Here is a 144,179-nt window from a genome sequence, read left to right as displayed (position 1 = left end):
ACAGAATAATCATATATGTGTCTAAGAGAGAATGTATATGTGTCTATAGAGAAATAATAGTTGTATATGTATCTATGAGAGAGAGAAACAGAATAGTTGTGTATGTGTCTATGAGAGAGAGAGAGAGAGGAACTGAAAGATAGGGTTCTGGGTGTGTTTCTGTGTAAGAAATGGGGAGAGAAAAAGATTGAAAAGAAGGGAAAAAAGGGGAGACAGACTCTACCTTCCCCTTAGGGGACCCCCTTCTCCTTGCCATGTAGTCAGCAACCCCAGCACTGAGTTGGCTGGGGTAGGGTGACCTCATTTGCCCTTTCCATCTTGTGCTTCTCCTGTGTCTGGGGCTTGTCCTCTGGATGCCTTTGTCCTTTCATCAGGAGTCACCTCGTGAGCTCCCACCCTGTGGCCCTGAGGGATGAGATCAGTTGGGAGTGTCAGAATGAATGCTCCCTGGTCCTTCTGTTGGGGACGTCACTGAGGATGGGGTCACAGCCTCCTTCCAGCCGCCGTTTGCCCTCATTTCCTGAGGGCTGTTCATCTGGCCTCCCCGAGGTTATCTCCGTAGCCCCCTGGGCCCATCAAGTGTCGAGTGATTCCACCTGGGAAGCAGAGTAGGCATCTCCGTTGAGCCCGCGCATCCCCAGAAACATGTCTCCGGATCCTGAAAGATTGAAAGAGCCGCCAGAGCCTTCGGAGGAAGGGGATGTCAGGGAGCTGGTGCAGCTGTGGCCCCCCTGGGTGACAGACACGGTTGTCTTGATGGCATTGATGTTTACCTCCTCTTAAAACTTTCCGATATTTTTCTTATAGCGAATCTGCTTGTTGCCAAACCAGTTGGAGACCTGAGAGCTGGTGATGCCACGCTTCTTGGTGAGCTCCTCCTAGGCCTCCTCACTGGGATACGGGTTCCTCAGGTGGGAATAGAAATACTCATTTAGGACCTTGGTGGCCTGTTTGCTGAAGTTCTGGCGTTTCCGTCTGGCATCCAGGAACCAAGTGTGCAGGATCATGACGGCCTTGCAGGTGCTCTGCTTGAGCTGCATCTGGATGGCGCTGAACTTACGGTGTATGATGCTCCCACCCGCCCCATCTCCTTGGGTGCCACAGGCCTCGTGCGGCTCTGCTCCCTCAGCAGGTTCATGATGTGGGTTGTGAACTTGTTACATGCCTGCTCATACTTCTCCAGCTCCGAGTGGTAGATATGGCGAATCTGGGAAAGTTTGTTGCAATAGTCCGAGTGTTTGATGGAGTTGTCAGGGACATGCCGCCCTGGAAGCTGCTGCGGCTGCAGCCACTGCTGCTGAGCCCCCCGCCCCCCCTTTCTCAGGCCCAGCCATACCTTCTGCCAGAAGCATGTTGTCCAAGTGCATAATCTGGGAGTCCACTGGCTCCTCCTCCTGGGAGCTTCGGATGCTGAGGCTGGTCTTCTTGATTTCACACAGGACGCTAAAGAGAGCTGGCTTCATTCAGTGGCAGTTTAGGCGTGTTTCTTGGCCTGGGCCTCTTCTGGGCTCTGGTCCGTGATGGTCATTATCTGCTATAGAATGTCCCCGATGTCTTGCTTCCCTCCGCCACCCCCACTGGGAGGCTCTCCAGGGCCCCCAGGCTCCCCACCCACCAGCCCTAGGGTCCCCCCAGCCCCCGCCTGGAGGGGGCAGCCCCAGAAGCTGCTTGTCCATAGTGGAAGGGGGGGCCTGAGGCCCCTTCCCTGTTCTGCCCCTTCCCCACCTGGATAATTCCCCCCAAACTCTCCGGGGCTGCTGCTCTCTCCGCCCCACCCCCCGCCCATCTCTCCGTCTCCTGGCTCCCCCGGGGGTTCACCCCAGCTCTGAAGGGAGACCTGGGGTATGGCTGGGCCCCTCAAAGGAGTCCCCTGCCCCCGGTGGCGGAGAAAATGGAGCCGGAGAGAGAGAAGAGGCCCAGGCGGGAGTGTGTGTGAGAGAGAGGGAGCAGCCCTCCTTCTCTCCTTAAAGCTTCCATTGTGGGGGGGGGGGGCATTAACCCCCAGCCCAGGGCTCAGCCCTGGCCAGGTGTTTGCTGCCCCCACTTCCCGGCCTCCCTGCCGCCGTTCTGCTCCCGTTCCCTGCCCAGGACGTCTGGCCCAGCGAGGGTGGCCAAGGCCAGCATGCCCTTGCATGCTGCTACTGCAAAGCAGGAGCGCCTCCGCCCAGAAGGCCTCAGACCATCCACCCCTCCATTCGGGGACCCGCCAATGGCCCGCACCGGGTGTCTGGGTAGGGCTCCCCACTCCGCGCCGCCTGCATCCTGCTCCTCTCAGCTTGTTCCCTTTCTGTATTTCTGTTTCTCCTCTAGGCCTGTCTGCATGCAGGCCTGCCTTCCTTTACCTCTCCTTTCTTATCCCCTCCTATTGTATCCTATCCTACCCAGGGCTTTGCAGCTTCCCGAGCAGAGGGCGGGGACATAGCCTGCTGATCCTCTGGTGATGTTATGGCGTAACATTACGGTGTAATGGATAATTAGCATATTCCTCTCTTATTATATAGGACTAGAGGCCTGGTGCACAAAAATTTGTGCACTCGGTGGGGAGGGGGGTCCCTCAGCCTGGCCTGTGCCCTCTCACAGTCTGGGACCCCTCGGGGGATGACCACCTGCTGGCTTAGGCCCGCTCCCCAAGGGATTGGGCCTAAGCTGGCAGTCAGACATCCCTCTGGCAGCCTGGGAGCCCTCGGGGGATGTCCACTTGCCAGCGGGGAGCAGGCCTAAACTGCAGTCGGACATCCTTAGCGCTGCTGAGGAGGCAGGAGAGGCTCCCACCACCACTGCTGTACTGGAAGCCATCAGCCTGGCTTGTGGCTGAGCAGAGCTCCTCCCATATGAGAGCACCCTGACCACCAGAGGGCAGCTCCTGCATTGAGCGTCTGCCCCCTGGTGGTCAGTGTGTGTCATAGTGATCAGTCATTCCCAGTCTTTCTGCTGTTAGGGTCAGTTTGCATATTACCCTTTTACTATATAGGATAGAGGCCTGGGGCATGGGTGGGGGCCGGCTGGTTTGCCCTGAAGGGTGTCCCGGATCAGGGTGGGGGTCCCGCTTGGGTGCCTGGCCAGCCTGGATGAGGGGATTATGGCTGTTTGCAGCTGGTCACACCCTTCAGGGTGGGGGTCCCCACTGGGGTGCCTGGGCAGACTGGGTGAGGGGCTGAGGGCTGTTTTCAGGCTGGCGGGCAACTGAAGCTCCCAGCCTCTTTTTTTTTCTTTTTTTTTAAATTCTGGGATTTATTTACCTTCTATAGCTGTCACTGAAGCTGAGAGCCGGCTCCAGCTCTGAGGCGTGGCTGGCTGAAAGCAGGTATCTGGGTTTGTTTAGCTTCTATAATTGCAACATTGTTGCATCTGGAGCTCAGAGCTGGGCTGCGGCAGGCTGGGAACCTTGGCTTCCCCCATCGCCGGGGCAACCAAGCCTCATGTTCGCTTCAGCTGCGTGGCTGCTGGCCGCCATCTTGGTTGGCAGTTAATTTGCATATCTCGCTGATTAGCCAATGGGAAGGGTAGCGAAGTTACGGTTAATTACCATGTTTCTCTATTATTAGATAGGATGGCCTGTGCACGACATGGCAGCTCCTGTGTTGAGTGTCTGCCCCCTGGTGGTCAGTGTGTGTCATAGCTACTGGTTGGATGGATGGATACTTAGCCTTTTATATATAGATAGTATTTCATGATGTAAATGTACTGCAGCTTTTTTGTCCATTCATCTAATGATAGGCACTTGGGCTCTTTCCAGATCTTAGCTATTGTAAATTGTGCTACTATGCACATAGGGGTGCATACATTCTTTTTGATTGGTGCTTTGGGTTTCTTAGGATATATCCTAGAAGTGGGATCACTGGGTCAAATGGCAGTACTGAATTCAATATTTTGAGGAAACTCCATACTGTTTTCCATAATGGTTGCACCAGTCTGCATTCCCACCAGCAGTGTGCTAGGGTTCCCTTTTCTCCACAGCCTCGCCAGCACTTGTTATTTGTTCATTTGTTGATGGTAGTCATTCTGACAGGTGTGAGGTAATACCTCATTTTCATTTTAATTTGCATCTCTCTGATGATCAGTGACTTTGTACATTTTTTTTCATGTCTCTTGGCCATCTGCATGTCCTTTTTGGAGAAGTGTCTATTTAGGTCCTTTGCTCATTTTTTAATTGGATTGTTTGTCTTCCTTCTGTTAAGTTGTATGAGTTCCTTATATATTTTGGATATTCACCCTTTATTGTGCTGTGCCAGCATGGCCAAGGGTGAATCTGAGAGGAGTGGTGAAGGATTGAAGAAAAGATAGACAACAGAATACAGCTGGGGCTTGGTGGATCTCCCATGTCTGGATGAGGACACAAAAGACCCAGCCTGCAAGCTGATGCTTTATTTTATAGTCTGATTAAAACAAGGGTAGATTAACATGTATACAAATGTTTTTGTTTTGGCAACACTTGCTGCACCTCCCACAGCCCATTAGCTGCTTAGGAAGGAATTAGGGAGGGCTACAAGGTCAGGCTTCATTATGCTAGGAGAGCTCTGCCTTCCAGGCTGGGACTTGTTTGTGGCCCTGCCACAGGTCAGCCCGAGGCTTGACCCTAGAGCCACTCCCTACATTTTATCAGATGTATCATTGCCAAATATGTTCTCCCATACAGTGGGCTCTCTTTTTGTTATGTTTATGGTTTCCTTTGCTGTGCATCTTTTATTTTGATGTAGTCCCATTTGTTTATATTATCCTTAGTTTTCTTTGCCTTAGGAGTTATATCTGCAAACATATTACTATGAGAGATGTCTGATATTTTGCTGCCTATGGTTTCCTCTAGGGTTTTTATGGTTTCACAACTTACATTTAATTCTTTTATCCATTTTGAGTTTATTCTTGTGTATGGTGTAAGTTGGTGGTCTAGTTTCATATTTTTGCATGTACCACTGCAATTTTTCCAACACCATTTATTGAAGAGACTGTCTTGACTCCATTGTATGCTCTTGCCTCCTTTGTCAAATATTAATTGAGCATAATGGCTCAGGTTGATTTCTGGGTTCTCTGTTCTTTTCCAGTGATCTATATGTCTGTTCTTGTGCCAGTACCAGGCTGTTTTGATTATGGTGGCATTGTAGTATAACGAACTCTGGTATTGTGATTCCTCCAGCTTTGTTTTTCTTTCTGAAAATTGCTGGGGCTTTCTGGGTCTTTTTTGGTTCCATAAAAATTTTTTGAGTATTTGTTCTAGCTCTGTGAAATATGCTGTTGGCATTTTAATAGGGATTGCATTGAATCTATAGATTGTCTTGGGTAGTATGGACATTTTAATGATGTTGATTCTACCAATCCATGAACATGGTATATTCTTCCACTTGTTTCTATCTTTTTTTCAATGTCCTGTAGTTTTTCGAGTACAGGTGTTTTGCCTCCTTGGTTAAATTTATTCCTAAGTATCTTATTTTTGTTGTTTTTGCAATGGTAAATGATATTGTTTGTTTAGTTTCTCTTTCTGAGAATTCATTATTCATCATCATTGATTTTTTGGTGTTGATTTTGTATCCTGCTATATTGCCAAATTCATTTATTAAATCTAGTAGTTTTTTGCTGGAGTCGTTAGGATTTTTTACATATAATTTATCATGTCTTCTGTGAATAATTACAGTTTTACTTCCTCCTTTCCAAATTGGCCGCCTTTTATTTCTTCTTCTTGTCTGATCGCTGTGGCTTGGACTCCAGTACGAGTTCACCACTGATTCTTGGAAGAAACTGACAAGTATCAATAATGGTACTCAGTGAAATGAGCCATTCTAGAAAGTTTAGGATGTGTAACATTAGTGGAATTAATTCATTTTCATTCATTTTTTTTCATTTTAAGTTTTTAATGAAAGTTGTATATAATATTACTTTATTCCTGCATCTTCTCAATTGTTTCTTCCTTGTATTTTCCCTTTTCCTTTCCTACTTGGCGAGATTTGGTTACATTCAAGGATCTTTTTGCGGTCTTTGTCCAGCTTTAGTCTAGTGATAACCACCTTGCTGAGGTGAATGCCCACATGAACAGTTGTCCCATTAGCTTTCCCCCGTTGCACTCATTCCATGCAGATGACGTATTTCTTCCTGTAAACCTGGACTACTTTGCCAATTTGCTGCCCTTTGTAATGTCCTCGAACAACCTGAACCTCATCATCCTTTCGGATGGGCATGGACCAGACATTGTACTTCTGTCTCAGCTCTTTGGAAAGAGGAGACTACATGATCTTCCTTCGAATGTGGGAAGGTGCATTGAAATGCCTCTTATGGTTCTTGCTCCGGTCAGAAGTCACAAAGGGGTTGAACTTCATTTTGACCGCTGGTGCTCCTATGATGGCCGCAAGAGGGAAGAGACCCACACGCTGTTTCCGATTCTGTCAATTCTTTTTCATTCTTATTAGAAATATTAATTTGTTATTTCTTTACTGATAGTTTCCTTTTTAACATGGTGTTATTATATAAAAGTATCTATGTATTTATCTAATTGTCTTTGGGCTCTAAAATGAGCTTAATTACGAAGCATAATAAAACATATGAAGATCAACAATGTTAACTGCTATATTTTACTTCAATCCCTTGGAATATTTACTAGGGTCTCTGTATCTAAGGCTAAAGTGAATTACAGAGTTTTGAATAATTGCTGTGTATGCAGCTGGGAGAAGTAACTGAAACAGGAAAGAAATCTATTACGTCACAACACCATTAAGGAAACAAATATATTATTACTAGTGTTTAAATCTATTTTCAGTATTTTTAAATTATATGTTGCATGAAAATGCTAAACTTGAAGAAGCTTATTGAGTGTCCAGTTTCTTTGAGCAGATGCCAAGGGCTAATGAATACAAGGAGTATTATTACTGTTAATAACAATAATTAATAGTAAAGTTTATCTTAAAATGTGGTGCTTTAAAAAATAATATTGAAGATGACAAAGTGTATATATTTTTCCCTCAATAAAGTTTTAGATTATAGAACTACATCATAATTATTGTTTCCTATAAAACACATTGTTTTTTAACTACAATTATTTCCTGTAGTCAAGATATTTAAAGAGAATACATATGAAAAACACACCAAAGTCTTTGGGAAGAGTTGCTATCTGAATAGTGGAAAATATATTGTTATCCTAATATCTGTACTGATAACAAAGGCAAATACCATTTGTTCATTACAGCAGTAATAGGAATGTTTGAATTTTCTAGAAGTTAATTTTATTTTTGAAGGTCTCCATGACCTCAAAATTTTAAAATACTTTTTAATGATAAATTTTGGTATGGGTTTTTGCAAATTTCTGAAGTACTGATTAGTAAAAAGAAAAAGTTTTTTCTTAGAACCTAAGTATTGTATAAAATGGCCAACATAAGTGATGCCACATGCCTAGCATGAACTCATTGAATATCTTCAGCAGCTGAGCAGGTGAGTCACTACACTTGATTTGAAGAGGCTCAGAGTTATTAGGGAGATTAGATTTAGATTTGGAAGAAAATTTTGAAATCATTTATTAACTTTCTAATTTTACAAAGAAGATAAAATGAACCCAGAGACTTTGAATTTTGTGCTGGGTCTAGCAAAATATAACCCAGGTCTCCTAACTCCAAGTGAAATGCTTTCTTCTAGATCAGCAGTCGCCAACCTTTCGGACCTCACAGACCACCAGTGGTCTGCGGACCACTGGTTGGTGACCGCTGCTCCAAAGGTTTTCTTAAACCAGCGGTCACCAATCTTTCGGACCTCATGGATCACCAGTAGTCCGCGGACCACTGGTTGGTGACAGCTATTCTAGATAAAGATTTTCCTTTAAAAAACCCCACTATCTTGCTATTAGACTTTAATAATTTGGCATTCTAAATACAGACTAGCAAAAACAAAGGCTGCTTATTAAGTTGTTAATGATGAAAGTCTTGTTTACTTCTTAGCAAGTAATCATGAAGTACATTTCCAACCTTGAACTTCCTCTTATTTCTCACCTGTCATTACTGATTAATTCTTACTGTATAATGTGCATCCAGTTTCTCTAAAATAGAAAGTGACCAGAGGATGAATCTTTTCCTTTTCATTGACAAGAAAAAAATAGTGATATAAAAATAAATGCTCTACAATATACATGAAAATATTTTCAGAACTGTTTTACTTGTGGATATCCTTTGGAAAGAAAGAGGGACAGCAGTTCCATAGCTTGTGGTCACCAACCGATAGCATAGTAACAGTGTTTTGGAGACTAGTCTACACCTCACACTTCTATACTCTATGCCAATTTACTTAGTAGTGGCATTGCTTCTCCTGACTATATTGTAAGCAGCTTCTCAAACTGACTCTTGTCCTGTCTCTAAAACCCCATCCCGGTGGACACAGTCCTGCTACAGCCCATAATAGCTACTTTCTCTAGCACTGATCTAACTCCCCTGTGACAGCAACAGCAGTGTTGGGACTTAAGGATGTCTATGATAATGGCAGTACTGACACTCAGATTATGGAAGCACCATAGACATTACTAGTATATGGACTCATATTTCTGGTGGTTTTGAAATGGTGGCATAGCAAGAAGACTAATAGCTGTGACAACACAGGGCTAGGCAGTGGTCAGCAAACTGTGCCTCACGAGCCGCAGTTTGCTGACCACTGGGCTAGGGTGATGGGAGGGAAACCAAGCTTATGTGGTACCTACTCACTGCCAGTATTGTTTCATTCTGTCATTCAATCTAGAGGTATAAGCTCCACTTTCTAGAGTAGAAGATAGTTTCTGAGAGGTCGGGTTACTTGACCAAGGTTTTCCAGCTTATATGGGCAAATCTGGGGTTTGATTATGTTCATGTTTCATTCTGGGTCAGTTGCACTCAGATTCTCACTGCTCTGCTTAGCTTCATGGCCTCCAGCTCCCATGTCAGGGGCTTCCACATTGATTGGACTAAAAGAAGGTTCTGGGAGGAACTGGGAGAGGTCGGAGAAGCTAAGGCATTTCTCTCTTTCCCTCTCTTGGTGTGGCTCTATCCTGCCATGGTTCCAGATTCCACCAAGTGACCCTGAGCTCTAATAGAACACCTTCCCCTTTTAGTTCACAGTGTTGCTACTGCTCAGATTGTTCTACTCAGCAATCCCATCACCTCTGAATACCTTTATTCCAAGTTTATTTGTTTCTGAGGTTGATATTAAAAATAAATAAACATCATCTGATTTAAGTCCAAGAACTGCCATTTATTACCTGACTTCTTTTCTCTAAAATTGAGTTAAAACTTTCTCCTAGGATTGTTTGAGGCTCAAATGGGACAATGGAGGGGAAACCTTCCTGTGTTGTAAGAAGATATGTTATCATTGTGTGTTTCTGTCACTGAAGCTGACAACCCACACAGGCCGAGGGTCCTTAACTTCAGTAAAGCCTTTCTGTCTACAAAGTCTTCTATCTGGGAAACTTCAAACATTATTGTTGCCTGTATCTTATCCACAGAGATTCTCATCTTGGTTGTACTGGGGGTGGGGTAGCCTGGGTAGGAGCCTTGTGGTTATAATGGGCAGCTGGAGAGAGAATCAAATATTGCTTTACATCAGTGGTTCTCCATGTGTGTTCCTCAGACCAGTAGCATTGGAGTCACTTGGGACCTTGTTAGTGATGCACATTCTTGGGTCCCACCCAGACCTGCTGAATCAGAGACTGTTGAGTGGGGCCCTGCCATCTGGCTTAACGAGTCTTCTAGGCGAGTGAGGTCTGCTCAGGTTGGTTGGGGTGCGGCAATGGGAGGTGAATGTGCTGTATTTCAGCCTCAGATGTTTAGCTCCCTCTGATTTTTCCCTCCTTTCACCTCAGCTCTCCTGTGTGGTCCCAGCTCTCCACTGGTGAAGGGGCCCCTTGTGCCATCCCAACCACAGTTCTGGGTACTTTCTGTTAGACTATGCATGTACTGCTTACATCACTTTCTTGGCTGCTGACTCTAGCAAGCCAAATTCAGACACTGAAGTGGAATTTATTTGTGCAACACCTATGTATTAAGCACTCACTGTATGCCAGGAACTGTGCAGGGCCCTGAGAGTGTCCCAGTAAAGTAAGAGAGAGTCTCTGCCTTCACGGTACTTACAATCCAAGAAGAGACCACTAAGCAGTTGAGCAATTAAAATCTGCCATCACAAAAGCTGTGGAAGAACTCTTGCCCTAGCAGGTTTTCCAAACGTGAGAATGGCACCATTGTTTTTCTGAGCACAGTGAGCATAAGATTCACTCATATCAGGTTTTCTTTTTCATATAATTAAGGTAAAATGAATGCACAATTTCTGACAAAGGGAAGTACCCATTTCATTAGACATGAAGTAATAAGGCTATGATGGCTTCAGGCCTTGAAAGGGTGGGTATATAAGCCCTGAGGGCATTCATGGGCCTGGGACCACACAGGAGAGTCTGCTAAGAAGAATTTGGGAGGCAAGACTCTTATCACACAGCATATGAGACTCTGAAGTGCTTGTCTAGTGGGCCAAGTATTCACTTCAGCAATAGTTAGGAAGATGGCCATCTTTTAAAATGCTATTATTTGGGACCTACTGTGTTTTGGAGAATCAAAGCATTTGAAGTGGCGGTGCTCACTCTCTCCACAAGGGGGCGTCTATATCCTTTGTTTTCATTTCTTGGTGGCAAGTTTCTATTTTCATACTGTCTCGGAATAAACAGAAGAGTGACTTAGGTTTTGCTGTTTGCACAGCCAACTTTATGTAATTTTGAAAGCTCTGTTAATTATAAGTAGTTATAATTTTTCCATTGTAACTTTGGGGTGTTAGATTAAGATGTCAGAAAAGCAAGGGCTGTGCCTCTCCTAACAGTATCCCTATGACATGTGGCCTCAGTGTTAGCGGGTTGATCTGTGAAAATGTTACCTTCACTAGTGCCTATGAATAAGACCTGTCACCCTGCTGTTTCAAAGAATGCTAATATAACAGGAAAAAAAGAGGTTGATCCATTTAAAATCATGAAACGAATGAGGTATTTTCTTTTCTTTTTTTAAAGTATATTTTATTGATTTTTTACAGAGGAAGGGAGACGGACAGAGAGTCAGAAACATCAATGAGAGAGAAACATCGATCAGCCGCCCCCTGCACACCCCCCACCGTGGATGTGCCCGCAACTAAGGTACATGCCCCTGACTGGAATCGAACCCGGGACCCCCCAGTCCACAGGCCGACGCTCTATCCACTGAGCCAAACCCGTCAGGGCAAGGTATTTTCTTTTAAAAAATATATATTAAGGTATTTATTTATTTATTTAGATTTTTAAAAATCTTTATTGTTGAGAGTGTTACAGATGTTCCCTTCTCTCTCCCCCCTCCTCCCCCCCCCCCCCCCCCACACACACATTAACCCCCTCCACCAGGTTCAGGCCTTCACCAGCTTACTGTGTTCATAGGTAAGATCTTTGGTTAATTTCTTCCTGCCCCCCTTTCCTCTCTTCCCTCTGAGATTTGTCAGTCTGTTCCATGCTTCCATGCCTCTGATTCTATTTTATTTGCCAGTTTATTTTGTTCATCAGATTTCTTGTTAGCTTATTTTGATTTTTAGATTCAATTGTTGATAGATATGTATTTGTTGCCATTTTATTGTTCATATTTTTTATCTGTTCTCCTTCTTCTTCCTCCTCTTTTTAAAAAAATGTATATTACATAATTATTAAGGCAGGGAACTATATAGAAAAACACATTTGTTCTGCTTAAGGTATACTTGGGAATAAACCATTGTACGAATTATTGTTGTCTTCCTCTTCTTAAAGAATACCTTTCAGCATTTCATGTAATACTTCCTGGTTTTGTGGTGATGAACTCCTTTAACTTTTTCTTGTTTGTGAAGCTCTTTATCTGACCTTCAATTCTAAAGGATAGTTTTGCTGGGTAGAGTAATCTTGTTTGTAGGTCCTTATTATTTAACACTTTGAGTATTTCTTGCCACTCCCTTCTGGCTTGCAAAGTTTCTGTTGACAGTTGTATGGGTGCTCCCTTGTAGGTAACTAACTGCTTTTCTCTTGCTGTTTTTAAGATTCTTTCTTTGTCTTTAACCCTTGGCATTTTAATTATGATGTATCTTGGTGTGGGCCTCTTTGGGTTACTGTTGTTTGGGACTCTTTTTGCTTCCTGGACTTGTAAGTCTATTTCTTTCACCAGGTAGGGGAAGTTTTCTGTCATCATTTTTTCACATAGGTTTTCAATATTTTGCTCTCTCTTCTTCTTCTGGCACCCTCATAATGTGAATGTTAGTATGCTTGAAGTTGTTCCAGAGGCTCCTTACACTATCTTCATATTTTTGGATTTCTTTTTTCTTTTTGTTCTTCTGATTGGATGTTTTTTCCTTCCTCCTATTCCAAATCGTTGATTTGAGTTTCAGAATCCTTTACTCTACTATTGAATCCCTGTAAATTATTCCTTATTTCAGTTAATATATGCTTAATTTCTGACTGGTCCTTTTTCAAGTCTTTGACATTCTCACTAAGATCCTTGTAAGTTTCATGAAGATCCTTGAGTAACCTTGTAACCATGGTTTTGAACTCTGTATCCAGTAGTTTGCTTGCTTCCATTTCTTTCCTTTGTGATATGTTTCTTTGTCTACTCATTTTGTCTGCTTCGCTGTGTTTGTTTCTGTGTATTAGGTAGAGCTGCTGTGTCTCCTGGAGTTGGTAGAGTGGCCTTGTGTAGTAGATGTCCTATAGGGCACAGTGGCTCAGCCTCCCCAGTTACCTGAGCTAGGCACTCTAGGTGTGCCCCTTTGTGGGCTGTGTGCACAGTTTTGTAGTTGAACCTTGATTGTTGTTGGTGTCACTGGGAGGAATTGACCTCCAGGCCAGTTGGCTATGAGGACCAGCTGGGACTACAGTGGGAGAGCAGCTGTGCAGGACACACCCTATGGAGCAGGACTTGCTTCAGTGGGGCTTTGGTGCTCACTGAGTCTGCCCCTCGAGTGTGTCACTTGTGGATGTGTAGAGTTGTAGTCTGCTATGGTCTGAAGCTGTCTACTGGGTGCACTGGCTCTAGGATCTCCAGGGAGGTGCAAAGTCAGCCGCTGCTTGGGGCCACCCAGCAGGAGGTACAGAGGGATCTGCAGACGACTCCTATTTGCTATTTGTATTGGGCTTGGATGTGCCTAGGCTCGGCCCAGCTGTGAAGCAAGGCAGGCTGGTGCTAGGGCCAGGCCTTAGACCTCTTATTGATAGGTTTGGGACACACTGACACCAGCTGCAGCTTGGTTTAGAGATTTTAGCAAAGTCTAAAGCCTGAATGACAGGGCATACATATGGAAAAGCTGCTCCAAACAGCTTAGGTGGGGCTGCTAATTGGATGGGGTGGGGTCTCAGGGAATCCCCAGGATGTAGTGAACAGTTTGAGCCAGAATGATGGCAACTTAGATATGGCTGCCAGTCAGCCCTGCAACAGGAGAGGTCCCAGCACAGGAACAATGATCCCTACAAGCACCCCTGTGTGGGAGAATGCCACCCCTGAGTTTCTGCTCCAATGCCAAACAATCCAATTCCTCCCAGTATGTGTCTGGGTCTCCCAGCATCACATGGTGCTGGGAGTCCAAGTAAGTTTGTTGGCTGGCCCTTTAAATGGAACATCTGTGTCTCCAGCAGCCTCTGTGTTCCTCAGCCACAATCCCCACTGGTTTTTACAGCCTGTAGTTATGGGGACTTTTCTTCCCAGCACTGGGGACTTTTCTAGGACCCTGCGCTGGGGGTCTGGTGTGGGGCTATGACCCCTTGCTCCTCCTGGGCGGCCTTTGCAGAAACAGACTCCCTCTCGATTAAAGAAACGGCACACGTGGGTGTCAGACCAGCTTGTTTCACACCTCTGCCCCTCCTACCAATCTCATTGTGCTTTCTTCTTTAACTCTCTAGTCGTAGGACTTCCATTCAGCCAGCTTTCAGGTGGTTCTGAATGATGGTTGTTCTGTATTTTAGTTGTAATTCTGATGTGGTGGTGGGAGGTGGCACGTACAGGCATTTACTACGCCACCTTTTTGGTTCTTCTAGGCATTTTCTTTTTATTCACACAGTTACATCCTATGGAGACATTGCCAGAAGTAACTTCAAACACTATACTTTCAGATCACATCGAGGAACGGTAAAGCAGCTGTCTGTCTCATAGGTGATGAGGACACATGTAGAAAAACACACAAACTCCTTTAAGTGGCCAAAAAGAGTGGAAAAACATTAAAAATCTGTGGCTTCTGCCCTAGCTGGTTTGGCTCAGTGGATAGAGCATCAGCCTGCAGACTGAAGGGTCCTGGGTTCGATTCCAGTCAAGGGCACATGCCCATGTTGCGGGCTACACCCCCAGAAGGGGGTGTGCAGGAGGCAGCCAATCAGTGATTCTCATCATTGATGTTTTTATCTCTCTTTCCCCTCTCTGTTCCTCTCTGAAATCAATAAAAATATATTTTTTAAAAATCTGTGCCTTCTGAACTGAATCTGAAATTGAAACATAGATAATGGACTAAGCAGATAAGACAGAGGAAACAGAAGTTAAATTTTAATGACACAAGATAGAAGTATGCAAAAAATGGGCCCTGTGGCCCAGGGGCTCTACTGTGCCTGGTGGCCTAATTCATTGCCACATGGGTGATGATGCCATTTTTAGAACAGATTTATGCAATTTCTGTTTTCCTGGGAAATATTTCTCTCTTTTCCTCTTAGTTTCTGTCCGCTCAACTTTTTACCCCTAATAATATGGCGTGGGAAAGGGGCTGTCCAGGTAAGGCTTTATGTTCTGTACAGTTTTCTGCAAAGATAGAAGATATGAAAATTTGTGAGACATGCTTTTGCTCACTTTGCTGTGAGATTTTCTTATGAGATGAAGAAGAGCCAGAAAAAACAAATCTTTCTATATCACTTTATTACATTTAGCATTTTCTCTGAAAGTTTCAAATATAGATAAAATTCCAAGCCTTTCAATGAATGTGACCTGCTGTCCTCAAGGCTGATTATGTGGACATGCCTGTCTGTGGGAAGTTTATTTCTGTGGACATAATCAATAGAGACCATGAATGAGAGAACTGGTTGTGAAGCTCCCAACGTTTCCACTGTGCTCCATGTTTTGTCATTATCTCAGGGTAATTGGAGTTGAGAGGGTGGGACCTCTAATGAGCTGCTTCTCTCCCCTAATGGATGGGGGCCTGGAAATTAGTGCAGCCCCTGCTGTTCCAATCCCTTCAGGAAGTTTGAGGCAACTGCCTAATTGTGGCCTCACTAATGGCAACAATTACAGAATAGCTTTTTTAGTAAGACCATGTGCAATGGTTGAGACTAATCTCATTGAGCGACCCTAGGCCTGTGACAACGTCCATTTAGGTACTTTACTGTTGTTGTCCAGAAGTGGTTTCGTGTCTCCTGAGAAAGCCAAAATAGACATAAGTGACGCTAACCTCTTCCCCTCCACAGAAACAAAGCTGGAGGAGCAAGCGAGGAAGGCAGGCCTTCTCTCAAAATCTGTCTTCTGCAAAGATATCTAAGGCACTTCATGTGACAAGTGCAAGGCAGTATGGGGAAAATAGAACCATGTGCCCTTCCCCACCCCTGCCTTCAGTTTACCTGTAACATTTCAGAAGGAGAAATGAAGGACAAAAGGCAGAAGTCTGCTCAGGTGATGAAAATCCATAAAGACAGCTGGACTTGCTCTAGCTGTGAGTCATGCTATTTAACATCATGAACCAGGTTACTAATCACAGGTTTTAACAACCATGAGGGTGATAGAAGTGGAGCTCCCAGGCCTGACTGTGACAACCACTATACTTTAAGGTCACATGGCTTGGCTTTATGAATCTGTGAGAATGACCAGCCTTGTCCACTTGTGGCAGCACTGACTTGACTCCAGAAGAACCTGGACTTGGGGAGATTGAGGAAGGAGATACTCAGGATCCCGTCAGTGCAGGGTCAGCTCACTCAAGGGGGGTTCTCTTAACATTTGCATCACAGGGGTCTCACCCTCACCCTTGTCCCAGGCCCAGTCCTGACAAGAACCACTTCGAATGTATTAAATGTTTGAATTTAATACATTCGAACATTTTGCATAATGTAGATCCATATACTACTTCTTCTGTGTAGAAAGACATAGGTGTTGAATGAGTTGCATAATATTTTTAAATATAAAAATTAGAAGAATAATTTGTCTACTGGGTGGATTCAAAGATGAACTGGATCTTTTTCATCATAGTTTTTCTTGAGCATATTGATGACTTACATCTGGACATTTTTGTCAGGGGAAAGAAAACCGAGAAGGTTTGAATTTGTTTTAGGTTTCTAAAAAATTTGTACATGTGTGATAGCTGCTGAGGTGTCATCTTAGAAAAGTGAGAATGAGGAAATGACAAATACATTTAGTGTCCGAAGTTTTAAAGAGCTCTCTTGTCATCCTTTGTAGGGTTAAGCGTGTGTTTCAGCCATAGCATGCAGACACAAAAATGGCTCGTAAAATATAATTTCACTGGAAAATGATCCCTTGTTCAGTCAAAATGAGAGTCAGTGCTGAATTCAACTCACAAGTGACCATTTTAACTTAAATTCTTTGTGTTTGAAAATAACTCCAGATGCAAAAAGGGAGGGGACCTTTTAACAGACTGGCCTCAGGTGTGCTGGGGTAGTCATGCCCCGTCAGGTTGGGTCCTGTATGTTTCTTGTATGCTTTGCTTGAGTCATTTCAGGGACTTGTAGCTTTAAAGAGGAGGTAGCACAAAGAAGAATAGCACATAGAACATTACTTTAAAGTGAGAGTTTTCTATCGACTGATTTTATTCTTTCATTACAGAATTTAGAGAAAGTGAGCAGTTCACAAGTTGTGGTTTCTCACTTGTTTAACATTTGCTATTATTTTAAAGATACTTTGTGTAAGAGTTAATAAAGGGCTTGTGCAGTAATGGTTGTTGGGGGGTTCTCACATTCCCCTGAGGAACTAATTTTTTGTTGTTGTTCTCCAATTAGAACAATAGTCTGTCTAAGATGGCCGTACTTTCTAAATCAGAAGTAGATTTAGGATATGAAGTCGCTTTTGTGTGTGATCTTTGGGTTAAGAAGCAAATTTCTTACTTTGAAAATTCAAACAAATGCTTACTATAGAGAAATATAAAAAAAACCAACCCAATGGACTCAGTAAATATCTAGTCCCATATTGACTCAATCTGTATTATGGGACTTGATCCATAACTAGTGGTACTGATGGGAGGTGGTGTGATCAGGTGCAGTCCTTGGTTTACAGAAAACCTCCACCTTGTGAGCAGAGTGGTGACGCCAGCTGCCATCAGGCTGTGGAAACAATGTGCCAATTACTGAGGAAAACAAACAGCCAGCCGTTTCTATCACTAATAACTGAGTGCATACATTTGGAAATTTAGGACAGCCCGGCAGGTGTGGTTCAATTATTGAGTGTCGACCTATAATCCAGGAGGTCACAGTTTGATTCCTGGTCAGGGCATATGCCCGGGTTGCGGGCTTGATCCCCAGTGTTGGATATGCAGGAGGCTGCCGATCAATGATTCTCTCTGTCATTGATGTTTCTATCATCTCTCTCTCCCTCTCTGAAATCAATAAAAACATATTAAAAAATAAATTTAGTGCATTTTTTGCTGCTAAATAAATGTAAAATAATCATTACCACATTTTCATTAGACACTGTGTATTTATGGGTGAGCTTGGTGTTCTCTTGAGTTTCTAACGGAGCCTATAGACTTATGCAGATTCCTTTGGTAGTGTTTCCTCTTTTTCTTGTATAATCTGAGGAACAGCAGCAAACCTAACTACACAAAGGGAAAGTGAAGGAGGTAAATTTTATCTTCGAGTCAGTCTACCTCCACTTTACCAAGCCAAAGAAATTCTTTAAGAAATCACTGAAGTTGAGCAGGAAATAATCACAAAGGAAAAAAACGTGTTAGCATTAACCTTTTATTTAAAAATTGGTTTCTGATCCAAGCATCAGCATTCATTGTCCTGTCATGCCAGATAGTATATCTATTCATTAGTAATGGCAAAGCCAGGGCTCGGCACAAAAACATCACCTTGTTTTTTAGAAACCAGAAGGCATCCTGTAACATCAAGGATAATGCGTATAAAATGCCTTGAGTGTGTGAGGACAATTTTGAAAAGTCATCACAAGCATTATTTTATAGCACTTGAAAACGTCTTTCCTTGAATTTAAACAGATAACTGTACAGTGTCATCACACATCCTAACAACCCACAAAATTGTGATTAGGAGAGAATTTAATTTTTTGGCATATAACCTATTTATCCAATATACTCTGACCTGGAACATAGAGAGATGAGTTAGGGACAGTCATCCAGTTTGTCGGCAAACCTCCATTGAGCACCTGAGATGGACTAACTCCCCTCCTTGGATTGTGGACACATCGGTGAATAGGACAAACAGCCTCCACTTTGCAGATCTCATACTTGGGTGGTGCTGGGAGCAGATCCTACTGAATAGAATATCCAAAAATACAGTGTCAGGTTGGAAGGCAGGGAAAATGAAAGTGAAATAAATTAGTGCCCTGGCCGGGGTGCCCACAGTGGTTAGAGCACCAGCCCTCAGACCAAAGAGTCCTAGGTCTGATTTCTGGTCAAGGGCACATACCTGGATTGCAGGTTTGATCCCCGGCCCTGAATGGGGGGGCATGTGCGGGAGGCAACCAATTGATGCGTCTCTCACATTGATGTTTCTCTCTCTTTCCCCCTACCCTTCTTCCCTACTACTCTCTCTAAAAAAATCAATGGGAAAATATCCTTGGGTGAAGATTAACAAAAAAAATTTAGTGTTATTTAGCATGGGAAGACACAGTTGAAATTAGTCTTATTGATGGCATTAAAATATATGAAGAGTTGTTTTCTTGGAGACGATAGTGAACATATCCATCTAGGAAAAGAAACCACGCCAATAGGAAATAAATCTGAATTCCAAGATGTGGAAGAATAAAATGCAACACCCGTGGAAGGAACACCAACAAGCCTTCCATGAAACTGGTCATGAACTATCTTTAAAAAATTTATTTTGTTTTATTTTAAAACTATAGTTGATGTACAATATTGTATTAGTTCCAGGTGTACATTTACATAACCTATGAAGTGATCACCCCAATAAATTCAGTACCCATATGACACCATACATAGTCATCACAATATTATTGAATATATTCCCTGTGTTGCAGACTACATCCCCATGACCATTGTGCAACCACCAGTTTGCACTTCTGAATCCCTTCACCTCTTTCACCCAACCTCCCAACCCCTCTCCCATCTGACAACCAATCTATGAGTTTGCCTCTTTTCTGCTTGTTTATCTATTTTGTTTTCTGGATTCCATATTTAAGCGAAATCATCTGGCATTTGTCTTTCTCTGTCTGACTTATTTCACCTAGCACAGTACTTTCTAGGTCTATCCATATTGTTTCAGATGACAAGATTTCATTATTTTTTATGAGTGAATCATATTCCATTGTATATATGTGCCACTTCTTTATTCATTCATCTCTTGATAGACACTTAGGTTGTTTCCATATTTTGGCTATTGTAAATAATGCTGCAATAAACATATGGATGTATATGTCTTTTTGATTTAGTGTTTTGGGTTTCTTTGGATAAATACCCAGAAGTGGAATTGCTGGGTCCTTCTTTGTCTCTTGTGATGATAGCCTTTGTTTTAAAGTCCATTTTGTCTGGTATTAGTATTGCTACCCCAGGTTTTTTGTTTTATTTGTTCCCATTTTCCTGAAATATCTTATCCATCCCTTTACTTTCAAGCCAAAGTGCATCTCATCTAAACAGCATTGCAGGAGTCTTGTTTTGTTATTCATTCAGTCACAGTATTTTTTTTTTTAGAGCATTTAATTCATTTGCATTTAAAGTAATTGTTGATAGATATGTACTTATTGCTATTCTATTATTCCTATTTTTGATTTTTCTTCTTCTTAAAGAAGACTTTTTAACATTTCCTGTAATATTGGTTTGGTGGTGATGAAATCCTTTAGTTTTTTCTTGTCCAAGAAATGCTCTATCCTTCAATTCTAAATGATAGTCTTGCTGGGTAGAGTAATCTTGGTTGTAGGTCCTTTCTTTTCATCACTTTGAATATTTTGCGCCAATCCCTTCTGGCTTATAAAATTTCTGTTGAGATATCAGCTGACAGTCTAATGGAGGCCTTGTAGGTGACTATCTGCTTTTCTTTTGTTGCTTCTAAGATTCTCTCTGTGTCTTTAGCCTTTGGCATTTTATTACTGTGTGTCTTGGTGTGGGCCTCTTTGAGTTCATCTTGCTTGGGACTCTCTGCACTTCCTGGACTTGTATGTCTATTTCCTTTACTAGGTTAGGATATTTTTCCATTATTATTTTTTAAAATGGGCTTCTAATTCCTTGCTCCCTCTCTTCTCCTTCTGGCACCCTTATGATGCAAATGTTGGTATGCTTGAAGTTGTCCCAGAGACTCCTTCAACTATCCTCATTTGAAAAAAAATTCTTTTTACTTCTTGCTGTTCTGATTGGTTGCTTTCTGCTCCCTTATATTCCAAATTGCTGATTTGATCCTCTGCTTCATTCAGTCTACTGTTGGTTCCCTGAAATTTATTCTTCATTTCAATTTGTGTATCCTTCATTTTGGGCTGATTATTTTTTATGGTTTCCATGTCCTTTTTTAAAATGCTATTGAAGTTGTCAGTAAGTTCCTTGAGCATCCTTATAATCATTGTTTTGAACTCTGTAGTTTGCTTGCCTCCATTTCATTAAGTTATTTTTCTGGAGATTTCTCCTATTCTCTCATTTTGGACCTGTTTCTTTGTCTCCTCATTTTGGCAGCTTCCTGGTGTTTGTTTCTATGTATTAGGTGAGCTGCTATGTTTCCCTAGACTTGGTGGAGTGGCCTTGTGTGGCAGGTGTCCTGAAGGGCTCAATGAAGCAGCCTCCCCAGTCACCCAAGCTGGGTGTGCTAGGTGCACCTCCTGTGTGGGCTGTGTGCACTGTCCTCTTCAACCTTGATTGCTGTTGGCATGTCACTGGGAGGGATTGACTCCCAGGCTGATAGGCTTTGAGGACTGGCTGCAGCTACAGTGAAGTAGCTGTTGTGCAGGGGCTAACCCCACAGAGCAAGTCTTGCCTCATTGGGGCTTTGGTGTGCACAGAGTTCGCCTCTTGAGTGTGTTGCTCATGGACGTGGTTGGGTTGTAATCTGACATGGTCTGAAGCTGTCCACTGCATTCACTGGTTTTGGGGCCTCCTAGGAGGTGCAAAGGTCAGCCACCAACTGTGCCTTGCCCCGGACCACCCATCATGAGCTACACAGAGTGATGTGCATATGGCTGCTACTTTTGCTGGGTGTGGAGGTGCCCAGGAAAGGTCAAGCTGTGAACTGAGGCTGGTTGCTGCTAGTGGCAGGCCTGGGGCCATTTAGCATGAGGTAGGGGTTACACAAAGGCCAGATGCTGCTTGCTTGAGAGATTTTAGGAAAGTCCAAAGCATGAGCCAAGAGAGGCCAGTTGTATGGAAAATATACTGGAAATGGCTTGGATGGGTCCTCAAGTTGGGTGGGGTAGGGACTCAGGGAATCACCAGGGCAGGGGGAACAGTGTTATCAGGTTGATAGAGACTCGGCTATAGACCTTGCCTGCTGGCTCTGTTGGGGATGGGCTCACCAAAGGAACAATGGCCTCTGCTAGCTTGTCAGGCAGAAAACTGTTCCTCCAGACAATTCAGTTTTTTCCTTTATGTCCCTGGTGCCTTTAGCACTGCTGCCCCAGTTCTGGAGCTCAGAATTAGTAAGTCTGAGCAAGTCCTAGCATGGGCCCTTCAAGAGGAATGCCTGGGACTCCAGGAGTCCTCTGTCCCACTCACCTATAGTTCCCACTGGTTTCACAGCCAGCAGTTTGGGGACTTCTCTGCCCTGGAATCCTGGGCTGGGGGATCTGATGTGGGCTGAGACCTTTTACTCCTCAGGGGTTACCTCCACAGCCAAGATATCCCTCCCAATTTTGTTCTTTTTTAAAAAAATATTTTTATTGATTTCAGAGAGGAAAGGAGAGGGAGGGAGGGAGGAAGGGAGGTGGAGGGAGGGAGGAAAGGAGGGAGGGAGGGAGGGAGGGAGGGAGGAGAGAGAGAGAGAGAGAGAGAGAGAGAGAGAGAGAGAGAGAGAGAGAGAAACATCACTGATGAGATAGAATCATTGATTGACTGCTTGCTGCATGCCACCTACTGGGGATCAAACTGGGAACCCCGGGCATGATACCTGACCAAGAATTGAATGGTCACCTCCTGGTTTATGGGTCGATGCTCAACCACAGAGCCACACTGGCTAGGCTATCCCTCCCAATTTTAAATCACCACACATGGGTGTGGAACCAGCCCATTTCTCATCTCCACCCTAAAGGTCTCAATATGGCTTCTCCTTTATATCCTTAGCTAGAGGAGTTCTGTTCAGCTAGATTTCAGATAGTTCTGCATGATGCTTGTTCTCCAATTTTGTTGTAATTTTGATGTGGTTGTTGGAGGTTCTGAGTACTGTGTTTACCTACATTGCCATCTTGACCAAAGTCTGGTCATGAACTATCTTGAAGCTTTATTTATCTTTAAAACTTGAAACAGCCATAAATATATTAACCTAAACAAATAAGGAATCATCTTAGAGAAGCCAAATAGTGAACCATACATAGGCCTGTACACTTGAAAACAAATCCCACACAGAGGGAATATGAGTGATATGACAGCCACGTATGACGCTGGTCCATCACTTCTAGACACCCCCCCAACACAAAACATGTGTATGTAATATATGTTCATGTGCTTTTTAGCATGTGTAGTCAACATATCAACTTATTTATTATTCATAGGAGAAAGGGTTGGTGTGTTACTAGAGTGATCATCTCTTGAAAGTTAGGCAGTTACTAAGAGAGAAGAGGGTGTAACTAATAAAGGTTAATAGGTCAAGATCAGGGCCTGGTGAGACAATTACACCTGCCTCTACTCTCCCTCTGCTCTTTGTTTCTATTATTAGATTGGCACTTGACATGGCATCATTACAAGTCCCTTGAGGGCAAGGACCATATCTTATGTACCATTGAATTCTAGCATCTAGTACAGAGCTGTGCACTTAGTAGGACCTCAATCTGTGTTTACTGACTTAATTTGAATATTATAAATAAGCAAGGGAAGGCTCACAGGGAGAACTGTGATGTCACAAACTATGCTGAGGAGCCATCACTCTGGGCAGGTCTGTCTCCATCTCCAGGGCTCATCTTCTTCTCCTGGCACACATCCCAATTGTTCAAGGAGGGGTACTGATACCAACATGAACTGTATCGAGTTTGAAGCATGTTCATTGTGGCATTGTCTATAATACTGACAATCCAAACATTCACCAAGAGGAGGAAATTGTTGTCTGATGATACTGTGGAAAATGAAGTAGCCCTTAAAAGAAGAATGAGGTAAGTCTGCATGTTCTGACAGAGGAGGTGGTCCATGGTAAAGCATTGATTTTCAAACAGCAAGCTGCATATCAATATGTGTAATTTGTTCCCATGTAAAGAAACAATTCTATACATGTAGGTAGGAATTTAGGAAAGGTCTGGAAGGATACAATAGTGAGTGTCTATGAGAGGATGGAGTTTTTAAAAATTTTTACTTCATACACTTCTGAGTTGTTTGAATGTCTTCCAGAAAGCTTATATTGCTTTGAAAATAACATAGGACAGGAGCCCATCTCTTGCATGAGAACTGCTCTGCTTTAGTAGCCAAAAATAAACATATAAATACACGTATTAAGTATTTATTACTTATTAACTTTTAAACTATTGATTTATTCTTGGGAGATAAAGCAGAACAGTTCTCACAGGGAGAGATACCATCCTTTACTAGTAAGAAATTCCCATTTTCTGTGACTGAAAGCAAGGAAAAGCTCACAGGCTCATTTGGTTGGCCTTTTATTTCTTTTAGTGAGGAGTATGGTGCAATGTCCCCAAAGATCCTTTCTGAACTTGTGTCCAAAGGACGCCTTTTCCCTATCATGAAAGTTCATACCTCTATGACCTACCTGTCCTCTGGGGTGGGGTCCTGGTCATGGATTGATTTATCAGGTGCTCAAAGCTTGGAGATGAGATTGTTACAGTTGGTTTGACAACCACCAACTGGATCCTCAATCTGTACCACCACCTGGGAGCTTTACTAAAATGCACTCAGTTTACTCAGAATCTTTGAGGGTTGGGCTTCCACGTGATCCCAAAGGTCACCCAAGGTTGGGAACCACTAAGAAAAACTAGACAAGGGAATGAGAACCATCAGAAAAAACCACTACAATACAAAGACTATGTGGCACTGAAGAGTCCCTCCAGGTGTGAGTTCACTGGTTGCCACCCAGAGTCACTTGGGGTATGCATTAAAAATGTGGGTGTTTTGGTCCCATCCCAGACATACTTGATCTTAGGGATGTGCATTTTAAATGAAGATCCCAACTGATTTTCAAGTAAAGTTCTGGGGCCCCTGGTGCATAGACCAGGCTGTGAAGTGTCTACATTTGGCAGCCAGTTATAGGAAGCTGTTTACTATGGAAAGGAGGGACCTTTGATACATAATTGATATATGATTGAATTATGTTTAAGAAAGGTTAATTTGAGGAGAGTGGAAGATGGCGACCGGCAGGAAGGTAGGGAGGGAGAGAGTGTGAGAGAGCGAGGGAGCGATAGAGGAGTATGTGGACGTGTGTGGTGTGTATTTGTATGAGCTAGGGACAGTTAGATTCTGCAGGTCTTCCAAGGGGCTGCCAAACTGGGCAGTCTTAGATGGCGGAGCCCCACTCCTGGGCGGCCAGTGCGGGCACAGAGACCACGCCATCTTCAGAAACAGAGCTGCTTGGGACTAGGATCCTGGCCTCAGCACCACCCAGTCTGGTCTCAGACACAAACCAGGACCCTGCAGCCACTGGGGACAGAGACCTGGGATCACAGCTACAGACCCAAAGACACCAAGAATCCAGACATCCTGGGGGCAGATTTCTGTGAGTAACAGAGCCCATCCCCCTCCCCACAGGCTCATGGGCAGTGCCATAGTAACAGATAGACCTGCCCTTCTTACGGGCACAGTGCCGCTACAGGAATTTGAGCCTGAGAGCTTGCGGACACTGGGAATCTGTTCCCCGCAAAGCAGTCGGTCAACCAAACCTGAAGCCCATGCAGGGTGGCAGTGCCACTTCAATTCTGGGCAAGCACACACTGAAGTCTGCTTTCTGCAGCACAGGAGAGAACTTCCTGCCAACACAGTGCTACTGTGCAACCCAGTCTCCCAAGCTGACCGGGACCCCGATTCTCTAGACGGGAGGCAGCACTAAGCACCAGTGAATTGACTCTGTTTCTTATCACGTGCGCCTGGGATCCCTGATTCCCAGTGCATTCACACCAAGAGCCAGTGACTCCAATTCTTGGTGCATGCGCACACAGGGACCCTGATTCTCAGCGCGAGGCTGCGCGAAGCAACAGAGACTCTGATACTGCATTCTTGGGGAACTCTGACTCCTGGCATATGCTAGGGGGCTCTGATTTTCAACACACAAGAGGGGGGTCTCTGTTTCAGCACGGTGCAGGTGGGGTCCCTGATTCTAGGTGCACACACAAGGCCACACTGAGTGCTGGTAATGCTGAGTCTGAGTGAGCCTGGTTCCCACCAACCCACGACAGCCACACATCTTAGTGTCGGAGCTCTTCAGTGACACTAGGGTGGTGCAAAGCTCCCACTGCACATGGCCTAGGCCCACGCAACTCGACGTTTGAACCTTCTGGTGATAGTCAGAATGGGGAGACGACACAATCCCCAGAGGAAAGAAAACGAGGAGTCGCCAAGAAAGGAAATTAGTGAAATTGATGCATGCAACATGACAGAAAAAGAATTCAGAGTAATGGTTGTACAATTCATTCACCGGATGGATGAGAAAATCAACAACCTATGCAAGAATCAGGAAGAAATGAAAAGTGATACAGCTACAATCAAAAACACCATGGAAGGTTTCAGCAGTAGACTAGAAGAAGCAGAGGACCAAATTAGTGAGTTAGAAGATAAGGTAGAGAAACAAGCTCAATCTGAACAGCAACTGGAGAAAAAAATTAAAAAGCAGGAGGAGAGCCTAAGGGAGCTTTGGGACAACAAGAAACGAAGTAACAAACACATAATAGGGCTGCCAGAAGGACAAGAAGAGCAGCAAGGATTAGAAAATCTATTTGAAGAAATAATGTCAGAAAACTTCCCAGATATGGGGAAGAAAAAAGTCACACAAGTACAGAGAGTCCCAAGCAAGATGAATCCCAAAAGACCCACACCAAGACACGTCATAATAACAATGGCAACTGTACACGACAAAGAGAGACTCTTAAAGGCTGCAAGAGAGAGACAGAGAGTTACCTACAAAGGATCCCCCATCAGATTATCAAATGATTTCTTAAAAGAAACAACATCAAGCTAGATGGGAATGGAAAGAGGTATACAAAGTGTTGCAAAGCAAAGGACTGAATCCAAGAATACTCTATCCAGCAAGACTATCATTCAAAATTGAAGGGGAAATCAGGAGCTTCACAGACAAAAAAAGGCTAAGGGAGTTTATCACTACCAAACCAGCAATGCAAGAAATGCTAAAGGGAATGCTGTTAAAAGAAGAAATGAGAAGGTAAGAAAGAACACAGGCACAAAAATAGAAATGACTACAAACAAGTACCTTTCATTAATAACTTTAAACGTAAACGGACTAAATGCTCCAATCAAAAGACATCGAGTGGCTGAATGGATAAAAAGACATGACCCATATGTATGCTGTCTACAAGAGACCCACCTCAGAACAAGGGACTCACACAGACTGAAAGTGAAGGGATTGAAAAATATCTTTCAGGCAAATGGAAATGAAAAAAAAAAAAAAGCTGGGGTAGCAATACTTATATCGGACAAAATAGACCTCAAAGTGAAGGCCATAACAAGAGATAAGGAAGGCCACTTCATAATACTAAAGGGAAAATACAACAAGAAGATATAACCCTGATAAACATATATGCACCCAATGCAGGAGCACGCAAATACATAAAAAAAAACTCCTGGAAGATATCAAGGGAGAGATCGACAACAATCCAATCATAGTGAGGGACTTAAACACACCACTGACATCATTGGATAAATCCTCTAGACAAAAAATCAGCAAAGAAACAGCAATCCTAAATGACTCACTAGATCAGATGGACTTAATTGACATCTTCAGAACATTTCTCCCTAAAGCCATGGAATATACATTCTTCTCAAGTGCACATGGGACATTTTCAAAAATAGACCACATATTGGGTCACAAGCAAAGTCTCCCCAAATTTAAGACGATTGAAATCATACCAAGCATCTTCTCAGACCACAATGGTGTAATACTAGAAATAAACTACAATAAAAACAATCCAAAAAACTCAAACACTTGGAAGCTGAATAGCATGCTACTAAATAATGATTGGGTTACCAATGAGATCAAAGAAGAAATTAAAAACATCCTGGAAAGTAATGACAATAAAAACACAACAATCCAAAATTTATGGGACACAATGAAAGCAGTCCTGAGAGGGAAGTTTATAGCTCTGCAGGCCGACCTCAAAAAACAAGAAAAAATGATAGTAAATCACCTAACTCTACATCTCAAAGAATTAGAAAGAGAGCAACAAGAAAAGCCCAGAGTGAGCAGAAGGAAGGAGATAATAAAGATCAGAGCAGAAATAAATGACATAGAGACCAAAAACAAAACAAAACAAAACAAAAAAACAACAATACAAAAGATCAATTAAACCAAGAGCTGGTTCTTTGAAAGGATAAACAAGATTGATGAACCTCTAGCCAGACTCACCAAGAAGCAGAGAGGACCCAATTAAATAAAATCAGAAATGAAAGAGGTGAAATAACAACAGACCGAACAGAAATTCAAAGGATTGTTAAAAAAATACTATGAACAACTCTACTCCAACAAACTAGACAACCTGGAGGAAATAGACACATTCCTAGAAAAATACAACCTTTCAAAACTCAATCAGGAAGATTCTAAAAATCTCAATAGGCCAATAACTATGGAAGAAATTGAAGCAGTCATCAAAAAGCTCCCAGCAAACAAAAGCCCGGGGCCAGACGGCTTCACAGGGGAGTTTTACCAAACATTTAAGGAAGAACTAAAACCTACCCTCCTCAGACTTTTCAAAAACTTCAAGAGGAAGGAACACTTCCTATCTCATTCTATGAAGTCAGCATCACCCTAATACCAAAACCAGGTAAAGACAACACAATGAAAGAGAATTATAGGCCAATATTCCTCATGAACATAGATGCCAAAATATTCAACAAAATTCTAGAAAATTGGATCCAGTAATACATCAGAAAGATCATACACCATGATCAAGTAGGATTTATCCTGGGGATGCAAGGGTGGTACAATATCCGCAAATCAATAAATGTGATACATCACATAAATAAATTGAGAGATAAAAATCACATAGTTATATCAATTGATGCAGAAAAAGCATTTGACAAAATCCAACACCCTTTCTTGATAAAAACTCTCAGCAAGGTAGGAATAGAAGGATCATACCTCAACATAATAAAAGCCATATATGACAAACCCACAGCCAACATCATGCTCAATGGTCAAAAACTAAAATCATTCCCCTAAGAACAGGAACAAGACAGGGATGCCCACTCTCACCACTCCTGTTCGCCATAGTACTGGAAGTACTAACCATTGCGATCAGACAAGAAGAAGAAACAAAAGGCATCCAAATTGGAAAAGAAGAAGTAAAACTGCCCTTATTTGCAGATACATGATACTGTACATATAAAACCCTAAAGACCCAATCAAAAAATTATAAGACTAATAAATGAATTTGGCAATCTAGCAGGATACAAAATTAATGGCAAGAAATCTATGGCATTTCTTTATACCAATAGTGAACTTACAGAAAGAGAAACTAAAAAAACAATCCCATTTACCACGGCACCAAAAAAATTAAGATACCTAGGAATAAACTTAACTAAGGAAGTAAAAGACCTATATGTGAAAAGCTACAGGACACTGAAAAAAGAGATAGAGGAAGACATAAACCAATGGAAGAACATACCGTGTTCATGGATTGGTAGAATCAACATCATCAAAATGTCCATACCACCCAAAGCAATCTATAGATTCAATGCAATTCCCATTAAAATACCAATGGCATATTTCAGAGATCTAGAATGAACGTTTCAAAAATTCATCTGGAATAAAAAAAAAAAAAGACCTCAAATAGCTGTAGCAATCCTGAAAAAGAACAAAGTAGGTGGGATCTCAATACCAGATATCAAGTTGTATTACAAAGCCACTGTTCTCAAAACTGCCTGGTACTGGCACAAGAATAGGCATATAGATCAATGGAATAGAATAGAGAGCCCAGAAATCGGCCCGAACCAATATACTCAATTAATATTTGACAAAGGAGACAAGAACATACAATGGAGCCAAGATAGTCTCTTCAATAAATGGTTTTGGGAAAATTGGACGGATATATGCAAGAAAATGAAATTAGACCACCAACTTACACCATACACAAAAATAAACTCAAAATGGATAAAGGACTTAAATGTACGACAGGAAACCATAAAAATTCTAGAAGAATCCAAAGGCAACAAAATCTCAGACATATGCCGAGGCAATTTCTTCACTGATACAGCTCCTAGGGCACTTGAAACTAAAGAGAAAATGAACAAATGGGACTACATCAAAATAAAAAGCTTCTGCACAGCAAAAGAAACCATCAACAAAACAACGAGAAAACCCACTGTGTGGGAAAACATATTTGCCAATGTCATATCTGATAAGGGCCTAATCTCCAAAATTTATAGGGAACTCATACAACTTAACAAAAGGAAGATAAACAATCCAATCAAAAAATGGGCAAAGGACCTAAATAGACACCTTTCAAAAGAGGACTTTCAGAAAGCCAAGAGACATATGAAAACATGCTCAAAGTCACTAATCATCCAAGAGATGCAAATCAAAACAACAATGAGGTACCATCTCACACCTGTCAGACTGGCTATCATCAACAAATCAACAAACGACAAGTGCTGGAGAGGATGTGGAAAAAAAGGAACACTTGTGCACTGCTGGTGGGAATGCAGACTGGTGCAGCCACTATGGAAGACAGTATGGAGTTTCCTTAAAAAACTACAAATGGAACTCCCATTTGACCCTATGATCCCACTTCTAGGAATATATCCCAAGAAACCAGAAACACCAATCAGAAAGGATATATGCACCCCTATGTTCATAGCAGCACAATTCACCATAGCTAAGATCTGGAAACAGCCTAAGTGCCCATCAGTAGATGAATGGATTAGAAAACTGTGGTACATCTACACGATGGAATACTGTGCTGCTATAAAAAGGAAGGAACTCTTACCATTTGCAACGTCATGGATGGAACTGGAGAGCATTATGCTAAGTGAAATAAGCCAGTCAATGAAGGAAAAATACCACATGATCTCACTCATTCATGGATAATAGAGACCATTATAAACTTTTGAACAATAATAGATACAGAGGCAGAACTGCCTCAAACAGATTATCAAACTGCAGGGGGAAGGCCGGGGAGGGTTAGGGGGCAGGAGGTAGGGGGGTAAGAGATCAACTAAAGGACTTGTATGCATGCATATAAGCATAACCAATGGACATAAGACACTGGGGGTTAGGGGAGTCTAGGGGACTGTCTAGGGCGGGGGGATAAAATGGACACATATGTAATACCCTTTGTAATATTTTAAGCAATAAAAAAAAAAATTTAAAAAAAAAGAAAAAGAAAGAAACTACAATAAAAACAATCCAAAAAACTCAAACACTAGGAAGCTGAATAGCATGCTACTAAATAATGATTGGATTACCAATGAGATCAAAGAAGAAATTAAAGACATCCTGGAAAGTAATGACAATAAAAACACAACAATCCAAAATTTATGGGACACAATGAAAGCAGTCCAGAGAGGGAAGTTTATAGCTCTGCAGGCCGACCTCAAAAAACAAGAAAAAATGATAGTAAATCACCTAACTCTACATCTCAAAGAATTAGAAAGAGAGCAACAAGAAAAGCCCAGAGTGAGCAGAAGGAAGGAGATAATAAAGATCAGAGCAGAAATAAATGACATAGAGACCAAAAACAAAACAAAACAAAACAAAAAAACAACAATACAAAAGATCAATTAAACCAAGAGCTGGTTCTTTGAAAGGATAAACAAGATTGATGAACCTCTAGCCAGACTCACCAAGAAGCAGAGAGGACCCAATTAAATAAAATCAGAAATGAAAGAGGTGAAATAACAACAGACCGAACAGAAATTCAAAGGATTGTTAAAAAAATACTATGAACAACTCTACTCCAACAAACTAGACAACCTGGAGGAAATAGACACATTCCTAGAAAAATACAACCTTCCAAAACTCAATCAGGAAGATTCTAAAAATCTCAATAGGCCAATAACTATGGAAGAAATTGAAGCAGTCATCAAAAAGCTCCCAGCAAACAAAAGCCCGGGACCAGACGGCTTCACAGGGGAGTTTTACCAAACATTTAAGGAAGAACTAAAACCTATCCTCCTCAGACTTTTCCAAAAACTTCAAGAGGAAGGAACACTTCCTATCTCATTCTATGAAGTCAGCATCACCCTAATACCAAAACCAGGTAAAGACAACACAATGAAAGAGAATTACAGGCCAATATCCCTCATGAATATAGATGCCAAAATATTCAACAAAATTCTAGAAAATTGGATCCAGTAATACATCAGAAAGATCATACACCATGATCAAGTAGGATTTATCCTGGGGATGCAAGGGTGGTACAATATCCGCAAATCAATAAATGTGATACATCACATAAATAAATTGAGAGATAAAAATCACATAGTTATATCAATTGATGCAGAAAAAGCATTTGACAAAATCCAACACCCTTTCTTGATAAAAACTCTCAGCAAGGTAGGAATAGAAGGATCATACCTCAACATAATAAAAGCCATATATGACAAACCCACAGCCAACATCATGCTCAATGGTCAAAAACTAAAATCATTCCCCTAAGAACAGGAACAGGACAGGGATGCCCACTCTCACCACTCCTGTTCGCCATAGTACTGGAAGTACTAACCATTGCGATCAGACAAGAAGAAGAAACAAAAGGCATCCAAATTGGAAAAGAAGAAGTAAAACTGCCCTTATTTGCAGATACATGATACTGTACATATAAAACCCTAAAGACCCAATCAAAAAATTATAAGACTAATAAATGAATTTGGCAATCTAGCAGGATACAAAATTAATGGCAAGAAATCTATGGCATTTCTTTATACCAATAGTGAACTTACAGAAAGAGAAACTAAAAAAACAATCCCATTTACCACGGCACCAAAAAAATTAAGATACCTAGGAATAAACTTAACTAAGGAAGTAAAAGACCTATATGCGAAAAACTACAGGACACTGAAAAAAGAGATAGAGGAAGACATAAACCAATGGAAGAACATACCGTGTTCATGGATTGGTAGAATCAACATCATCAAAATGTCCATACCACCCAAAGCAATCTATAGATTCAATGCAATTCCCATTAAAATACCAATGGCATATTTCAGAGATCTAGAATGAACGTTTCAAAAATTCATCTGGAATAATAAAAAAAAAAGACCTCAAATAGCTGTAGCAATCCTGAGAAAGAAGAACAAAGTAGGTGGGATCTCAATACCAGATATCAAGCTGTATTACAAAGCTACTGTTCTTAAAAAAGCTTGGTACTGGCACAAGAACGGACATAGAGATCAATGGAATAAAATAGAGAACCCAGAAATCGACCCAAACCACTATGCCCAATTAATATTCGACAAAGGAAGCAAGAACATACAATGGAGTCAAAACAGTCTCTTCAATAAATAGTGTTGGGAAAATTGGACAGTTACATGCAAAAAGATGAAACTAGACCACCAACTTACACCATACACAAAAATAATCTCAAAGTGGATAAAAGACTTAAACATAAGATGGGAAACCATAAAAATACTAGAGGAATCCACAGGCAGCGAAATCGCAGACATATGCTGAAGGAATTTCTTCACTGATACTGCTCCTGGGGTAATGGAAACTAAAGAGAAAATTAAAAAAATGGGACTACATCAAAATAAAAAGCTTTTGCACAGCAAAGGAAATCATCAACAAAACAACAAGAAAGCCCACTACATGGGAGAACATGTTTGCTAATGTTATCACTGATAAGGGTTTAATATCCAACATTTTCAGGGAACTCATACAACTTAACAGAAGGAAGATAAACAATCCAATTAAAAAAAAATGGGCAACGGACTTAAATAGACACTTTTCGAAAGAGGACATACAGAATGCCGAAAGACATATGAAAACATGCTCAAAGTCACTAATTATACGAGAGATGCAAATCAAAATGACAATGCGCTATCATCTCACACCAGTCAGAATGGCTATCATCAACAAATCAACAAATAACAAGTGTTGGAGAGGATGTGGAGAAAAAGGAACCCTTCTGCACTGCTGGTGGGAATGCAGACTGGTGCAGCCACTGTGGAGAACAGTATGGAGTTTCCTCTAAAAACTAAAAATGGAACTCCCATTTAACCCAGTGATCCTACTTCTAGGAACATATCCCAAGAAGCTAGAAACACCAATTAGAAAGGATATATGCACCCCTATGTTCATAGCAGCACAATTCATCATAGCTAAGATTTGGAAACAGCCTAAGTGCCCATCAGCAGATGAGTGGATTAAAAACCTGTGGTACATCTACAGAATGGAATACTGTGCTGTGGTAAAAAAGAAGGAATTCTTGCCATTTGCAACAGCATGGATGGAACTGGAGAGCATTATGCTAAGTGAAATAAGCCAGTCAGAGAAAGATAAATACCACATGATACCACTCATTTGTGGCGTATAATGAACAACATAGACTGATGAACAGGGACAGATCCAGAGACAGAGAAGCAGCTATCAGACTGTCAAACCTCAGAGGGAAATTAGGGGAGGGTGGGGGTAAGGTGGAGAGATCAACCAAAGGACTTGTATGCATTCATATAAGCCCAACCAATGGACACAGACAACAGGGGGATGACAGCATGAGTTGGGGTGGGGGTTGTGGGTTAATGGGGGGATGAGGACACATATGTAACATCTTAACCAATAAAGAAATTAAAGAAAAAAAAGGTTAATTCAACCTTTCCAATAGAGGTTATGCAACTCAGTAAATGATTTTGACAAACTAAAGAAAAAATTTCTGATTCTGTTGATTACTGTATCTATAATGCTATAGCTTTAGAGTTTGTATCTACATTGTACTTTTAATCCAAGGATCTTAGTGCATTTTATAGGCATTCTTCTCATCATGTTTTGTTTTTTAGTCCTCTACCAAGGAATGAGGATATTTTTTTCCATTGATTTTTAGAGAGTGGAAGGGATAGGGAAGAGGGAGAGAAAGAGGAGAGAAACAGCGATGTGAGAGAGACACATTAATTGGTTGCCTCCTACATATGCCCCAGTTGGGGCTGGGGATTGAACCTACAACCTAGGTTTTTGCCCTTGAGCAGAATCGAACCTGTGACCCTTTGGTGTGGGGACTCGCGCTCTAACCACTGAGCACACTGGCCGGGGCTGGTTCTTTTTTAGTTCATGAATAGCATATTCATAATTAAAAGTCACATCCTGGTAATAAGAACTAATATTTCTGTAGACTTTGTTGCAGTTCACACTAAGTGGTACAAGAAGAATATATTTGTCATTAATATCAGAGCTTTAGCCCTGACTGGTTTGGCTCAGTGGATAGAGTGTCGGCCTGCGGACTCAAGAGTCCCAGGTTCGATTCCGGTCAAGGGCATGTACCTTGGTTGTGGGCACAAAATCAAATGTTTGAGTAAAACTCTAGATCAGCATTTTCACCAGAAGGGGAGGGAAATAATATCAGTAAGTCTGAGATGGGTCCCAACAACTATATTTTTATGTCATTCCCCATGCAATCCTGAGGCATAGGCAGAAGCAAGCCTGGCTTTTCCTTTGATAGTAACAATACTCTGTGTAATTGATTTATTAAAAAATCAATAAAATATATTTTAAAAAAATATCAGAGTTTTAAACTCTAATGGAGAGGGAGTGGCATTCAAATCTTTAAGTATTATTAACAGATAGAGGTATTATATACATTTAATAACTGGATTTTGAAAGGCTGGTCCCAGACATGAAGATAAAATCAATACTTCAATTGTTTTACTTTAAAAAAATATTTTTATTTATTTATTTCAGAGAGGAAAGGAGAGGAAGAGAGAGATAGAAACATCAATGATGAGAGAGAATCATTGACCAGCTGCTTCCTGAACAGCCCCTACTAGGGATCAAGCCCGAAACCCAGGCATGTACCCCAACCTGGAATTGAACCATGACCTCCTTGTTCAAGGTCAGCGCTCAACCACTGAGCTATACCGTCGAGCTGTTTTACTTTTTTGTGATTAACTTCATAAATGGCATTATTTAGACTTTCTCTGATAATAGGCTTTATTTTTAGAGGTTGAAAACAGTAGTGAAAACACTGTTTTTGAAATTGTAGGCCTGCTTTTTATATTAAATCATAATTTGTATGTACAACTCCCTATTTTTTGCATTTTTCTCTGGGCATGTCTAAATAAATAAAATCAAATGTTTGAGTAAAACTCTAGATGAGCATTTTCACCAGAAGGGGAGGGAAATAATATCAATAAGTCTGAGATGGGTCCCAACAACTATATTTTTATGTCATTCCCCATGCAATCCTGAGGCATAGGCAGAAGCAAGCCTGGCTTTTCCTTTCATAGTAACAATACTCTGTGTAATATTGACTTTAAAACAAAATAGGAATAATGAAACATTGTTTTGCCAAAACAGGTTTGTACTTTTCCCATTTGTTTAGATGGTCAGCATCAAACCTCAGTCTGACATTTAAATGCTTACAATACTATGGATCAAGGCTCTTTGAATAATTCTAGATATATCTAAACCACTGCTTTATTTTTTTTAATCACTCTTAGAGGGCATTTGGATGAGATGACCACAATGTTTCCTTCCAGTTATATGATTCTATCTTCTGGCTCTGATGTACCTGAGTGCACTAGACAGGTTTAAATGTCTAGGCCTGGATGAATTATATCTCAAGATACTATAAGAATTCACTCATCTAATAGCAGAGCCTGTTGGATGGTATTTAAGAAACTTTTCCATGATACTAAACAATCTTCTGCTACACTAAAAATTAATGGATTATGTATATCAGTGTAGGGCTGAATTAGTCTTTTAACTGATCTGTATTAATGAACATTTAAGTTATTTCTAATTTTTCTTCCCTTTTTCTGGTGTCTTTCTTTTTCTTTAGTGGGTGTTATGGTTAATTTTTTCTTCAGTGGGTGTTATAGGTGCATGTGCTAGATATTTGATCAAACATTATTGTGGGTGTTTCTGTGAGGGTGGTTTTGGATGAGGTTAACATTTATATTACTAGACTGAGTAAAGCAGATGGCCCTCCAGGATGAGGGTGAGCCTCATCCAATCAGTTGAAGGCTTGAATAGAACAAAAGGCTGACTCTGACTCTGCCCTGAGTAGGAAAGAATTTTCTGCCTGATGATCTTCCAAATAGGACATTGGCTCTTCTTGGTTCCACAGCAGCTTCTGGGGCATCAGCTGTGCAGATTTTGACTTGCCAGCCTCCATAATGACATGGGCTAATTCTCTATAATAAGTCCATATATATATATATATATATATATATATATATATATATATATATATATATATATATATATATATATATACACACACACACACTGAGTGGCCAGATTATTATGACCACCTGACATTTGTAGGCAGATTAGCCGTACACTGCATCGTACGGGATATAGAAACCAAAGGCCTGTTCGAACACCTTTACTGTCTGCAGTTACCAAGATAAAACGTCTCCAATTTGCACAGGAACACAAGAATTGGACAGTCGAGCATTGGAAAAAAGTCATGTGGTCTGATGAATCACATTTCCAGTTGCATCATGCAGATGGCAGAGTGAGAATTTGGCGGAAACGGCATGAGAGCATGCACCCCACATGCATGAGTACAACCCTTCAAGCTGGTGGGGGCAGTGTTATGGTTTGGGGCATGTTTTCCTGGCATGATTTGGGCCCTTTAATTCGTGTGGAACAACGTCTGAATAGCACAACACACCTAAGTATTGTTGCTGATCAAGTTCATCCTATCATGTTGATGGCATATCACAATGGAGATGGCTTTTTCCGACAAGACAATGCACCATGCCACAGTGCTCGTATTGTGCAGGAGTGTTTCAAGAACATGAAGGAGACTTTACCTTGCTTGGGTGCCCCCCACAATCACCAGATCCCAATTCAATTGAGCATTTGTGGGACGAAGTTAAAAGAGCCACCAGGCAGCTTGTTCCACAACCATCAAATCTCACAGAACTAGACAGTGCTATTCATCAGGCATGGTGTCAGATTCCTCGCATCACCTTTCAACATTTCATGGAGTCAATGCCAAGAAGAATCGCCGCAGTATTGAAGGCAAAAGGTGGCCCAACAAAGTACTGATGGGGTGGTCATAATAGTCTGGCCACTCAGTGTATATATATATATATATATATCCCATGTTCAAAGGCTGTTGAATTGCATTGTTTACCCATATCTTCAGAAAAAAAATCACTTCTACTGTCGTGGTAAACAACCTGCTTCCCTATTTATAATGGTCTGGCCCTCTAGCAACTTCAGCACGAAATTATAGCTAATTTGCCTACAAACGTCAGGTGGTCATAATAATCTGGCCACTCAGTGTATACATATGCGTGTGTATGTATATATGTATATACTAGAGGCCCGATGCATGAAATTTGTGCTAGGGCCTCGGCCCCTGCTGCTGTGGGCGGCCACTTCTGTCACGGCCCCCTCCACTGCGGCTTCATCCAGAAGATTCTCCAGAAGGACGTCCAGTCTAATTAGCATATTATGCTTTTATTATTATAGATATATCAATCATCTATTATATATGACATATATAATAACCTAGAGGCCCAGTGCATGAAATTCATGCACAGGTAGAGTCCCTAGACCTGGCCGGCAATCAAGGCCAATCTGTGGGGCAACTGGCGGGGTGATCGGGGGGCCTCCGCTGGCACCCGCGTTGGCTGGCCTGGGGCCTGCGGGCTCGGGACAGCTCCTGCATTGAGCATTTACCCCCGATTTTCCACCGGTTGTTCCGCTATTCAGTCAATTTGCATATTAGGCTTTTATTATATAGGACTAGAGGCCCGGTGCACAAAAATTTGTGCACTCGGGGGGGAGAGGGGGTCCCTCAGCCCGGCCTGTGCCCTCTTGCAGTCTGGGACCCCTCGGGAGATAATGACCTGCTGGCTTAGGGCTGCTCCCGGGTGGCAGAGGGCAGGCCCAATCCCTAGGTGCAGCACCTGGTCGGGCTCAGAGCAGGGCTGATTGGGGAGTTGGGGTGCCGCCCCCTGTCATGCACAGAGCAGGGCGGATTGGGAGGTTGTGATGCCACCCTCAGTCATGCTCAGGGTAGGGCTGATTGGGGGGTTGGGGCACCGCCCCCTATCACACTCAAGGCAGGGTCGATGGGGAGGTTGTGGCACCACCCCGTCACACACAGAGCAGGGCCAATTGGGGTTGGGGCGCTGCCCCCTGTCACGCACAGAGCAGGGCCCATCAGGGGCGTTGGGGCTCCATACCCTGTCACGCACAGAGCAGGGTCAATCGGGGTTGGGGAGCTCCCCCCTGTCACTCATGGAGTAGGGCCGATAGGGGAGTTGGGGCACCGCCCCCTGTCACACACAGAGCAGGGCGGATCAGGTGGTTGGGGCGCCGCCCTCTATCACCCACAGAGCAGGGCCAATCAGGGGGTTGGGGTGCCATTCACTGTCACACTCAGGGCAGGGCCGATGGGGAGGTTATGGCTCTACCCCATCACACACAGAGCAGGGCCCGTGGGGGGGGGGGGGGTTGGGGCGCCGCCCTCTATCACCCGCGGAGCAGGGCTGATCAGGGGGTTGGGGCGCCTTCCCCTGTCACGAACAGAGCAGGGCGGATGGGGAGGTTGTGGCCCCGCCCCCTGTAACACACAGAGCTGCAGGGCGATCAGGGGGTTGGGGAGCTCCCCCCTATCAGGCACAGAGCAGGGCCGACCAAGGGGCTGGGGTGCCGCTCCCTGTCACACACAGAGCAGGGCCCGTGGGGGCGGGGGGTTGGGGTGCCACACCCTGTCACACACAGAGCAGGGCTGATCAGGGGGTTGGGGTGCCGCACCCTGTCACACACAGAGCAGGGCTGATCAGGGGGTTGGGGTGCCGCACCCTATCACACACAGAGCCGCAGGGTGATCAGGGGGTTGGGGAGCTCCCCCCTATCAGGCACAGAGCAGGGCTGATCAGAGGGTTGGGGCGCCTTCCCCTGTTACGAACAGAGCAGGGCAGATAGGGAGGTTGTGGCCCCGCCCCCTGTCACACACAGAGCCGCAGGGCGATCAGGGGGTTTGGGCGCTGCTCCCTGTCACGCTGATCCCGGTGCCAGGAGGCCTCGTGGCTCCGCTGATCCTGGTGCTGGGAGGCATATTACCCATTTACTATATAGAATAGAGGCCTGGTGCATGGGTGGGGGCCGGCTGGTTTGCCCTGAAGGGTGTCCTGGATCAGGGTGGGGGTCCCCACTGGGGTGCCTGGCCAGCCTGGGTGAGGGGATGATGGCTGTTTGCAACTGGTCACACACCCTTCAGGGTGGGGGTCCTCACTGGGGTGCCTGGCCAGCGTGGGTGAGGGGATGATGGCTGTTTGCAGCTGGTCACACACCCTTCAGGGTGGGGGTCCCCACTGGGGTGCCTGGCCAGTCTGGGTGAGGGGCTGAGGGCTGTTTTCAGGCTGGTGGGTGACTGAAGCTCCCAACTGCTCCTTTTTTTTTTTTTTTTTTTAATTCTGGGCCAGCTTTAGCTCTGACTCCAGCTCTGAGGCCTCTGCTGCTGAAAGCAGGTATCTGGTTTGTGCTCTGTAATCGAAACACTGTATCAACTCCAGCTCTGAGATTCCGGCTCGCTGAAAGCAGGTTTCTGGGGTTTTGTTTAGCTTCTATATTTGTAACTATGTTTCAAACTGCAAGCTCAGAGGCCGCCAAGGCAGGAGGGGAACGTTGGTTTCCTCCGTCACTGAAGCAAGCAAGCCTCATGTTAGTTTCAAGCTGCCTGGCTGCCGGCCGCCATCTTGGCTGGCAGTTAATTTGCATATCGCCCTGATTAGCCAATGGGAAGGGTAGCGGATGTACGCTAATTACCATGTTTCTCTTTTATTAGATAGGATTTCCATTTCTTTTTCTTTCTCTTTCTCCATACACACACACACACACACACACACACACACACACACACCCATGCACACACACATACACATAACATATTGATTCTATTGATTCTCATCTCTGGAGAACCCTGAATAATACAATGGGCATTGAAAAACACATGATTTTTAGTGTATTTTCAAACATTTTTTTAAGTAAGTACAAAGTGGTTATTGTTGCTATTATATACAAACCTAGAAATGGTCTATTCACAATGAAAAGTACACAACCTTTTCTAAATATAGGGCAAGTTATAAAACCTCTTTTTTTGGGGGTGGAGTAGAATTGTTCCAATAGATCATTTATTTCCAGTGAACCCCAGTCACCATAAACAGTCTAGTTTCTGAAGTTTATTAATTGTCTTTTACCATTGCACTAATAGTCTCCATTTTCCACAGAATAAAACTGTTGGTCATTTTCTAGTTCAATCTCTCTGCCCAGCATTTTGGGACTTTCCTAGGACAACAGAAGGTCTGACACAAGAACTTTGAGACAACGTGACAGCAATCCTTTCACCTTGAGTCATCATGTAGTCTGGCAGTTGTTTCTCTAGGATTTTCTGATTAAGATGATTAGGATATTTTATCTTCAGTGTAGTAGCTGGGATTTTGAGCAAAAATGGTTGTTGTGTTTTGAAGTCCCCATCTTCAGGTGCACCATATTTTAGGCAGAATGACTGGCATCTGGGATGGGCTGCTAGGAACTCCTCATTTGGCCTGTTTTTTCTGGATCTTGATGCCCACCTGCCTTTTTCCATTCACTTTCAAGTGCTTTTTGGTAATCCGTCTCCGCTCCAGGCCTCTCTTCTCCTTGCAAAGAATCTTGCATTTGTTCAGGGTCTTCAGCTGACTGATCTTGATGATAATGAGTTGGCAGGTGGTCTCCACTCTGCATCCCTCAGTCAGAGGGTTTCTTAGGCAGGACAAATCATGCAGACAGTGTAATTTATCTGGCTCATTGATAAATGGCCATTGCGATATTCAGTTGTCATTGACTATAAGGTATCGAACATTGAAGTTTTGCACACAATCCCAGAATCTTGGAAATGTAGAGAAGAAATCCCAATGTCCGAAAGCATTAGTTGTTCTAATCTGGGCAGATAGGCTATTGGAAGCAGCTGATTTTCACCAATTAGTTGATTAGAGGAAAGGTCTAATAACTTGACCATCTGTAGAACGATAGCCAGCCTTTCTGAAATGGAGATTGTTAGACTCCTGGAAGACCAGCCACCCAGTGGCACACCAGAACACCTATGCCCATGTTATTCTTGTTTGGCTAAGGACTAAAACCTTCAGTATAGAAATGTTCCAATTGGATTTGGTGAGCCAGGGGGAAATCTCATTTTATTTTCACTGAGATTAAGGACTTCAGGTGTCTGAGCTGATCAGCATCCCATACTGTCAGCAGGTTTTTTGACAAATCTAAATTTCTAATATTAGGACACACTTTGGCAATGCTTCCTCTGTCACCAGCACAATTTACTGCACAATTCCTAAAAAAAAAAATTTCTTGCAACTTGCTCAGCTCACTTCGACATTTTATAACAGACTCAAAAACAATAGTTTCCACAGGTTTATTTCCAGTGGTAACAAATTTGCTCTTTTCCATCTTCCTCTGGTCCATTATCTAATACATAGCAGTTCTTAATTGCAGTAAGAAAGTCTACTCCAAAGTTGGACTAATAACGCATCCTCTAGTTGGATGCCTGCATTGAAAATACACAGTCCCCTCAAGGCTTCCATCATGTTTGCCTCAAGGCTTCCATCATGTTTGCCTCTCTTGGGATTGTCCCATTCTTTTCCTAACCAGAGTCTCAGACTCACTTGCTCTGAGCTTTAATGCTGGGGCATCAGCGAAATATGGGAAGGAACTGAATTGTCTGGCTTAAGGGTGAGAGCTAAAGGTGTACTTTTCACCCAAACAGAAGTGCTGGAAGAGGACATGTTCCTTTGCTGAGACCTCCCCCCATAGAACTGGCAGGTGGGTGCCATATCTAAGCCTCCATCAACCTGGCTGGCACTATTTTCCCTGCCCTGGTGATTCCCTGAGACTCCCTCAAACGTGTTTTTCCCTCAATGACAAATGTATTGGATTGTTAGCAGGAAAATATAGGTTGTGTTACTTGTAAATTAGACTCATTGGGCATGAGCATTCTACAGTTACAATTTAGAAAACTTCCTCTGACTCCACTTTTGAGATGAAATAGAATTTGAAAGGAGAAAAAGATATGTAATGTAAATTCAGTTAAAGAATAAATGAAAATTAAATCATTTGAAATATATTATTTTAAAAAATTAATAATATAAATTTATGTCTCATGATAAACTAACAATAGTGTTGTAGACATTATACATATGATTATACTTAAAGTTCTAATAGTTTAACTATAATCAATAACAATAACTCTCACTTAGAACATAAGAATTTTCAGCTATTTAAAAAATGGACATATTTTCTTCATCTTACCCTTCCAAAATCACTAAAAGACCTGACATGATTTCAAAGGGCAATTTCAACATAGTCTTGAAACTAAAGGTTAAGAAAATTTAACAAGCTTTTTTTCTTCATAGACCTAGTTTTTGAGGATCTTGATTGGAATTTGTGGCAGAATTCTCACTAGTATGGTTTAACATGGGCACTATGGACATTTGGGACTGGATAATATTTTGTTGTATAGTCCTGCCTTGTACATTTTAGGGTGTTTAGCAGCACTTTGGCCTCTACCCTGTAGCTTCCCAAATTTTGTCAACCAACAAATGTTTCCAGACATTTCCTGCAGTCCCCTGGGAGGCAAACTAGCCCCATTTGAGAAACCCTGGGGATTAGATACATATGGCATGAGTAAGGCCAGTTATTAAATAAGTAAGGGATTATACCCTAAAATAAATTAAAAAATAGGAGATTGACTACTAAAAATAAAGTTCAATAGAGGACAACTATCACAAAATATTTGGAACCTACAATGCTGGACACACAGCCAGTCTCTACCCTTTGCCTCCTGACATTTAACATTGTGGTTAATAGGAAGTGGATTTTGCTTTTCGTTGACCTTTCTGATGCCACTCTTTCTTGGTTTTGACCAGGATTAAAGCAATAGCCCACCCAAAATAAGAATTCTGTCCTAATTTGTTAAGACATTCACTCTGTGTTTGAGTTGATGGTTCAGCCGAGTGTAACTTTCCAATCCACCCAGTGTTGTATCAAGCTGGCCTTGGGAAGGAAGATGGTGTGCATCAAGGACAGTATTTTCTGAAAGCACTATTTTTGGTGTGGTCTGAAATGAACTGAGAGCCTGGTGGCTTTAAGTAAACTAGAAAGTTGAAGAAAATAGAGGGAATATTGAGTGACTGTGTGGTTCAGTTGGATATATCCTCTTGGCTAGGCTACATATTTCAGTTCTTCAAACAGCCATCTAGGTGTTGCACAGTTATTTTGCAGATGTAGGTAATATCTATGATCAGGCCTATTCTACAGATTTGAATTTGCCCCCCCCCCCAACTCCCACAGTTCCTTGCAGTATATCTCTTCTTCCCTCTCCTGCTCCCTCTCTGTTTCCCTGTAAGCCTTAATGAACAAACCAATTTACAACAGTAGAAACACCGCCATTGTCATTATCAAGGAATATATGAGGACAGGACCCTATCATTTATTTTGTGTCCTTTTGGAGTCTGGCACAAGGCTCTTGATAAATGATGAATTGGATGAAATCATTATAAGCAATCATGCAAAATAGCTCAGGACTATATAAAAGAATGTTTTAATGCCTTTGCTAGGAAGTAGGTAATTTTTATGAAAAAGGGCATCATTTAGTGTTCAAAATAAAAAAAAAACCCGCATTTTTTTTCATTATATTAGTAACATTAAGTACACTATTGAAAATAGAGAACAAAAACACTAGTAAGTTCATGATCATGAATCATTGGTGCCAGCATTTTGGCGTTATTTACTTGATCTTCGCTCCTGAACCCCCACCATATGCAAATGTAGTTTTTGTATAGTACTAATTATACTGGTTTTAAAATTTGTTTCTGCTTTTTCCTTTCTTATTACTTAGTCTTTATAAATATCAGTTTCTCTTTATTTTTCCCTACTGAAAATAGCTTTACTGTTTAGGTAAACTTAATTTATGCTCATGAGTATGGTGTACTTTTATTGAGCCCTTTTTAGGTACCAGGCATTTGACTATCTCTTTTTATTCTCAAAACAAGTACGTTGCAGGTATTATTATCATCCTTTTGTACAGATGAGGAAATTCGTCTTGAAACTGCTGACGATCCTCTCCAGCCCAAGAGAGCCTTTGTGGAATCTGATCTTTCTACTTTGCTGTACTCTCTTGTTTTGCTCATTTCACATTACCTTTTCTTTGGTGACTAAAAGGATTTTTGAATTGTGGGAGAGCATTCCTTTCATCTTGCTCTGTGGGAAAGAATATGTGCAAAGATTAATAGCTGGCTCCATATTGTACTATATAGTGTTTTTCTAAAACTCAGCAAAGTGAACCATGCTTTTTTATTTTAGGTACATGACTATTGATGCTTATGTTTTCAAATTTAGTTCACATTCCATAGTTCTAAGCTTTGGCTTAATCACTAGTAACTATCCCACTTGAAATCCACATAGTCAGATACATATTTGAAAGTGACAGAAAAAGTGTTGTGTGGTCATCCAACCCAACTAGAAATCTGGGAAGTAAAATAAATAAGCAAGTAAGGAAGGTAGTAAGCAAAATCCAGTCATTGTTAAAGAAATGTTCAAAGATTAAGACCAGGCACTGTCATTGGCTTTTCTTGTAGTTTTTCACATGAGAACTGATTCAAAATACAGTACTCTCTCCATAGTTGGGTATACTGAGAAACATTAAGGCATTTTTTTTGTCCTGTTACTGTGTGTTCAACACAAAGTAAACAACGCCACACTAAACCCCAAATATGGCCAGCCAACTAAAACATATATTATCCAATTGCAGCATGGTGGTGAAGAAAGTATTGCCACTGTTGGCATTTTATTTTTATTTATTTATTTATTTATTTATTTATTTATTTATTTATTTATTTATTCATTCATTCATTCATTCATTTATTTTAATTTAAATTCTTTATTGTTTAAAGTATTACATATGTCTCCTCCCCTCCTCCCCGACTGACCTATCCCCAGCCACTCCCACTCCCCAGCACATGCCCTCACCCTCCTACTGTCTGTGTCCATTGGTTATGCTTATATACATTCATACAAGTCCTTTGGTTGATCTCTTACCCCCTCCCCCTGCAACCCCTTTCTTCTCTCTGAGGTTTGACAGTCTGTTCGATGCTTCTGTGTCCCTGGATCTATTTTTGTTCATCAATTTATGTTGTTCATTATATTCCACAAATGAGTGAGATCGTGTGATATTTATCTTTCCACTAGAGGCCCAGTGCATGAATTTGTGCACCAGTGGGGTCCCTTGGCCTGGCCTGCGGGATCAGGCCGAAACCAGCTCTTCAACATCCCCTGAGGGGTCCTGGATTGCGAGAGGGCACAGGCTAGTCCGAGGGATCCCACCAGTGCGTGATTGAGGCTGGGGAGGGACGTGGGAGGTTGGCCAGCCAGGGAGGGACCATGGGAGGGCTACAGGGCATGTCCAGCCTGTCTTGCTCAGTCCTAATCAGCCGGATTCCAGCTTCAAGCTAACCTACTGGTTGGAGCGTCTTCCCCCTGGTGGTCAGTGCACGTCATAGCGAGCGTTTGAGCGGCCTTAGCATATCGTTAGCATATTACACTTTGATTGGTTGAATGGATGACTGGATGACCAGACACTTAGCATATTAGGCTTTTATTATATAGGATGACTGGCTTATTTTACTTAGCATAATGCTCTCCAGGTCCATCCATGTTGTTGTGAATGGTAAAAGTTCTTTCTTTTTTACAGCAATGTAGTATTCCATTGTATACAGGTATGACAGTTTTTTAATCCACTCACCTGCTGATGAGCACTTAACGCTGTTTCCAAATCTTACCTATTCTAAATTGTCCCACTATGAACGTAAGGGTGCATATATTCTTTCTGATTAGTGTTTCTGATTTCTTGGGATATATTCCTAGAAGTGGGATTACTGGGTCAGGTGGGAGTTCCATTTTTAATTTTTTTAGAAAAATCCATATTGTTTTCCACAGTGGCTGCACCAGTCTGCATTCCCACAAGCAGTGCAGGAGGGTTCCTTTTTCTCCGCATCCTTGCCAGCACTTGTAATTTGTTGATTTGTTGATGATAGCCATTCTGACAGGTGTGAGATGGTACCTCATTGTCGTTTTGATTTGCACCTCTCAGATGATTAGTGACTTTGAGCATTTTTTTACGTGTATGTCTCTTGGACTTCTGTATGTCTTCTTTCCAAACGTGTCTATTTAGGTCCCTTGCCCATTTTTTTGATTGGATTGTTTATCTTTTGTACGTTGCATGAGTTCCCTGTAAATTTTGGAGATTAAAACCCTTATCGGATATAACATTGTCAAATATGTTCTCCCATGCAGTGGGCTTTCTTGTTGTTTTATTGATGGTTCCTTTTGCTATGTAGAATCTTTTTATTTTGATGTAGTCCCATTTGTTTATTTCCTCCTTAGTTTCCATTGTCCTAGGAGCTGTATCGGGAAAGATATTGCTACGACATATGTCTGATATTTTGTTGCCTGTGGATTCTTCTGAAATTTTTATAGTTTCCCATCTTATGTTTGTTCTTTATCCATTTTGAGTTTATTTTTGTGTATGGTGTAAGTTGGTGGACAAGTTTCATTTTTTTGCATGTATCTGTCCAATTTTCCCAGCACCATTTATTAAAGAGACTTTTTTGACTCCATTATATGCTCTTGCCTCCTTTGTCAAATATTAATTGAGCATATTGGCTCGGGTCGATTTCTGGGTTCTCTTTTCTGTTCCATTGGTCTGTAAGTCCGTTCTTGTGCCAGTACCAGGCAGTTAAGAGAACAGTGGCTTTGTAATACAGCTTGATATCTGGTATTGTGATCCCTCCAACATCGTTCTTCTTTCTCAGGATTGCTGAGGGTATTTGGCGTCTTTTTTTTATTCCAGATGAATTTTTGGAGAGTTTGTTCTAGGTGTGTGAAATATGTTGTTGGCATTTTAATGGGGAATGCATTGAATCTTTAGATTGCTTTGGGTAGTATGGACATTTTAATGATGTTGATTCTACCAATCCATGAACATGGTATATTCTTCCATTTGTTTATTTCTTCCTCTATCTCTTTTTTCAGTGTTCTGAGTTTTCTGAGTACAGGTCTTTTACCTTTTTAGTTATGTTTATTTCTAGCTATCTTAAATTTTTTTTGTTGCAATGGTAAGTGGGATTTTTTATTTTTAGTTTCTTTTTCTGCGAGTTCATTATCCTATCTAATAAAAGAGAAACATGGTACTTAGCCATACATCTGCTACCCTTCCCATTGGCTAATCAGAGCGATATGCAAATTATTGCCAGCCAAGATGGCGGCTGGCAGCCAGGAAGCTTGAAGCAAACATGAGGCTTCCTTGCTTCAGTGACAGAGGATTCCAACGTTCCCCGCCTGCCTTGCTGGCCTCTGAGCTTGCAGTTTGAAACATTGTTACAAATATAGAAGCTAAACAAAACCCCAGAAACCTGCTTTCAGCGAGCCGGGATCTCAGAGCTGGAGTTGATACAGTGTTTCGATAATAGAACCCAAACAAACCAGATACCTGCTTTCAGCAGTGGAGGCTTTAGAGCTGGAGCCAAGCCTCAGAGATAAAGCTGGCCCAGAATAAAAAGAAAAAGAAAAAAAGGAGCGGTTGAGAGCTTCAGTCACCCGCCAGCCTGAAAACAGCCCTCAGCCCCTCACCCAGACTGGCCAGGCACCCCAGTGAGGACCCCCACCCTGAAGGGTGTGTGACCAGCTGCAAACAGCCATCATCCCCTCATCCAGGCTAGCCAGGCACCCAAGCGGGACCCCCACTCTGATCCAGGACATCCTTCAGGGCAAATCAGCCGGCCCCCACCCGTGCACCAGGCCTCTATACTATACAGTAAAAGGGTAATATGCCTCCCAGCACCGGGATCAGCGTGACAGGGGGCAGTGCCCAAACCCCCTGATCGCCCTGCGGCTCTTTGTGTGACAGCGTCGGGGCCACAACCTCCCTATCCGCCCTGCTCTGTTCGTGACAGGGGAAGGCGCCCCAACCCCCTGATCAGCCCTGCTCTGTGTGTGACAGGGTGCGGTGCCCCAACCTCCCCCCCCGCCCCTCTACGGGCCCTGCTCTGTGTGTGACGGGGTAGAGCCATAACCTCCCCATCGGCCCTGCCCTGAGTGTGAGAGTGGCAGCGCCCCAACCCCCTGATCGGCCCTGCTCCGTGGGTGATAGTGGGCGGTGCCCCAACACCTTCCCCCCCCCCCCCCACGGGCCTGGCTCTGTGTGTGACGGAGTAGAGCCATAACCTCCCCATCGGCCCTGCCCTGAGTGTGACAGGGTGTGGCGCCCCAACCCCCTTATCCGCCCTGCTCTGTGTGTGACAGGGGGTGGTGCCCCAACTCCCCTATCGGCCCTACTCTGTGAGGGATGGGGGGAGCTCCTCAACCCCCGATCGACCCTGCTCTGTGCGTAACAGGGTACGGAGCCCCAACCCCCCTGATGGGCCCTGCTCTGTGAGTGACAGGGGGCAGCGCCCCAACCCCCTGATTGGCCCTGCTCTGTGAGTGACAGGGGGCGGCGCCCCAACTCCCCAATCGGCCCTGCTCTGAGCCCGACCAGGGGCTGCACCTAGGGATTGAGCCTGCCCTCTGCTACCCTGGAGCAGGCCTAAGCCAGCAGGTCGTTATCTCCCAAAGGGTCCCAGATTGCAAGAGGGCACAGGCCACCCTGAGGGACTCCCGCCCCCCCCCCCCAGTACACAAATTTTTGTGCACTGGGCCTCTAGTTGGTGTATAAAAAGGCCATAGATTTCTGGGTGTTAATTTTGTATTATACATTGCCGAATCCTATCTAATAATAGACAAACATGGTAATTAACTGTACCTCCAACACGCTTCCCATTGGCTAATCAGAGCGATATGCAAATTAACTGCCAACCAAGATGGCGGCTGGCAGCCAGGCAGCTGAAGCAAACAGGAGGCTTGCTTGCTCCGGTGAAGGAGGAAGCCAAGGTTCCCTGCCTGCTGCTGCTGGGCTCTGAGCTTGTACTCTAAGAAACAATGTTGCAATTATAGAAGCTAAACAATCCCCATGCTTTCAGCCAGCGGGCTGAGCTGGAGTTGCAACAGTGTTTCAATTATAGAACCCAAACAAACCCAGATACCTGCTTTCAGCAGTCAAGGTCTCAGAGCTGGAGCCGAGCCTCAGAGCTAAAGCCGGCTCTCAGTTCCAGTGACAGCCATAGAAGGTAAATAAATCCCAGAACAAAAAAAAAAAGAAGAAGAAAAGGAGAAGTTGGGAGCTTCAGTCACCCACCAGCCTGAAAACGGCCCTCAGCCCCTTGCCCAGACTGGCCAGGCACCCCAGTGGGGACCCCTACCCTGAAGGGGGTGTGACCAGCTGTAAACAGCCATCATACCCTCATCCAGGCTGGCCAGGCACCCCAGTGGGGACCCCCACCCTGATCTGGGACACCCTTCAGGGCAAACCAGCCGGCCCCGACCCGTGCACCGGGCCTCTATCCTATATAGTAAAAGGGTAATATGCCTCCCAGCACTGGGACCAGTGGAGCCGCGAGGCCTCCCAAACCCGGGATCAGCGGAGCCGCGAGACCTCCCGGCACTGGGATCAGCAGAGCTGCGAGGCCTCCTGGCCCCTGGAGCAGTGTGACAGGGGGCAGCGCCCAAACCCCCTGATCACCCTGCGGCTCTGTGTGAGACAGGGGGCGGGGCCACAACCTCCATATCCGCCCTGCTCTGTTCATGACGGGAAGGCACCCCAACCCCCTGATCGGCCCTGCTCTGTGTGTGACGGGGTGGAGCCGCAACCTCCCCATCGGCCCTACCCTGAGTGTGACAGGGGGGAGCTCCCCAACCCCCTGATTGGCCCTGCTCTGTGTGTGACAGGGGGCGGTCCCCCAACTCCCCTAATGAGCCCTGCTCTGTGCGTGACAGGGGGCAGCACCCCAACCCCCCGATCAGCCCTACCCTGAGCGTGACTGGGGGTGGCATCGCAACCTCCCGATCTGCCCTGCTCTGTGCATGACAGGGGGTGGCGTCCCAACTCCCCAATCAGCCCTGCTCTGAGTCTGACCAGGCGCTGCACCTAGGGATTGGGCCTGCCCTCTGCCACCCGGGAGCGGGCCTAAGCCAGCAGGTTGTTATCTCCCGAGGGGTCCCAGACTGTGAGAGGGCACAAGTGGGGCTGAGGGACACCCCCCCACCCCCGGCCAGTGCACAAATTTTTGTGCACCGGGCCTCTAGTTCATTTATAACTGTCTACAGCAGCCGTGGGCAAACTACGGCCCACGGTCCGAATCCGGCCCGTTCGGCTGTTCTATCCGGCCCGCGGAGCCAAAAGAGCGGAGGGTTCTCTTGCTCTCCCCTCCGCTCCTTCACCAGCAGCAGTGTTAACATGTATTAGTTCACACCAACACTCCATCTATGCTTTTGTTCCGGCCCTCCGGTCCAGTTTAAGACCCCATTGTGGCCCTCGATTCAAAAAGTTTGCCCACCCCTGGTTTACAGTGATTTGGTCAGCTAGGCATGGTCATCATTCCCTACTTTTCTTTAAACTCATGCTATTTATTTATTTATTTATTCTTGATATTAATAATGTATCTTCTGGGCCTCGTCAGTTCATGAATGAGAACCATTCTTCTATCCCCTCTGCTTTTAAAAAAGTTACAATAATGCTAGGGGAGAAATTTTGGGCATAGGGACTTTCTGGATGTCCTTTAGAGGCTATCACATACATACTTCTGACCACCTTGCTAAAGACTAGCTCAGCTGAACAGCAATGACTTTGTCACAGTGAAAGGAGCTTCGTTGAATTCCTACAGCTATCTAGAAGAAATGCTTAAAGATGTTGCACAAACATGTCTTTGAAAGGCCAGTTTGGAAAAGCCATCCAGAGAGCTGGTAAGAATAAACATATATTTTCAGTTCTGTCATATCGAGAAGCCAGCATAGTTTTCTGAGTTTATACACCAGCATAATTTGTAGAGTTAATGTGCCAGAAAATTCACATAGGGCATGATTTTACTGCTATATATATCTTTAGAAAACTGTAGAATGTTATTATTATTTTTGTTAATCCTCACACGAGGATATTTTTCCCATTGATTTTTATTTTTATTTATTTTTATTTTTTTTTAATTAAATCTTTATTGTTCAGATTATTACATTTGTTCCTCTTTTTTTTCCCCCCATAACTCCCCTCCTCCCAGATCCCGCCCCACCCTCCGCCCTCACTCCCCACCCACTGTCCTCATCCATAGGTGCACAATTTTTGTCCAGTCTCTTCCCGAATCTCCCACACCCCTTTCCCCCCCAGGAATAGTCAGTCCATTCCCTTTCTATGTCCCTGATTCTATTATATTCAACAGTTCATTCTGTTCATCAGATTATTTATTCACTTGATTCTTAGATTCACTTTTGATAGATGCATATTTGTTGTTCATAATTTGTATCTTTACCTTTTTCTTCCTCTTCCTCTTCTTAAAGGATACCTTTCAGCATTTCATATAATCCTGGTTTGGTGGTGATGAACTCCTTTAGCTTTTCCTTATCTGTGAAGCTCTTTATCTGACCTTCAATTCTGAATGATAGCTTTGCTGGATAAAGTAATCTTGGTTGTAGGTTCTTGGCATTCATCACTTTGAATATTTCTTGCCACTCCCTTCTGGCCTGCAAAGTTTCTGTTGAGAAATCATCTGACAGTCGTATGGGTATTCCCTCGTAGGTAACTGAGTTTCTTTCTCTTGCTGTTTTTAAGATTCTCTCTTTATCTTTTGCTCTTGGCATTTTAATTATGATGTGTCTTGGTGTGGTCCTCTTTGGATTCCTTTTGTTTGGGGTTCTCTGCGCTTCTTGGACCTGTAAGTCCATTTCTTTCACCAGGTGGGGGAAGTTTTCTGTCATTATTTCTTCAAATAGGTTTTCAATATCTTGCTCTCTCTCATCTTCTGGCACCCCTATAATTCTGATGTTGGTACGCTTGAAGCTGTCCCAGAGGCTCCTTACACTATCCTCGCATTTTTGGATTCCTTTTTCATTTTGCTTTTCCGGTTGGGTGTTTTTTGCTTCCTCGCATTTCAAATCATTGACTTGATTCTTGCGCTCCTCTGGTCTGCTGTCGGGAGTCTGTATAATATTCGTTATTTCAGTCCGTGTATGCTTAATTTCTAGTTGGTTCCCCAATATAAGATCGAGGGTCTCATTAGTTTTCTTGTAGATCTCATTAAGTTTATCGGCGGCTTCTAAACAGTTCTTGAGAGACCTTAAAAGTGTGGTTCTGAACTCTATATCTTCCATTGACAATTTTGTCCTGTTTCTTTGTCTCCGCATTTTGTTATGCTTCCTTGGTGCACCCCCTAGCGGTCTTTGTTTGCAGTCTTATAGTTAAATCTTGATTGTTGTAGCTAATTCCAGGGAGGGTTTGACCTCCAGGCCAGGTGGCTATGAGAATCAGCTGTGTCAGCAGTGAGAGAACTTCTGTCCTCTAGGGAGGTGCTAATCTAGCCTTTGCCTGAGGCTATCCGGCAAATGCCTCTGTTCAGGGCTTGGGCGGGGCGGGTCGCACAGGATCAACAGGGTGGGCCAGAGAGAGCAGTTATGGCGGCTCTCAGTCCCGTCCCCAGGGGCTCTGCCCCTCCGAGTCCCAGCACCAGCTGCAAAGCTCAGAGAGAAAGCTGCACTCGCTCTGACCGAAGCCAGACAGTCCCGTTTCTCCCGTTTGAGTCTGGGTCCCTAAAGACTCGCCCGGACCTGGAGCTCAGAGTCTGCGACTCCCTCCCGATTGAAAACGCCAACCGCGCCCTCCGCCGCCAGCCTGCTCCGCGCACTCCGCACCTCAGAATTTGACTTCAGCACTGTGCCTCCTCTGAGTGTCCGTATGCGTTTCTCTTTCCTCCTAGTTGTAGGACTTCCACTCAGCCAGCGTTCCTGTGGCTCTGGGTGCTGTCCCTTCTGTTTTTTGGTTTCACTTTTGAAGTAGTTGTTCAAAGCAGCAAACTCCGGCGTTAACCTATGCCACCATCTTGGTTCTCTCCCCAGTTTGAAATCATCCAAACAGCTTCTTTGGTGTGTCCCATTGATTTTTAGAGAGAGTGGAAGGGAGGGGGAGAGACAGAGAGAGAAACATTGACGTGAGAGAGAGACACACATTGTTTGTTTGCCTCCCACATTGTCCTGACTGGGGCTGGGGATTGAGCCTGCAAACCAGGTACTTGCCCTCAACCAGAATTGAACCTGCAACCCTTCAGTTCGCAGGCTGACGCTCTCCAGTGGTTCTCAACCTTCCTAATGCCACGACCCTTTAATACAGTTTCTCATGTTGTGGTGACCCCCAACCATAAAATTATTTTTGTTGCTGCTTCATAACTGTAATTTTGCTACTGTTATGAATCATAATGTAAATATCTGATATGCAGGATATATTTTCATTGTTCATGATCCACAGGTTGAGAACCGCTGCAAGGGCTGGAATGTTATTTTTGATTTTGAATTTTCTCCCATCAGTGGAAAATGCTGCCTAAGGTGATTGTTTCATAAATGTTGTAAACCCACCTTTATGAAGATCTGAGATGGTAATTCACTAGTAACTTTAAATCTCACCTTGAATCTGTCTGCATTCATGCAGTCTTGTAAATGAAGACTAAGAAGTGCAAGTCAGTATTGAAGACTATTGTTTAGCCTGGTGAATTCACTGTCATTTATGCTTATGTGTTTAGAGAGAATGTAGACAAGCTTGGTCTCAGAAGAACTTGGAAAAGCCCTCCTGGCCTTTCACATGGAGAGTCATGCCCAGGTGGTGGTAGGCCTTCAGAGAGTCATTGCTGAGTCAGGTACCTATGTCACAGCTTTGGTACAAGCTTCAATTGAGACAGTGAATGTGTAAGACCTTTGAAAACTAGAAAACACCATGAAATTAAGTAATTTTCTTAATTTCAAAAATAAAACATGAAAATAGTACTTTGGCTAATATGTTAGCTGTTGGAGGCAGGTTGGTAGTCCTACTGCAACAAGTAGGGAAAACTGGAGAAATTACAAAAATGATCATTTTAAAGGCACCATAGATTTTGGAAGAAACAAGTCCTAGATGAACTAAAATTACAGAGAGATGAAAGTTGTTCCAAGGTAAGCTGATGATTAACAGCTGTTTTTGCCCTGAGGGGCCTTTGACTGCACACAGGTTGAGGATTGGACTTGGCTCAGGCTGAGGGTCCTTGTGAAGGAAAGAGAAACCTGCAAAACTCTAATCAATAGAGGGCTAGTGTGATGAACCAGAAACTTAAGGGGCTTCAAACTCAGAGCTGGTTTTCTCCTCAAGATATTTGTTGAGTTCTTAGGGTTCATAGGATACTGGGGAGTGGGGCTGAATGTTTCTAAAGAGCAAATGAAACCTCCCACGGGCTTATGTTCCTAAGAAACACTAAGCCTCTAGAGCAGTGGTTCTCAACCTGTGGGTCGCAACCCCTTTAGGGGTCGAACGACCCTTTCACAGGGGTCGCCTAAGACCATCAGCAAAAACATATATAATTACATACTGTTTTTGTGATTAATCACTATGCTTTAATTATGTTCAATTTGTAACAATGAAAATACATTCTGCATATCAGATACTTACATTATGATTCATAACAGTAGCAAAATTACAGTTATGAAGTAGCAACGAAAATAATTTTATGGTTGGGGGTCACCACAACATGAGGAACCGTATTAAAGGGTCACGGCATTAGGAAGGTTGAGAACCACTGCTCTAGAGGATGGGGCCTGCTTCAGGCACATGGTTGTTCCCCCTTTAAGGCCTTTGCCAGATTTTGAAGCTTTGTGTGACCAGGAAGCTAGAGAATTGGTTTGAAAATCTCTAAAGGGTAGAGATAGATTTCCTGCAGTCTTTCAAGTTTGAGGAAATGACACCAGCCAGGCTCTCTATCAGAAGTGTGAGAGTGATGCATCCAAGGAACATGGGCCAACCAAAGGTCCATAGAGTCTTACTAAAACTGTGTCCCAACCCCAACCCATTTCAATTCCTGCTGGAGTCAGATGCTCAGAGAGAATAAAACGGACATATTCTCCAGTGGAATCATTATTGTTAGCCTCCACTTTTCTTTTTTTGTTAACCCTCACCTGAGGATATTCTTCTCCATTGACTTTTAGAGAGAGTGGAAGGGAGGGAGAGGGTTGTGGATTGGACTTGGCTCAGGCTGAGTGGGGGGGGGGGGAGGAAAGAGAGAGAGAGAGAGAGAGTGAGAGAGAGAGAGAGAGAGAGAAACATCGATGTGAGAGAGACTCATTGATCAGTGGCCTCCTGTATGCGCTCTGATGGGGCCAGGGATCAAACCTGCAACCCAGGTATGTACCCTTGACTGGGATTCAAACCCGTGACCCTTGGGGTCCATGGGATGACACTCTAACCACTGAGAAAAACTGGCCAGGGAAGCCTTCACTTCTAAATACAACATCTGACATACAATCAACAATATTTAGACATGCAAAGAAGCAAGAACATATGAATGATGATAAAGAGACAGAAGAAAAACCGGCAGAAGCATATCACATGATAAAACTATTGGAGTTAAATGATAAAAATTTTTAAATGATGTGTGTGTGTGTGTGAGAGAGAGAGAGAGAGAGAGAGGTGGAAAATTTCACAAGAATGGGAATCTATTAAAAAAATCAAATGGGCATTTTAGAACTGAAAAAACTGTTGTCTGAAATTAAGAGCTTAGTGAAGTGGCTTAACAGTAGAATGGTTATAGTGAAAATTAGGATGAGTGAATTGGAGGAGAGATTTAAGAAAATACTCAAACTGAAGTACAAAGAGAAAAATGAATAGAAAACAAAACAAAATTGTCTAACATATACATAACTGTAGTACCAGACAAAGGGAAAATGGGGAATAGGCAATATTCAAAACATAACGAAGAAGTTTCCCAGACTGGAGAACATCAATTCTTTATTTAAGAAGCTCTTTAAACACCTAGCAGAATAAAGACACAAAAAATTATATATAGGAACAACATATTAAAGCTGCTGAAAAGTCAAAGACAGCCCAGCTGGTGTGGCTCAGTGGTTGAGCATCAACCTATGAAACAGGAGGACACTGTTCGATTTCTGGTCAGGGCACATGCACTGGTTGTGGGCTTGATCTCCGGTGTGGGGCATGTAGGAGGTGGCTGATTGATGATTCTCTCTCACCATTGATGTTTCTATCTCTCTCTGCTTCTCCCTTCCTCTCTGAAATCAATAAAAATGTATATTAAAAAAAAGATGAAGGTGAACACATTTCTGACAAAACAGGGAATTTATGGCCAATAGACTTAACTAGAAGAAAAACTACAGAGTTCTTTAGGCAGAAGGACAATGTTTCCAGATGAAAACTGGAAAATGCAGGGGAAATAATGCAAAAGATAGATACCCTTATCTTCTTTTTAAATAAATTTCTCTTTATCCTTCCTCTTTTTTCTTTTTCACTCATCCTTCACCAAATTTATTCATGGCTTTTATAAATTTAAGTCACTCCACTAATATTTTATTTTTCTTAATATAATTTATGCTTTTGTAAGTTTTTCTATTCTTCCTATGTCTTATGTTTTTAGGTAATTTTTAGAAAGTGGTAACCTAGCCCTAGCTGGTTTGGCTCAGTGGACAGAACATTGGCCTGTGGACCAAAGAGTCCCAGGTTCGATTTTGGTTAAGGACATGTACCTTGGTTGCAGGCTCTTCCCCAGCCTGGACCCTGGTCCGGCTGCATGCAGGAGTCAACCAATTGATGTGTTTCTCTCCCATCGATGTTTCTCTGTCTTTCCCTCTCTCTTCCACTCTCCCTAAAAATCAATGGAAAAATATCATAGGGTGAGGATTCACAACAACAAAAAAAGGTGGTAACTTGGTAATTATCAATTGAATCACTAAAAAGCATAGGACTATAACAAATGAAACAGATATTAAACTTAGCATTCTTGTTAATGATAACAAAAAGCAAAGTTGGAAAACATTGAGAATATAAACAGATAACTCAGTGGGAGACATTACAAATCAAGCTTAATTTGGGGAAGTAGTAGGGGTAGAGAAACCTGGGGAAAAACACAGTCTTGGGAAAGAAGTGAGTTACAGAAACACTGCTTAGAATTATGATTGCATTGTATAGTGTATGGATTCTTTTGAGGGAGTCATCATCAATCACCATAGGTGTTCATCACACTTGGAATAACACCCATTTCTTGGAAAACATTGTTTAGGAGAGAGGAAAGGGCTACAGTTGTAATTTTGGAAGTCTCAGCTAATGGATTGTTATTTAATGCCTTGGGCAACAAAATCCTCTTAGAAGTGAGTACAGAGAAGAGATCTGAGGACTGAGCCTTTGGACACTAAACATTGGATGTTGAGGAGAGGAGGATGCAACAAAGGATACTGAGAAAGGGATCTGTGAAGTAGGAGGGAAACAGAGAATGTCTAATCATGGAAGATATGAAAAATGTGTGAGAGCCAAGAGTGATTCAAGTCAAGTTCAGCTGAGAGGGCAGTACAGTAGGTTGAGAACTGACCCCTGAATTTGTATTGTCGGTCATTAATTTCAGAGAATATGGGCAGCATCAATGAGAAGTAATTCGCTTTTTGTTTCCAATCATCTATGGAGAATCCTGAGAATATTCCATCAACTATCAGGAAGAAGCAAATATTGAAGAGGCCTTTAGAAAAAAAGGGAAAGGAAGCTATTTTCCCTTCAGAGGTTGATTGTAAAAATCCCTAAGCTAGCTATTTAACAGGAAAAAAACACACACAATTTTAACTTAAGTTCCACAGTATATTAAAGCAGCTGAGAACCCAGGATTTGATGTTGGAAATCTGTTAGAATCCTGCTTCGTCACTTCTAGCTATGTGACTTTGATCAAGTGTCTTAACCTCTCTAAGCCTCAGTTTCCTCAACAAGCAGAGATAATAATGTCTAATTCATAGCATAATCAAGTTTAAATTAAATGATGTATGTGAAGTTCTTTCTATATAGTGAGTGTTTAATAATTACCGTTGTTATTATACCACATGTATGTTCTAAAAGTAGGGAAATAGGCAATAAAAAAAAGTTAAAATGGATTATGCTGGAGTGACCTAAAGGAAAGTGAAGAAAAATGGAATTAAAAAGGAGGTCACATTAGGAAGGTGGGTAACTTTGCATGGTGTTTTGAACCAGCAAAGTGATGTGACATCGGGACAACTGTAAGCGAAGGAAGTTCCAGGGCTTCATCAGCCACACTTTATGAGAAACAGGGAGAGGCAGGAAGGTAAAATGGAAAGGACAAAAGCTGGACGTGGCTAAGAAAAGACAAGAATTACAGAGATTCCTTGGAGGCCACGTGGATGAGTTTGACTTGATTGCATTTTCAGTGATGTGTCAATTTGTGCACTTGGGCTTGTGTGGAGGAAGGAGGGCCATAATTCCAACATTCTCCGCAGTTGCTCTCAAGATCTTTGCATCACCCACTGTATTTCCATTCTTCAAAGAGCAATATGTAGTTATTTTTAAAAATCAAACTGTGTTTTTGTTTTTGTAAACAAATACTACATTTATGTGGATAAAAAGGTAAGAAAGTTCCTATATTAAAATTCTCCATCTTGCCCTGAAGGCAACCAAAGCTATTATATATTTGTTTTTTGTATATATTCCTAAAGATTTTACTTATAAATATAAAAGGTTATCCATTATAACACAAATGATGGCATACCATATATATTGTTCAGGGTTGTATTTATTCTTTAGCAATATTCTTTGGAGATTAGTTTATAGCAGTATACAAAAAGCTTCCCTATTTTTCCCCTTTTAACAAGTTGCTTAAGATTCTATTTTATGGATTTATTATAATTCTTGTAGCCAGTCATTTTTGATGAACGCATGGGCTGTTTCCAATATTTTGCTAATCACAAAGAGTGTAATAGTGAAGTATCTTCTACACACATTATTTTGCACATGTCTGTGTACATATTTAAATATTTAAGTTTTCAGAAGAGAGATTGCTGAGTCAAAGGAGCTGTGTATTTTAAGTTTTAGTAAATATTACCATAGTGCCCTTCATAGTTTGTGTCAATTTTATCTCCACAGTAATGTGTAAGAGTGCCTGAATTCCCCAAACTCAAACATAGTGTTTTATGTTATTTTTATTTGTCAAATTTATAGGTAAAAATGGCATATCAGCCCAGTTTTATTTTTTATTGTAAGTGGAGTTGAGTATATTTACTAATGTTTAAGAACCAGTTGCATTTCCTTTTCTGTAAACTATTTTATTCTATTGTTAGTATTTTTTTTCTTTCAACACTTGAAATATTTGATACCACTATTTTCTTGCTTGCATGGTTTCTGAAGAGAATTCTGATATAATTCTTATCCTTCTTCCCTCTAAAGGTAAGGCTTATTTTTTCTCCCTCTCTGGCCTTTTCCAAGATTTTATCTTTTTTTTTTTTTTAACTTTTTTTAAAAATTTATTGCTTAAAGTATTACAAAGGGTATTACATATGTGTCCATTTTATCCCCCCGCCCTAGACAGTGCCCTAGCCTCCCCTATCCCCCAGTGTCTTATGTCCATTGGTTATGCTTATATGCATGCATACAAGTCCTTTAGTTGATCTCTTACCCCCCTACCTCCTGCCCCCCAACCCTCCCCGGCCTTCCCGCTGCAGTTTGACAATCTGTTTGAGGCAGCTCTGCCTCTGTAACAAGATTTTATCTTTGTCTCTGATTGTCTACACTGTAGATATGGAATATATGTTGAATATTATATACAGTGTAGATTTTTTGGTATCTATCCTACTTAGTTTTCTCTGGGCTTCCTAGGTCTGTGGTTTAGAATCTGTCATCAATTTTGGAAAATTCTGAACCATTATCACTTCAAATATATCTTGTGGGTTTTTTTCCTTCTCATTCTTTTTCTTCTGATAGTCCCATTCTGTGTATGTTATAACGTTTATTACTATTCCACAGTTCTTGGATATGCTGTTCCATTTCTTTCTTTTTAAAAAATCTTTGCATTTCAGTTTGAGAAGTTCCTATTGACATCTGATCAGGCTCCTGATTCTTTCCTTGGCTGTGTCCAGTCCACTGATGAACTTACCAAAGTCATTTTTCATTGCTAATACAGTGTTTTTGATTTCTAGCTTTTTCTTTAATCTTAATATTTCTACTTACATTACCCATCTGTGTTTGAATGTTGTTCACTTTTTCCATTAGAGCCCTTAGCATACCAATCATGGTTATTTCAAACACCTTGTGTGATAATATCAAAATTTTGACCATATCTGAGACTGGTTCTGATGTTTGCTTTGTCTCTTTACACTGTGTGTGTGTGTGTGTGTGTGTGTGTGTGTGTGTGTGTGAGAGAGAGAGAGAGAGAGAGAGAGAGAGAGAGAGATTACCTATAGCATGCTTTTTTTTTTAAAATTGAAAGCTGGATATGATGTATTGGATAAAAATTACTGAGATAAATAGGCCTTTATCTGGCTAGAACTAAGGATGTTTTTACTGTTTGCAGTAGCTGTGGTGTTAGCAGCTGAGATTTCTTCCTGTGTTCTTGTGTCTCCGCTGTTGTCTTTGAGTTTCCCTTGAGACTCCTTAAATGGGGTCTGATTATTTAGAGTCTTTTAGCTCTAATCCCTGTTATTATACAGGAGCCCTGTGGAGGTGATGGTAAGGTGTGGGGGTAGGGGAAGTGTTCTATAGTCCTATGATGACACCTCAGTCTTTCAGTAAGTCTGCCTCAGCTGGGTGTTTCCCTTCATCCACATTGAAGGCCTAGGGGGCAGAGTTAGATTTTCCCCTTCTTGCAGGTTGGTTAGGTGCTGGTGAAATAGTTTACCTGAGGGATGACTTTGTTAAGGAGAACAGAGCACTCTGGGCATATTTCAAAAATGATTATGTTTCCCTACCCCTGAAGGAAACAGGAGATTTTGCTCAGATTTAGTTAAAAAATTTTTTTCAATTACACTTTACATTGAATATTTTGTATTAATTTCAGGTGTATAGCATAGTCTCAGATTTTCTCAGTGAGAACTTGGTACTGGTAGGGCTTCTGGAGGTAAATCTTGGGAAAGTATGGGGGTTTCTTCTGAATTTTTAACTCTCAAACTTCATTATAGTTTAAAGTGTTTCTACTGATACTGGTTCCAGCTGTGGGCTTCTGTTCCAGGAAGCTATAATTCTGTTTCTATTTTTCTGTCTTTCCAGTTTTCAGGGCAGCAGTTTGTCCTGTGACTTCAGTTCTTTTTTTTTTTAAATACATTTTTATTGATTTCAGAGAAGAAGGAAGAGAATGAGAGATAGAAACGTCAGAGAGAATCATTGATTGGCTGCCTCCTGCATGCCCCACACTGGGGATTAAGCCCACAACCCGGGCGTGTGCCCTGACCTCCTGGTTCATAGGTCAATGCTCAACCACTGAACCACACCTGCGGGCAATTCTTTGATAGATCTAATAATTGTTGACTTTCAGTTTTTCAACAATTTTTTTGAACAGGAATGATTACTTCCAAGCTCTTTACATGTTAATCTGGAAACTGGAAGTTGTATTTTTCTTATTGGTTTAGGAACTCTTTATGTATTAGGGAAATTAGTTCCTTATCTTTACATGAGATGCACATTTTTATATTTTGTCATTTATTTTTTGAATTTATGTTGTCCTCCCAGGCAGTTAAATAAATGTTTGTGTGTGTTTGAATTTACCATTTTCTTTTAGGCATTTGAAGTCTGTAATGCAGTTACAGGTATATCTAGTTTTACTCTGCTGTGCACTGTTGTGCTCCTCACATATTGTGTAGTTTATGAATTGAAGGTAAGACCCTCCACCAGCAAAAACATTAGGACCACTGAAGGCTCAGAGGGTGGTTAGCATTTTTTAGCAATTATTATTTTTAATTAAGGTATGTACATTGTTTTTTAGACATAATGCAATTGCACACTTAATAGGCTATAGTGTAGTGTAAACGTAACCTTTATAGGCCCCGGGAAACTAAAAGTTCACATGATTCGCTTTATTGTGGTGTCCTGGAACCGAATCTGCAGTATCTCTGAGGTATGCCTGTAGTAAGGCCTTCACAACTCAGATTATAAAGGAATTCTTTTATTGTTTCTTTTAGTACTTATTATTTATTTTTATAGCTAAATATTTGGTTCATTTACATTTTATCCTCAAGTAAAGTGTGAAGATTAGGTACTACTTTTCTTCCCAGTTGTCTAGTCAGTTGTTTCAAAACCATTTACTTAGTTGTTCATTTTCCCCCCATTGATTGATTATCATTATTAAATTTCAATATGTATTGGGGTTTATTTCTGTAATTTTATTCTGTTATTGCTTTATCTCTTTTTCATATGCTAATATGAATAATTCATACAGTGATACCACTGTTTTAATTGTGATAGCTTCACAATGTTTAAAAATAATTTATGGCTAGTTACCCCTTTATTTTTCTTGTCAATTTCAACATTTTTTGGTCAATTTAATGATCTATATAAAATTTAGCATTAGTGTTTCTAATTTAAAAACTTGGTACTTTTATTGTAACTATGTTAAGCTTTTATGTTAATTTACAAATGAATGCATATTTATGAAATTGAGTTCTTTAAAATCTAAAAATATTACATACCCTTCTGTTCGTTCCAAGTTTCCCTTTGTGTCCCCTAGAGAGCTTAAAATACATTTCTTCATATAGACCTTGCACATTTTTGTTCCTAGGAATCTTATCTTTTCTTCTTTCCCCTGTTGTAACTGGTGTCTTTATTTCTTCATTATGTTTCTTAACTGGTTGTTTATATATGCATATAATTTATTTACATCTATATATTTATTTTTTGAAACATGCTATTTATAAAAATTTAAAAGTATATGCTTATTATAATATAGGGCAGTGCTGCACAGTGGGGGTCTGAGGTCTATGAACTTGGCTGCACTATTGATTAGCCCTGTGGCAGTAGACAAGGTAATCTTTATAAGCCAATTTTCTCATGTATCAAATGGGATAATAATAGTATCTACCTCATAAGGAACTTTTGAGGATTGAAAAGATCAAGCACAAAGACACTTAGAAGGGTTTCTGGAATGTAGTGAGCAATTTTGTGCTCTTACATTGAAGCTTAAATCTAGTGCATGGGAGTCAGATGGAGAACAGATGTCAAACTTCCCAACCAGTCCCCTCCAGCCACACTCCTCAATTTCTAAACAGTGCTGGACTGAACTGAGGGCTGCAGAGGGGAATTAGGGGAACGGAGACATAAGTCTAGAGACCCAATTATACCTTGTTGTAGGAAAGGAATAAAATGATTTGGTGATTTGCATTTGGGGTGTCCAAGGAGATTGGAGGAGGAGATACATGTTAATGAATGAAACAGTGGAAGTGAACAGAGCACTTTTTGAAATTGCCACCTTAAATTGAAAGGGTCTTGATAGCTTATAGGCCATTTAAACATACTTGTATCATAAACCCATCTTGGCAGCAGCTCACTCAGTCTATGAGAAACATGAAATCACACGGAGTAAGTGGGTATTGGGGAAGCCAGGTCCAGATCTGCTGATGTATGTTGATGCTCATTCCTCTTCATTTCTCTTTCCTTGTCATTTATTCCCATCTGAGTCTAAGTACTAAATTGTCAGCAGAAAAACTGGAAGACGGGGAAACAAGAAGGATTAAAATATTTTGAGAGGAGAGAGCCTAAGAGAGCTTGGGAGCTGCAATAAAGAATAGTATTTGCTGAATATACTATGTGCAGAAATTCCTGGGAACTATGTTAGGAATAATATGATAACAGCAACCATGTCTTAAGTGTCTATTGTGTACTGCCTGTTTTATGTGCATTTTTTCTTTTATTCTTAATTTTCCAAGGCAGGTGTTATTATGCCAATTACACCACGTGACTCTAGAAAGCCAGGCCTCAGTCTTCTTGGAGCTTAACATCAATATACTAATTAAAGAATACTTGTAAAACACACCTACAGGCCTGGAGGTAGGAGCTCCTGATCATGGCAGAGCTGGGAGGGAATTGTGAAGAAGTCAGCCATAGCCAATGGGGTGAGCTTCCAAGAAATGTGATGTGAGCAATGAAAGGAGGGACTTTGTTTTTATATGTGTAATAGGAAAGGAGGGAAAGAAATAGGATGGGTAAGTTAATGGGCAAGGAAGTCTTCCTGCAGCTGCAGTTAGGAATGCGAATGGAGTGTGGACTAAGCCAACTGCAGTGGAAAGGGATGCCCAGAGGAGGCTGCCTCTAAGTAGGAAAATGCTCCATCAGCTACTTAGCCTGTTCTCCCATTGCTGCATTGCTTTTTAAAGTGACAATCACAAGGCTTCAGAATTCTTTTTTTTATTGCTTAAAGTATTACAAAGGGTATTACATATGTGTCCTTTATTTTTTTTTCTGCCCTTGACAATCCCCTGGCCTCCCCTACCCCCCCCCCCCCAGTGTCTTATGTCCATTGGTTATTAAGTGGAAATGGGCTGGGCTCATCATTGGCCGACAGTCTAAAATCAGTTCTAAAGAATGTGGTGGGAGACAGCTGGTGGAAATTGCCCGTCCTTCTTTCAGTGGAAATGTCCACGTGCTGCTCAGTTGTCTCCTGATCAAGCATCTCCCCCTCTCCATCTCTCTTGTCTGCCTGTGTCTCTTCCTAAGTCAGGTTTCATAAAAAAAAAGTAATCACCCGGCTCATTGAACCCAAGTGGTCCAGGCATACCCCTACTTAACCCAGAGCTGCTGGCTGCCCGAGATGAACGCAGGCTACCTGGATGGTTTATGAGAAGTGACACTTGCTTCCCAGTTTCTTGTATTCGCCACCGAGCAGTTAATGTGAAAGCCCACAGTGGACGTGACTGCTGGAAATACTGCGGGGCAGGGCAGGGCGCTGGTGCTTCATGAGCACGTGAGCAGGACGTTCAGAGGCAGCCTGAGACACCCCATGATCCCGGACTGCGGCAAATGGGTGTGGGAATGGAAAGAAGGGAGGGTCACTTCGTCCCTGTCCTTGCTTTTCATCCGCCCCAGCATGTCGTCCTCGCGGGGGCAGGGTGAGGTCGCCCGAGAATCTGCAAATTCATCGCTGCCTTTCATCTCCCATAACCTTCCGTCCCGAGGAGGACAGCCTGGCCCTTCCCCTCCAGCTCAAAGCTGCTGCTAAGGCGGGTCTGACTTCTCCCCTAAAAAGGCTCCGATTCCCCTTCCCGCCGCAGGGGTCCAGTCTTGGCTTAGACTTCGCTTCTCACTGCTCGCCCTGCAGTCTGGGGCTGCGCGCTAGTCTCGCCAAGTTTCCCCATCCAGACCCGAGAGACTGCTCCTTTCTAGGACAATGTGAACAAAGAGGAGCAGGGAGAGGGGCCCGCGGGCGGTTGCGGGGTGAATGTTAGTGTGTGGTGGGGAACCTCCTCCGGGACTCGTGCAGAGCGCACCTAGCCTGGCACCGCAGTGCCCCTTGCGGCTCCGGGCGGCGGGTTGCTTTGTCCCGGCCCGGCAGGGCGCGGAGGCCGTGGGTCGCGAGCAGAAACCCGAGGCCGGCTCTGGAGCCCAGGCTTCCACGTTGTCTCGCGGCCGTAGTGGGGACACTGGACTTGCTTCTCCTTACCCGAGCTCGCCTCGAGTAGCTTGGTCTGGGGACAGAGGGACCCACTGGAGCGCTCCCCTCCCTGACTCTCCGCGGACGCGCGCAGGTCCAATTCCGGGACCGAGGCGCGTCTTGGGCGCCCCCGCCGCCTGCGTCGCAGCCCCGGGACCGCGCGGGTAGGACCTGAACAGCGCCCACCGGAGATGCCCGCCGGAAAGGCCGTTCAAAACCGACTCGGAGGCCCCACTTGCGTGTGTGCGTGTGTGCGTGTGCGCGCGCAATAGGGGTTGGGGGTTTCGTCCGCTCGCCCTTCTCACCTGCATTACTGTTTGCCCGGCAGAGTATTGAAGGAGAAACTGCTATGTCAATTCAATGTCATTAAATCAGCACCCATCCCTCCAAACTCTATCAACTAAGTTGTATTTTTCATGTATCATTAGAGTCCACGCGAAACTACTTTCCCACTCCTGCCTGAACCTTCATCACTGCGCCGAGCCAGGTTTCGGGGTCCAGGCTCCAGTTCCGCAGGAGAACTTAGAGTCTCAGGACTTGCATCCCCTGCCTCTCTCTCGGCGTCTTTGTAACGCGGGGTGGTCCCGGTGGTCGCGCCCGTCTGGCTGCGCTGGGCCTGCCACTGCGCGTCGGGAAAGGGCAGGCGCTAGGACCACGGGACGCGCGGGCAGCACGGCGCTACCTTAAACCCGGCCCAATGCCGCCGCTGCGCCACTCTGCGCGCCGGCCGGGCTGCGCAGGAGGAGCGCTCCGCCCGTCACCAGGCTGGAGCCCGCGCGGCAACACCTGTTCGCGGCCGCAGGGCGCACGCGATCTGTGGACACGGCTCTCTCGCTCGCCTCCGGCCGTCTGCGCTGAACCAATGGACCTCCGCCGAGCCGCCGCACGATTCCGGATTCCAGCTTTGGACGCCTAAAGTTTTTGTTTTTTGTTTTATTATATTATTATTATTATTATTATTTTGTTTTGGAGGGGGGATCGGGAGGGGAGAGTCTTCAACGCCACCAACGTGAGATTCCACTCCCCCACCCCCCACCCCCGCTCTGGAAGGATTCCTGCTGATGTCTGCATAGTCGGTTAGAGTAAAAACGGCGCATGCCTTCCCCGGAGTCAGGACCCGTGGATTCTGACGTAGCCCGTGCATCTTAAAATCCTATAATAACGCCTAGGCATTGAAGTTGCCATGGCCATTCCGATCTGGAACCAAATGGAGAAACTACGAAATTTCCCCCGTACGACCGCCGGCTGGGATGCAGACCTTCCTGCCTGCTAGGAGCCGGGGCTCTGCCCATAGAGATGCATAGATGTGTTTATCAGTGTGTCGGCGTGTGAGTATACAGCGCTGGTTTCTTTTAGGCTATTAGTGGTTTGACCTTGAACCTGTACCAGTGAAACGGCAGATTACTTTTATTTATGTATTTCATGGATTGAAGAAAATAACGTGTTTTTTTTTCCCTCTCTGCAACCGCAGTAAGGGAGGGGAGTTGAATATACCTCGCCTAAGATTTCCCGGGTTGGCACCATCATTATTGTTTATCCCTGTGCTCCAACAGCCCAGCCTTCTGATGGCTCCCTTAGGTGAAGTTGGGAACTATTTCGGTGTGCAGGATGCAGTACCGTTTGGGAATGTGCCCGTGTTGCCGGTGGACAGCCCGGTTTTGCTAAGTGACCACCTGGGTCAGTCCGAAGCAGGGGGGCTTCCCCGGGGACCTGCAGTCACGGATTTGGATCATTTAAAGGGGATTCTCAGGCGAAGGCAGCTCTACTGCAGGACTGGATTTCACTTGGAAATCTTCCCCAATGGTACTATCCAAGGAACCAGGAAAGACCACAGCCGATTCGGTAGGTATACCATTAACATTCTCGTGTCCGCGCTGTTACACGTCGGGATTATAACTACCAAGAAGGGTTGGTGGCCGGGCGGGGGTGCAGGAAGGGTCTCTCCCTCTTTCTGCTTCTGTCTTGCCAACTTAAATAAAATAAAACAAAAGCCCCCGAAATTGCTTGTCTGCCACTGGCACCTATGCAAGTCTACATTGAAAGGCTTTAAATTAAAAAAAATTTTTTTAAAGAAGGGCATTATTTATAAATATCACATAAGCTCCTCATTCCTTTGAATCAGATACTCAGGAAGATCAGGTTTAGGGATTTGTTTGTTTTTGTTTTGGATGGACCAATCCCAGGAGTTTAAAGCTTTAATCATTAACTACTGAGAACTTAAAAACGCATTTCCTGAAGGCATGTTTTAATTGTAATCTGGTGCCCAATGAAGTTTTTGCCCTCTCCCCCTTTCTTCTAACAAGTATCCTAAGGTATTGATTCCCACCATGAGAGTCTGAACCCCTTCTGCTAGGCTTGCTAGCTGAATGTTCTTTTGGGAGGACTGAAGTCACATTAGATTTGGGAAGGGGCAGGACGCTCACTGGGGTTGCTTGTTCTTCTAGCCATCAAATTACCACCGGTCTATAGTGTGAGCCTAGGTGGGGTTCCTGGGTGACTCTCTTGTGTGAATGTGTGTGCCCTATGCAAAAGCTGAGAGCTAATTATAAAGAGCATTCAGTTCTGAGGACTTCACTTCCCCAGGAGGGTACTTGTGACTCAGCATGGAGGCTACAAACCGGAGGGCTGGTGACCATTCACCCCTTTCATTTCTGCACACACGTGCTGGCTGGGCTGCCCTGAGCCCAACAGTCAGCATAGTCCAGGTGGGGGACTCTGCTTCCCCGCAACCTCCCCTTATACAAAAAATAAAAAATAAATAAAAAGTGCCAGCTCGGGCAACCAGGCTGTTGGAAAAAAGTTGATTTTTTAGTGGACCCACCTGACAACACTTAAAATGGGTCGTAAAAAACAAAGTCCCGCTGTGATTTTTCTCCCTCAAGCTTTCATGCCAGATGTAGACCACAATCTAAACTATCTGTTTTAGGTTCAGGGGCTGTTGATGAGGCCAGAAGGCGAGCAGGATTCAGGCCTGGGATGGGATGGCCTAGCATTTTGCCCCTTTGCTCCCCGAGCCTCAGCGCCAAGCTGAATCTGCTAGTGCAAAAAATTCCTGGCTGTCTTAAAAAAAAAAAGAAAGAAAGTGGTAACTCCTGGCCTTGCAATTATTCGGTTGAAAAATACTTCTCCGCTCCCCACCCCGCCCCAGTGGATGCAGGTCTTGTGGTTGCACAGCAGACTAAACTTTACTAGTGCTGCTCTGGGACCGCTGTGGGGGCTGCCACCGTTCCCAGCGTTCGCACCAAGGTACGGGCGATGGGCGCCGCCGGTGGGACTGCTGGAGTGTCCGGGTCGCAGCTGCCATCCGGGGTCAGGGCCGCGCTCACGGGGTGAGCGGTGAGGGCGGGTGCCTTAGTGCGCCCCGCGGCGGAACGCGGTCCTCGCGCAGTCGGCCGGCAGGTGCCGGCTCTGCAGCCCGGCCCGTGGCGCTTTCAGCGGTTGCCCGGCCGGCTCCGCGCGGTCCTAACGCGCTCCACATCCAGCACCCTCTACCCGACTGGTGCGCCCTGCGTTGCTGTGGAGACTCCAGACTCATTTCTGGGGGCCACGGGCGGTGGCTTCACACCTATGGCCGCATTTGGGTAACCAGGTTTTTTGGCCCAAGTTGAGCCCCTTCGTTTCTTTGTGTGTATGGTCTGCGGGGCTGACAGCCACCGCCCCGCTGCTCGGTGGTTTTCGGTGTGGGAACCGCTGGAGGCGCGCGCCGCGGCGGGAGACTTGGTGCGGGGACTGAGGACCACCTGGATATTGGAACCTGACACCTCGTTCTGTCCCGGACCTTTCTTCCTCTATCGGAAGCTCACAGGCGGGGCTCCGAGGCGCCCGGGAGGTGGGTCGGGGCTCGGGCCCTGCAAGTCAGGAGCGCCGGGGAAGGATGTGGGGGGGCGGGGGGGTGAGGCCCAAGGCCGGGTGGAACGATGGCAAGCTATTGTTAACCGCTTCCCGGAGCCCGGCCGGCTTCTCAGCGCGGAGAGCCTAGGGCGCCGTGGGGTGGGGCAGGGCACGGTCGGCCCGGTGGCATTGTGTGAACTGGAAGAGCCTGGTCTTTGAGGGACCCTCGGAACCCCCGTGCAGCACTACTGGACCCGGCATAGAGAGATTATGGGATGTGCTAGTGGGGCTCCCCCACACCCCAAGCTTCTTATTATTTTAGTGTAGTCACTTTTAGGGTAGGACGTTTGCTACATGCAGTTGAGTCATTAGAAATCCAGTAATTGCCACTGGGAGAGTAGGATGCAAGGGAGGTAAGGTGGGGACTACGAGGGTGGAGAGGACCCCAGAGGCGCGTTGTGGCGTTATCGGACAAGGACTGCTGGTACAGCGGCTGAATAAAGACCATAAAATAACAAAGTAGTCCTCGGCACTCCCCCTGCTTCCCCCGTCCTGCAGGTGACATCTCTGCTGTTTAGATTCGCTGGGCACTGTTGGCCTGGTTCGCAGGGATATTGTATGTGGGAGGGCGGGGTGTGGGGGCGAGGGGCTGGGAGCTATATAATCAGTGAGAGCCGGCGGAGGGGGAAGGGTGTGCCTGGCACTCTCTGCGGTGTTGCTCTCCGGGGCTTGGATGGAATTGAGTGGGTGGCTGTGCGCAACGGGGGTGGGGAACAAGAGCTATATAAGTATTTCATCCGGTTGTAGTGAGAAAGGCTGTGGGGTTGTCAGCAGTGCCGCGGTCTCCTGCCGCTACCGCTGCGGCAGGTCCCAATATTAGCAACCTCTGCAGCTTGGTAAGCGAGCCTCCTGCCTCCTACTCTCGCTGCGCAGCCGCGCCCAGAAGAGACCTGCGCGGGTGGGCGGGGGCTGCGGCAGCGTGTCACACCAGGCACAGGGCTCCCACCTCTATGCTTCCTCTCTGGGGACAGCATTCTTTACCCTCAGTGTCTTCTCCCATTCTCTAGGAAAGAGCATTCAGTGGGGCAGGGATGGGCTGGTTTATACCTTGATATATATAAAAGATGCATCTTCCACCTGGAATGAACCACCAGGAGGAAAGTGACCTCTCTTCCCCACCCGCAGGTGACTGCGGCTTTGGGGGAGCCTGGCGTTGACCCAGCAGGCAATGGGGGCAGGGAGAGTTGCAGCGGTGACAGCTTAGGTGGGACCTTGAGAGGGCCCTGTGCTTTTTCCCTTTGGGGGCGGTGGTGCAGAGATAAAGAATTGGGAATTGTGCCTCTGGGGTACAGGCTAGGGGAGCCAGACGTTTCATTTCCTGTTTTTTTCCTCTCTTTAAAGCACTTACTAGGCAGAAAAAAGCGAACAGAATATCAATTGAGAAAATGCTCATGCAGAAGAATAAAAAAGTGAGTGTTGGGCCTGATCTTCTATTTTACTTGCACAGGGAAGAAAGCCTGAGCAGTTGACCCTGGCCTTGGTGGACAGATGGCCTGCTTCTTCTGGCTGTGCCTTGTGGCCTGGTGTGTTGGCCCTTCAAGAACCCCAAATGAGCACCCTAACTGGGCCTGCACTTTAAAGGGGCCAGGAGTCAGGTGGAAGTTGTACTAAAGGGGAGAAATAGGGTAGGATGAGTTTTTAAAAAAAGAGGTTAAAGCAATCTCATTAAAAATACCTCACTAAGGGAAAGACCGCCTATTTAAGAAACTGTTTAGGACTGGTCCAGATTTTTGAAAAATTGGTGGAGTTATAACTGCCATTTAGGTAGTCATTTCTTTTTTAAAAAAATATATTTTTATTGATTTTAGAGAGGAAGGGAGAGGGAGAGGTAGAAACATCAATGATGAGAGAGAATCATTGATTGGCTGCCTCCTACATGCTCCCTACTATGGCTGGAGTTTGCAACCCCAGGCATGTGCCCTGACAGGGGTATTGAATTGTGATCTCCTGGTTCATAGGTCAATGCTCAACCATTGAGCCACGCCCGGCTGGGCTCAAGTAGTCATTTCTTAAGTAACTCTGAGATTTGCTCAAGTTGCTGCTGACTAGACTTTCTGAGATGCAGGCCCTGATATAAATGACTGGGTGGCCCTCATATGGGGTTGCTGGCTGAGCAGGGAACTCGCTGTAGTAGGGAGGTTAATCTGTTTTCAGAGCTTCATGTCATGCCTCTCTCCAAAGCCTGCATACATTCTTGTCCTCTGAAGAATGCAGCTCTGTTAAGTATTGGGGGCTTTTAGACTAGAGGGCTGTTTAACCTAGGCCAGAGTAGAGCAGCCTCTGTCCACCATAACACTTTCCAGGGTTGGCCTTGTTATGGCGTTGGAGGTGAGGCACAATATAGGGGGCTCTTGGGAGCTAGGCCACCTTTGTGTTAATTGTCCTTTTGAACAGAGCTCTGGGGCTGATCAGTTACCTTCTGAGTCTGGAGTGAGGATGAAGTTTTGGTGTGGTCTTTTTTTCTAAAGTAGTCCCTGGAATTGACCTTGCCTCTTATGGACCAGGGGTGACCTCAGACAGCATAAGACCCTCTGGAACCCAGTGAGCTCATCCTCATTGGGAACTGTTGGTTGCTGTGAAAGGGAATGCCAAATGAAACTAGCCATGACCCTGTGTTTCCCATGTACCTCCATCAATATCCATTACTTGAGGATGTCTAGGGTGTGTCTGTTAATGAAGAGAGATAGGCCACCATGCTGCACAAATGATGGCAGTTTTTAAGTGCCATCTCATTCCTCCCTCCCTCCCTTTCTTCTTCTTTTCCTTGCTCTTTTTTTTCCTCCTCTCCCATTGATCATTAAGCATTTAAATGTTCCTACACAGAAGCCTTCTCCTGGGCCTCCTTTGTGCTGAACGTCTGTATAAACAAATAATGGAGAGTGGGCCTTACTCAAATGAGGACAGTTGGAAGCATGTGCTTGGCTCTGGCTCAGGTCAAAAGACAGGTGAGTTGACCTGGTTGAGGTTATAGAGTTCACTGGGGACAAGATGGTACTATAAATGGTAAGGATTTCAGTCTGACCTGGGTATATGTGTGTGTGTGCGTAGATCTGGTTGCCAGGTTGCCAGGTCTTTCTGACTCAAATAGAAAGACCTGGGAGTGGCCCTGACCCAAACATCCATTGGCTCTCAGATCACTGAGATGACCTCATGAAAAGCTGGGCCGTTCTTTTGAGGCCTTTACTTTTCAAGGAGTTGCAGAGATATGTATGATGTTTGAGGTAATGAAATCCTTTCCACCTGGGGTCACTAGATAGGTAGTTCCTTTTCACATGGTAAGCCCCTTGGAGGCTTGTCCCAGGTACTATTTCATTTAGCAAGCTCTTATCACTCCCCTTCCCCAAACAGTCTTTGGACACTGACTGTTCCCTAAATGGCTCCCTTTCACTGCATTCACCACATTATCATATTCATTTGTTTATTCGTCCTTCCTCCCACTAGATGAGGAAGCCTTTGAGGTTATAGGGTCCAGGTTATATCTTATTCATCCTTATATACTCAGCAAATGGCCTGATGCTTGACTTACAATAGTCACTCACTAATACAGTGGGGCCTTGACTTATGAGTGTCCCGACTAACGAGTTTTTCAAGATATGAGCCGTCTCTCGGCCGATTTTTTGCTTTGAGTTGCGAGCTAAAATTCAGGTTACGAGCCAGCTTCAGATACCCCACCGCTAGTTGGCACAGCGAACGTCACAGTGAATGCCACAACATCAGCCCAGCATCAAGTGTCTCACTCGTTCACTGTTGATTTGACATACGAGTAATTTGATTTACGAGCTCCGTCATGGAATGAATTAAACTCGTAAGTCAAGGCCCCACTGTAGTTTGTCGATTGAATGAGTCAATACAATGAATTATAGCTATCTTGAAACAAGATAGATACCTTAAAACTTTCATTTCCAAGGTATGTAATAATAATAATTTCAGAACTTAAGTTATATAACAGAAGAAGCTATATGCTATGTTAAAATAAGTGGTTGGGTAAATAGTCTACACATACAATATGCCTACCTTCCCAAGGTCTGTGTGAGAAGACAGTGCAGTCCTAGTGGCTCACCCGTTTTTATTTCCTCTGCTACTCCTAGTCCTGCCCATGGGGTCTGTGGAGTCTGACCTAGGCAACATCTTATAGTCGCTAGTCATGGAATAACTATATAAAAATGATACAGAAATCATGGATCCGTGAAAAAAAGGTGAAACTAATGGTAAGATGTGCGTAATAGATGAGGAGATAGATTTTGGAGCCTGGTTGCTTGCAGCCAAGTTATTTAATACCCTGAAAACTGTTCCCATTTGTAAACTGGAGATTAAAATATTGTAATGAGCCTTGGCCAGGTGGTTCAGTTGATTGGAGCATTGTCCTATACACCAAAACATTGCGGGTTTGATTTTTGGTCAGGGCACATACCTAGGTTATGGGTTCAATCCCAGGTCAGGGCACATACTGGAGGAAACCAATTGATGTTTCGCTCTCACGTTGATGTTTCTCATTCTCTCTTTCCATCTTCCCCTTCCTCTATCTCTAAAATCAATGAACATATACCCAGGTAAGAATTAAAAAAAATTTGAGGATTGAATGAGAGAAGGCCTCTCATTTGGCACAGACTAAATTTTCAAGTGTTCTAGCTACTAATTTGATTGTCATTGTTGTTATTTTTGTTGTTCTGCATACCAGCCAGTCAGATGGTTTTGTGAGGTCACATACACTCTGTTCCTTTTTGGGCCTGATGGTCACCATTGGCCAATATTCATTATTAGTTTTCAGAGCTACCTGCTGTCTAGAGAAAGAAGAAAGCCTTTTCCTGTTGACATGGTTTACCTAATGGGTCAGACCTCCAAGGAGGCAAATGTTTCCTGTCTTTCACTTTATGATGACAATTGGACATTAATGAATTTCTAACACTAATTTTAGGGTAACTGTGACCTATATTGTGCTGTGTTTTCAGGTAGCTGAGATTCACGTGTAGGTGACTCCTAATGGCATTAAATGGCACTTTTAATTATTTTCAACCATAAGAGCTAGAAATAGTATAATGCAACAAACTGATTGCAATGAGGGTGAAATGAATCTCATGGAAATATTACCGTATTTATCTTTCAAATGGCTTTGTGAGGTAGGAAAGACTATTAGGAAACTTGTTTAATTTTGGTTTTTCTTTCATTACAGAGTCACAGAGTTTCAGATCTGAAATATAATTTGTAATTTTGCTTTCTATTTTTCCATACAGTATTTCATATTAAATAAAAATAAATAGTTTGCAGGTCCAAATAGATATTCTGTGAATTGTAAACACAAGATATTTGTTCTGTTTTGTGCTTAAAAAAACAATTAGGAATGCCCCTTTATAAGAAATATCTCTTGTCTTTCACATCGCCTTGGAATCCTGTGCTTTATTATATGTATATAGTTCATGTATTTTTTCTTTCTTTATTTTATTTTATTTTATTTTTTTTAAATATATTTTATTGATTTTTCACAGAGAGGAAGGGAGAGAGACAGAGAGTTAGAAACATCGATGAGAGAGAAACATCGATCAGCTGCCTCCTGCACATCCCCCACTGGGGATATGCCCGCAACCCAGGCACATGCCCTTGACCGGAATCGAACCCGGGACCCTTCAGTCCGCAGGCTGACGCTCTATCCACTGAGCCAAACCGGTTTCGGCTTCTTTCTTTATTGATTAAGCTATTACATATGTGTCCTAACTGCCCCCTCCACTGTGCCCCCTGCCCCCCCAGCTCATGTCCTCACCCCCCTGGTGTCTGTGTCCATTGGTTATGCTTACATACATGCATAAAAGTCCTTTGGTTGATCTCTCCTCCTTACATCCACCCTCCCCTACCTTCCCTGTGACGTTTGAGCATATAATCGATGCTTCTCTGTCTCTGGAACTGTTTTTGTTCATCACTTTATGTTGTTCATTATATTCCACAAATGAATGAGATCATGTGATATTTATCTTTCTCTGACTGGCTTATTTCACTTAGCATAATACTGTCTAGGTCCATCCATGCTGTTGCAAATGGTAGGAGTTCCTTCCTTTTTACAGCAGCATATTATTCCATTGTGTAGATGTACCAGTTTTTTTTAAAAAAATATATATTTTATTGATTTTTTTACAGAGGTTGGGAGAGGGATAGAGAGTCAGAAACATTGATGAGAGAAAAACATCGATCAGCTGCCTCCTGCACACTCTCCACTGGGGATGTGCCTGCAACCAAGGCACATGCCTCTGACTGGAACTGAACCTTGGACCCTTCAGTCCGCAGGCCAATGCTCTATCCACTGAGCAAAACCGAATAGGGCAATGTACCAGTTTTTTAATCCACTCATTTGCTTATGGGCAGTTAGGCTATTTCCAAATCTTAGCTATTGCAAATTGTGCTGCTATGAACATAGGGGTACATATATCCTTTCTGGTTGGTATTTCTAGTTTCTTGGGATATATTCCTGGAAGTGGGATCACTGGGTCAAATGAGAGTTCCATTTTTAGTTTTCTGAGGAAACTCCATACTGTTCTTCAGTTTTCATTCCCAACAGCAGTGCACAAGGATTCTTTTTTTTTGCTCATCCTCACCAGCACTTGTCATTTGTTGATGATAACCATTCTGATAGGTGTGAGATGGTACCTCATTGTTTTGATTTGCTTCTCTCGGATGATTAGTGACTTTGAGCATGTTTTCATATGTCTCTTGGCCTTCCTTATTTCCTCTTTCAAAAGTATCTATTTAGGTCCTTTGCCCATTTTTTGATTGGGTTGTTTATCTTCCTTTTGTTAAGTTGTATGAGTTCCCTGTAAATGTTGGAGATTAAAGCCTTAATTGGCGATAACATTGGCAAATATGTTCTCCCATGCAGTGGGCTTTCTTGTTGTTTTGTTGATGATTCCTTTTGCTGTGCAGACTCTCTTTATTTTGATGTAGTCCCATTTGTTTATTTTCTCTTTAGTTTCCATTGCCTTAGGAGCTGTATCGGTGAAGATACTGCTTCGGCATATGTCTGAGATTTTGCTGCCTGTGGATTCTGCTAAGATTTTTATTGTTTCCCATCTTACGTTTAAGTCCTTTATTTATTTTGAGTTTATTTTTGTGTATGGTGTAAGTTGGTGGTCTAGTTTCATTTTTTTTGCATGTACCACTGCAATTTTCCCAACACCATTTATTGAAGAAACTATCTTGACTACATTGTATGCTCATCCCTCCTTTGTCAAATATTAATTGAGTATAGTGATTTGGGTCAATTTCTGGGTTTTCTATTCTATTCCATTGATCTATATGTCTGTTCTTATGCCAGTACCAGGCAGTTTAGAGAACAGTGACTTTGTAATACAGCTTGATATCTGGTATTGAGAGCCCTCCTACTTTGTTCTTCTTTCTCAGGATTGTTGTAGCTATTCAGGGTCTTTTTATATTCCAGATGAATTTTTGGAGAGTTCTTTCTAGATCTGTGAAATATGCTGTTGGTATTTTAATGGGCAGTGCATTGAACCTACAGATTGTTTGGGTAGTACGGACATTTTAATGGTGTTGATTCTACTAATCCATGAACATGATATGTTCTTCCATCTGTTTATGTCTTTATCTCTTTTTTCCGTGTCCTGTACTTTTCTGAGTACAGGTCTTTTACCTCCTTAGTTAAGTTTATTCCTAGGTATATTAATTTTTTTTGTTGCAATGGTAAATGGGATTGCTTTTTTAATCTCTCTTTCTATGAGTTCATTATTGGTGTATAAAAATGCCAAAGATTTCTTGGCATTAATTTTGTATCCTGCTACATTGCTGAATTCATTTATTAAGTCTAATAGTTTTTTGATGTAGTCTTTGGGGTTTTCTATGTACAATATCATGTCATCTGCGAATAATGACAGTCTTACTTCTTCTTTTCCAATTGGATACCTTTTATTTCGTCTTCTTGTCTAATTGCTTCTTTTTCCCTTTTAATTTCTTCTTTTTACACTAGTCCCTTTAGCATTTCTTGCATTGCTGGCTTGGTGGTGATAAACTCCCTTAACCTTGTTTTGTTTCCCTTCTAATTTGCTAATTAGGTCCTCCGCTTCTCCTAGTTTACTGTTGAAACTTTCCATAGTGTTTTTTATTGCAGCCATATCACTCTTTATTTCTTCTTGATTCTTACATAAGTTGTTGATTTTTTTCATCCATCCAGTTTATGAACTGTATGATCCTTAGTCTGAATTCTTTTTCTGGCATATTGCATGCCTCCATTTCACTTAGCTGCTTTTCTGGTGATTCCTCCTCTTCTTTCCATTGGGGGTTTGTCTCCCCATTTTTGCTCTCACCAAAGGATCTATTTGTTGAGTGTGCGGGGGCTGCTCCTTGGGCGGCAGCAGCTCCTCGGGCCGTGGCTGCTCCTCGGGCAGTCATGGCAGTGGCCGCTCCTCCGTTGGTGGTGGTCCTTGAACACGGTGGCTGTGCGTGTCAGCTGCTCCTTGGATGGGGGTGGGCTCCACGCTGCTGCTGATTCTCGGATGGGGTCGGTTGTGCGCGGGTGCTGCTCCTCCGATGGCAGTGGGCTGCTCGCGGGGCTGCTCCTTCTCAGGTGGGCGCTGGCTGCTTGCGCGGCTTCTGGTCCTCAGATGGGGGTGGGCTTCTCACGGGGCTGCTGCTCCTCAGAAAGTGGTGGGCTGCATGCGTGGCTGCTGCTCTCCGGACAGGGGTGCGCTACTCACTAGGCTGCTGCTCCTTGGATGAGGGCAGGCCATGTAAGACTGTTGCTCCTCTGATGGGGGCACACTGCTCAAGGGGCTGCTGCTTCTCTGATGGGGGCAGGCTTTGTGCAGGGCTGCTGCTCCTTGGATGGGGATGGTCTGCTTGCACTGCTGCTGCTCTTGTGGTCACGGTGCCCTAGGCTAAAGCGTTGGGCTGGCCATAGGGGAGCATGCTTTGGAACTCACAGGAGCCCATGGCCGGTGTGGCTGGAGTCTCAGTGACCGTGGGACCTCAGCTGAGGCAGCTGGTCCCTGTCGGGGGTGGCTGTCGAGTCCTGGGTGGTGTCTCAGGGTACCCTGGGTGGAGGTGAGGCTGGCCTCCCAGTCACAGCAGCTCTCCCCTTCAGGAAGGTGCAGCCTCTTCAGTAGAGCCAGCCACTCTGGAACTGTTCGCAATGGTAGCAGAGGCTGCCTTGCTAGGCGAGCCCGGTCTGCCTGCCCCCGTAGGTCCTGCGGGATCTAACAGTCCCTCACTCACATCCACACACACAGGCCCCACACGTCCACACACTCCCGTTTCTCTCCCTCACTCACTCATGCTTTCTCCCTCACTGTCGCCATCTTCCTGTCTCTGTATTTGGGTCTGGAGTGTTTTTGACCCATTTGTGGATGGAGTCTCCTCTTTGGGTGTCTGGTTATGTGGCTCGCTCTCTACCATATCGGCCAAACAGTAAAAAATGCAACTCGACAAGACACTACACAAAGGGAACAAAAGAAGAATGTACTCACAACACTGATTACCCCAATATAAGTGACCACCAGAGAAAAGAGAATTAGGGGAGAGAAAAGAGAGCACAAATGATATCAAGGAGAGAAAAAATGGTAAGAGAGAAAAAAAAAGAGAAAGGAAGAAAGAGGGAAAAAATCTATAATAATAAAAGTATAATATGCTAATAAGACCGGACAGCTGAACGACTTTCCGGATGTCATTCCGGACATCCTTTTGGATGAACCCGCGGCGGCAGGGGCCAGAGGCTGAGGCGGTTAGGGGCGATCAGGCAGGCAGGCAGAGGGGTTAGGGGCAATCAGGCAGGCAGGCGAGCAGTTAGGAGCTAGTGGTCCCGGATTGCGAGAGGGATGTCTGACTGCCGGTTTAGACAGTTGGAATTCTAAACTGACAGTTGGAATGCCCCAAGGGTTCCCAGATTGTGAGAGGGTGCAGTCCAGGCTGAGGAAACCTCATCCCCCCTTGCACGAATTTTGTGCACCGGGCCTATAGTGTGTGTGTGTGTGTGTGTGTGTGTGTATTGGAGAAAACATCACAGAACAAAGAGATAAACAAAAAAATGCAAATATCAAACACCCAGAAAAGAGGGTGGGGGCAGCATCTGTAGAGGCTGAGCTTATATATAGAAAGTAAGGTTAAGGAATTGGATGAATAGGGGGAGGACCTCAGTTCAGTAGAGAGGAAGTAGGAAGAGGATGAGTGGATAAGAAGAAAGAGAAAGAAGAAAAAAAAACAAAAAAATTCATTAAAAATAGGAAATAGGATAAAATGAAGAAAATGAAAATAAAAAATAGAAAAATAGAATAGAATGATGAAAAAATAATGCAAGAAGAAATAAAAATAAAGAAACAAAAAAGGAAATACAGAAAGTAGAGAAAGATAACAAAATAATAAAATAAAATAAAATAAAATAAAATAAAATACTAGTAAAAATGAAAAAGTGAGTGTCGTTCCTTTCCGCTGAGTTTTAATGTCCCATGGGGCTGGTTTAAGATCCCACTCATCTGTACTGTCTGCCACTTCTCAGTTTCCTGTTAGATTGTTGAAGTTCCAAGCGGTCCACTGCTCCTCTGTTTGTGTCTATCTCCGGGATTAATCAGCCCACTTTGCCTGTCTGTCTGCTTTTAATCTTAATCTCTCAAGCGGCTGTTTCTGACAGGGCTATAGTTGGTGAGGTTGTCATATGGTTTTCCGGGACTGAATGGCCTCTCTTCAGGCCAGTCCCTGAGGGCTCTCAGGTACTATTCAGATTTTTTTTTTTTTGGTATCCTTTGTAGCACTTCAGGGTGTAGTCTGGTTGTGCTGTATTGGGGGCCTGGAGACTGCAGGCAGGGGCTATCACTTCAGGAGAAAATGGCTGCCTAGGTCCAGCTTGTCAGGTATGTCTCAGTGCCAGACTCCCGGCCACCTATCCCCAAGCTGCTCCTCTCCCCAGACTCCACAAGTGCACACCTCAGCCACGGGTGGGTGTTTGTATTTGAAAGGTCCTATGAACTGGGTTTAACGAATAAAAGCAAAGACCAGAGGGGAAAGAGCTGCGCCACTGTGAGCTCCTCCCTCCACCCCAGCACAGCACGGCTTGGGCAGTTTTTCCGGCTGCCGCCCCTGGGCTCAGATCTAGAATCCCCTGTCGCCAGCAGCCCTGTGGACTTTCTTTCCACAGTCAGATGTTACGCCTGTCCTAAGGGACACGGCCTTGGTGCCATGCAGCTTCCTTCTGACCTTCTGGGCTTGGAGGTCTCGTAATTCTTTCCAGCCCAGATCCCTGATTTTACTGTTCTCCAGGTGTCCTCTGCCCTTCCCAGCTGTGAATTGTCTCACCAGCTGTGTCTACTTTGCCAATTCGGGGTGGATGTTATTCGATTTAGTTGCTCCTTATATCTGCTCTGGGACAAGGTTTGGGACACGTCTGCCTATTTCACCGCCATTTTGTCTCCTCCATGTGTTTTGTTTTAAAATTAAATTTATTGGGGTGACGTTGATTAATAACTTTCTATAACTTTTAGCTGTACAATTTATAATAACATCATCCATATACTCCACTGTGTACTCCTCACCCAAAGTCCTGTCTCCTTTCATCACCATGTATTTGTCATGTCTTCTTTGTGATTTTTTTTTTAAAAAAATATATTTTTATTGATTTCAGAGAGGAGGGGAAAGGATGAAAGAGATAGAAACATTAATGATGAGAGAGAATCATTGATTGGCTGCCTCCTGCATGCCCCACACTGGGGACCGAGCCTGCAAACCAGACATGACCTCCTGGTTCATAGGTCCATGCTCAACCACTGAGCCACATCATCAGGCTGTCATGTCATCTTTTCACTGTAGCACAATCTGTTTTGTGAGAGTTGAAAATTAATTATTTAAAAATCCATATAATTTATTTTTCATCAGTCACATAACTATAGGCCAATGTTATTCTAAGATGTAAGTAAATTTTTCAATAGTTGAAGATTTTTTAGAAAACCCAATATTTGGTATACATTAATGCAAGGCTTTTACAAAGTCTAGCACTTTATCATGAAACTAGAGGCGTGATGCACAAAATTCATGCAAGGGGCTTGGCCCTCGCAGCTGCTGCGGCTTGCCTCAGCCCTTGCAGCCCTGGCTTGGTCCAGAAGGTGGTTTGGCTTTCTGGTTTAATTAGCACATTACAATTTTATTATTATAGATTGAGTAAATTGTTAAGCATGAGTAATATTAGCATTGTCCCAAATATCCTGTTGGGTAATCATATTAAAACAACAATATAGTTAGAGACATTGAAGCTGTTGTTGTATAGCCATAAAATCCTGGGTTTATGCCCAGCATAGGTGTTGTTATTCTTAGTGAGGTAAGAAAGCAGAAAGAAGGAACTAAAAGATAATTATGTTGATTGGTTTTTGGGATATAATATTCCATGACTTTAAAATCAAGAGTATTTTTGGAATCTGCATTTTTTTCAGAATATTGTATTATCTTAATTGCTTAAGTATCCCTATGAGGCTTAGATAACTATAGCAATAATAGATACTTTGTTTAAGCAGAAATATTTGGGATGTGAGTAGGCTATTTTAGTGTTTCAAATGTAGCTCTATATACAGTAGAGAGCTGGATAGCTTTCTGTATAAACCAATCAATTTAGCACCTCATACTCTTATTTTGAAGGACATAAGACCATTCTCTGAATATAATTTTTTTTGATCTATGCCCATACGCAAATGTTTAATTTCACATTTATCATCTGGGAGGAAAGCTGGGTGTTTTTCTCTCCAATTAAATTATTTTAGGTTAATTAGAATATGTACACTAGTTTATGTCCCATCACTTCTCAGCATATCTATGTACATACTAGCTTTTTATTTTTAAAATGTTATGTGTCACATTGATAAGTATTTTTGATAAGTATTATAAAAATCAATTCTCTTCAGCAGTGGTTCTAAAAGACACTTCCTTAATGACTGTGAGATTATCCCAGTTGGGAGCTAACCTCAGTCCTCTTTGAAGCTTCTAGTGATGCTGAAACTCAGGGCAGTGCTCTGTGCTCTGACCTGCCCTTCACCTTCTGCCTATTGTCTTGTAGGCATTCTGGAATTTATCAGTATAGCCGTGGGCCTTGTCAGCATTCGAGGCGTGGACAGTGGACTCTACCTCGGCATGAATGAGAAGGGGGAGCTGTACGGATCAGTAAGTACTGAGAAGACTTCACAGCCTTTCTGTCTCACACTGGCTTGAATGCACTTTTTCTGGGTTATAGTAGCCTCAATAAAACCGAGTCTGTTGGGAAGGAGAGTGTGAGCTCTTACACTTTTTTGAGGCAAATCATTTTGTTTTTATTAATAGATATCATCCCTGGATCTTCAATAGACCAAAGTTTCTAAGAAAATGTTTTATGATATGCCAAACCATTTTCATATCAAATACATAAAATTTACATCTGAAAAATCTCATCTTCTTGTATTGAATGGGAGTTATTTTCTAAATGAATTGAAATTATTTTCTCCCAAGCTTTGCTAAGCATTGTAATTAAAACTAAAAATAGATCATGCAGGATATATAAGCCCTTTTTCTGAGCTACATGAGATTTTCATTATGGAGTCAGAAGGGAGATGGAAATTATTGTCAGATATTCTTGTATGTGAGTAAGAATATAAATATAATAATTTGCAAGTATTGAATTTTGGTTTTTTTTATTCCTCATTTCTTATCTTCATTGGCTGTGAGCTGCTTGGGGGAGGCAGGGAAGTATTTATGGTACCTGCCATTATTGGTGGTCACATGGGAATTTAATCCATTCTCTGCCATATGAGAACCTGGATTAGAATTTACAAAAAGTTGAAAACTAACAGCTGAGGATGGGAGAAGTTCTGGAGTCCCCTGTAACAGGAATGAAGGGCATATATGTAGAATCAGGAGACATTTTCTATAGATTGCTTCTTTCCTAGCCACATACTAGTAAATGTGTTTGTGTATGTGTGTACTAGGGTTGGAAATAGTATCCAATTTTCACTCAAAACTTCAGATGACAATAAGTTATGGATTATGTAATTTGAATATAGCATACACCATTTTTAGTGACACTTGTGTGTTTTACCTGCCTTTGTAAAATTTGAATCAGGATTGGTTGATTTTGTTAGATAGTTAAGTCTTTTTAAAAAAGTGCTTCCTTGAGAGAATAGATTTTTTTGAAATGGTTTTATTTTAATTAATTAATTTATTTTTTGTGCCCTTGACCGGAATTGAACCTGGAACCCTTCGGGCCACAGGCTGACACTGAGCCAAACCAGCTAGGGCTAAAATGTTTTTAAGCATAGGATTGAGATTAGCTTTTTAAACACAGCTATTGGTTTTGATAAAGTTATTTATTTCTGAAATTATTTTTGTTAATACTTTCAGTATGAAGACATAAGATGTAAGGAAATTTTTCAATTTTTAACTATATAGTGACATTCTCCTTTTTGTCCCTCCCTCAATTTTTTTTTTCACCTTTAGGCATATAATGTGGATTTAAGTTGGTCACAGTTGAACTCCATATAATGCTTTTTGTGTGAGACTATGGTTTATCACAACGATCTCCAAACTTTTCAAATCATGTACCACCACCAAAAATGTTTTTGAGTATGGATTTCAATAATGCATATTAAATTAGAGGCCTGATACACTAAATTCGTGTAAGGGTCTCGGCCCTCGCAGCCACGGCGGCTGCTCCCGCTTTGTCCAGAAGGTCATCGGGAAGGTGGTGGCTCTCTGGTCTAATTAGCATATTATGCTTTTATTATTACAGGTTGTATTTATAAGATATAGTTCATAAGTATTAGTTTATAAAACATGAATTAAGGTAAACATTTTTCAAGGATGCAGTGACTGAGTCAACACAAATAGAGGCTGGGCTATTTGTCCCCTGCTCTGGGGACCACCTTGCATACCCCATCAGAGCCCCTGCCCCTTAGAGAGATGACTCATCTTTTAGATGAAATGGCTGTGTGACAGCCCCTGCGGTTTGCTGTTTGACAAGGAGCAGATGGAACTTCGTGTTCAGCACAGGAGCCTCCCTTTTTTTGTCTGGGCTCAGCCTTGTCTCTCCTTCTGGATTCTTTGGATGGCCTCCTCTCCTGTCATTCAGCTGCCCTCCTGCCTGTGTGGCTCCCTCTGTAGCACAGACTGGGGACAGAGTGAGGGCTCCAGCCTCAGTGAACACCAGTGACAGTGAAAAGGTGGCCAGAGGCAGGAAGTTGGAGAATCCCATTCTAGTAAGTTTTCTGTGACTTCCAACTGCTTTGTTTAGAGCGAGCCCCTGAGCAGGGCTAAGAGTGGACTTCTCACCTCCACTACCCCACAGCCATAGGACTAGTTGACAATCCTTGTCACAGCAAAGGGGACAATCCCAGAAAAGCTAAAAAAAAGCTCTTCTTCCTTCTGTGTTTGAGAAATGCATACCTTCTCATGTGTGTCTCCAGGCTTGGAGGAAAAGTGTGAAAAGGAACACATTTCCATACAGTGTTTCCTTTGTGGAAAAGTATCTTAAGTGGCTTCTGTGCATCCTGCCTCTCTCATCTCCAATTCATTCTCCACAGGAATGGGAGAATTACCTCCAAAACCCAGAAATGAATGTCCTTCTCAGCTCAGACCAATGCTTGCTTTTAAATGCCAGTGCCTGCATTCTTTAGCAATGCCATCAATATTATCACAAATATTGTGCCAGTCCCATCTCTTGCCCTCTTTCCCCATGTATTTTGAGTTGTCCACTTACTGTTCTATTTGTATGTGTGGTTAAGTTAACTCCTTTCTCTGGCATGTCTTTATCTTCTCTGCTCTACCTGATGAAGCAGCATTCTTTCTTTAAGATTCAATGAAAATATTGCCTCTTCTACAAAACCTTCACTACACCTCTAACTTGAACCCCAGTTATTCTGGTTAGCAGTTCTGGTGTTTTCCTTTGGGCCCCTGTACCACTGTTTGTATTTCCATGGTCACTCAAGTACAATATGATATCCAGTGAAGTTAATTGAATTTCTGTATTCACTAATGTTGCCTAACACATAGCCATGGCTCTTGTACATGATAGGTGCTCAATATATGAATATTGGATTGAAATGAATGAACTATTGTGATTCTTTTTATGCTTCATTAAACATACAGGTGTGGACCTCGTTGTATGGCTAGTGTATACTTAGGACTCTGCTGGAAGGAAGAATTGCAGTGTTCCATTGCCATGCTAGATCAGAAGGTGATAATGTGTCCAGCCCCAGGGGGATATGGCTGAGCCTAGAGACAAAAAAAGGGTAGTGATGGGAGCACAGGAACAGAATGGGCTCTCATTCTGCCTCTGCCACTAGCAAGATGCTGGCCCTCACTCTAATGTATAAAACAAAAAGCATGACTTAGCTGTTTGGAATGTCTCTTCCTACTCTGCATCTCAAGAATTTATGGTTTGGCTTTTTCAGGTTCACTCATGAGTCTTGTCTGTCTGACCTGTGATGTTCTCTGTGCACATGAAATGTTTGTTCAGTGAGCTCTTTTCCCTCCTACACATAGAGCTGGGAGGAAAACTCCCTGGTCAGCCAGGTTGCTTTTTCTGTGGTCTGTATCTGATGCAGGTAAAGGGTAGAGAGAGGGTGATAGCAATGCTTTTCTATGGCCCAGGACCACATTGTCCATTGGCCTTGTGGTCATCACACTTGGGAATGAGGAGTGACCCAAATATCTCATTTCATTGTGATAAGATTCAGAGAAGGAAAGGAAAGAAATGGGCGATGATTCTACATTAAACTAAAAATTGTAGCTTAAGGAATTTTCACCTTTGCGAAGTTGTGTGAAGCTTAGTAAATTAAAGTGGAGTTTTTATTTCTAAATATCAAGGAAAACTTGAAAAGATTGATCTCATTATTAAAGAAGGTAAAGAGGAGATTTGGAGAAATAACAGACACTTGTATAAAGTAAATGAATGTGTAAATGTAGCAGAAATTAATTTAAAATGTATTTTGAAAGTTGGATTGTTTCTCTTTTTATCTATGTAGTTCTTTTGTTTTCAAGTTTATAGGAATGGATTTAAAAGGTCAGAAGTGAATGGGGTGATATTGCTTCAGAATAATGTACATCTAGGATTCTGGTTTCCTATTAGAATGTGGAAGTAGGAAAAAGTATATTGCTGTGTATCATGGTGTGTGGTTTGAGGAAACCTGAATAATTCTAGTTCTGGGGTGGAATTAGATTACTGTATCATATGTTAATCATTCATTAATTCATTTGCTAATTTAGTCACAAACATTTATATCTATTATGTTTTAAGTGCATAACACTGCAACAAATATCTTAAAACCTGGTAGGATTATAAGTAGTTCAGTGCAATGTGAAATGCACTATATTAGAGAAATACAGGTGTCTTGGGTGCCCAGAAGAGTATTTGGGGAAATTGGGTGGTTACATTTAAACTGGATCTTGAGGGATGTATAGGAGTCTCAGAAAAGGAATGACAGACAATTTAGGGCACATAAGCCTTCAAATGTAAAGATTAGGATATCCTGCCTCAGTGAAGTTTAGAGAGGGTGTTAGATTTCTCTCTCTCCTCTCTTTTTCTCTCTTCTCTCTTTCTCTCTCTCTCTCTCTCTCTCTCTCACACACACACACACACACACACACACACACACACACACACACTTGGCCAGAAGATTAAAGAATTAGAGTATGTTTACATTTGCCACTTTTGTTCTTATCAAAGAGACTATAAGTAAGGCTCAAATAGTTATTTTTAGGGTCTTACTCCAAATTATCTGAGTGTTATCAAGATACTTGACTGTGATAAATATCTAATTAAAAAAGAACTCTAGGAAAAATTAATTTCCTTAAAAAAGCTGGCATTTAATGAAAGATATTTGATGTTTCCATTAAAAAAATGGTAGCACAATTGCTAAAATTGTGATGATATAGGAAGTGCAGCATGGACTCTGCAAAAGTGATATACAAGGACAACACAGATTCCTGGTTTGTATCCCTTTTATAGCACTTGCTTCATTCTGTCCAGAATTTTAATTCCTTCGTCTTTCCCACTGGACTGTTTTTTGGAGTCAGAGTCTCTGTATCTATAATCTTTCCGTTTCTTGAAGGCCCAGCGGTGCACATTTGTGCAGTTGCCACCTGGTTTGGTGACCCAACTACTGAGCCTATCACGGCCCTCACACACAGAGTCATGCTGTATTTGAATTTCATGTGTTGATACATGACCTAGTATGTGATTGTCCACTTATAGAGTCCAGTTTTTCCATAGGAGTTGTCTTATTTAACTACTAAAACTGAAAGCAAGAGAGGTTGAGTGACTTGCTCAAAGCCCAGAATTCGTAGGTGGCACAATGGGGACTTAAGCTAATTCTTGTAAGAGCCTGGCCACCATCCTGACAGAGATGCTTGTAAAGTGAGTGTTTACTATAGTATTTGGTGGTTATATTTCCAGAGATGCAGTTGGGCCCTGTTTATGTGAATTCATGTAATCATAACTGAAGTTTGGTGGATTTGCCACATGTATAGTCTTAGAGAAAAGTAAATCCATTAGTTGGGGTGGCTGTCTTTACTGAGTAGAGGTCCATGAGCCACCAGCTACTACAGGGATGTTTTCACAATGTGGAGAGTGGCGAGGGGCCATGGAGAGCCACCTGTCCTAGATTGAAGAACTGTATCCACCTCTTTAAGAGGAAAACATATCTCAGATCCTTAGAATCCCATATTGACTCAAATGATTTTATTAGGTTATTTAAATATGTACAAACTCCTTATACCCCTTTGATAAGGGCAATTCAAAACATATGTTAAAATCCACACTAAATTCTAAAACCGATACAAGCCAAATTGGTATGATTGGTTTAATGAGATGGCTGTTGTTATCTGACTGAGACTAAGATGCTGCTGAATGTTGGATGGCTCTTACGTGGCAGCCCATCTTCTCTTGAGCTCAGAAGACCTAGCCCCTGGCACCTTGGGAAGACATTTTCCCCTATGTCTTCCTATTCAATAACTGGGAGGCCAGATGAGGTCATCTGGTCTTCACTGATGTTCCATATATGTTATTTCCTTTTCCTATTAGCCCTGAAAGTAACTATAAGCACAACTGCACCTTTGGATGGCAGAATCTGGTAATACGAGGCCATCTGGAACAGCAGTTCTCAACCTGTGGTTCGCGACCCCTTTGGGGGTCAAACGACCCTTTCACAGGGGTCGCCTAAGACCATCGGAAAACACATATATAATTACATATTGTTTTTGTGATTAATCACTATGCTTTAATTATGTTCAATTTGTAACAATGAAAATACATCCTGCATATCAGTTATTTACATTATGATTCATAACAGTAGCAAAATTACAGTTATGAAGTAGCAATGAAAATAATTTTATGGTTGGGGGTCACCACAACATGAGGAACTGTATTAAAGGGTCGCGGCATTAGGAAGGTTGAGAACCACTGATTTGGAAGGTCTAGAATAGCCTTAAAATGACTCCTTAATTTTTTCATGAAATGAAAAGACAAAGTGAAAATGTTCTTGTAGAAAACTTGTAGCCCCCAGGATAGGTCCTGGGATCTGAAGATGCCAGTTTTGAAAACATTGTGGTGGTGGGAAGTCCTAGCAAGGAGGGTTTGTGGTGTGCTGGAGGTGGCAGCTTGACCCTGGAGGTTTATGGGAGGCATTGTTTCCATTAGGTGCTCTGCTGTGGCAATTGTGAGCGAACTTTGAACAAGCAGAATAAGCTCTGTGTTTATGAAACAGGACACCATAACACATAGCATGTACCAGCAGACTTAGCAGTTTGTCATGATGTGTGTTATTTCAGATGATTTTGATGATAGACATCCAGATGTCCTTTACGTAGAGTCTCCAAAGAATGTAATTCATATAAAGGAAATGGAAAGGGTCATTTGTCTGTTTGAAAGCAGGAATGCTCAGGAAACAATGGTTTTAAACACAGATTTTGGATGACAGAGCATTGCCTTATACTGCATATGTTTTCAAAGGATCAACTAATCTTTGATGATAAAGAGGGCAGCACCTCAGAAGAGTATCTTCTACCATATTATTTGATTTTGTTTCCTTATTTTGTCCTTATTTTAGAGATGAGGAGAGTGAGAGTGTAGTGGCTAGTGACTTAGTCAAGGTCACCCAGATAGTATGTGACAAATTATGATTTGAACTTGGGTGAATTAGTAAACCATGTCCAACGTACACGTATAAGAGTGGGCATCCATTTTTGGGAATAACATTTTTTTTAACTAGAATTAACCACATATTATAACAGGATTTTAGTATTTCCTTCACAGATCTGATATGGAACAATTTTTTTCTTTCTAGTTTTTATTTAGTGGTTCATTTACTGGTCCTTAGCATCTCTACTGCTGGCCACTAGTTAGTTGAAGTCATTTAAATATGTACTTATTACTTAATTTTAGTTAAGTTTATGTTGTTTAGCAGGGTAGCTACATTTACTGATTATCTGAGGCGTGTTTAAAATGTTCAGGTCAGTAATGGCCAAAGTCATAGGGCACAGGTCTGCAGATCTTACAGGCTCTGCAAAGGATTTAGTTTTAATAGCTAACGGCTCTGTAGATGGCTATCATCCCCTTTCATGGTAGGGGTATGTGCTGGGCACCAGGTAACATGCTCAGGGATGGTCCTTCTTTAGGTTTAGGAATTCCCAAGCAGAATCTTCCTCCTGATGGGCACAGTTCTACACGTGACCCTAACTTCTTTCTTCCTGCCCTTGGTGTAGTCATTTTCCTTGTTCCACACTGCGGCGTGCTCAGAAGTCCCTCTGTCAGAGTTGTCTGATAAGGAGAGTTCAGAGAATGGTTTCAAGAAGCCCCAAGTCAGGCACTATAAAAGCTGTTTCTTGCAGTGGAAGTTCTTGATTCAGTGGAAGAACTTCCTCTGGACAGTTCTTCACTGTCCCTAATAGAATTACATTTCATAAAGTGTGAATTCTGCAAAGGTAGGGTTGTGGTCACTTTAGTTTCCCATGGAAGCTAAACCATGTCTTGCATGGACTTAAACCATGTCTTGAATGCAGTTAGCACTTAATAAATATTGAACGTGTCACTATATTGTCAGTGGGATTCCAGATTACCTATTTTTTGTTTTCTGTAAAAAGAGGACCAGGCAGATTGTGGCTTATAAACACCTAATTTACGAATAGGTATTTGAGGCTAGAAAAGGAGACCAGAGTGGTTCCTGATCATTTTGTATATAAGGCTTCCTTTTTGATAAAAAGTGGCAGGGAGTCCCACATGCTAGTATTTGTACTTATGTCTTTTGATTGAAAAAATGCCTTATGACAAAAACTCCTGAGAATTCATTAATGTTTTTAAGTGGTTACAAAGCAGGTCAGATATACATTTGGAAAGAGCAGCATGTCTGTGAGGTGATGTTTCCTTTATTAAGTTTACTGACTGTGCAGACCCCTGGTTTCCTACCCTGAGCCTTGCTGCACCCATGACATCGAGTGAATTTCTAAGTTGAGATGTGAGGACCACCAGTAGAAAATGACATTGGGGAAAACAAAGCTTGGCTCCTTGCCTCCCAGTGTTCCCTGCTTGTGCCCTTTCTGATCTTCTGCACTCCAGAGCTCCTGGGACCACTTTCCCTCACCTACCTTCACTCACCTCTTAGGATGCCGCTTTTCTCAGAACAGACTGTGGGTCACACAGAGCCTGCACTTGCTCCTCAGCTCAGCCTTTTTCATGGGTCTTTAGTTGCAGAGCTTCCTGCTTCTCTCAGGGAGACCTATCTCCCATTTCCTCCCATTGGGAGCCTGATCAAGAACCAGGAGGTGCTCTGTCACTCATTTACGCTTCCATTTCATAACCATGTGCTTGTTCACTCACTTGAACACCCAGTCTTTACTTCACTCACACACTCAGTCACTATTCCATTCACACACTCAATCACTCTTCCAGTCACTTACTCACTCAGTCTTCCATTCACTCACTTGTACACTCACTATTCCATTCACACACTCAGTCACTCTTCCCACTCACTCACTCTTCCATTTACTAACTTGCACACTGATGCTTGCTTGCTTTCTCAAAGTCCATAAGCATTATTGATATCACTTCTTACCATCATGTGCCAGGTGCTGGAAATATAGTTGATTTTCATTATTTGTAGATTGCATATTTGCCAATTTATTTACTTGCTAAAATTTGCTTGTAATCCTAAAATTATTCCTCATGGCACTTCTGTGATCATTTGCAAACATGCACAGACAAGCAAGAAATGAGTCACCTTGTAGTCGCCTGGTGGGTACCCTCCCAGCTGAGGTCCATCAAGGCAACCTCTGCCTTCTTGTTCCAGCTCTCACTGTAGAAGGTGTCCTTTTCAGGATCTAGTTAGTGCCACGTTTTTGACATTTTTGTGTTTTGTTGGTGATTTTATGTTTTAAAATGCCCCCAAGCATTGTATTGAGTGCTGTCTAGTGTTCCTGAAAGCAAGGAAGCAATGATGTGTCTTATGGGGCAAATGCATGTGTTAGACAAGTTTCATTCAGGCACAGGTTATAGTGCTATTGGCTGTGAGTTTATTGTTACACTAGAGGCTCGGTGCATGAAATTCATGCAGGGGTGTGTGTGTGTCCCTCGGCCCAGCCTTCACCTTCTCCAATCTGGGACACCTCGAGGGATGTCCGACTGCTGGTTTAGGCCCAATCCCGGGATCGGGCCTAAATGGGCAATCGGACATCCCTCTCACAATCCAGGACTGCTGGCTCCCAACTGCTCGCCTGCTTGCCATCCTGATTGCCCCTAACCACTTCTGCCTGCCAGCCTGATCACCCTGTAACCACTTCCCTGCCAGCCTGGTCACTCCTAACTATTCTCCCCTGCCGGCCCAATTGCCCCCAACTGCCCTCCCCTGCAGGCCTGGTCCCCCACAACTGCCTTCCCCTGCAGGCCTGGTCCCTGCCCCTGGTCCCTGCCTCTAGTGTAACAATAAACTCACAGCCAATAGCACTGTAACCTGTGCCTGAACGAAACTTGTCTAACACATGCATTTGCCCCATAAGACACATCATTGCTTCCTTGCTTTCAGGAACACTAGACAGCACTCAATACAATGCTTGGGGGCATTTTAAAACACAAAATCACCTGCCGGCCTGGTCGCCCCTAACTACTCTCCCCTCCTGGCCTGGTCAGCCCTAACTACTCTCCCCTGCTGGCCCGGTTACCCCTAACTGCCCTCCCCTGCCAGCCTGGTCGCCTCTAACTGCTCTTCCCTGCTGGCCTGGTTGCCTCCAACTGCCCTCCCCTGCAGGCCTGGTCCCCCCCCAACTGCCCTTCCCTGCTGGTCATCTTGTGTCCACATAGGGGTGGCCATCTTTGACCACATGGGGGCGGCCATCTTGTGTGTTGGAGTGATGGTCAATTTGCATATTACCTCTTTATTATATAGGATAATAACAACATTAACTTGAATCAACAACATTAACTTAAACAGAAAAACACATAAAACAGGGTTATATGTTGATTATTGGAAAAAATGTTATGCTGAGAGGCTGGCAGGAACCTAACCCTGTTTTTCCCTCAGGAACAAGTGGTTCGGTATTCTCTAATTCTGTGTTCATGGCTACTCTGTAGAACAGAACTACCGTGATAATGTAAATGACTGAACCTATAAATGTAAATGATACCTCCTCATGTGGTATCCTAGAACTGATCCTAGAACTGATTCAAGAAGAACTTGCAACTTTGTTGGGGAGTTAGATAGGCAAACCAAAAATTATAATTTGGTATGATAAATGTTATAATAGAATTATTATATAAAAAAAGGCTTGGAGAAAGGAGCTAAGTCCTGGGGGATGGAAGAGAATGTCAGGATTATTCACAGGAGATATAGGAAAATAGGTAGATATTCTCAAGAGAGAAGGCAGCTTTGCTGCAGGGTTTGGAAACATAGGTTGCTAGATGTTTCCTGAATATGTTGTCTTTACTTCTGCTCCCCTTCTATGGTCCTGTCTTGCTTCTCTTTTTCCCAGCTGCTGCTGACATTGGGAGGGTACCTCCTTTGTCATTGTCATTTGCCATCAAGGATGGTGCTGCTAAGTTGCTCTATATCCTGGCTTGAGAGGTGCCCTTGAGCCCCAGTGGAAGCAAGTGGGACTAACTCCCCTGGGGGCAGTTTTTGCAGTGGTCTGGCCATCTCCTCCCAACCTCCCACATGCCAGGGACTGATTTACACTTGTGCAAAAATCTTTTGTCAATCTGTTGACCTGGTGGCCTCAGCAGCATACCAACAGGTGCTGAGAAAAACATCTGCATTCCTAACACACCTGCCACAGATGGCTCTCCTAAGGACTAAAAGGTTAAAGCATTAAGTGGGAGAGACACACACAGAGCTATCTTACTTTGCCCTCTCTGTAAATGCTTCAAATCCTGACATAACTTGATCCCCTCCTTTCTTAATCTCTTTTTTTGTGTGCTGTTGTATTTCTTCATTGAAATCCAATATGATTTGCTTTTCATTTGTGATGAAGTTCTCAAAGCTCAATGAAGTACTCCAAGAACAGACTTGCAAAGGTCATTCCAAAGACACCCCCTGTCCCTGTGGGGTATCTTATGTTTGCCTTGGAGTGATTTTTTGCCTATTCACCTACCACTTTGCACTGTATATTCTCACATAGTTGCTGTTCACTCTCAGCTCTAGGTTTCTTTCTATTCTCCTGGTCATTTCCTTTCCCTTCCTTTCCCTTTCCCTTCCTTCCATTCCTTCCCTTCCTTCCTTTCTTCCCTCCTTCCTCTCTCTTTCCCTCTCCTCCATCCATACCTCCCCCCCTCCTTCCATCCATCCTTTTTCCATATGAGTTACTTTGTTTCAGATATTTTTCTATTGGCTTTTATTGTGCCCCCCCCCCCCGCCCGCCCCGCTTTCTCTATCCTTAAAGTTGATTTTCAGTTTGCTATGTTTTGATGGAGTAGTCAAGCCCATACTTGTACTTGCATTCTGAACTGATTGGCCTTGGAGTTAAGCATAGACTTGTGGGAATACAAGGCTCAAAATCCTATCTCTATTTCCAACTAGCTGCACAAATTTTGGTAGTCTAGGAGAAGGGGCTGATGAAGCCACATGGCAATGTTGTTATAAGGATAGAGGAAGTGGTGTCTATAAAACAATTAGCATGGTTCTTGGCTCACCATGGCTGCTCAGTATTTCCCACTAAGTGCCTTGTAGTTCTCATTAAATTGTTTGAGCATTTTTATAACCATTACTTTGAACTCTATATCTGATAAATTGCTTGCCCCCATTTCATTTAGCTCTTTTTCTGGAGTCTTACTTTTCTTTAATTTGGGGATTGTTTCTTTGTCTCCCCATTGTAGCTGTACCTTTGTGTGTTTTTTCTTTGTATTAGATAGCACTGCTGTGCCTCTCAGTCTTTGTAGGGTGGCCTTATATAATGTGTCTTGTGGGTCCCAATGGTGCAGTCTCCTTGTGCTTCTGAGTTGGATACTCTAGGAATGTCCCTTGTATGGGTTATGTGGGTCTTTCTGTTATAATTGGGTCTTGATTGCTGTTGGCCCATTCCTGGGTGGGACTGACTCTCAGGCTGGCTGACTAAGGCTCAATCTGACTATGGCATGCAAGCTTCTGTGCAGGTGCAATCTCGAGGTGTCTTGTTGGGCTCAGTGGCACAATCTTCCATTTGACATGTGCTCTGTGCTCCAGAAATATTTCCTGTGGGTTATGTGCATTCCCTATTTAGTTGTGTTATGATGAATGCTATAGGCCCTTTTGTGGGTGCAGTTTTCCCTTCAGGTTGGGTGGCTATAAGGGTAAACTTCAATTGCCATGTATGAGATGTTGTGTAGGGGCTGCCCCTTGAGTGGAGTTGTTTCCAGCAGGGTCTGGTGCCTGCCAGATTCTTCCTTTGGGTGTGTTGCTTGTGTGGGTGGTTGGGTCAAGCTCTGGTGAGGTATGAAGCTCACCATTAGGTATGTTGGTTCTGGGTTCATTTGGGTGCGGTTCAGATACAGGTCACTGTCAGACATTGTGTGTAACCGGTTTTGGGCTACCTGTCTGGAGCTTCCACACCATTCAATGTTTGTATCTGCATTAACTGGACCTGGGTGTCTGTGGGAGGGGTCAATCTGTGTAGTCGGTTCTACTTCCTGGAGCTCTGAGCTGGGGTGAGATCAATAAAGTTGGGCTCAGGCTTGGTAGGTTGGGGCAAACGGGTCAGGCAGACAGGGTTAGTAGATCCCCTATTTTGGGGCAGTGTGGTCTGGCATTCAACGAGGAGAATGTGGCACCTACTCTAGAACCATACCATTCACACTCTCTGTGGGTCTCCAACTTTGTCTTCTCCAGGAGGAGTGCACCACAGGTTCAGGTTGGATATAGCTAGCTGACCTCACTGCAGGAGCAAGCTTAGTAGGACAGTACAAGTTCATTGGGACTTGGGCAAATAGATTAAGAAAGCCTTCTTTTGGGGGTGGCACCAACTGTGCCATGAAGCTCTATAGTCCTCCCTGCTCAAGCCCTTCACTGGATCCTCTGAGGTAAATACACTCTGAATGTCCGAGCTCTGAGCAGACCTTCCTTCCCCCTCAAAACTGAGCCTAGCAGGATGGGGCCAACTGGGCTTTTGAAAACAGATCAAGTCAGTCTTACATTGGTAGTCTTGCTGGCTTTGCAGCCATGCCTTCAGAGATTCCAACTGATCTGCATTCCAAAAGTCCCGGTTCCTGTTTGCTCCTAGTTATGCTCCTTGCTCCCTTCCTCCCTGAAGGACTTGGAGGAGCAGATCAAAGCAACCCTCTACTGGGGGTGGTACTGGCCCTTGGGAGGGGAGATAGCTATTCACCTTTTTCTAGCTTTGCAGTGCATTTCCAGAGTCCCTGACAGAGGGCTCCGAGGGGTCATGACAAATGCCCCAATTCTTAGTTGCACTCCTTTCCCCCTGCAGATATGAGCTTAGCAGGATGGGGCCAGCAAGATTTGGGGGTGAAAATCAAACCTGCCCTTTAATTAGGATGATGTGGGCCCTTGGTTCTTGGGAGGGGAGCTAGCTGCTTACCTTCTCCTAGCTTGGCAGTGCTCTGCCTGATGTGAAACTCTAAAGGAATCATTCCAAATGTCCCAGTTCTGAGTTGCACGCTTTATTACCCATGTGGAACTGCGCTTGGCAGGCTGGTGCCAGCAGTATTTGGGAATGTAACTCAAGGCAGCTCTTTGTTAGGGGTGGCACAGGGCTGTGGTTGGGAGTGCAAAAGCATGCCTCCCCCTAGCTCCACAGCTACCTTATGCCTGAGGCCCTGACAAGGGAGTCTTCCATTGGGGATGGCGTCTGCCTAACCCATGGTAGGGGGAAAAGATGAGCCCTTGTTTCAAAACCACTTAATACAGTGACCATCTGAGAATCTGTTTATAGTTTCTCCTGGAAAATAGCGTACCTCAGGGTCCCTCTTGTGCTGTAAGAATGGAAGTGCTCAACCCTGTGAGATGACACCTGAGGGCAGTATGGGATGTTGACTTTGGACCAGGACCTCAGTATGAGCCTACCTTCCAGATCTCCAAAGCTATGCTATCCAGATCTTAACTTTATGTCTTCCATATGCCTTAAGTCTCCTTCCCTTTGCTGGTACCCCAAGTGAATGCCCAGGAGTGAGCCTCTGTGCATTGGCCCTTAAGGAGAACACCTAGGATTCTAGCAAACTCCCTCCTCTTTCTGGCAGACAAAATCTGGCAGCTTATTTTTGCTGCCTCATTCTATGCAGGCTCTTCTTCCTGGTCCTGATACTCTGGTTTGGGGGTCCTGACATGTGGATGAGATCCCACTTTCCTAATGGGGGATTGTTGTAGCCATGATATTTCTCTGGCTTCTCAGCCACTGCCCCTGAGTGCAGGGACCAGCCCTCTCTGCTTCTCTACCCTTCTTACAAGTCTCTGTGTAGCTTCTTTTTTCAATTTTTGGATATACTACTCCTATTCAGCTGACCTTCCATTGTTTATTCAGGTTAATTGCTCTAAATTTTAGCTGTAAATCCGGATTGATGGGAGGAGGTGTGTGTTGTTTTTACCTAGTCTGCAGCCATATTGGAATCCTTGACATACTACTCTTACCAGGTACATTTCTATGTTAAGAAATGTTACAGAGGGATTTCAAGATGGTGGCAGAGTAGGTGGGTCTTTCTTGCACCTCCTCCCAGAACAAAACTGGAAATAAAACGAAACTGGGGAATATTCACCTTGCATTACCAACTGAAGACTGGCTGAAGAGGCGACTTTTATTTTATTTAACTTTTTATATAATTTTATTGATTTTTACAGAGAGGAAGGGAGAGGGATAGAGAGTTAGAAACACGGATGAGAGAGAAACATCCATCAGCTGCCTCTGCACGCTCCCCACTGGGGATTGAGCCTGCAACCAAGGTACATGCCCTTGACCAGAATCGAACCCAGGACCCTTCAGTCTGCAGGCCAACACTCTATCCACTGAGTCAAACCAGTGAGGGTGAAGAGGCGACTTTTAAAAAGGAAGGGCACCTTGAGATTGGTAGGAAGGGCAGGGCCACGAGAGGGCTGGCTCAGTGCCACCAGGTGGCAGGTAGAGGGAGAGGAGGAATATGTGGGGGTATTTTCCATGAGAGGAGGGAGGCCCAGACCCCAGGCTGGGCTTGCCAGCTTAGAGCATCAGTGGCCCATGTGACATCCGGCCATGAAACGTGGCAGGGTTTCTATCCTGGGAGAGAAGGAGTCAGTTGGAGATAAAGCCACATAAAACAAAAAAAGCAAAAACGAGAGCAACAGATTTGTATTTTTTTGCAGCCAATAACCCAAGGCTTCAGTGGAGGGAGGACAGTGTGCACGGGAGTTGCCTGAGGAAAGGCTAGGGTGGGAGACATTGGGGGAGATGTGGAAATGCAGCAGCCTAGGAGATCTGTGCTTGGTCATCCCCCCACATACCACAGCAGCCATTTTCCCTGAGAAGTGCAAGCCCCTTCCAGCAGCAACAGCCTGGGAAAAGGCAAATACCCTGCCCTCGGGGACACAGCTCGCTTCACCCTGCATCTTGACCCCTGATGAGGAGGCAGCCAGCAGAGGCCCAACCTATGGGTATGGAAAGTCTCAGGGGCCTCAGTGACTGGCTTTGAGGTGGGACTATTTTCCTGACTGTTCTGGAAACCTGACTGGTGCTTCTTTTTCACAGGAGAGCTGATAGAAACTCTCAGCTTACAGCAGACCCCACTAGACTGCATATGAGGGGCTCTTCCCTGTCCAGGTCAGGGAAATATTCTGGGACTGACTCAGATGTATAGCTCTGTGATGGAGGGAACACACCCATCATCTTCCCTGAAATCTAAATGGCACCTCCCCATCACGGGAGACTCAGAAGTGACATCCTCCCAATTCCATCAAAATACCTTTCAGAAACATCTTTTTCAGTGACTAAGTCTGGCATCTGGCTGACAGGTAGAGGTGGGTGGAGGTGGATCCCAAGACACCTTGGGACATTTGCTGACCCCTCTGTAGGCCTTATGCTGCTAACAACCTGTACAGAGTGCAGCTTGGCCATTCTTGCATGCAGCCAAGCCTTATGGGGGCAGCCACAAATATGAATCGCTTGAAGCTTTGAACAGATTTCCGAGAGCCAAATACATACAACTTCTGACAGTGTTGCATTATTTCCATTGCTTTGTTATTATTTTTGTCTCACTGTTTTTCTTTCATATCTCTTATTTTTCTCTTTTCTTTTCTTACTCTATATTTTTCCTTTCTTCGTTCTCTTTTCCTTTATTTCTTATTATTTAACTAGAGGCCCGGTGCACAAAATTTGTGCACGGGGGCAGTGTGTGTGTGTGTGGGGGAGTCCCTCAGCCCAGCCTGCACCCTCTCCAATCCAGGACCCCTTGGGGGATGTCCAACTGCCTCTCTCAATCTGGGACTGCTGGCTTCTAACCGCTCTCCTGCCTGCCTGCCTGCCTGCCTGATCGCCCCTAACTACCTCTGCCTGCCTGCCTGCCTGATCGCCCCTAACTGCTCCCCTACTGGCCTGATCGCCCCTAACCGCCTCTGTCTTGCCCCGCACCCAGGACTTGGGCTTTCTTCCCTCTGGCCGGCCGCAGGCACCCATGACCCGGGCTGGCTTCACCTGGGCCAGCCGCAGCCTCAGGGGACCATGGGCGGGTGGCTTCACCTGGACTGCAGCCTCAGGTGCCTGGGACCATGCAGCAGGTGGCTTGTCCTTTTCCCAGGCCGCAGCTGTAGGCACTGGTTCCCGGGACCGTGGGGCAAGCGGCTTGTCCCTCTCCTGGGATGCAGGCACAGCTGCTGGTGCCCGGGACTGCGGGGTGTGCAGCTTGTCCCTCTCCTGGGCTGCAGGCACAGGCACAGCCGCTGGCACCCAGGACAGTGGGGCAGGCGGCTTGTCCCTCTCCTAGGCCACAGCCTGGTTGGTTCCCATTCCTCTCTCGCAAGATCATTTGTGCCTGGCTGGTCTCCATTCCTTTCTCCCCAGTGTTGAGTGTCTGAGCCATGACAGTGTGAGGGTGTGACAACCATTTGCATGTTAGCTCATTATTATATAGGATTTCTTTTTTCTTTATAACATTTTTCCTTCTTCTTTTCTTTTATACCATTTTACTTTTCCTATTCCATATTCTTACTTTTTCTCTCCCTTTCCTTTCATATTCTTTTTTCTTTACTTTTTTTCTCATACTTTTATTCTAGTTTTCTCTTTCCTAATTCTCTTTTCTTTTGTGGTTGTTTTTATTGTAGTTGTAGGGGGTCTATCATAAGTTTTTGTTGTGTTTCTTGTTTTGTTCTGTAAGCACCTGCACAACAGAAAGCACAGTGTGTTTAGAGGTGAGCTTTCACAGTCACCCAGCCAGAGGGGAAATATACCTATGAATGGGACAACAACAATAAAGACCCAATTACAACAAGAGAGCCCAATAACCTGCACAAGGTGACATTCCTAGAGTATCCATCTAAGGAGACTGCACCACTGGGTCCTACAGGACATTTACTACATAAGGCCACCACACAAAGATTGGGAGGCATAGCAGTTCTATCTAATGCATAGCAACAAATACAAAGAGATAGCTCAAATGGGGAGACAAAGAAACAGTCTTCAAATGAAAGAAAAGGAGGAAGCTCCAGAAAAAAATAAATGATATGGAGGCAAGCGATTTATCAGATATGAAGTTCAAAGTAATGGTTATAAGGATGCTCAAGGAACTTAGTGAGAATTACAAGGAACTTACTGGGAACTACAACAGCATGTGAGAGGAAATAGAAATCATAAACAAGAACCAGTCAGAAATGAAGAATACCATATCCAACATCATGAATACACTGGGAGGAATTAAAAATAGATTGAATGAAGTAGAGGATCGAATCAGTCATTTGGAAAGCAAGGTGGAAAAAACATCCAGTTAGAGCACTGGAAAGAAAAAAGAATTAAAAAGTAGAAGGATAGTTTAAGGGAACTCTGAGACAAATGAAACATAAAAACATCTGCATCAGAGGGGTGCCAAAAGGAGAAGAAAGCAAGCAATGGATAGAGAGCTTGTTAGAAGAAATAATGACAGAAAACTTCCCTACCCTGATGAAGGAAAAGGTCACAAAAGTACAGGCAGCACAGAGAGTCCCAATTAAGTGAACCCAAAGAGACCTACGCCAAGACATATCATAATTAAATAGTCAAATGCTGAAGACAAAGAGAGATTCTTAAGGGCAGCGAGAGAAAGACAGAAAGTTACCTACGAAGGAGTCCCATTACCCTGTCAGATTTCTCAACAGAAACATTTCGGGCCAAAGGAATTGGCATGAAGTATTCAAAGTAATGAAAAGCAAGAACTTGAAACAAGACTACTTATCCAGCAAGGCTATCATTTAAAATTAAAGGTTAAATAAAGAGCTTCCAAAACAAAAAAGAGACTCAAGGAGTATATTAGCACAAAAATAGCATTGCAAAAAGTGTTAAAGGGACTGCTTTAAGAAGAAGAAGAAGAAATCGAGAGGAATATAGGTATAAAGAATAAAGTGGCAAAAATAAGTACTTATCAATAATCACCTTAAATGTAAATGGACTAAATGCTCCAATCAAAAGACATAAAATAGCTGAATGGATAAGAAAACATGACCCATATATTTGCTGTGTATAAGAGAGCAACCACAGAACAAAAGATTCACAAAAACTGGAAATAAAGGGATGGGAAAAAATGTTTCATGCAAATGGAAATGAAAAAAAAAGCTGGTGTATCAGTACTTATATCTGACAGACTTCAAAACAAAGGCCATAAGTGAGAAAGGAAGGTCACTACATAATACTAAAGTGATTGATCTAACAAGAAAATATCACCCTTGTAAAAATATATGCACCCAACATAGGAGCAGCTAAATATATTTTAAAAACTCTTGGTGGACTTTTAGGGATAGTTCCATAACAATACAGGCATAATATGGGACTTTGACACCCCACTGACACCAATGGGTAGAACTTCCAGACAAAAAAACTGAACAAGGAAATTGTGACATTAAACAACACATTAGATCAGATGGATTTAATTGATATTTACAAAACATTTCATCCCAAAGCAGCACAACATACATTATTCTCAATTGCACATGGGACATTCTCAAAGATGGACCACATGTTGGAATACCAAATAAGACTTAAAAAATTCAAGAAGATTGAAATCATGTCAAGGATCTTCTTGGTTCCCAGTGGCATAAAAGTAGAAATCAACTACAATAAAAACACTAAAGAACATTCAAACACATGGAGGCTAAATAGCATATTAAACAATGAATGGGTTGCCAATGAGATCAAGAAAGAAATAAAAAATTACCTGAATACAAACAAAAATGAACACACAAATAGCTAAAATCTATGGGACACAGTGAAAGCAGTGCTGAAAGGGAAGTTCATAGCATTACAGGCTTACCTCAAGAAACAAGAAAAAGCTCAAGTAAACGATCTAACCCTACAATTCAAAGGGCACAATAAGAAAAGCCCAGAGTTAGTAGAAGGAAGGAAATAATGCAGATCAGAATGGAAATAAATGAAATAGAGACTAAAACAAGATTGATGAACCTTTCACCACAGTTCTCGCAAAACAAAGATAGAGAACCCAAATAAATAAAATCAGAAATGAAAGAAGCAAAGTAACAACTGACATCACAGAAATACAAAGCATTGTAAGATTATGCTATGATAAACTGCCAACAAATAGGACAACCTGGGAAAAATGGACAAATTCCTAGAAACATATAGTTGTCCTAAACTCAATCAGTAAGAATCAGAAAACCTGAATAGGCTGATAACAACTAATGAAATTTAAGCAGTAATTAAAAAAACTCCCAGCAAACAAAAGTCCTGAACCAAATGCCTTCTAAGGAAAGTTTTACTAAACATTCAAAGAAGAACTAACATCTCTCCTCAAACTATTCCAAAAATTTAAGAGGAAGGAAGACTTCCAGGGTCTTTTCGCTAGGCCAGCATTATTATCCTGATTCCAAAACCAGATAAAGGCACAATAAAGAAAGAAAATTATAGGCCAGTATTCCAGATGAACATAGATGCTAAAGCCCTGAACACAATATTAGCAAATCAGATCCAGCTATACATTTAAAACATCATACATATAACCAAGTGGGATTTATTCTTAGGATGCAAGACTGGTACAAGTATTAGCAAATTAATAAATGTGACATCACATAAACAAATTAAAAGACAAAAAACCCCATGATAATATCAATAGGTGCAGAAAAAGTGTTTGACAAAATCCAACACCCATTTTTGATAAAAACTCTCAGCAAAGTGGGAATAGAGGGATCATATCCTAACATAATAAAGGCCATATATGACAAACCTACAGCCAACATCATACTCAGTGGGCAAAAACTAAGATAAGGAGTAGGACAGGCATGACTGCTTTCACTAACCTTATTCAACATAATGTTAGAAGGCCTAACCACAGTGATCAGTCAAGAAGAAGAAATAAAAGGCATTTAAATTGGAAAAAAGGAATTAAAACTGTCATTATTTACAGATGATGTGATATTGTATATAGAAAACTCTAAAGACTTCACCAAAAAACTGCTAGACTTAGTAAATGAATTTGGCAGAGTAGCATTATACAAAATCAACATGTAGAAATCGATGGTATTTTTATACACTAAACTCTCAGAAAGAGAAACTAAAAAAAAATCCCATTTACCATTGCAACAAAATCATAGGATATCTGGAAATAAACTTAACCAAGGAGGTTAAAGATCTGTACTCAGAAAACAATGGACATTAAAAAAGGAAATAGAGGGAGATACAAACAAGTTGAAGCATATACTGGGTACATGGATGGGAAGAATTAACATCATTAAAAATGTCCATTCTAGTCCTGACCAGTTTGGCTCAGTGGATAGAGCGTCAGCCTGCAGACTGAAGGGTCCCGGGTTCGATTCCAATCAAGGGTATGTACCTTGGTTGCGGGCACATCCCCAGTAGGGGGTGTGCAGGAGGCAGCTGATTGATGTTTCTCTCTCATCGATGTTTCTAACTCTCTATCCCTCTCCCTTCCTCTCTGTAAAAAATAAATAAAATATATTTTTAAAAAATGTCCATTCTACCTAAAGCTATCTAAAGATTCAATGTAATCCCTATAAAAATACCAACACCTTATTTCTCAGATATTGAACAAATATTCCAAAAATTTATATGGAACCCTAAAAGACCCTAAATATCCTCCGCAATCTTGAGGAAATATAACAAAGATGGAGGGATCACAATACCCAATATCAAACTATTACAATATACAAAGCTATTGTAATGAAAAAACCCTAGTATTGGCACAAGAACAGGCACATAGACCAATGGAACTGCACAGAGAGTCCAGAAATCAACCCGTGCCTCTGTGGTCAATATTTGACAAAGGAGGCAAGAGCATAGAATGGAATAAAGATAGTTTCTTCAATAAATGCTGCTGGGAAAATTAGACAGGTACATAGAAAAAATAAAATGAAAGTAGGCCACCAACTTACACTGTACACAAGAATAAACTCAAAGTGGATAAAAGACTTAAGTGTACACCATGAAACCACAAAAATCCTAGAAGAAAACATAGTAAAATCTCAGACATCTCACAAAGCAATATTTTCACCTATATATCTCCTAGGACAGTGATGGCGAACCTATGACACGCGTGTCAGAGGTGACACGCAAACTCATCTTTTTGGTTGATTTTTCTTTGTTAACTGGCATTTAAATATATAAAATAAATATCAAAAATATAAATCTTTGTTTTACTATGGTTGCAAATATCAAAAAATTTCTATGTGTGACATGGCACCAGAGTTAAGTTAGGGTTTTTCAAAATGCTGACACGCCGAGCTCAAAAGGTTTGCCATCACTGTCCTAGGGCAAAGGAAACAAAGGGAACATTTTAAAAATGGGTCTACGTTAAACTAAAAAGCTTCCCAGCAATAAAAACCACCAACAAGATGAAAAGGGAACTAACTGTATGGGAGAACATACTTGCCAATGATACATCTGACAAGGGGTTAATTTTCAAAATATATAAAGTACTTATACAGCTCAATACTAGGAAGACAATAAAATTAAAAAATGTGCAAAGGACCAGAATAGACATGTCTCCAAAGAGGACATACAAATGGCCAAGAGACATGAAAAAATGCTCAAAGTCACTAATTATCAGAGAGATGCAAATTAAAACTACAGTGAACTATCACTGCACACTTGACAGAATGGCTACCATCATCAAATGAACAAACAAGACATGCTGGTGAGAACGTGGAGAAAAGGGAACCCTACTGCAGTGTTGGTGGGAGTGCACATTGGTGCACTGGAAAACATTATGGGGTTTCCTCAAAAAATTAAAAATGGAATTGTCATTTGACCCAATGATCCCATTTCTGTGAGTATATCCTAAGAATCCCGAAACACCAATTAGGAAGAATATATATGCACCCTTATGTTCATAGCAGCATTTTGTACAAGAACTAAGCTTTGGAAACAGCCTAAATACCCATCAGTAGATGAGTGGATATAAAGGCTGTGGTACATTTACACAATGGAGTACTACGTAGCAGTAAAAAAGGAGCTTTTACCCTTTGCCACAGCATGGATTGACCTGGAGAGTATTATGCAAAGCAAAATAAGACAGAAAAGGGTAAATATCACATGATCTTGCTAACATATGGAAGCCAATGAATAAAATAAACTGATGATCAAAATAGGTCCAGAGGCATGGATGCATGGGACAAAATGACAGATCTCAGAGGGGAGGGTGGTTGGTGGTGGGGCTGGGACAGGAAATGATTGACCAGGGAACATATATGCATGTATTTATAACCCATGGAAGGCCTGGGCTGGAGCAGTAATTGGGTGAAGGGGCATGAAGGCAAGGGAGGGGGGAATGTGGGACATGTGCAATACTGTTAGCAATAAAGGAAAAAAGAAATGTTACATATAATTTCTCTTTAATTTGTTGTTGTAAGATCCTAAAGTAAATTTTGTGAATTTTTCCTGTAGTGTTCTTTATTGAAGAATTAAATGTACATTGTCTGCACATCAACAGAAATAGTTCTTTTTTTAAAAAAAATTTTTAATGTTGAAAATATCACAAATGTCCCCTTTTTTCTCCCTTTGACCTCTTTTAACATGCCTCCACCCCTCACCACAGGCCTTCACCACCCTATTGTCTGTGTTTGTAGGTTATGCATACATGCATTCAAGTTCTTTGGATGAATCTCTTCCCACCCATCCACCCTTCCCCACCTTCCTTCTGAGATTTCAAAGTCTGTTCCATGCTTCTATGTCTCTGACTCTATGTTGTTCATAAATTTATTTTGTTAATTAGATTCCGCATATGAGTGACATCATGTGATATTTGTCTTTCTCTGGCTAGCTTATTTTTCTTGGCATAATACTCTCCAGGTCCCTTCCTGCTGTCTTAAATTGTAAGAGCTCCTTCTTTTTTACTGCTGCATAGTATTCCATTTTGTAAATATATCACAGCTTTTTTTACCCATGAATCTACTCATGGTCACTTGGGTTGTTTCCAAATCTTAGCTGTTGTAAATTTCACTGCTATGAACGTGGGGGTGGGGGGGAGGGGAATACATTCTTTCTGATTGGTATTTCCAGTTTCTTAGGATATATTTCTAAAAGTGGGATCACTGGGTCAAATGGCAGTTGCATATTTAATTTTATGAGGAAACTCCATACTGTTTTTCATAGTGGCTGCATCAGTCTGCATTTCCAGCAGTAGTGTACTAGGGTTCCCTTTTCTCCACATCCTTGCCAGTCTTGTCATTTGTTGATTCTGACAGGTGTGAGGTGATACCTCATTGTCGTTTTAATCTGCATCTCTCTGATGATCAGTGACTTTAAGCATTTTTCATATGTCTCTTGGCCATCTGTATGTCCTCTTTGGAGAAGTGTTTATTTATGTCCTTTGCCTATTTTTAGTTTTTTGGTTTTTGGTTTTTGTTTTTTGTTAATCCTCACCCCGACGATACTTTTCCATTGATTTTTGGAGAGAGTGGAAGGGAGAGGGAGAGACAGAGAGAAACATCTATGTGAGAGAGACACATCAGTTGGCTGCCTCCCACACGCACCCTGTCCAGGGCGGCGAATCCAGCCTGCAACCGAGGTACGTGCCCTTGACCAGAATCAAACCCGGGACCCTTCAGTCTGCAGGCTGATGCACTATCCACTGGACCAACCCAGCTAGGGCGGTCCTTTCCCCATTTTTAAATTGTATTGTTTTCTTTTCTTTTGCTAAGTTGTATGAATTCCTTATATATTTTGGATATTAACCCTTTATCAGATGTATCATGGTCAGATATGTTCTCTCATATAGTGGGTTTCCTTTTTGTTTTGTTGATGGTTTCTTTTGCTGGGCAGAATCTTTTTATTTTGATGTAGTCCCATTTGTTTATTTTCTCCTTAGTTTCCTTTGCCCTAGGAGATGTATCCACAAGCATATTGCTACGAAAGATGTCTGAGATTTTGCTGCCTATGGTTTCTTCTAAGATTTTTATGGTTTCACGTCTTATATTTAAGATATTTATCCATTTATAGTTATTCTTGTGTATGGTGTAAGTTGGTGGTCTAGTTTCATTTTTTTTTTCATGTGTCTGTCTAATTTTCCCAACACCATTTATTGAAGAGACTGTATTGACTCCGTTATATGTTCGTGCCTCCTTTGTCAAATATTAACTGAATGTAATGGCTTGGGTTGATTGCTGTGGCCTCTGTTCTGTTCCATTGATCTATATGCCTGTTCTTGTGCCATTACCAGGCTGTTTTGATTACAGTGGCTTTGTAGTATTGTGATCCCTCCAACTTTGTTCTTCTTTCTCAAGATTGCTGTGGCTATTTGGGGTCTTTTTGGTTCCATATATATTTTTGGAATATTTGTTCTAGATCTGTGAAATATACTGTTGGTACTTTAATAGGGATTGCATTGAATCTGTAGATAGCCTTGAGTAGTATGGACATTTTAATGATGTTAATTCTACTAATCCATGAACACGGTATATTCTTCCACTTGATTATATCTTCCTTTGTCTCTTTGATCAAAGTCTTGTAGGTTACCAAGTAAAACTATTTTACTTCCTAGGTTATGTTTATTTCTAAGCATCTTAAATTTTTTATTGCAGTGGTAAATGGGATTGTTTGTTTAGTTTCTCTTTCTGAGAGTTTGTTTTGGTGTATAAAAATGCCATTGATATCTGGGTGTTAATTTTGTATTCTGCTGCATTGCCAAATTTTATTTATTAAATCTAGTAGTTTTTTGGTGGAGTCTTTATGGTTTTCTGTGTAATGAGAGTTTTACTTTCTCCTTTCCAATTTGGATGCCTTTTACTTTTTCTTCTTGTCTGATCGCTGTGGCTAGGGCTTTCAGTAGTGTGTTGAATAAAAGTGGTGAAAGCAGACAATCCTGGTCTTGTTCCTGTTCTTAGGGGAAATGATTTTAGTTTTTAGTTTTTGCCCATTGAGTATGATGTTGGCCGTAAGTTTCTCATATATGTTCTTTATTATGTTAGGATAGGATCCCTCTATTCCCACTTTGCTGAGAGTTGTGTTGTGTTTTTTTTTTTAATCAAAAATGGGTGTTGAATTTTATCGAATGCTTTTTCTGTGTCTGTTGATATGATCATGTGATTTTTTGTGTTTCAATTTGTTTATGTGATGTATAATGTTTATTGATTTGCAAATATTGTACCAGCCTTATATCCCTGGAATAAATTCCACTTAGTCATGGTGTATGATCTTTTTAATATATTGCTGGATCCGATTTGTTAATATATTTTTTAATATTTTTATTGATTTTAGAGAGGAAGGGAGAGGGGGAGAGAGATAGAAACATCCATGATGAGAGAATCATCAATTGGCTACCTCCTGCATGCCCCCCACTGGGGATGAAGCCCGCAACCCAGGCATGTGCCCTTGACTGGAATTGAACCTGGGACCCTTCAGTCTGCAGGCTGACGCTCTATGCACTGAGCCAAACTGGCTAGAGCTGATTTGTTAATATTTTGTTGAGGATTTTAGCATCTATATTCATGAGGGATATTGGCCTGTAATTCTCTTTCTTTGTAGTGTCTTTATCTGGTTTTGGAATTAGGATAACGCTGGCTTCATAAAAAGCTTGGAAGTGTTCCTTCCTCTTGGATTTTTTAGAATAGTTTGAGGACTACAGGTGTTAGTTCTTCTTTGAATGTTCGGTAAAACTCCCTTGTGAAGCTGTCTAGATCTGGGCTTTTTTTTGCTGAGAATTTCTTTTATTACTGCTTCTATTTCATCAGTTGTTACTGGCCTACTCAGGTTTACTTATTCTTCCTGATTGAGTTTTGGAAGATTGTATTCTTTTTAGGAGTTTGTCCATTTTGCCCCGTTTGTCTAGTTTGTTGGCATATAGTAGTTCATAATTTTTTCTTATAATCCTTTGTATTTCTGTGGTGTCAGTTGTTACTTCACCACTTTCGTTTCTGATTTTTTTAATTTGGGTCCTCTCTCTTTGCTTCTTGATGAGTCAGGATAACGATTAATCAATCTTGTTTATCTTTTCTTTTTTTTTTAATCTCTTTTTTTAAAAATATTTTTTGATTTTTTTACAGAGAGGAAGGGAGAGAGATAGAGATTTAGAAACATCGATGAGAGAGAAACATCAGTCAGCTGCCTCCTGCACACTCCTTACTGGACATGTGCCTGCAACCAAGATACATGCCCTTGACCGGAATCGAACCTGGGACCTTTCAGTCCGCAGGCCGGCACTCTATCCACTGAGCGAAACCGGCTATGGCTGTTTATCTTTTCAAAGAACCAACTCTTCGTTTCACTGACTTTTTTGTGTGTGTGTTTTTTTTAGCCTCTATGTCATTTATTTCTTCTCTAATCGTTATTATGTCCTCCCTTCTACTTACTCTGGGCTTTTCTTGTTGTTCTCTTGTAATTGTTTAAGTTGTTGGGTTAAGTAGTTTATTAACAATTTTTTTTTTCCAGTTAGACCTGTAGTACTATGAACTTTCCTCTCAGGACTACTTTTGCTATTCCATAGATTTTAGGTTGTTGTCTGTTTATTTTAATTTGTTTCCGGGAAGTTTTTTCTTTCTTTCTTGATCTCATTGATAACCCATTTATCCTATATAATAAAAGTGTAATATGAAAATCAACTGAATGGTGGAACGACCAGTCAGTGTGGGGCGTGACTGGCAAGCAGGCAGCACCAGGCCAGCCAAGGCATGTGCCAGCGGGCAGAGGGAGGGATGGCGATTGGAGGGTGGCGGTGACCCTTGGTGGCAGAGGGGCGATTGGGGGGGAGGGGGCGGGGCAGGCCTGGCTGATACTCCCCTGATAGGCCTGCCCGGTTGCCTCCCGCAGAGGGAGGCCAGACTGTGGCTTAGGCTGGCTCCCTGTTAGTCAGACATCCCCTGAGGGCTCCTGGACTGCAAGAAGGCATAGGCCAAGCTGAGGGATCCCCCCAAATGCATGAATTTTCATGCACCAGGCCTCTAGTTGTTTAATAACATGCTATTTAGCCTCCATTTGTTTGAATGTTTTGAGTGTTTTTCTTGTAGTTGATTTCTAATTTCATTCTATTGTGATTTCTGAAAATGCTTGATATGATTTAAATCTTCTTGAACTTGTAGAGACTTGTTTTGTGTCCTAACATGTGGTCTATCTTTGAGAATGACCCAGGTGCACGTGAGAAGAATGTATATGCTGCAGCTTTGGGGTGAAATGTTCTATAAATGTCTATTAAATCCATCTGATCCAGTGTGTCATTTAGAATCACTGTTTCCTTGGTAATTTTTTGTCTTGAAGATCTATCCAGTGAAGTCAGTGGGGGTGTTAAAGTCCCCTACTATGACTGTATTGTTGTCAATCTCTCCCTTAAAGTCCTCCAGAAGTATTTTTAAAAATATATTTCAGTGCTCCCATATTGGGTGAATATATACTTACCAGGGTTATATCATTATTTTGTATTGGTCCCTTTAGAATTATGTAGTGACCTTTGTTGTCTCTTGTGATTGCCTTCAGTTTGAAGTCTATTTTGTCAGATATGAGTATTGATGCACCAGCTTTTTTTTTTCATTTCCATTTACATGGAACATTTTTTCTATCCCTTCACTTTCATCCTGTATGAGTATTTTATTCTGAAGTGGGTCTCTTTTAGACAGCATATAGTTGGGTCATGTTTTTGTATCCATTTAGCTACCCTATGTCTTTTGATTGGAGCATTTAATCCTTTTACATTTAAGGTTGTTATTGATAGGTTATTTATTGTCATTTTTAATTCTTTATGCCTATGTTTCTTCTCATTACAGCAGTCCCTTTAGCATTTCTTGCAGTGCTGGTTTGATGGTGATAAACTTCTTTAGGTTTTTTTTTTTTTTTCTGGTAAACTATTTTACCATCTATTTTGTATGGTAGCCTTGTTGGGTATTGTAATCTTGGTTTCAGGTCCTTGCTTTTCATTATCTTGAATAGTTCATGCCATTCCTTTTGGGCCTATAGAGTTTCTGATGAGAAATCAGCTGACAGACTTATGGGAGTTCCTTTGTAGGTAACAAATTGCTTTTCTTCTGCTGTCTTTAAGATTCTCTCTTTGTCTTTAATTTTTGGCATTTTAATTATGAGTCTGGGTGTGGGCCTGTGTGGGTTCTTTTTGCTTGGGACTCTCTGGTCTTCCTGAACTTGTGTGACTTTTTCCTTCACCAGGTTAGGGAATTTTTTGCCATTATTTTTTCAAACACATTCTCTACTTCTTGGTCACTTTCTTCACCTCTGACACCTATTATAAGAATATTGTTACATTTCATGTTGTCCCATAGCTCCCTTAAGCTATCCTGCTGTTTTTTAATGGCTTTTTCTTTTTGGCTTTCTGATTGTGTGATATTTTCTGCCCTATCTTCTAATTCACTGATCCGAATCTCAGCTTCCCCTAAGCCAGTGGTTCTCAACCTTCCTAATGCCACGACCCTTTAATACAGTTCCTCATGTTGTGGTGACCCCCAACCATAAAATTATTTTCATTGCTACTTCATAACTGTAATTTTGCTACTGTTATGAATCATAATGTGAATATCTGATATGCAGGATGTATTTTCATTGTTACAAATTGAACATAATTAAAGCATAGAGATTAATCACAAAAATAATATGTAATTATATATGTGTTTTCCAATGGTCTTAGGCGACCCCTGTGAAAGGGTTGTTCAACCCCCCAAGAGGTGACGACCCACAGGTTGAGAACCACTGCCCTAAGCTGCTGTGTATTCCTTCCACTGTGTTCTTTATTATTGCCAGATCATTTTTCATATTTATTATATCTTTTCACATGCTGTTGAACTTCTTTGACGTCATCATTCTGAACTCTACATCTGATAAATTTCTTATCTCCTCTTCATTTAGCTCTTCTTCTGGAGAATTCTCTCATTCTTTCATTTGGGGCTTGGTTTTTTGTCACTTCATTTTGTCTGCCTGTTTGGGTTTGTGTCTATTAGGTCGATCTGCTATGACTCCCAATCTCTAGTGCAAGACAATGTCAGACACTATTTATGAGTGACCCTGAGTACCCTGTTTAGAGCTATCAGCAATCCACAGCTTTTTGCTCCCTCTGCTTGGGCTTAGTGCCTTTGTAAAGGATGAAGATGTGCTCCAGGGTCTCCCTTTCTTAGCCCCGAACCCTGGATTAGATCAGGCAAAGACTCAAAGTCTCCAGAGACCATCTCTGCCTCCAGTACCATTGACACTCAGTTTTGATTAGCCTCAGGCTATCGACCACAGGGTGGGGTGAGACATCTTCCAGCAGGGTGGGGCAACTGCCTTCCCCAGGCAAAAATGTGCCAGTATAGCAAGCAAAGGTTCACCTGAGGAAGATGTCCTCTGCATTGTAAAGGAATGACTCAGCACAGGAATCTGTGGTGGCTGCCCTGTAAGCTTCAACCCTTGATCCCCCAAACATGGCATCTGTTCACACAGCTCCAGTCCACTCTGCCCTCACTCTGCTGGAGCCCAAGGTGGGTGGCTGTACACAAAATTTTGTGTTTTGGCCCTTTAAGAAGGTGCCTACATTTCTAGCTGTCTCTCCCTGGTAGACAGCAACCCTGCTGCTTTTCACAGCCAGATATTTTCTGAGCACCTTTCTCAGTTCTGGGCTGGGGAGTCCCACTTTGGGTTTAGTCCCCAGAGTTCTCAGTGGGAACAGCTCCCATAGCTTAGATATCCCCTCAGCTGCTCTCTGTAGGGCCCAACCAGCCCTTTTGAGCCTCTGCACTTCTTACCAATCTCTATGCGGTCTCCACTTTCTGTCCTTGGTTATCAGGGTTCTCTCCAGCTGCTCTTCAGTTGATTTTTCAGGATGGCTTTTCTGTATTTTAGTTGTATTTCTAGTTTGGTCCTGGGAGAGTGACCGTGTAGCTTCCACTCACTCCACCACCATTTTGGAATCTCAAAAGACATAGTTTTTCCAAAAACACTTCTTAAAGTGAATATTGGTCTTCTCAGATTTGAGTTCTGTTATACTCTCAGCTAGGTTTTCTTTTCACATGGGACAGTATCTCTGAAAATGTATAGAAAGTTTATGACCTAATATGATTTGCTAAATAAATGTCCATGTCTATAGGTAGCTTCTTAGGAAGGCCCCTATGTTGTCTAGCTTGTCTTGTGGCAATGTGGCAGGTCTGTCCTTGGCGTCATTGATGGTGCCACAAAGGTGGTGTGTGTATAGCATCAGAGATATCTGCAGGTGCCCTTGTATTCAAACTGTGCCCAACCTTAAATTCCCATATACCTGAGGTCAGCAGCTTCTGGAAGGAAGGTATTTTTCTGGCTTTTAAAAATGTATTATTTTTTAAATTGTTGTTATTTTGTTTTGTTTGGTTTTGTAGGGGAGGAGTGGAGACAATAGGAATTCTTATCTTTCTGTATATTTTGATGAGGCAAAAATGAAAAAAATTTTACCTACTTGCTTCTTGTTGTTTACATTGACCCGACACAACTGATTCGATTGTTCCCACAATTCTAGTGGCAATCCTGATGGTCAGGATCATAGATCTGAAAGAAGGCCCATCTAGAATAAGGGATATTTTAAAGTGATTTTGAAAAGAGGAGCTTAAGGTGAGCCATACTGAAGGCACAAAGTGGTTAGATCTGAATCGGAACTTCTAATAAAACAAGAAATAGTGCTGTCTGCCAATTTTCTCCAAGAATTAACAGACTTGGCTTCTTATTAATGGTCATTATATTTAACCACCTTAATCCCTGCAACAATTCCCATTAGGACATTACTGCCAGATTATTAGTGAGGAATACTACACAGATAACGGGAAATTGTGGTTCCGGGACATTTAAATACCATGACTAAAAAACAGCAGACATGGGAGCTAGTTATTGCATCAAATAATTAATTTACAAATTATTTGGGAACTCTACAGTCTGTCAGTTTCTGTACATCACCCACCTCAGATTCATGCAAGTAATTGATAAAAGTGACCTTCAGTTGGATAAAAGTGACCATTTTGATAGTGTATTTAAAGCTACACCATCTATATTTATTTACATGTTTATGTAAACATGGAAACCACATTTTAAAATAGCAGCATGATAAAGTTATTCATTTTCAAAGAAAACAAATGAGTTTTGAATTTTGAAAAATTCTAATTTTTAAAGAAATGGCTGTAGATATGAATTGGACATAGTAAAGCCCATGTTGATTCTACATTTTCAGTTGTCTAGTATTTTAAATGATTGTATATATGAGTTTATGTCTTATTATGTCTCTAAACATTATCTGAAGTGTACTATAATTTTCACATTATTATCTCATACTTTGTTTTTAATAAGATTGGTAAAAGTTTTGAAATTTTAATTTTGGTTTTTCCCCACTGCTTAGAGTTTGGTGATATAAAAGGAAAAGAGGTTTCCATAGTTGCTAACATTCACTGGATTTTGTTCCAAAAGCTGGGTTTTTATTTATTTATTTAATCCTCACCTGAGGATATTTTTTCCATTGATTTTAGGGAGAGTGGATGAGAGAGGATAGACAGAGAGAAACATCGATGTGAGAGAAACACATTAATTGGTTGCCTCCTGCACATGCCTTGGCCAGGGTCCGGGCCAGGGAGGAGCCTGCAACCAAGATATCAGACTGGGATCGAACCCAGTACCCTTCAGTCTGCAGGCTGATGCTCTACCCACTGAGCAAAACTGGCTAGGGCCAAAGTATGGGTTTTAGAAGAATTTTGAATTAAATCCACATTCTTCACCCAAGCCTAGTGATACAATCCAACATTTCAAAGATAGTTATGCCATAAACAGCTATAGTTAAATAATTAAAACATGGAAGTACAATAAAATAAGAATTGACCACTTGATAGTGGAATACTACATAAATTGTCTATATTGGGAACATGTGGTGGCTTTCAAACATCTGACTTCTATAATTCTAAAGTGTATAGTTTATTTGAAGGCAGAAACTTTTTTCTCCTTTGCTTATATTTATAAGAATTCAGGTTAATAAATTTGTCGCTGTCCCAATTTGCATTCATTTGCTTATTTTTAACTTAGAAAAGTCATTTTGGAGTACAAATCCATAACATAAATATATTCACCTCAAATACTTTATTACTAAGTACTGAAATGTGAGGATAAAGAGATTAATTCTGTAAATCTTGTTACTTTTATAGGTCTGTGTAAAAAAAATCACATATTAACATAGTCCCCAATAAGAGGAAGAAATTATTTAAAAGCACATACATGGTACAGAAAAGTTAAAGTGTCTTTAATTTTAAATGATCATTAAAAATAAGCTTATCTGAGTGGCATTATACCAACTGTAATAATTGCAAGAGCTGAAAGGTCCCAGTGGTTTTGCAATGTAATGTCTGCACAACCACATTTAAGTTGTTAAGGGAAGTTACAGCCCTCCCATGTATGAGACAACTGAACACTTAACCATCACAACAAATGCTGGCCTTAGATTATACTGCTTTAAATGAAATATTACCTGGGGTGCTAGATAGTTACATTATGTGTGTATAAATGATGCTAAAATAGCCTGCAAGGGGAAATACTAGTGTTCACTGAGCAGTGAAAAGGCACATTCAATTTGTTAGCTTATTCAACTTTTTAAAGTTTTTTTTTTAAACTAAAACAAAACAACCACCACCAAAACACCAAAACCCAAAACATCTATACTAATAAAAGAGTAATATGCTAATTAGACCAGGAGACCTTCTGGACATCCTTCTGGACAAAGCCATGGTGGTGGGGCCAAGGCAGAGGCGGTTAGGAGCGATCAGACCGGCAGGGGAGGGCAGTTGGGGGCGAGCAGGCAGCAGGGGGGCCAGGTGGGGGCAATCAGGCCGGAAGGTGGGACAATCAGGCCGGCAAGGGGGGCAGTTGGGGTTGATCAGGCTGGAAGGGGGGGCAGTTGGGAGTGATCAGGCAGGCAGGCAGGTGAACGGTTAGGAGCCCACGGTCCCCGATTGCAACAGGGATATCCGACTGCGGGATCAGGCCTAAACCAGCAGTCGGACATCCCCTGAGGGGTCCCAGATTGGAGAGGGTGCAGACCGGGCTGAGGACCCCTCCTCCCATACATGAATTTCGTGCACCGGGCCACTAGTATAAAATAAGAATCTTTTCTTAAATTTGGAAAATAAATGTGTTTCATTGTTAGACTGTGATATATCTATCTGTAGAATTTTGTTCATAATATGTTTTTTTCATCTGTTCCCATTCCTCCTTTAAAATGGTGTTTTTAAAAAGTTACATTTTTGAGGTAGAGAAGGAAGGAAGCATGTCTGAGTCTTAGGTAAGAGTGGCTTTACCCCAGCCTGTCTCCTGCACAGTCTCCAGTGCCTGGCCCTTGGGGAGCAGCATCAGAAAGCTACCAAGACAGATTGACTTGGGGTTCTGGAGGCATCACACTGCTTAGTGACTAGTGGAAAACAGAAGAGCCTGCATTTCTAGTAGGGACCCTGAAGACTTCTAGCGGCTTCATTACTGTTACAAGATCCTGCTGCATAGATGGGGGCAGATCACTTTACGCATATTTGACAGGAAAAGTTGCACCAGCTGTCTTCTAAGGCCTGTTCCAGATCTGAGAGACTATGGTGTTAACTTAAGCACTGTCTGTGCAGGGTTTCCTGTGTGCCAGGCAATGCTCTCTGTGTGCATATTTGTGACAGTCGTCTCTCGAGATTCTTATTCCTCACCTGCTTTAAGGGTGGGGCTCCTGAAATTTGGGAGGTTAATAAGTAGTTATAAATGCCCACGGCCAGTAAGGGGCAAAACCAGGGTTCACATGGGCCTCAGACTCCAGAGCCATTGTGTATACCAGCTGTCTCCCACTGAGTTTACTTGTGTGTGTTCTTCACCCAAGACAACTAGGTGTGATGTGTGTACAAGCTAGTGTACAACTCATGTTTCAGAAAGAGGAGGAAGAGTCTGTCAAGTTATGTGATTTCCTTTCGAGAAGAGGAAAGCTTAATTTCCGTTAGCTTTTCATGTCCTTTGTAGAACTAAAGGCTCATTATACAATCCCATAGTTTGGTCTATTTTATGAAGTTAAGAAAAAGTGAACAAATTTTGTTTAGAAAATTTAATTTAATCACAGCAAACCCAAACCAGACATTTTAGCCATGAATAATCTTGTCTGTGAGGACAATATTTATTATACAGTTGGAAGGAAAGATTGAAATAACTCTTAGTGTCTTTAACACACAATTTTTATTTTGCCAGTTTTAATAGAGATTTAGCCTCATCTACCCAGTGCAGAGGGTGCAGGTGGGTGCCTCTCAGAAGAATGTGCCTGTAGTTTACATGTAGAGGAGGCACAGGGCCCTTTCCTGCTGGCACCCCTATGGGCACGGTTTTGCAGAGGGGAATATGGATCCCTTCTCACTCCCTGCCACTCATTTGTCCCCCGTACACCAGCATCAGCAGTTCAGTTTTCCCATCCCTTCTGTCCTTGCCAGATGCATTGTCGTTAATTTCTGTTTTTCCCTGTTTCCATTCACTTAGCAAAAACTTGTCCAGTAAGTTAACATTTAGTTACAGACCTTCTCAATGCTTCCTGGTCACCTGGAAGAGCACCTGTCAGGAAATGCAGGCCCTTGTGTGCTTTTGAGTGGGTTTTAAGCCTTCAATTAATTAAAGAAGAAAAGGCAAGAAGGTGGCCTTTGTTAGACTACTGATTTTGTGAGACTCCCTCCCTTTCTCCCCTCCTTCACTCTCCTGATTTATTCCACAGCAGTCAGAGAGAATGGATTCTGCCCAGCTGATATCTTATGAACTCAGTGTCCTAAGTTTTGATGTCAGGTGTGTGCATGTGAAAAGGACGTCTGTATTTTGGTGATGTATAGTTTGCTGTCTGTCTTCTGGCTCTGAATGACAGAATTGGAAACACGTCAAATGTCCTGATCTGTTATGCTGTTTTAACTGTGTGTGTGTGTGTGTGTGCATATATTTATTTGTTTTCTTATTTATGTAAGGTGCCAGGTGGGCAAGAGCAAGGAGGAGATTTTAAAAAGCCATTTTTGTGTTTATTTTTAAAAAGTACCATCTAGGAAGGGATTGATTTTAAAAGTTTCAGTTGAGTGAGAAGAGCAGAGAGGCCATTCAGTCTGTTGCGTCCTTTCTCCAGGTGTCAGGTGAGCAGTTTGAGGTTGTGCTTGGAGCATTGTTCACAGTTCTGGGATTTAATGTGCATGTTGTTTCTGGTCACGACTCCAGTTCACAACAGGCAGCTGCAGATTCTTGGGGTGGTGGGACCTTTTTGCTTGATAAATGTGGGAAGTAGTACAGCTTTTCTCTTGGTAGCTGCATGCCTGAGAATGTGGCTTTTTAAGTTGGGGGGAAAGGTTCTTCTTCCATCGAAGCTCAGGGAAATAGGAGGGCTAGAATATGTGTTTTTACTTTAGTCATGACCAACAGCATTATTTCTTAAAATGTAGATCGAGGAGTGTCTGCATCAGAATTCCCCCAAGGGCCTGTTACAAATGTGTATTTCCAGAATTTCTGGATCAGAATTTTTTTTAATTTTTTTAAATTTTTTTATTTATTGCTTAAAGTATTACAAAGGGTTGGATCAGAATTTTAAAGGATTGGGGTTGGAAATCTGCATTTTTAAAAAGCATCTGAGGTGATTCTTGTGTACACTGAAGTTTGAAAACCACATTTATGGAGGGAGAAGCAAACGCCACTGTTCAAAGGTTAGACATCGACTGACATCATTGGTGATGTTGCTCATGTTGGCCTATGTAGCAAGTACTTTATGAAAAATATAGAAAAGATGAAGCAGTTACATGAACCTTTGGCTTCTGCTGGGATGGCCATCACCCTAATTGCTGTAGTAAAAATGAGAACAACTTATCTTGTTAGTTGTCCTTTGCCTGTTTGACTCATTCTAATAATTGGTAGGCATAAAAGTCTAATGAGAAAATACTTTGAATCTTTTGTGCTTTAATCATTCTGAATAAGAAATGAGAATGTGTTAAATTTATATAGTAAAGCAGTTTTGGCAAAATGTGTTAAAATGGTTTAGTGGGTTAAAATCACCATCTTCTTGCCAGACTTAATAGTGTGTAGCAAATGAAAATTGTTTTAAATACAGAAAGTAGCTAATTTAGCAAAAATACTCATTTGCTTCCTTTTCTTTTTAAACAGGAAAAACTAACCCAAGAGTGTGTATTCAGAGAACAGTTTGAAGAAAACTGGTATAATACGTACTCTTCGAATCTCTATAAACATGTGGACACTGGAAGGCGATACTATGTTGCATTAAATAAAGATGGGACCCCAAGAGAAGGAACGAGGACTAAACGGCACCAGAAATTCACACATTTTTTACCAAGACCAGTGGACCCTGACAAAGTACCTGAACTATATAAGGATATTCTCAGCCAAAGTTGACAAAGACCATTTCTTCACTTGAGCCCTTAAAAAAGTAACCACTATAAAGGTTCCGTGCAGTGGGTTCTTATTGATTAGCTGTGTCATCACATTTGCTCCACTGTTGCCAAACTTTGTCGCATGTATAACATAGGATGGAGGCTTGGATGGGGACATGCTGACTTTGTGTTGCACTCACAGGCCTGTCCTCTGGGAGGCCTGCCTGTGCCCACTTGATTTATTGTGAAAAGAGACAAGGGTGTGTGTATGTTAGTGTGTGTATGTGTGAGTGTGAGTGGATGAGCAGCAGGAAATCAAAGACAGGAGCAAAGTAGAAGATGGTGGCCTGATGCATGCTGGGGAATAGACACACTTTCACATGTCCAATCAGTTGTCCTTCAGCTGGTATCAGCACAGCTGCCACACTTTGACTCATGGGATCTTGGCTGGTGGCCTGCTCAAGGGTACACTGCATTTGCAAAGGCATGGAGGGTGCAGTCTTACTTAAGAGACCTTTTCAGTTAATTCTCACTGGTGCCATCCCAGTGAATTTAAAGCAAAGATCTCTTAGTAAAGAAAAAAAAAAAAAGTTAAATTTATTTATAGAAATTCCAAAGGCAACATTTTATTTATTTTATATATTTATTTATTATATAGAGTTTATTTTTAATGAAAAATGTACAGGCCAGATAGGCATTTTGGAAGCTTAGGCTCTGTAAGCATTAAATGGGAAAGTCTGCTATGAACCTGTGGTGAATTCATGCAAATGAATATAACTTTGCATGGATATGAGAAATTCTGATGACCCTTAATGTACTGAAGGCGACAATCTCTTTTGTGCCCGTATTATTGTAAACTTATGCACATCATTCATGACACTGAGTATTCACTCTTCAGAATGCTTGTTTCATAGCTTATCCCAGAGGATTAAAGATAAACTGGGTCTCAAACTTTTATTCTGTGTCTGTACTATTTACTCTCTCATAAGTGACTGACGCCATCCTTGTAATGTCACAGTTGGAAAATATGAGGGTCAGTATATAGTTGACTCGTCTAAATCTATTGCAGAATGTACCAAAGCTAAGCAGTAGCCATGCTTTTATTTTAGTTGGTCTCTAGAACAACAGGATGAACATCAAACATTGTACTGATTTAGAGTTCTCAAAAAGGAAAAAAAAAAAAGCTTACATAGCACAGATTATTCTTTAAAGGGACACCTGAACCATATTAGTAGGATCATTCTTGTAAACTTTTTGTTTGTACATTTGGTTATCAAATATGAAATTATACAAGTACCATAGAGGTCATTGTAACATTTTTAATGGAAAATTGATTTTGGTGTGAACTGTCATAATATGTGGTAATAGGACCTTCAAGTAAAACTTGAAAATGAAACTAATAACTCTTCACTAATAATTGACAATGAGGGGGAAGTATTATGTTTGTTGACTGTTTTGCTTTTAAAAAGGTCTTCACAAGCGCTCAGTTTTTTAAAGAGGAGGTTACTATATAGAATATCTTTTACAAGGCTTTTTATAACATTTTATGCTGAAAAGCCTAAGAATACATATTTATTTAGTAGCAATAATTTTGGAACTTGCCCTTGGGCAAGGGAGACTATTCCTTACTATATCTAAGGAGAAAAGAGCCAAATTCTTAAAGCAATATTTAAGAAAAAGGAGTTTATAACAAATTCTCATACCATAGAGAATAGTTGTTAGTCAGTTATGTTGGGAAATTAAAAGTGACAGTTAAAAAATGTGTTGGAATTTATGTAGCTAATTTTAAAATTTAATACTCCAACTTTGTTTTGCTGTGATGCATATTCTCTATGAAAAATAAAGGTATGTCACTGGTGAGTTAAAGCTGTTTTGAAGTAGAAGCCCATGACTTACAGCCATGAACATATGTGGCCCTTCTAAGGTCTAAGCTGGAGCTCACAGAAGAGTCCTCCTGCTGATATAGGCATTAAGGAAAAATTAAGTCTAACCTTTGGAATTAAGAAATATTTTGGGGGTGGGGGACTGGAGCAATATAAGATTGTTAATTTACGATAAAGGTCAGAATGTTCTCTTCATTTAGTCCCCCCCCCCTTTTTTAACATTCTAAAGAGAAACTGTATTTAATCCCTAGATGTAGTAGTCTTATTTATTACTTAACTCTTTGCTGCTGTTAAAATGTGCACATATTCAGGCTTTAGTTCTTCCAAAACATTTAATATTTTTGACTGAGAAACATTAAACATCTGACCACAGGGATGAATCAAGTTTGTAGGATGTCATAGGTACAATATTTAGCACTGAAAAAATTGATTTTAGGTGATAACCAAAAGTAAAGTAGCATGAGGTGCAATTAGCCCAAAATAAAGAAAACAATTTGTGAAAAAGACTAAAAGCTCCATGCATTCCTAGAAAAATGCTACTTTAATGCCTACATTTGGAGTTATTTTGTTTTGGTACCTATTTTTTAAAAAAAGAGAAAAATGTTTTTTTTTGCTTTTGGCAATGGATACAATAAACTGTAATGGTCTGTAAATAAATAAATATTGAATTATGCAATTTATGTAAATAAGTGTTCTGGGAGAGTAGATTGCTCAGGGTTTTGGTGGGCATTGTTCTATTGGGCAGCAGAGTGAGCTCATAGGTTTGCATCTGGTTCTTTGCCTAAGAGACTTAGAGCCCTTCATTTGGCAGCCCTTAGCTACTGTGGAATGGGTGGTCCCAGTTTTCACCAACAGATGTTTAGACAGCCCAACCACTATGTAATTGGTGCCAATATGTGCACCTTGGTTAATATTTAACATGATTGAACCACCCTCCCATCTATCTTGTGAATATCCCAGGCAGTATTGAAGGACGTGCCTATTGGGGAACCTATCTCCACTAGATTCTGTTGTGTAGATAAATGAATGGTTTCAGTTTATGGTGTTTTCATTCTGTTTCTTCTCATGAACACTACACCTTGTATGATTTCCTTGATAATCTGTAATTGTGTAAATACATAATTATAGACTTTTGAAAATGTATTTTTTTAACTTGATGTCCATTTTGGAGCTGCTTCAAATTATGTGCCTACTTGAACCAATGGAATTTTAAAACATGCTCTTCTTGCTCTTACAGCTGTTGCATATATGTTGAGTGAGTAGGGGGTGGGAGATGGAAAGGGAGGAACAAACACATCTAGATGCCTTTTCTTTCTGTAAGCATTAGATGGAGAAGCAGGTAACCTTCTGGGATAGACATTTATGGAGTTGTAGCAAGGAAAATTGTGTGTGTGTGGGCATTTGTGTGGATGGGTGAATGGACAAAGTCACATTGTTTGAGGTCAAATTCTGTTTGCTGAATCATTTGACCTTGAAATGTGCCAAATTTATGTAGATCCAGTTTTTGGTCACTTGCACCAAAAAGCAATGCAGTGGTGGGGTGGGGGAATACAGATGGATTCAGAAGATGTGTTGGCTAACAAGCCCCTCTGGAGGTCATGTGTGTGTATATGTGTGTTATACATGTTATGTAATACCCACGTGTGTGCATAGACATTGCACAATTTATTTAAAACTCTTTTTTTTCCACTTCAATAATTTTGAGTTTTGGTAGTTTCTGAGAGCAAACTGTTCAAGCATTTTATCCTGGCATTACCATGAAGTTTTAAAAAGTATATTCCTTGAGCCTCAAAACACGCCTAGACAGTTTAGGACATACATTGCCTATGTTAATTTACTTTAATTTATTTTTATTCCCATACCCCCACCCCCACCCCTTTGGCAACTATCAGCTGTATTTATGAGTCTTTTTTTGTTTTGTTTTATTTATTTATTTAGGGTACTTTTTTTTTTTTTTTAGATTCCACATATAAATGAGATCATATGGTATTTGTCTTTCTCTAACATTTCACTTAGCATAATACTCTTCAGGTCCATCCATTTTGTCCTAAATAACAAGATTTCATTCTTTTTTATAACTATGTCATATTCCATTGTGCATATGGACCACATTTTCTTTATCGATGGACACTTGAGTTGCTTCTGTATATTGGCTATTGTAAATAATACTGCAGTGAACATAGGGGTGCATATATTTTTTTTTTGAATTAGTGTTTTGGGTTTCTTTGGATAAACACCTAGAGGTGGGATTGCTGGGTCATAAGGTAGTTCTATTTTTAATTTTTTGAGGAAATTCCATACTGTTTTCCATACTGACTGTAGCAATTTGCATTTCCACTAACAATATACAAGGGTTTCCTTTTCTCCACATTCTTGCCAACACTGTTTGTTGATTTATAAATTTAGTCAATTTGACAGATGTAAAGTAATGTCTCATTGTAGTTTTAATTTGCATTTTCCAGATGACTAGTAATACTGAGCATCTTTTATATATTGTCCATCTGTATGTCTTCTTTGGAGAAATATCTGCTTAGGTTCTCTGCCAATTTTTAAAATTGTATTTTTGTGTGTGTGTGTGTGTGTTCAGTTGTGAGTTCTTTATAAGTTTTGGATATTAACTCCTTATTGAATATATAATTTGTTAATATGTCTTTTAATTGAAGCATTTCATCCATTTACATTTAGAGGAATTATTGATAAATATGTACTTATTGCCATTTTATTAATTGTTTTTAAGTTGTTTCTATAGTTCTCCTCTTCTCTTCTTGATCTCTTCCCTTGTGGTTTGCTGTTTTTCTTTAGTGTTTTGTTTAGTTTCCTTTCTCTTTATTCTTTGTATGTCTTTTGTAGGTTTTTGGTTTGTGGTTGCCATGAGATTTATGTTTATCATTCTTTATCTATTTTAAGCTGATAGGTGTTTAAATTAGAATATATTCTATAAGGGCTACATTTTTACTTTCCCTTCTATGTTTTATGTTATTGATGTCATATTTTAGATCCTTTTGTGTTGTGTATCTAACTACATATTGTAGTTTGGGTTGAGTTTGATACTTTTTTCTTTTAACTTTTGTAGTTGCTTTTAAGATGTCAGATTGCTATATTTACTGAATGTTTGGCTCTACCTGTGAGGATTTTACGTTTCTTATATTTTAAAATTTTTCTGGTTCTGGCCTTCCCTTTTCTACTGAAAGAAGACCCTTTAACATTTATTGTAAAGCTGGTTTAATGGTGATTAAGTCCTTTAGTTTTTGCTTGTCCCAGAAAATGTTTATCTCTCCTTCAATTCTGAATGACGGCCTTGCTGGGTATATTATTCTAGGTTATAGGGTCCTTTCATTCAGCACTTTGAAGATGTCTCACCACTCCTTCTAGCCTGTAAAGTTGCTGCTATCAGCTAATAATCATACAGGTTTTCTTTTTTCATAACTTGTTTTTCTCTTTCTTCAACATCGTTTCTTTATTTTTAACTTTTACCATTTTAACTACAATCTGTCTTAGTATGGGTCTCTTTGGGTTCCTTTTGCTTAGAATTCTCTGTGCTTCCTGGATCTGGATGTCTGTCCTGTTTTCTTTCCCAGGTTAGGAAAGTTTTCAGCCATTGTTTTCTTAGAGTTTCTGCTCCTTTCTCTCTCTTCTCCTGGGATCCCTATAATATGAATGTTTGAGCACTTGATGTTATTTATTCCAGAGATCCCTTAAACTATTCTCATTTTTAAAATTCTTTTTTCTTTCTGCTGTTCTGATTAATTGATTTCCACTAGTCTGTTTTCTAGTTCTCTGATCCATTGTTCTGTGTTAGATAATCTGCTGTTGATTCCTTTTCTTGTGTTTTTCATTTCAGTTAATAAATTCTTCAGGTCAGCTAGATTCTTTCTTATACTTTCTAACTCTTTGCTGAAGTTTTCCCTCAGTTCCTCTGTTTCACTCGAGTTTGGTGAGCATCCTATGACCATTTCGTTGAATTTTTAATCAGGCAAATGACTTTTGTTGCCTAGGTTTCTTTCTTTTTTTCCCTGAGGATTTTTCTTGTTTCTTCATTTGAAAGATACTCTTCTGTCTTTTAATCTTAAAATTTTGTTTTTAAAATTTGTTTGACTTTCTATGAATTTTTTTCATAGTTTCTTTATATGAATTAGAAAAAATAGCCCTCTCTTCCAGTCTTGGGAAATTGGCCTATGTAGAAGTGGACTCTGTGTAGACTGTATGTGCTGGATGGTTTTGACAGGCAGATAGGTAGGAGCTAGCGGATGTTTAAGGCATCTGGTCTGTCTCAGTGGTTCTCAACCTTCCTAATGCCACGACCCTTTAATATAGTTCCTCATGTTGTGGTGACCCCCAACCATAAAATTATTTTTATGGCTACTTCATAACTGTAATTTTGCTACTTTTATGAATTGTAATGTAAATATCTGATGTGCAGGATGTATTTTCATTGTTCGCGACCCACAGGTTAAGAACCGGAGCAGCTCTGGGTGAGGAGGACAGTTGTGTGTAGTACTGCCCAGTTGATCCTGCCTGCTCCCTTTGTTTGGGTCAAAATGGGTTCAGATAATGTGTCCAGGAACACACAGCAACTACCTTGCAAGCAGGCCAGAGTACCTGCATAGAACCTCTGCTCACCCTGTCTAGGTGGAGCGGGACAATACACAATGGTGGAGGACTCCCATGGCTCCTAGCCTCTCTATTTGTTCTCTTTCTCTTGTTTGCTATCAGAAGGTGTTCATTCAGCACTCGGTTGCTTTGCAGGAGAAATGCTACCTACATATATGCATATTTGAGTTTGCTCACAGAGAGGACAAGGTCAGCGTCCTCCTACTTGGATGCCACCTTCTTGGACCTCCCAACATTGCACATTATAAAATCGATATTTTGTTGTTAAAAGTTGAACATGGAGGAATTATAAGGATAAACTGTGCCTACCTCCTTTAGTATATAGCCCCAAATTCTGGGACACAGATTTGTAGACTGAACCCTGGCCACAGGAGGTTGGTTACAGAAGTACCTTGGCATGTGATCTTTGCCTTTTATTTGCAGTGTTCCTGGGTGGCTGCCTGCTCTTAGGTCTTTAGAATAATATTTCCAGTTTTATTTAGATGTAATTAACATACATCACTGAATGAGTTTAAGGTGCACAGCATCATGGTTTCACTTATATATATTGTGAAATGATGACCACAGTAACTTCAGTTAACCATTATCTAGCAGAATTTTTGCTGTAACATTTTCTTCACAGGGAGGAACATGCTGAAATAAGAAATAGTGTCTTCTAAAATTTTATTTGGAAAGAAAGTTAAATGAGTATTCTTTGTAGTAGTCTTCCCTTTGCTTCACCACCAGTATAGTCATCAGATTGATGGACATCCAGCTCTAAAGCTGGGCAATTGTTGTAATGGCTACCAGGGAGGCCAGGAAAACAGCCAAGAGAAGCCTCTTTGCTATTTTGGTTAATAGTAAAAGAGAAAATTCTTATTATTCTCCCACTATATTCCAGCTTATATCTTGGAAAACACTTTTAAAAACTTGCTTTTAACTTAAAAAAACATGTAGGTACACTGACATCTTAATAGCACTTGGCACATTGTGCTTATAACCAGCCCTTGCTTCCCCTCCCTCCCCCAACCCCACTCCTACCGTCCCCTTATGAAGATCCTTCTAACTATGTTTATGGTTTTGGTTATTTCCATTGTCACTAGTGGACTTAGCCAGGAACAGTTGATACTGGGAACTAAAGAGTTAGAAGGAGTGCAACGAGGAACTTCAGAACTGAACAACTGGTTATACCTTCCTTATACTGGGGAAGGACAAGCATTAGTGACAGTGTTCATGGCCCAGTTTGGAGAAACTTATTTTTAAAAGCATTCATGTGGGCTTTTTTTCTAACCATTTTGTGGGATGCTGAAAAACATCCTTTAAGCTATAACTGGCTTTCGCCTCTGGCTTCTAGTGTATGTACAGGGCTGGTAAGTAACATCATTGTGGGATTTCTGTTTCTAACTAATAAAAAGACTTTTACTACTCTGTGAAGATATTAGTTATAACTGCTCTTTCTGAAGGAAGCCATACTCGGAACATCCCTTTACTCTGTGGTTGACTTGTTTTCCCTTGGTCTCTCTTGCTCCTTCTTGTCCTATTTTTCTATTCTCCACTCCCTCCCTCCTACCTTTGTTTTATTGTGTGGAGCTGGCACCAGCAGTAAGGACATGAACAGTCCTGATGGCACACAGAGTTTAATCAAACTGACATCTTGGTAGATCATGAAGAACACGGTAATGAGGGAGCCAGGGGCTGTGGGACAGAAGGTGCACCCAATACAGACTTAATGAGGTCAGAGGTGAGATGCAAAAGTGAGTAGGAGGGCAATGGGGGAAAAAAAGCATGTGTAATACTTTCAACAATAAAGATTTATTTTAAAAAAGTCACACTAAAGAGGTACAATTAATTTTAATATATTTTATTTACAGTAACCAAAATAGTGTGTTTTGATAAATGATAATAGAAATTCTAGTTTTAAAGTAAAAAATAAAAAAAGTGAGTAGGAGGTCCAGACGAGAGAGCTATAGTCTCTAGCATTTGAAATATGCTACGAGAGTGCTTTGTACTTGGAGAATTTGGGTGCATCATATTTTTTTTTCATGTTTCCTGGACAACTGTGACTGAGCCTGATTGACGAGCATTTATTCTGGTTTCTTACCTCTAGTAGGGGCAGTGGTTTTTGAGGTGATCAGAACCATTTGTGAATCAGATCAGCTCGTTGCCCTGGACTTATCAAGGTCATGACCAGAATGCTCTTTGTTACTCTTGGTTTCTATCCAGAGGAAGCTAACTGTTCATTTTCCTTAATATTACTCACTTCATTTTTCCCCTTCATGTCATAGGCAAAATTCACAACAGAGTGGCAATTAAAATGTAAGATAATAAGGGGTGAAAATACAACCTAATTTTAAACATATCTACTTCATTCTTTGAATAAATGGGTATTGAGCAATTGCTACACAGTGGAACAGAGCTGAGGATATAGTGGAGAAGAGAACAGAAAACATTCTGATCTTGTTACTTAAACACTGAGTTGAGTTCTATGTCAATGATTTTATAAGCATGCAGTACCTGTTTAAGATACTGTGGGACTGGGATGCCCACATTACAAGGCAATTAGGTCAATGCTGGCAATTTTTCATAAACTTTCCATATCTTTAACTATGAATTCAACTTACATTTACATAAAAGGATATAAGAACTCAGTTGGATGGAGTTCCATTCATATCCTATTATGTGTTTTATTTCAGCTTTTCATATAAACTTGGGTGGTTTTAAAAAAATATTTCTTGTTAAGAGTATTACAGATATTCCCTCTTTTTTCCCCATTGCCCCCCTCACCCAGTTCCTGCCCCACCCCAGGCCTTCACTACTCTATTGTCTGTGTTCCTAGGTAAGATCTTTGGTTAATCAGTTCCTGCACTCCCCTCCCCACTTCCCTCAGATTCATCAGTCTGTTCCATGTTTCCATGCCTCTGGTTCTGTTTTATTCATGAGTTTATTTTGTTCATTAGATTTCTTGTTTGCTTATTTTGATTTTTAGATTCAATTGATAGATAAGTATTTATTGCCATTTTATTTTTCATATTTTTATCTCTTCTTCCTTTTCCTCTTCCTCTTCCTCTTCCCCTTCTTAAAGAATACCCTTCAACATTTCTTGTAACACTGGTTTAGTGGTGATTAGATCCTTTAGCATTTTCTTTTCTGTGAAGCTCTTTATCTCACCTCCAATTCTAAATGAGAGCTTTGCTGGGTAGAGTAATCTTGGTTGTAGGTCCTTGCTACTCATCACTTTGAATATTTTCTTGCCACTTCCTCTGGCCTGCAAAGTTTCTGTTGAGAAATCAGCTGACAGTCATATGGGTGCCCCCTTGTAGGTAACTAACTGCTTTTCTCTTGCTGCTTTTAAAATTCTCTTTGTCTTTAATCCTTGGCATTTTAATTATGATGTGTCTTGGTGTGGGTCTCTTTGCATTCCTCTTATTTGGGACTCTGCACTTTCTTGACTGGTAAGCCTATTTCACCAGGTAGGGGACGTTTTCTGTCATTATTTCTTCAAATAGGTTTTAAATATCTTGCTCTCTCTCCTCTCCTGGCACCCCCATAATGTGAATGTTGGTATGCTTGAAGTTGTCCTAGAGCAGTGGTTCTCGACCTTCCTAATGCTGCAACCCTTTAATACAGTTCCTCATGTTGTGGTGACCCCCTATCATAAAATTATTTTCGTTGCTACTTCATAACTGTAATTTTGCTACTGTTATGAATCGTAATGTAAATATCTGATATACAGGATGTATTTTGATTGTTACAAATTGAACATAATTAAAGCATAGTGATTAATCACAAAAATAATATGTAATTATATATGTTTTTTCCGATGGTCTTAGGCAACCCCTGTGAAAGGGTCATTCGACCCCCCCAAGGGGTTGCGACCCACAGGTTGAGAACCGCTGTCCTAGAGGCTCCTTACAATATCTTCATATTTTGGGGTCCTTTTTTCTTTTTGCTCTTCTGATTGGGTGTTTTTTGCTTCCTCACATACCAAATTGTGGATTTGATTCTCAGAATTTTCTACTTTACTGTTGAATCCCTGTAAATTAGTCTTTATTTCAGTTAGTGTATGCTTAATTTTTGACTGGTCCTTTTTATGTCTTCGACATTGTTACTATGATACTTGAAAGTCTCACTAAGTTCCTTGAAGCTCTCATTAATTCTCTTGAAGCTCTTATTAAGATCCTTGTATAACCTTATAACCATTGTTTTGAACTCTGTATCCAGTAGTTTGCTTGCTTCCATTTCATTTGTGACATGTTTCTTTGTCTCTGCATTTTGTCTGCTTCCCTGTGTTTGTTTCTATGTATTAAGTAGAGCTGTTATGTCTCCTGGGCTAGGAAGTGACCCAAGGCCCAATTGTGAAGCAAGGCAGGCTGGTGCTGGTGCTGGGTCTTGAGCCTCTTATTGATAGGTATGGAGCATGCTGATGCCAGATGCTGCTTGTTTAAGAGATTTTAGGAAAATCTGAAGCCTGAGCCAGGACAGGCCGTTCATATGGAAAAGCTGCTGCAAACAGCTTGGGTGGGGCTGCAAGTTGGGTGGGGCGGGTCTCAGGGTGGAGGGAATAGTGTGAGCCAGGCTGATGGAAACTCAGATATAGCTGCCAGTCAGCTCTGGGACAGGGGAGGTCCTAGCACAGGAAAAATGACCCCTGTGAGCACCTTCATCTGGAAGAAAGCCACCCCTGGGTTTTTGTCCCAATGCTAGACAGTCCAGTTCCTTCCTGTATGTCTCTGGTTCCCCCAATGCTGCTTCCCAGTGCTGGAGCTCAGAAGGATCCAGTCTGAGTAAGTCTGTGTGCTAACCCTTTAAGAGGGACTGTTTGAGTATCTAGCAGCCTCCGTGTCATGCAGCCACAATCACCACTGGTTTTTAGTGCCTGAAGTTATGGGGATTTCTCTTCCCAGCTCTGTAACCCTAGGCTGGAGGTCTGGTGTGAGGCTGGGACCCTTTGCTTTTCAAAGGTAGCCTCTGCAGTGGAGATATGCCTCCTGACTAAAATCAGGCCACATGTAGGTGTCGGACAAGCCTGTGCCATGCCTCTGCCCCTCCTACCGTGTCAATGTACTTTCTCCTTAACTTCTTTAGTTGTAGGACTTTTATTTAGCCAGCTTTTAGGCCATTCTGAATGACGGTTGTTCTGTATTTTAGTTGTAATTTTGTTGTGGTTGTGGGAAGCTGTAAGTACCAGTGTTTACCTACACCACCATCTTGATTTTTTCTCTATGACATGTTTCTTTGTCTCTGAATTTTGACTGCTCCCTTGTGTTTGTTTCTATGTATTAGGGAGAGCTCTATTTCTCCTGGAGTGACCTTGTGTAGTAGGTATCCTGTAGGGCCCAGTGGCTCAGCCTCCACTCTAGGTGCACCCCTGTGTGAGCTGTTTGCACTGTCCTGTTGTAGTTGAGCTTTGATTGTTGTTGGTGTCACTGGGAAGAATTGACCCCCAAGCCAAATGGCTGTGAGGACCAGCTGTGACTATAGTGGAAGAGCTGCTGTGCAGGAGATACCCTTATGGGGCAGGACTTGCTTCAGTGGGGCTTTGGTGCTCATTGAGTCCACCCTTTGAGTGTGTTGCTCATGGATATGGTAGAGTTGTTATCTGGCCTGGTCTGAAGCTATCCATTCGGTGCATTCCACTGGGGCCTCCCAGGAGGTGCAAAGTCAGCCACTGTCTGTGCCCTGCCTGGGGCCACTGGGCATGAACTACAGAGTGATCTGCAGATGGCTGATATTTGTGTTGGGCCTGGGGATCCCCAGGAGAAGCCAAGCTGTGAACCTTGGCAAGCTACTGCTAGTGCTTGGCCTGGGGCCATGTATTGAGAGGTACTGGTCACACAGAGTTCAGCTGCTACTTGTTTGAGAGATTTTAGGAAAGTCTGAAGCCTAAGGCCAGGACAGGCCATTCATATGGAAAGCCACTGCAAACAGCTTAGGTGGGGCTGCAGATTGGGTGGGTCAGGATCTCTGGGAATTACCAGAGTATGGCAAACAGTAAGGGCCAGGTTGATAAAGACTGAGATATGGCACCTTCTAATCAGCTCGAGGGGACAGCGAGGTCTCAGCAGAGGAACAATGACCTCTGATAGCACTTTTGTTTGGGATAAAGCTGTCCCCCAGTTCTTGCCCTTATGCCAGATAATATACTTCCTCCCTGTATGTCCCCAGATCCTTTCAAGTTGTTGCCCCAGAGCTGGAGGTCAGAGGGAGTGAATCCGAGTAAATCTGCACATCTTTGAGATACTGCCTTGGACTTCCACAGCCTCCTGTCACCCAGCCACAATTCTCACTGTTTTTTACAGCCTGAAGTTACAGGGAATTCTCTTCCCCTCACTAGAACCCTGGACTGGGGATGTGGTTTGGGGCTGGGACCCCTTGCTCCCCATGGGAGGCCTCCTTAGCCAAGATATCCCTCTCTATTAAAAATATGCAACATGTCAGACTAGCCTGTTCTGCACCTTCCCCCCTCCCCCACCAGTCTCAATATGGTTTCTTCTTTAATTCTCTAGTTATAGGGCTTCTGTTCAGCCAGATTTCAGGCAGTGTGAATGATGGTTGATTTGTATTTTAGTTGTAATTTTGAAGTGGTTGTGGGAATATGCTAGTACCCCATTTCTCTACACTGCCATCTTGGTTCCTCTCTTCTTAAAGGGAATAAAATTTAATTAATTCAAGACCTACAAAACTACAGTAATTAAGACTGGAATTGGCATAAATATAAATGAATAGATTAATGGAACAGAATACAGAGTCCATAAATAGACCCATACATAAATAAACATCTAATTAAAAATTATACTTATTACTCTCTATTTTATCTTGAAAAGCAAATACCCAGAAAGAAAATATAATTTACCAACAGAATCACTGAAAAAGAGATCTCACATGCTAAATTTATAATTTTTATGTCTATACTTTTTTGAAAACTAGACTTTATTTTTAGAGCCTTTTAGGTTAACAGTAATGTGAAGGGAGGGTTCAGAGATTTCCCATATTCCCCCATTTACACACATGCACAGCCTTCTCATTATCTGCATCTCCTATCAGAGTTGTATATTTGTTACAATCAATGAAATTACATTGACATAATTACCCAAAGTCCAAAATTTACATTACGATTTACTCTTAGTGCTGGACATTTTTGGGGTTTGGACAAATGTATAATGAAATGTATCCATTATTATATCACACAAAATAGTTTCATTGCTGTAAAAATCCACTGTCCTCTAAAATTTTTTTCCACCCTATCCCCAAACCTCTGGCAACATTGATCTTTTACTTTCTCTGTAGTGTTGCCTTTTCCAGAATGTCATATACTTGGAATCATATAGTATGTATATGATTGGCTTCTTTCATTTAGTAATATGCATTTAAGTGTGCTTCATGTCTTTTAAAAATATATATATTATTGTTTAAAGTATTACATATGTCTCCTTTATCCACCATCAACCCTTCCCCAGCCACTCCCACCCACCAGGACATGCACCCAACCGCCCCAGTATCCGTGTCCAAGGTTATGCTTATATGCATGCATACAAGTCCTTTGGTTGATCCTTTACCACCCCACTCCACCTCACCCTCCCCTGCCTTCCCTCTGAGATTTGATGGTCTGTTCAATGCTTCTCTGTCACTGGATCTGTTTTTGTTCATCAATTTATGTTGTTCATTATATTCCACAAATGAGTGAGATCATGTGATATTTATCTTTCTCCAACTGGCTTATTTCACTTAGCATAATGCTCTCCAGGTCCATCCATGCTATTGTGAATGGTAAGAGTTCTTTCTTTTTTACAGAAGTGTAGTATTCTGTTGTACAGATGTACCATAGTTTTTTAATCCACTCATCTGCTGATGGGCACTTAGGCTGTTTCCAAATCTCAGCTATTGTAAATTGTGCTGCTATGAACATAGGTGTGCATATGTCCTTTGTGATTGGTGCTTCTAATTTCTTGGGATATATTCCTAGCAGTGGGATTACTGAGTCAAATGGGAGTTTTAATTTTTTGAGGAAATGCCATACTGTTCTCCACAGTGACTGCACCAGTCTGCATTCCCACCAGCAGTGCATGAGGATTCCTTTTTCTCCACATCCTCACCAGCACTTGTCATTTGTTGATTTGTTGATGATAGCCATTCTGACAGGACTGAGATAGTATCTCATTGTTGTTTTGATTTGCATCTCTTGGATGATTAGTGACTTTGAGCATGTTTTCATATGTCTCTTGGCCTTCTGTATGTCCTCTTTCCAAAAGTGCCTATTTAGGTTCTTTGCTCATTTTTTGATTGGATTGTTTATCTTCCTTTGTTAACTTGTATGAGTTCCCTGTAAATTTTGGAGATTAAAGCCTTCTCAGAGATAACATTGGCAAATATGTTCTCCCATGCAGTGGGCTTTCTTGTTGTTTTGTTGATGGTTTCTTTTGCCGTGCAGAAACTTTTTATTTTGATGTAGTCCATTTGTTTATTTTCTCCTTAGTATTGATTGCCTTAGAAGCTGTATCAGTAAATATATTGCTACGACATATGTCTAATATTTTGCTGCCTGTGGATTTTTCTAAGATTTTTATGGTTTCTCGTCTTACATTTAAGTCTTTTATCCATTTTGAGTTTGTTTTTGTGTATGGTGTAAGTTAGTGGTCTAGTTTCATTTTTTTTTTTTGCATGTATCTGTACAATTTTCCCAACACCATTTATTAAAGAGACTGTCTTGACTCCATTGTATTCTCTTGCTCCTTTGTCAAATATTAATTGAGCATAATGGCTTGGGTTGATCTCTGGATTCTCTGTTCTGCTCCGTTGGTCTATGTGTCTGTTCTTGTGCCAGTACCAAGAAGTTTTGAGAACAGTGGCTTTGTAGTATAGCTTGATATCTAGTGTTGAGATCCCTCCAACATTGTTCTTCTTTCTCAAGATTATTGCAGCTATTCAGGGTCCTTTTTTATTCCATTTGAATTTTTGGACAGTTTATTCTAAGTCTGTCACATATGCCATTGGTATTTTAATGGAAATTGCATTGAATCTATAGATTGCTTTGGGTATATGGACATTTTAATGATGTTGTTTTACCAATCCATGAACATGATATATTATTTTATTTGTTTATGCCTTCCTCTATCACTTTTTTCAACGTCCTGTAGTTTTCTGAGTACAGGTCTTTTATCTCCTTAGTTAAGTTTATTCCTACGTATCTTAATTTTTTTGTTGCATGGTAAATGGGATTGTTTTTTTTTTTTTTGCTTCTCTTTCTGTGAGTTCATTATTGGTATATAAAAAAGCCATAGATTTCTGGGTGTTAATTTTGTATTCTGCTACATTGCCAAATTCATTTATTAAGTCTAGGCGTTCTTTGATGGAGTCTTTAGGGTTTTCTATGTACAGTATCATCTCATCTGTGAATAATTACCATTTTACTTCCTCCTTTCCAATTTGGATGCCTTTTATTTCTTCTTCATGTCTGATCGCTATCACTAGCACTTCTAGTACTATGTCAAACAGGAGTGGTGTAAGTAGGCATCCCTGTCTTATTCCTGTTCTTAGGGGAAATGAGTTTAGTTTTTGCCCATTGAGTATGATGTTGGCTGTTGGTTTGTCATGTAAGGCTTTTATTATGTTGAGGTATGATCCTTCTATTCCCACTTTGCTGACAGTTTTTATCAAGAAAGAGTGTTGGATTTTTGTCAGGTGTGTTTTTTTGTTGCATCAATTGATATGATTATGTGATTTTTGTCTCTCAATTTGTTTATGTGATATATCACATTTATCGATTTGTGGATATTGTACCATCCTTGCATTCCTGGAATAAATCCCACTTGGTCATGGTGTATGATCTTTCTAATGTAATGCAGGATCCAATTTGCTGGAATTTTTTTTGAGGATTTTAGCATCTATGTTTATCAGGGATAGTGGCCTGTAATTCTCTCGCTTTGTAGCGTCTTTATCTGGATTTGGGATTAGGGGAATGCTGACTTCATAGAAGAAGCTTGGAAGAGTTTCTTCCTTTTGAATTTTTTGGAAAGGTCTGAGGAGGATAGGTTTTAGTTCTACTTTGAATATTTGGTAAAACTCCCCTGTGAAGCCATCTGGTCCAGGGCTTTTGTTTGCTGGAAGATTTTTGATTACTGCTTCAATTTTATTGGTAGTTATTTACCTATTCAAGTTTTTTGTTTCTTCCTAATTGAGTTTTGGAAGCTTGTATTTTTCTAGGAATATTTCCATTTCGTCGAGGTTGTCCAGTTTGTTGGAGTAGAGTTGTTCATAGTATGCTTTTACAATCCTATGTATTTCTGTGGGGTCGGTTATTACTTCACCTCTTTTATTTCTGATTTTGTTTATTTGGGTCCTCTATCTTTGCATCTTGGTTAGCCTGGCTAGAGGTTCATAAATCTTGTTTATCCTTTCAAGGAACCAACTCTTGGTTTCATTGATCTTTTGTATTATTATTATTTGGTCTCTAAGTTGTTTATTTCCGCTCTGATCTTTATTATTTTCTTCCTTCTGCTTACTCTTGGAGTTTCTTGTTGCTTTCTTTCTAATTCTTTAAGTAGTATGGTTAAGTAATTTATTATCATTTTTTCTTGTTTTTTGAGGTTGCCCCGTAGAGCTTTGAACTTATCTCTCAGGACTGCTTTCATTGTGTTCCATAGATTTTGGATTGTTGTGTTTTCATACCTGGTTGCTTTTTCCCCCCTCTTTGATCTCTTTGGTTATCCAGTCATTGTTTAATAACATGCTATTTAGCCTCCAAGTGTTTGATTTTTTCATCGTTTTTATTGTAGTTGGTTTCTAATTTTATGCCATTTTTATCTGAGAAGATGCTTGATACAGTTTCTATCTTGATATGAATTTAAAGAGACTTTTCTTATGTCCCAACATGTCGTCTGTCTTTGAAAATGTCCCATGTGCACTTGAGAAGAATCTATATTCTGTAGCTTTTAGTAAAATGTTCTGAAGATATCAATTAGTTCCATCTGATCCAGTGAGCAATTTAGGATTGATGTTTCTTTGCTGATTTTTTGTTTAGAGATTTTATCCAGTGGTGTCAATAGGGTATTAAAGTCCCCTATTATGATTGTACTGCTATCGATCTCTCTCTTGATACCTTCCAGAATTTTTATGTATTGGGTGCATATATGTTTATCAGAGTTATATCCTCTTGTTGCAGTGCTCCCTTTATTATTATGTAGTGGCCTTCCTTATCTCTTGTTATGTCCTTCATTTTGATGTTTATTTTGTCAGATATAAGTATTGCTACCCCAGCTTTTTCTCATTTCCGTTTGCCTGAAAAGTTTTTTTTCCATCCCTTCACTATCAGTCTTTCTTCTGAGGTGGGTCTCTTGTAGACAGCAAATATATGGGTCATGTTTTATTGTCCAGTCAGCTACCCTATGTCTTTTGATTGGAGCATTTAATCCATTTACATTTAAGGTTATTATTGATAGGTACTTGTTTGTTGCCATTTTTATTCTTTATGCCTGTGTTCCTTCTTCCCTGTCTATTTCCTCTTTTTGCACCAATTCCTTTAGCATTTCTTGCATTGCTGGCTTGGTGGTAATAAACACCCTTAGCCCTTTTTTGTCTGTGAAGCTCCTGATTTCCCCTTCAATTTTGAATGATAGCCTTGTTGGGTATAGTATTCTTGGATTCATTTTCTTGCTTTGCATCACTTTGTATATTTCATTCCATTCCCTTCTGGCCTGATGTGTTTCTGTTGAGAAATCAGTTGATAGTCTAATGGGCGATCCTTTATAGGTAACTTTCTGTCTCTCTCTGGCAGCCTTTAATTTTCTTACTTTGTCATTGATGTTTGCCAGTTTAATTATGATGTCTCTTGCTGTCAGTCTTTTTGTATTTATCTTGTTTGAGACTCTGTGCGCTTCTTGGACTTGAGTGGCTTTTTTCTTTCCCAAATCAGGGATGTTTTCTATCATTATTTCTTCAAACAGGGGTTCTATTCTTTGCTCAGTTTCCTCACCTTCTGTCACCCCTATATGCAGATTTTGTTTCATTTCGTGTCCCAAAGCTCCCTACACTCTCCTCCTGCTTTTTAGGTTTTCTTTCCAGTTGCTGCTGTTCTTGGGTGGTTTTTTCCTACCTTGTATTCTAACTCACTGATGGGGGTTCTCAGCTTCTTCTAGTCTACTATTGATACTTTCCATTGTGTTCTTTATTGCTGCTATGTTATTCTTCATTTCCTCCTGGTTCTTCTTCATTTCCTCTTCTTGGACATGTTGTTGAATTTGTCTTTCATCCTTTTCAGCGTCCTCATAACCATTGCTCTGAATTCTTTCTCTGACAAATTGCTTGCCTCCATTTCATTGTTTTCCTTTTCCTGCAATATCTCCTTTTCTTTCTTATGGGGGTTGTTTCTTTGTCTTTCCATTTTCGCTGTTGCTTTGTGGTTGTTTCTATGTATTAGATCAAACTTCCATGTCACCCATATTTTTTTGATTTTGTCTTATATAGTAGATGTTTTGTTGGACCCAGTTGTGCAATTTCTCAGGTCTTCTCTGTTGGGTATTCTAGGGATGCCCCCTACTTGGGATATTTGTGTTCTCTTGGTGTAGTTGTGTCTTTGTGTTGTTGTCCTGTTAATGGATGGAGTCTCCTCTCAAGGTGTGGTTATGTGGCTCACTCTTTACCATGTTGACCGAAAGCACACAATACAACTCGACAAGACACAACATAAAGGGAACAAAATCTGAATGTACTCACAATACCAATAACCCCAATAAAAGTGACCACTAGAGAAGTGATAATTATGAGAGAGAAAAGAGAGCAAAAATGATATTGAGAAAAGGAAAAAAGGTAAGAGAGAGAAAAAATAACTGTGATACTGCGAGTTTCTCTTCCCCTTGGTACCAAGCAGCTTGGGTAGTTCTTTAGGCTGCCTTTATGGGTGTAGCCTCTTGTGGCTATGGACTTAGATATAGATTCCCCAGCTGCCAGCAATCCTGTGGACCTTCCTTCCACAGTCGAGTGTTACGTGTGTCCCTGAGGGACACGGACTTGGTGCAGCATAGTTTCTTTCTGTCCCTCTAGTCCCGGTGGTTGCATCTCTCTCTCTCCAGCCCAGATCCCTAATCCTACCATTCTCCAGGTGTCCTCTCTTCTTTCCAGCCATGGCTTGTCTCACCAGCTGTGTTTAATTCACCAATTTTGGGTTGATGTTATTCGATTTAGTTGTTCCTTCTTTGTGCAACTTTCTCTTTTCTCTATCTGTGCTAGCCAATTTTTTAATGCTTTTGTGGTTCTTCTCCTCTCTTGTTCTGTTTTACTCCTAATTGCTTAATTAGTTTCACTCACTACTAAACTCAAGTCTATCTGCTCTCTCCCCTATTCTCCTTTTCCAAAAATAGATGCAAAAAAAATATATATGTGTGTATATATATATATATATATATATATATATATATATTTGAAACTTTTATTTATCTCTTTATTTTTTTATTTACAGATTATATAGTAAGAGTATGTTTAGGTTTGTAAGAAACTGTCAAACTATCTTTCTAAGTGGCTGCACCATTTTGCATTCCCATCAGTAATGAGTGACAGTTCCTGTTTCTCTATCTCCCCACCAATATGGACAACTAATTAAAAAAATATTTTTTTAATTGATTTTAGAGAAGAAGGGAGAGGGAAAGAGATAGAAGCATCAATGGTGAGAGAGAATCATTGATTGGTTGCCTCCTGCACACCCCCTACTGAGGATTGAGCCTGCAATCTAGGCTTGTGCCCTGACTGGGAATCGAACCATGCATGACCTCCTGGTTCACAGGTCAATGCTCAACCACTGAGCCACATCAGCCAGGCTGGACAACTAATTTTTGACAAAGTTGCAAAGGGGATTCAGTGAAATAACAGCCTTTCAACAAATGTATGGAAAATGGGATATCCATATAAAAAATTCAATCCACACCTTGTTAATTTCTATACAGAAATTATCTCAAAGTGGATTAGGGAGCTAACCATCAAACCAAAAACTATAAAACTTTAAAAATTAAACATAAGAGAAGACATATGTGATTATGGTAAAGATTTCTGATACAAGACAGAAAGAGCACAATCTCTTTTAAAGATACCATTAAGAGAATAAAAAGAAAAGCCACTGGCTGGAAGAATATATTTGTAAATTATATCCAGAATTACATGTCCAGGGACTTATGTCCAATGTGTATAAAGAACTATCAAACCTCAAGAAGATGGGAAAAATATTGGTCAAATGCTTCAACGACGAATATATGAATGGTAAATAAGTACATAAAGATATTCAATATAATTGCTCATTAGGGGAATGCAAAAATAAACCACAATGAGATACCATTATATACCTGTTAAAACAACTAAAAATTAAAAGAACTGACAACTCATAGTGTTGGTGAGGATTTAGAGAATTTGGAACTCTCATACATTGCAGGCAGGAATACAAAATTGGCCATTTCTTTATAAAACATTTTGGCAGTTTCTTAAAACTATATGACATTTTTAAAGTTTATTTATTTATTAAATTTATCCAGGTGACATTGGTCAACCTGAACATATAGGTTTCATGTGTGGGTTTCTATGTTACAAGATCTGTATATTGCACCATGTATCTACCAAAGTCAAATCTTCTCCCCTTACCCCCTTCCCTCTGACAATCACCACACTGTTGTTTGTGTTCATGAGTTTCAGTTTTATACCCCACATGTGAGTGAAATCATATTGTTCTTAGCTTTTTCTGCCTGACTTATTTCACTTAGCATAATGTTCTCAAAGTTTATCCATGTCTTTGCAAATGGTGCTATTTCATCCTTTCTTATGGCTGAATAGTATTCCATTGTGTATATGTACCACCTCTTCTTTATCTAGTCTTCTATACAGGTCACTTCGGTTGTTTCCTTGTCTTGGCCACTGTGAATAGTGCTGTGATGAACATAGGGACATATAAATCTTTGCAAATACGTAATTTTGAGTTTTTCAGATATATACCCAGAAGAGGGATTGCTGGATTGTATGGTAGCTCTATTCTTAATTTTTTGAGGAATCAGCAGATTGCTTTCCATATTGGTTGTACCAGTCTACATTCCCACCAGCAGTGAATGAGAGTTCCCTTTTTTCCACAACCTCTCCAACACTTGATATTGATTATCTTGTTGATAATAGCCACTCTAACAGGTGTAAGGTGGTATCTCATTGTAGTTTTGATTTGCATCTCCATAATTAATGGGAACTTCCAGCTAGTTGCCTCAAAACTTTTCTCATAGCATGTACTCAAATCATTTGAGGTTGAACATCTTTTCATATATCTATTGTCAGTTTATATGTTCTTGGGAGAGGTGTATTTTTAGGTCCTCTGCCCACTTTCTAATTGGGTTGTTTGGGGTTGAATTTTATGAGTTTTTTATATATTTTGGAAATTAAACCTTTGTCGGAGCTACTGTTTGCAAATATCACCTCCTATCTGGTTGGCTGCCTCTCTGCTCTGTTGTCAGTTTCTTTTGCTGTGCAGAAGCTTTTTAGTTTGATATAGTCCCATTCATTTATTTTTGGTTTTACTTCCCTGCCTTTGGTCAAATTCATAAAATGTTCTCTACTACCAAGGTCCATAAGTTTGGTGCCTATATATTCTTCTATGTAATTTATTGTTTTGGGTTTTATATTTAGGTCTTTGATCCATTTTGAATTAATTTTTGACCATGGGGACAATCTGTTGTCCAGTTTAATTAATTTGCATATGGTTTTCCAGTTTTCCCAGCACCATTTATTTTAAAGACTATCTTTACTCCTTTGTGTGTTTCTGGCTCCTTTGTCGAAAATTATCTGTCCATATACATGTGGTTTTATAGCTGGGCTCTCTATTCTGTTCCACTTATCTGTGTGTCTGTTTCTCTGCCAATACCATGATATTTTGATTATCATAGCTCTGTAGTATAAGTCAAAGTCAGGTAGTATGATAGCTCCAGCTTTCTTCTTTTTTCTCAGGATTGCTTTGGATATTTGGGGTCTTCTGTGGTTCTATACGAAGCTGATGAGTTCTTTTTCTATTTCTTTAAAAAATGACATTGGGATTTTGATGGGGATTGCATTAAATCTGTATACTGCTTTAGGTAATATGGCCATTTTAACTATGTTAATTCTTCCAATCCATGAACACGGAATACTTTTCCATTTTGTTGTGTCTTTTTCAATCTCTTTTAATAATGTGTTGTAATTTTCAGTATAAAGGCTTTTCACATTCTTTGTTAAGTTTATTCCTAGGTATTTTATCCTTTTGGTTGCAATTGTAAAAGGAATTGTTGTTTTTTTCTTAAGTTTTGTTGTTAGTATACAGGAAGGCAATGGATTTTGCACATTGATTTTGTATCTTGCAACTTGATTGTATTTGTTTATTGTTTCTAATAGTTTGGGGTTTTTTTTGTTTGTTTTTTGGTGTGGAGACTTTAGGGTTTTCCAAATAACAGAATTATGTCATCTTCAAAAAGTGACAGTTTTACTTCTTCCTTTCCCATTTGGATACCTTTTATTTATTTATCTTGCCTTATTGTTCTTGCTAGGATTTCCAGCACTATGTTGAATAAGAGTGGTGAGAGTGGTTATCCTTGACTTGTTCCTGATCTTACAGGAAAAGCTTTCAGCTTTTCACCATTGAGTATTATATTACTGAGGGTTTATCTTAGATCTTTATTGTGTTGAGGTACTTTCCTTCTATTCCTATTTTATTGAGTATTTTAATAATAAATGGATGTTATATCTTATCAAATGCTTTTTCTGCATTATGATCATATGATACTTATCCTTTCCTTTGTTAATGTGGCATATTATGTTGATTGATTTGTGTATATTGAACCATCCTTGTGCCCCTGTCATGAACCCGTTGATCATGATGTATTATTTTTTTGATGTACTGTTGTATTTGATTTTTCAGTATTTTGTTTAGGATTTTTGAATCTGTATTCATTAGAGATATTGGTCTGTAGTTTTCTTTGTTGTTATCTTTACCAGGTTTTGGTATCAGGGTTATATTGGCCACATAGAATGTGTTAGGAAGTATTGCCTCTTCTTCATTTTTTGAAAGAGTTTGAGAAAGGTATATTTAAAAATTTTTTTGAATGTTTGGTAGAATTCACTGGTGAAACCATCTGGTCCTGGACTTTTTTTGGGGGGGAGGTTTTTGATGGCTGTTTCAATTTCTTCACTGCTGATCAGTCTATTTAGATTTTTCAATTATTCTTGGTTTAGCCTAGGAACTTATCCATTTCTTCTAGATTATTGAATTTGGTTCTTTCATAATATTCTAGTATTATCCTTTGTATATCTGTGATGTCTTTGGTGACAGACTTTTACCCTTTCCCTTTTATGTTTTTGTTGTCACAAA

General features: G+C 41.6%; 1 protein-coding gene and 3 pseudogenes across 2 annotated transcripts; 1 reads left to right on the top strand and 3 right to left on the bottom strand.

Annotated features, from left to right (window-relative positions):
• Positions 1-418: 418 nt before the first annotated feature.
• LOC118651912 lies at positions 419-1,555 on the bottom strand (annotated as a pseudogene).
• Positions 1,556-5,869: 4,314 nt separating this feature from the next.
• Positions 5,870-6,345, bottom strand: LOC118651275 (annotated as a pseudogene).
• A 34,367-nt stretch (positions 6,346-40,712) lies between these two features.
• LOC118650536 lies at positions 40,713-42,933 on the bottom strand (annotated as a pseudogene).
• A 23,905-nt stretch (positions 42,934-66,838) lies between these two features.
• Positions 66,839-123,468, top strand: FGF9 (fibroblast growth factor 9). 2 transcript variants are annotated; one of them, XM_036301672.1, is made up of 3 exons: positions 66,839-67,971; positions 83,042-83,145; positions 120,133-123,468. In XM_036301672.1, the coding sequence occupies exons 1-3, from the start codon at positions 67,695-67,697 to the stop codon at positions 120,376-120,378; spliced, it is 627 nt and encodes a 208-aa protein (XP_036157565.1). In that variant the 5' UTR covers positions 66,839-67,694; the 3' UTR covers positions 120,379-123,468. The 2 variants fall into 2 exon arrangements, with proteins under 2 accessions (XP_036157565.1, XP_036157566.1); XM_036301673.1 differs by lacking the exon at positions 66,839-67,971 and adding an exon at positions 69,702-69,958.
• The last annotated feature ends 20,711 nt before the right edge of the window (positions 123,469-144,179 follow it).

Source organism: Myotis myotis, unplaced genomic scaffold (assembly GCF_014108235.1).
Source record: "Myotis myotis isolate mMyoMyo1 unplaced genomic scaffold, mMyoMyo1.p scaffold_m19_p_3, whole genome shotgun sequence".
Taxonomy (NCBI): Eukaryota; Metazoa; Chordata; class Mammalia; order Chiroptera; family Vespertilionidae; genus Myotis; species Myotis myotis.
Note: the sequence above shows the minus strand (reverse complement) of the source record. Positions and strands in the feature narration are given on the sequence as shown.

What these genes read in the sequence shown, in the direction of transcription:
- FGF9 (XM_036301672.1), top strand. Translation starts at nt 67,695, where the DNA reads ATGGCTCCCTTAGGTGAAGTTGGGAACTATTTCGGTGTGCAGGATGCA. An exon ending in GAAAGACCACAGCCGATTCG is followed by an intron (nt 67,972 to 83,041) that starts GTAGGTATACCA and finishes ATTGTCTTGTAG; the next exon opens with GCATTCTGGAATTTATCAGT. An exon ending in AGGGGGAGCTGTACGGATCA is followed by an intron (nt 83,146 to 120,132) that starts GTAAGTACTGAG and finishes CTTTTTAAACAG; the next exon opens with GAAAAACTAACCCAAGAGTG.